General features: G+C 52.6%; 2 protein-coding genes, 2 long non-coding RNA genes and 1 pseudogene across 22 annotated transcripts in view; 3 read left to right on the plus strand and 2 right to left on the minus strand.

Moving 5' to 3' along the window:
- Positions 1–18,795: 18,795 nt before the first annotated feature.
- Positions 18,796–26,679, minus strand: LOC147346777 (uncharacterized). Of its 3 annotated transcripts, XR_015152736.1 has the most exons (4): positions 26,355–26,449; positions 25,964–26,129; positions 23,511–23,704; positions 18,796–19,126 (listed from the first exon to the last, which is right to left on the minus strand). It is a non-coding gene; the product is annotated as an uncharacterized LOC147346777 (long non-coding RNA). The 3 variants fall into 3 exon arrangements; XR_015152737.1 differs by lacking the exon at positions 23,511–23,704 and having other exon boundaries at positions 25,964–26,068; positions 26,355–26,679; XR_015152735.1 differs by lacking the exon at positions 23,511–23,704 and having other exon boundaries at positions 26,355–26,506.
- Positions 26,680–42,063: 15,384 nt separating this feature from the next.
- Positions 42,064–92,968, plus strand: FOXP4 (forkhead box P4). 5 transcript variants are annotated; one of them, XM_086371574.1, is made up of 17 exons: positions 42,064–42,361; positions 59,521–59,755; positions 71,872–71,967; positions 78,492–78,614; positions 79,149–79,235; positions 80,795–80,942; positions 81,078–81,288; positions 81,532–81,636; positions 82,380–82,467; positions 83,558–83,641; positions 83,774–83,945; positions 84,035–84,111; positions 84,857–84,958; positions 88,583–88,704; positions 90,094–90,160; positions 90,524–90,693; positions 91,112–92,968. In XM_086371574.1, the coding sequence occupies exons 2-17, from the start codon at positions 59,537–59,539 to the stop codon at positions 91,257–91,259; spliced, it is 2,019 nt and encodes a 672-aa protein (XP_086227700.1). In that variant the 5' UTR covers positions 42,064–42,361; positions 59,521–59,536; the 3' UTR covers positions 91,260–92,968. The 5 variants fall into 5 exon arrangements, with proteins under 5 accessions (XP_086227700.1, XP_086227695.1, XP_086227699.1 ...); XM_086371569.1 differs by having other exon boundaries at positions 42,221–42,361; positions 81,075–81,288; positions 83,738–83,945; XM_086371573.1 differs by having other exon boundaries at positions 42,221–42,361; positions 81,075–81,288.
- Positions 57,049–62,492, minus strand: LOC147346779 (uncharacterized). Of its 2 annotated transcripts, XR_015153193.1 has the most exons (3): positions 62,109–62,492; positions 60,862–60,942; positions 57,049–58,858 (listed from the first exon to the last, which is right to left on the minus strand). It is a non-coding gene; the product is annotated as an uncharacterized LOC147346779 (long non-coding RNA). The 2 variants fall into 2 exon arrangements; XR_015153192.1 differs by lacking the exon at positions 57,049–58,858 and having other exon boundaries at positions 60,524–60,942.
- A 9,478-nt stretch (positions 92,969–102,446) lies between the features above and the next one.
- LOC147346780 (large ribosomal subunit protein uL16-like) lies at positions 102,447–106,251 on the plus strand (annotated as a pseudogene). The gene is made up of 2 exons (XR_015152204.1): positions 102,447–102,475; positions 104,358–106,251. The product of XR_015152204.1 is annotated as a large ribosomal subunit protein uL16-like (transcript).
- Positions 106,252–133,081: 26,830 nt separating this feature from the next.
- The window catches only part of MDFI (MyoD family inhibitor), a 17,002-nt gene continuing 9,681 nt past the window's right edge, over positions 133,082–140,402 (plus strand). For 3 of the 11 annotated variants that reach the window (XM_086371583.1, XM_086371585.1, XM_086371581.1), the window contains exons 1-2: positions 133,198–133,412; positions 134,984–135,070. In XM_086371583.1, coding sequence (XP_086227709.1) covers positions 134,995–135,070 — 76 coding nt within the window. In that variant the 5' untranslated portion in view covers positions 133,198–133,412; positions 134,984–134,994. Of the gene's footprint in view, positions 133,413–134,465; positions 134,844–134,983; positions 135,071–135,711; positions 135,847–140,402 lie in introns of those variants that run through there. The other 8 variants (XM_086371579.1, XM_086371587.1, XM_086371580.1 and 5 more) reach the window with 7 other exon arrangements.

The following is a 140,402-nucleotide window of genomic DNA, read 5'->3' on the forward strand; positions in this document are numbered from 1 at the left end:
TGACCCCAAAGAGGTTAAGTGATTTGTCCAAGGTCACACTCATTCGTAGGAGGTGGAACTGGAAGCTGAGGCCCGCCGGTGTGCCCAGGCTTCTTGGTAATAGAGAGTTCCTTTTCTTTCCATTTTTGGTTTCCATGGAAACAGATCTCGGCACCCACCCTCCTGCCCAGGGACCAGTGATGACATCCTGCCTTTGGGATGTTTCCCCAGGAGCAAGGAGAGACTGTGCTGCACTGTGGGCTGTTGCACAGCCTCCTGGGGGGGGGGGGGCGCACCCGCATTTCCCGTTATGCAGACCTAACCCATCCACACAGCCCCACAGGATTAGGGACCTCAGGCTTCATCTGGCTCCATATGTGTCACTCAGCAGTTCACATCCCCTCTCTTGGCCTCAGCTTCCTCCACCTTTGACATAAGGGATCAGGGATAGAGCAAGTCTACTTTTGTTGAGTCATGGACTCCTTTGAGAATTTACTGGAAGTTCCAGATCACCAACATAGAGCAGTTCATAAGTACACATATATTCACATACTTAATTTTACAACTATTTTCAAGTGATTTAGGAACTCCTAAAGCCTCTCCACGGAGAAGGCAATGGCACCCCACTCCAATACTCTTGCCTGGAAAATCCCATGGATGGAGGAGCCTGGGAGGCTGCAGTCCATGGGGTCGCTAAGAGTCAGACACGACTGAGCGACTTCACCTTCACGCATTGGAGAAGGCAATGGCAACCCACTCCAGTGTTCTTGCCTGGAGAATCCCAGGTATGGGGGAGCCTGGTGGGCTGCCCTCTATGGGGTCTCACAGAGTCAGACACGACTGAAGCGACTTAGCAGCAGCAGCAGCAGCAAAGCCTATCCATGGGCGTCTTAGGGATTCCAAGACTCTCAAGTGAAGTACTTTTATCCTAAATGGTTTCTACATTCACCAGCCATTGGTAAACCCACCTGGTGACCTAGAAATAAGGAACCACAGAGCATCCCTTTGGACCTCCTTGGGTCCCTTTGGGGGTTTTCCCACAGGGGATCAGGAATTCAAAGCCTTCTGGCATTTTCTTTCTTGGTCCTTTACATCTGGAGTTGTCACGGGATAGGAAGAGACAGGAGGCACCCCATTAGGGGTAGGGGAACACGTCCGTGTGTTTTGACCATACAGCGTGTATGAATTATGTGCCACTGGGTGCCTCTGACTTGACTTGGGGAACCTCCCCCCAACTCCATCCCTGACATCAGCATCATCATAAGCATCATAAGTCACACCTTCCCTGTTCTGAGCAGCCTCCAAAGACCATTCCATGTCATCCCAGCAGGACGATAGGATAGACAGAGAAGGTGGCAGTGTCCTGATATTACAGAAGGAGCAGATGGGGCCCAGAGAGGTCATGTGTCTTGCTCAGCCTTGCACACTGACTTAAAAACTGAACAGTGCAATTTAAAAATAAATTAAAAAAAAGAATTATGGGGAATGAGACCACAAAATAAATACATAAATAATAATAATAAACTGAACAGTTGGGAGAGTCCAGGTTTTCCCATCCCTTAGCCCAAACATCCTTTTTGGTCCTTAAATAATTATGGTGTACCTGCATACTAAGCCGTTTTAGTTGTATCTGACTCTGCAACTCCATGGATCATGGCCCTCATGCTCCTCTGTCCTTGGGATTCTCCAGGCAAGAATACTGGAGTGGTTTGCCATGCCCTACTCCAGGGGATCTTCCCAACCCAAGGATTGACCCCACGTCTTCCGCGTCTACTGCATTGCAGACGGATTAGTTCCCACCAAGCCTCCTGGGAAGCCCAACTGTGCCGTGATTATACCTATTTTACAGAGTAAGAAACTGAGGCTGACATATTAACCTGCTCCAGGTGCCTCTGCTCAGCGGGAAAGCCCAGCTGTGCACCTAGGCCTTTCCAGCTCCGGTAATGACCGAGTTGGGCTCCCAGTGGGCCAGGCGGTAGGAATGAGCCAGGACAGGTCCAGGAGGACTGGGGGCAGGGAGACTTCCTGGAGGAGATGGGGCTTGGCTTGAGCTTGAAAGATAGAGTAGGCTTCAAACTGACCAGATGGAAAGGAAGGAAAGTTCTGGGCAAGGGATGAAGAACTTTGGAAACAACAGAGAGGAGCTGGGTCTGGCTGCCCCAGGATGTGTCTGGGGATTGGAACAGATTGAGTCCAGGCTGTGGAGGCAGCCTCTTCCTTCCCCCTCCTCCCCCAGTTGGCACATGTCAGACAGGGCTCATCCTGGGTTCTCTCCAGGAGCAGGGCAGGGGAGTTAAGGACTGGCCTGAGGAAGCCTGCTTAGGGGTGGGGCATAAAGGGCTCCCACCTGGCCCGATCCTATTTTGTGGCCCACCCCTTGGATACTGTCATTTCCCCACCCCCATTGCCAAGTAGTGAATAGATGTGTAAAGCAACCATTTCCATTTAAAGCTCTACAGACCACGGGGAGGAGGGCCCGCAGGCCATCTGGGCCCTTGTTTGGCAATGTTTGTGCTCACAACAAACCTGATGGACAGAGATTTATCGCCGTTTTCATTAGCTGGGGTTGGTTTGGTTTGCTGCCTTTCCACCACAGCACCCTCTCTACCACCCCAACACATACACACTCCAGAGTTACAGATTTATGGTGAGTGGGAGGGCCATGGGCTCTGGGAGAGGCGAGGGAGGAGGCTGGGGTGAGTTGTGGGCTTGGAGCGGGGGTAGGAAGGAAGTCAGGGGCTCTGGAGGGTGGGACAGCTGGGAGCAAACCAGCAACAGAGAAATGAGGGAGGGAATGTGTGTGCGTGCGTCAGGGAGTGGCCCGGAAAGACACCTGCATTTACATCCCCTTCCCACACATGCGCATGCATGCCTGCACACACGCATGCATACACACACATCACAGAATCACCAGCATGGGCGAGCAGAGAAGCTGGAGAAATCCAAAACCATCACTAACCCTAAAGGAAATCAGTCCTGAATATTCATTGGAAGGACTGATGCTGAAGCTGAAGCTCCAATACTTTGGTGACCTGATGTGAAGAACCGACTCATTGGAAAAGACCCTGATGCTGGGAAAGATTGAAGGTGGAAGCAGAAGGAGACAACAGAGGATGAGATGGTTGGATGACATCACTGACTCAATGGACATCACTTTGAGGAAGCTCCAGGAGATGGTGATGGACAGGGAAGCCTGGTGTGCTGCAGTCCATGGGGTGGCAAAGAGTTGGACATGACTGAGCGACTGAACTGACTGACAATGCAAGTCCAGTGGCTAGAAAGAACGCACAGCTTTGGCAACCTCAGGGTCCTCTCTGGTCTGACTTTACTGAAAGCTTATGCAACTTTTGCCATGTGCCAGCTGCATTTCCGGGGCTTTCCATATGCTAACTCATTCCACCCTCCAGACAACACTCTGAGGTAGACACTGTTATTATTACTATTTCCTAGATTCTGGTTCTTGCTCCACCCCCCGACCCCGCTGACCTCGAAGCAGGGCATACCCTGCCCCTCTGTAGGAAGGAGCCTGGAAACGTTCCCACTTGTGCTGGAGATCATCTTTACCCCTTGGTACCCCTATAACAGTCACATGTATGCCACTGGGAACCTCTTTCTTGCTGTTTTTCACCACCTCTCGTGTAGAACACCACCATCTGGGCCAGGCTGGCGTGCACAGGTGTCAACCATGCCCTTCCCTGTCTCAACATCTCTTCTCACATCCTGTCTCCGGCCTGGAATGCCCTTCCCACACGTCCTCCCATCACAATCCTTCTAGCTTTCAAGACCATCCAGCTTCCTCCATGTCGTTCCTGCGCTTTCTCCATGTGGTTCTGGCCTTACCGTAGAAACAGTTAGATCTGCCCTGGAAGATTATCTAAAAAGAAGAGGAAGAAGATAGAGTGTGGGTTCCCTACCTCTCAGAAGCAGAGCAGCTCAGCTGTTTGCAGAGGAGTCCTGTGTTGAATGGCATTAGAATTCCAGGTCTCATTGTTAAAAGGCAAAACAAGGCTTCATCCAGTGATCAATACTAACTTCCTCACTTTATGGATGAGAAACAAGATCAGAGAAGGCAAGTGACTTCCCCAAGGTCATACAGTGGGCTTCACATTGAGGCCAGAAGGCAGGCCTCAGCAGGTGCTCTTTCCATGAGAAGCTCCTCCAGGGTGTGTATCCATCATCCTTTGAGACTGTAAGCTCTTGAGGGCAGGGGCCAGAATCAAATGTCGGTCTCCACTCAACAAGCAAATGATGGCTACGTGTCACTTCATGGGCCTTTGCTCCCCATGTTGGGCAGCTTTCCAAGGAGCCCATGTCACCAGGGTTGTGGTGGGGAAGGAGCAGCTCCTGGTCCTTATAGGATCGCCTCCAACAGGAACCTGTACTGTCCCCCAAAAGCCTCTTCCTCAGAATTTCAAAAACACAAAGTATCTTCCTTTCCAGACCCACTCACAGCCCTCCTCCCTCGAAAAGAGAGCGTTGTTTTGTTTGCTTGTTTTTTGCCTGGAAGGTCCTCAGCTATAATCTGAAGGAAAACAAAAGAACTTCCTCTCCCAGACAAACCAGATCTTCAGCCCTCCATCAGCCAGCTAAAGTGCCTGCTATCCTTCCATCAAAGTGTCTCCATCAGAATCGGGCCTTGTCTCTAGCAGGTCTAAACTCTATTCCACAGGAGTGTCACAGGAGCTCCGAATATGGCTGAAGTCCTCCTGGGAAAGAGAGTGGACTCCAGCCACTCATTCTTGGGTGCTGGTTCTGGCTTTATAACTTATCTGCCAAGAAATCCTGGCTCAGTTTTTTTAACCTCTCTCTGCCCCAGTCTCCTCCTGTATAAAACAGGGACCCCAGCATCTGGAACCAAATTCATAGGATTATTTAAAAGGATTGAATGAGATGGTGTGTTTAAGGCAGTGAGCACAGTGCTGGGCTCATTCTCACCCATTGACATCTTCCTGTGAACAGGGCCCTCAAGAATTTGGGAGTGGGGAGTTCCCTGGTGGTCTAGTGGTTAGAATCCTGGGCTAAGATCCCATAAGTCCTGTGCAAGTGAATTGCTTGGCCAGGCTTCCAGGGAATGGAAGGATGGAGAAGGTGAAGGGTGAAGAAATAACAGATAGCTTTGGTGGAGGATGGGGGTGGGGGGTTAGAGGGGGTCAGGGGGAGGGACAGCTTGATCACTGAGTGACTCCTCATGGGGAACTTGGAAAGTGGGAAGAGGGACTGCCCTGGTAGTCCAGTGGCTAAGACTCCACATTCCCAATGGAGGTGACCCAGGTTCAATCCCTGGTCAGGGAACTGGATCCCACGTGCTGCAACTAAACATCCCACATGCTGCAAAAAGATTGAAGGTCTCACACGCGAAAACTAGGGCCCAGCACAGTCAAATGAATACTAAAAACTAAGATAAAATGAAATGCATTTACTTAAGTTTATATATATATTATAATGAAAGTCACTCAGCTGTGTCCGACTCTTTGACCATGGAATTCTCCAGGCCAGAATACCAGAGTAGGTAGCCTTTCCCATCTTCAGACGATCTTCCTAACCCAGGGATCGAACCCAGGTCTCCTACATTGCAGGTGGATTCTTTACCAGCTGAGCCACAAGTGAAGCCCAAGAATACTGGAGTGGGTAGCCTATCCCTTCTCCAGGGGATCTTCCTGACCCAGGAATCGAACAGGGGTCTCCTGCATTGCAGGCAGATATATATATTATATATACAATGTATATTCATAGTTTTAAAAAAATAAAGTGGAAGAGAAAGATCTGTCACCAAAACCAACTTCAGCTCCTTTCATTTGCCAGGAGCTGCCCTTTAACTTGGCTTAAAAGTTCCCTCAAAGGGACCATTTTATGTGATAATAGCAGCAATAACTACATGCCAACACTCACTGCCTCTTCCCCTCCAGTGCTCTGCTAGGTAGGAATAATTAGGGATTATTTTCATTATCCTGTCTACAAGAACCACACAGTCTTAAAGGGCAGACAGAGGTGGGCTGTGAATGGGGCCATCTGTGCCTGGGGTCCCAGCTCCTCACCGTCTAGGCCCCAGTCCATGTCCTCCCCACCCCCTGCCCAGGCCGCACCATCCAAAGGCCTCTGCTGTTAGTTGCCTGACGAACCTTCCCCCTGGGGCCAGAGCAAGTCCACATTTCTCACTATCAGGCCGGGATCTGACTCTCTGTCCAGTTGGATGGAAATTACCAAGGCCCAGGGGCCCTGAGATGGGAGGGTGGAGGAGAGAGGGTGAGCAAGGCAAATAAGATACAATCCCGGCTCTGGGGAGTTTTCCACTCACCCCTCCTGGACCGGGCAAAAGTACAAATGGAGGCCCACATTCCATATGTCTAAATATTTAAAAGTTATAAATCAAGTTAACAAACTGTTAAATAAAATATGTTCTATTCTCCCAGGCTGACACATACACCTTCTAAAGATCTGGAAAGCCAGGTTCAAGTTGAGAGTTCTCAAGCTTCCTGGAGGTCTGCACAGGGCAGTGCAGGGAAGTTGGGCCTCTGAGCTCCCCTACCCGCACCCCCCACCCCTGCCAGCCTCCCCTCCCTTCCCATCCCCAGCTTCACCTGGGCTGAGAGGGGCTTTAAGAGTACCACATGGCCATCCCAGCTCCATGTAATCCCCCACACTCAGCCTGCAACCTAGACAGGCTTCACCCTGGAGGGTGGACCTGGGGAGGCGGCCCACATAGACCCTGCACATGAGAGTTTCGGGGCCCTGGGTATCTGAAGAATGATCTAGAAGGGAAGGAGGGTGGTCCTGGTGGGCTCTGCAGACTCCTTGCCCTGTGAGAAGGGTCCTAAGCGGGGGACCTCATTCCAGTCTAAGGGCCCTGGAGCTGAACAGGGGTCACTCTTCTTTCTTTGTTTTCTAAGCCCTTTTCTCCCATCAGCCATCAACTGAGCATCCTGACAACTTTCCATCAGGGTTCCTGTGGTCCAGGCCACTCCCGTTTGTAACCAAGTCAGCCTCCTAACTGGCCTCCCAAACCCCAGTCCTGCCCTTCCCGCTTCTCCCCATCCGGAGTGGCCTTTGTCCAACATAGATTGGATGAGAAGCGGTCGGGCTTGACGCCCTTTGTGGCTTTCTGCTGCCTACTAAAGGAATCCCAAACTCTTCAACAGGGTCCCACCTCGGTGTCTGTCCCCCTCACCCATCCTCTCCAGCCCCAGATTATACCACTCCCTGCTGCTAAATGATGCTCTGACCTGCTACCTGTTCCCAGCTCTCCACGGTACGTGAGGCTCACACCTCAACACTTGCTGACCCCTCTGGCCAATCTCCCATCTCCTGTCTGGACCGATTCCTCCTCATTTAAGATTCAGCTCAGTGATCAAACCTCTAGCAATCCTCTCTTGTCAACAGTCCAGCCCACCGCCTCCTGGTCCCTCAGGGGTCCTGGACTTGTGTTCTCATAATTGAGTGTCTACTCGGTTATGTATCATAATGTATCATATTGATCTCTATCGAGATCTAGCGTATCGAATGTATCGTAATGATCTCTAACCTGACTGCTTCCCAGTACCCCAACCATCACCCTTGCTGGACTATTACAGTAGCCTCCTAATTAGTTTCTCTCCTTCTCCTATTGCCTCCACTCCAGGCTGTTCTCCATCAGCAGCCAAAGTGAGCCTTTCAAAACATGTATTTGTTCGTATTTCTCAATATCCCCACTCAATATCCCCAGTGGCCCCATCTCATTCTAGAACCCAAAGCCCTTGCTGAGTCTACAGCCCCCGTCATGATCTGGCCCCTGTTTCCTCTGACTCACCTCCTCCTCTCTTTCCCTTAGTTAGTTGTTCTTCTCCAGTTATACTGGCCTCTTGTTGTTGTTCAGTCACTTAGTCATGTCTAACTCTTTGCAACCCCAGAGATTGCAGCACGCCAGGCTCCCCTGTCCTTCACTCTCTCCCAGAGATTGCTCAAACTCATGTGCATTGAGTCGGTGATGGCATCCAACCATCTCATCCTCTGTCGCCCACTTCTCCTCCTCGATCTTTCCCAGCATCAAGGTTTCTGGCCTCTTGCTCCTCCTTGAACACACAGACAGCTCTGCCTCAGCACGTTTGCACAAGCACCTCCCTCCACTCAGGTCTCCCTCAGATGGTCCCACGTCCAAGACCCTTCTCCTCCCCCTGCTTTGTCTCCCTTCACTGGTTCTATCTGACAGGTTACATATCTCTGCTTAGGTGTTGCTGCCCGTTTCTTCTTCCACCTTATAAGCTCCACAAAGGTGGGAACTTTATCAGTTTTGTTTACCTCAATGTCCCTAGAGCCTAGGGCAGCATCTGACACATAGTAGGTGCTCAACAAATTTTCAGCAGAGAAATTCATTTGTTTATATTTCTACGTTCCACCTAAAACGTGTCATTCTGAAAGCAGGATGAATTAGTCATCTCAGTGTCCCCACTGCTGAGCCTGATGCTGGGCACTTAAATAGATGTCTGATGATGGGGAGTGGAGGGCAAGAGCACAGCATGTGAAAAGGCGCAGGGGTGGGATGGAGCTAAGGGGAGGTGGAGCCAAATTATGGGGGGGCTCGAAGGCTGTAGAGCACTTTTGATCCTATGTAATATGGGGCCTTGTACGGTCCTGGGCCAGAGAAAATAATTCTGTCTAGAAATCCAGTGGTCCAGGGGCTAAGAAGGTTCCACGTTCTCCATGCAGGGTACCCAGGTTTGATCCCTGGTCAGGGAACTAGATCCCACGTGCCGCAACTAAGAGTTAGCACGCTGCAACTAAGCATCCTGCATACCACAACTAAGACCCAGAACAGCCAAATAAATAAATATTAAAAAGAAAAAGGAACCAGAACTTGGAGGACGAGTAATCTGAAAGGCATGGAGAGGTGAAACGGACTTAGAGATTCCTAACCCCCCTGTGCATCTGTAGCAGAAGATCCTAGGGGAACAGACCTGCATCATCTTTGAGTCAAATACCTCCAGACTTGCCATCTGACCCTTCTGGACCTCCTTACCTTAGGTTATTCTGAACTCTGAAAACTGTTTGTGAACACACCTGCCTGGACCACTCCTGGAGATGCTGGGCTTTGCATGAGAAGGTGTGTGAGAGCAGGTTTAGGTGTGAGGGGTTCCCTGGAGGCAAAGGCTGGCGAAAAGACAGGGAAGTTTCAGTGACTCTGCTAACTGGAGACAATGGAATATTCATTCCTTTTGGTATCACCCCTGGTGCAGATCTTGGTCACCAAGAAAGGCCTGGGGAGCAGGGTGACAGAGTGTCTTGGGTCTCCCCTCCCCCCTGCCCACTCCCCAGGCTTTATCCTGGGTCAGTTGGAGCCTAAAGTGGCTTTTAAGCAATTAGACTGAGCGCAGGGCACTTGCAAATCTCATTGTTTCAAAAGCCCTTGAAAGATTTGAGTCTGAGCTCTTAAAATGCCAGAGGAGAGGGAAACCAGTGGTGGTGGGAGGTGTAGGGGCCCTGACTTCTCTTCCCTTACCCCCTTTTCTGCTCCGCATTTTCAGGGGTGGTGGTGGAGAAGGATCCAGTTCAGGGCAGTAAGGACCCTCCCCTAAGCCCTAAAGACTATGTCCCTCCCCCATCCTCATTCAGTTCTCCAAGTACCTAGCTGATCAAACTCAAGGCCCTCCCCCCAGCTGAGTTGATGAGCACTAGGACTGTCCAGTCGGAGAAGGCAATGGCGACCCACTCCAGTGTTCTTACCTGGAGAATCCCATGGACGGAAGAGCCTGGTGGGCTGCAGTCCATAGGGTCACTGAGGGTTGGACACGACTGAGCAACTTCACTTTCACTTTTCACTTTCATGCATTGGGGAAGGAAATGGCAACCCACTCCAGTGTTCTCGCCTGGAGAATCCCAGAGACAGGGGAGCCTGGTGGGCTGCCATCTATGGGGTCGCACAGAGTCAGACACAACTGAAATGACTTAGCAGCAGCAGCAGGACTGTCCAGTAGGCAGACCGTCCCACAACCACAGGCAAAGCATCTCACCTTCACCCCAGAAAAAAATGTCAACAGCTTCACTGTGACTGCACACCTCTCATGGGCTGGATGCTTGAGATGAAAAAAGTGCTCCTGACTTCAGAGAACCCAACAGTCTGATGAGGGAGAAAAGACCTGCTTCGTGAGCAGAAATGCAAGGGAAGTTGATCCCAAGAGAGGTGCAAAATCAGCCAGCTCTGGGAACATTGACAGGAGCTGGCATGGGTCCAGAATCGCGTGAGAGAATTGGGGACCATGAAGAGGTGAATTTGGGTGGAGCCTGAGGTGGGTAGGATTTCAGAGGTCAAGTTGGAAGGGAAAACACATCATTCATTTAGGGAAGGAACGTGAACCCAAAGCAAACCATGGAGGGTGGAGGACCCTAATTAGGGGCCCCCATCCTCCCCATCATGCTCTTCACTTGTCTGTAAGGTGAATCACTGAACAAGCTTTGTGGATTCTATATGTGCACTTCAAGCTTTGGAGTTCCAGGGGGAGCTCCAGACCACTCAAGGGGTAATTGGGAGAGCAGAGTATGGAGGGTCCAGCCTCTCCAACTTAGAAGAGAGGTACAACTCTTAGTTGCTTTATGTTCAGGGTTACAGTGTAAATTAAGTTTGTTAAAAGGTTGTACTACTTTTAAGCACCTCTAGTCCCATCACTTCATGGGAAATAGATGGGGAAACAGTGGAAACAGTGTCAGACTTTATTTTGGGGGGCTCCCAAATCACTGTAGATGGTGACTGCAGCCATGAAATTAAAAGACGCTTACTCCTTAGAAGAAAAGTTATGACCAACCTAGATAGCACATTGAAAAGCAGAGACATTACTTTGCCAACAAAGGTCCATCTAGTTAAGGCTATGGTTTTTCCTGTGGTCATGTATGGATTCAAGAGTTGGACTGTAAAGAAAGCTGAGTGCCGAAGAATTGATGCTTTTGAACTGTGGTGTTGGAGAAGACTCTTGAGAGTCCCTTGGACTGCAAGGAGATCCAACTAGTCCATTCTAAAGGAGATCAGCCCTGGGTGTTCTTTTGAAGGAATGATGCTAAAGCTGAAACTAGTACTTTGGCCACCTCATGCGAAGAATTGACTCATTGGAAAAGACTCTGATGCTGGGAGGGATTGGGGGCAGGAGGAAAAGGGGATGACAGAGGATGAGATGGCTGGATGGCATCACTGACTCGATGGACATGAGTTTGAGTGAACTCCGGGAGATCGTGATGGACAGGGAGGCCTGGCATGCTGCAATTCATGGGGTCACAAAGAGTCGGACACGACTGAGCAACTGAACTGAACTGAGCCTCTGTAAACCAGACTAGAGGATTCTTTGAGTCCCTTCCAGCTCTGAGCTCAGAGTCTTCTTCTAAGAGCTCACAAGTCAGCTTTTTCTCTATGGAAGAGAACAGACGGAAATGAATCCAGAACTTTGATTCACAGTGGCCCCCTTTGGAAATTCCATCCAAACTCTGATATTCTGAATGGGCTCCTGCTCAAGTGCCCTAAGGAACTCAGCCCGACAGCCAGACAAGAATAAATTGATTGGGGACTTCACTGGCGGTCCAGTGGTTAAGAATCCACCTTCCAATGCAGGGAAGGTGGGGTCCATCCCTGGTTGGGGAACTAAGATCTACATGCCTTGGGGCAACTAATCCCTGGGGAAAGAATAAATATATATATATATACTTTTTCAGATTCTTTTCCCTTAGAGGTTATTATAAAGTATTGAGTACAATTTCCTGTGCTACACAGGTAACTTTGTTGGTTATCTATTTTATATATAGTAGTGTGTCTATGCTGATCCCAAACTCCTAATTTATCCCTCTCTTCCCTTTCCCTTTTGGTGATTATAAGTTTGGTGTTTTCTATGTCTGTGGGTCTATTTCTATTTTGTAAAAAAGTTAATTTGTGTCTTTTTTTTTTAGTTTCCACATATAAGTGATATTGTATGATATATGTCTTTCTAAGGCAATGGCACCCTACTCCAGTACTCTTGCCTGGAAAATCCCATGGACGGAGGAGCCTGGTAGGCCGCAGTCCGTGGGGTCACTAAGAGTCAGACACGACTGAGCGACTTCCCTTTCACTTTTCACTTTCATGCATTGGAGAAGGAAATGGCAACCCACTCCAGTATTCTTGCCTGGAGAATCCCAGGGACGGGGGAGCCTGGTGGGCTGCCGTCTCTGGGGTCGCACAGAGTCAGACACGACTGAAGCGACTTAGCAGCAGCAGCAGCAGCAGCTTACTTCACTTGGTATGATAATCTCTAGTTCTATCCATGTTGCTGCAAGTGGCATTATTTCATTTCTTTTTATGGCTGAGTAATATTCCATTATGTGTATCTTTCACACCTTCTTTATCCATTCATCTGTCAGTGGACATTTGGGTTGCTTCCATGTCTTGGCTATTGTGACTAATGCTGCAGTGAGCACTGGGATAAAATCACCACCCTTTTTTACTTAAAGCAAAGTCTCCCAAACTTTTTTCCAAGAGAATGAATTACCTTTTCTTTCACTGAATTGTGAAAAAGAGAGTTTGTGTTGCTGCCAGTATGTCTAGATGTTGTATAATAGGGTAAGGGTGTCATTTTGGCAAAGCCAAAGCTTGGACAGCAGCCCATCAAACAATTCAGAGCTGGCCAGATAAGGCTTTCAGATGGGATGGAGGGTCCCCAGGAATGCCCAAGGAAATTGTTGAATAAATAAAAGAATGAATGGACAAACAAAGAGGCCATTGCTAAAATGCACTTCTCTCTTGAAAGGGTGACTTTAGAAGCTGCTATCTGTGGTGGCTCAGCCAGTAAAGAACCTGCCTGTAATGCAGGAGATCCAGGTTCCTGGGTGTGGAAGATCCCCTGGAGAAGGGAATGGCTACCCACTCCAGTATTCTTGCCTGGAGAATTCCATGGACAGAGGAGCCTGGCGGCATACAGTCCATGGGATCACAAAGAGTCGGACACAACTGAGTGACTTTCACTTTTCATCAGTCATGTTTACCTTTGTGTGAATGAAATGTTTTAGAGCAAGAGTTGCTAGGAGCGGATGAAAGGTTTTAGAAACTTGGTGTCATGATATAAAAAAATAATACGAAGAGAAAGGTGACAAGTGCGAGGCAATCACGTAATTTTGTCCTAGCCTGGGCTACCCCCTACCTCCCCAACTTTCCTATACCCATGGCCAGCCTCCTCATCATATCTCCCCCTTTCTTCCCTGGAAGCTGGGCCCACCCAGGTTCCAGGTGCTGAAAATTGCTTTCTGGGCGCTGGGAAAGGTGTTTGGCTCAGAGCAGAGGGGTTGAGGGAAGGGGTGTCGGTCTGTGCCATCCTGAGGGGTGTGGCCTGTCAAGTGTAAACACAGAGGAGGGGCAGTGGCTTCCGGGCCAGGAAGGAGTGGAAATTCCTACCTGCCTTCCCTTCCCTTCCCCACCTGCCACAACAGCCCCTTCACTTCACAAACAAAGCACAGACGGAAGTCAGCAGAGTCTTTGCAATGACATCCGCCCTTGCCCAGGGCCTCTGCCCTGGCCCACTTCCCTGGCCCCGTTCTCCTCTTAGGAGCAGCTTCTATCTACAAAAGCCCAAGTAGGTTTCAAAACAAAAACAACATAACCTCCCATGGGTCTTTCACAGGCTGAGAAATCAGGGGTGTAACTTACAACAGGCCACTCAGTCTTTCCTGCTCAGTGGACAAAATAAACCTGAAGACAGCTTTAAAAGTATAAAGCACTCTTCAAGGGTCAGGAATAACTACTAGGCCATTTAATCGTGGATTTAAATCCACAATTTGAAGTTGGCCTTAGGCAACTTACTAAGATCCCAGTGCCTCTGTTTTCTCATCACAAGTGGTCACAAGATGTATCTCAAAGCTTTGCGGGGCAGAGTAATGAGAACATGTATGCAACCCCCCGGCCCATGCCCACAAGCGGCAAAGATTCATTCCTCTTTCTTTTTTTTTTTTTCATTTTATTTATTTACTTAGTTGGCTGCACCATGTCTTCATTGCAACACCCGGGATCTTTCCTTGTGGCACACGGGCTCTCTAGCTGTGGCTCATGGGCTCCGGAGCCCTCGGGCTTAGTTGCCTTGTAGCTGTGGGAGGGATGTTAGTTCCCCGATTAGGGGTCGAACTGTACTCCCTGCATTGGAAGTCTGGAGTCTTAACCATTGGACCGCCAGGGCAATCCCCTCAGGATACACTTTAGAATATAATGCCCAGATTGCCTCCCAATTAAACCAAAACCTCTGGGGTAGGTCTCAGTCTCTCTGTGCCTTGGTTTCCCTGTCTGCAAAACTAGGGTAATTATAGAATCTACCTCTCCAGTAAAGTTGCTTAGTCATGTCCGACTCTTTGCAATCCCATGGACTGTAGCCTACGAGGCTCCTCCATCCATGGAATTTTCCAGGCAAGAATACTGGAGTGGGTTGCCATTTCCTTCTCCAGGGGATCTTCCCAACCCAGGGATTGAACACGGCTGTCCCACATTGTAGGCAGATGCTTTACCCGTCTGAGCCACCAGGGAAGCCAGAATCTACCTCTAGGGCTGCTATAATACATGAGCTAATTCATGTGAGCGCCAGGCTGCCAGAAATGCTGAAGTCAGAGTTAACAACTATTCAACTCTGTAATCCAGGTTCTTGTACACAGCTAGGTGCTTACAAAACGTTGGTTGAATACAAGAGTAAATATTGTCACGTGACTGCTGCCCCGTGTCCCTGCCCTGGCCCCCCGCCAAGTAGGAGAGGCCCACTCTGGCCTCTGTCCAGGGGTGGGGGCCCTAGAGGAGGCTCACCTGCCCTAAGGCCTTCCGTCCAAAGTTCAAGGAAGCCCTACCCTGCCAGGCACCGCACCCCACTCCCTCGGGCAGCAGCTTGGTGGGCACAGCCATACCAGACCTGCCATTAGCCTCCTGGAGTCAAAGACAAGAGCCAAACTTCTCCCCCAGTCTGCACCCCTCCCCTTTCCTGCTTTTCCTATTTTCTTTTCCATAAAGATTAGTCTGTATTGCTCCTCTATCAAGGCCTGGAGGATAAACATGTGGTCCGGAGGCAGAGAAACCCCAGGCTCCAAGCCCCGCTGCCCCCACCCCGGCAACATAAACCCAGAGCTTTTAAGCAAGGAATGGTTTTCAGTAAATCTCTCCTATCAGCAGAAACCTTTGAAAGAGTTTGTTTAAAGGCCAGGGAGATAAACAGCAAGGAGAAGTGTTTGTTTAAGATGTATGTTCTGTGTGGCCACTCTGGGGCCCGGATTCACATCCAGGGAGAGGAGCCACTCAGAGATCAGGGTGGGGGCCTCCCAGGGGTGCCCAGGGCCCCTGGGTGTGGACTCCAGGCCAGGCAGGGACCAGTCCTGGGGGGGAGGGAAGCCAGTCAGACTGCACCTGCAAGCCCCTCCCCGACTGGGAGGAGGGCAGGGCTGCTGAAAGGAGCTGCAGGAAGAGGAAGGAGGGGAGGGGGACCCAGAAAGACCTGTTGGGGGTTGTGCAGGCAGAAATCCCCCAGCAAGCCAGCTAGCTACCCTGCCCCTCCAAACCTCAGAGCAGGCCCTACTTAGAGCCCCTATACTCAGTAGCTCCAAATGAATGAGGACTTGAGTCTGGGTATCGCCAGCTCTGTGACCTTGGCCAAGCCACCTAACCCATAAGTAGGGCCCTAGTTCCTCTCTGTTGTGAAATTAACACTCCTTGGTTTTAAGTATTCCTCCATTTGACAAATATGCATTAGGCACCTGCTTTATACTAGGCATGGTTCTAAGTAGGGACGCGATAGTAAACAAAATGAACAAGTCCCTGCCCTTCTGGAGGCTAAAGTGGAGGAAAACAGACAGTGAGCCTAATAATGATGTTATACGTATATGATGTTAGAAAGTGATAGGAACTGTGGGGAGAAACAGGGGTTCCAGGAAGTGGGAAAAGATGGTTAGGACTGGGATTACTGAGAAGGTGGCCTTGAAGGAGAAACAGATGTCAGAGGGGACAGGGGTCCAAGCAGAACCCTCAGCCAGGGAAAATGCCCAGGGAATTGAGTGAAATGCCCTACTTTAAACACATGACAAGCTCTGGAGCTAGACATATGGTCGTAAATAATTGCTGATGTTGTGATTAAAGCAGTTACTGAGGACAGGGGACCTTTCAGGGAGGAAGCAGGACTCGAGCTGGGTTTCCCCTGGAAATCCTTCTCCCTGCTGAGGAGAGAGGAGAGAAGGCGTTGGGTCCCTGGAGCAAAGCGTCCTGGAGGGGAGGAGACAGGCAGAGCAATGACAGAGCACAGGGTGCTTGCTGGGCCTGGGGGCAAAGGCAGTTGGGTGCTCAAAGCAAGCCTCACAGGGATCGGAGTCTGGGTTCCAATCTCACTCTGCCCCTCGGCCACTGGGTCATCTGGAGCAAGTGACTTACAGCTTCCTGGGTCTTTTTTTCTTCTACGGTGACACTGGAATAGTATATCCTCGCCTCACTGGATGGGATGGGTGGTGGGTATTTATGTGGGGAGCAGAGTAGGTGCTCAGTAAATACTGGATTAGTGTTGAAATGCCTCCCTCGTCCTTTCAGATCCTTTTCGGCTCTTCCACGGGAGGGTGAGCTAGGTGGTGATGGGCCCACTGGGCCTCAGAACTGAAGGAGAGGATGTTAGACAGCTGAGCATGGTCTCCGTGAAGCTAAAAGGCTGTCCCATGGGAGAAAGTTTAGATTAGTCCCTGGGCTCCAAAGGGAAGGTAAGAAACAGTTTCCACTCAAGACGAATTTTCCAGGAGTCGGTGCTGTTTAGTGGGAAACGCACCTCTTTCAAGCTGGTGAGCTCCTACTGGTAGGAGTCCCAGGAGAGGACGCAGTTGAGTTTTGGGGAGAGGGATCCCCTGCATTGGGAGGTGTTTGGACATACTGGTTTGGGGGCCCCTCCCTGCTGGGAGATTTGGGGATCTACTTCCATTCCTTCCCTGGCTTTACAGTCCACAGCGATCTGTCCACACCGCGGACTTTCTCCATCACATTGTGAAAACTTGCCTGGTCTGCGTGTCCTTAGGCTTCTGCCATGTGACAGGCCAGCACGTGTGACTGATAAGTTCATGCTAAATTTGAAATGGTCACAGATTAGCAAGTTAGTCCTGCCAGGTAAATAAACCAGGGGAGGTTTAACAGGGCATGTATGTGTGTGTGTGTGTGTGCTCAGTCACTCAGTTGTGTCCAACTCTTTGTGACCCCATGGACTGTAGCCCTTGAGCCTTCTCTGCCCACAGAATTTCCCAGGCAAGAATCCTGAAGCGGGTTGCCATTTCTTCCTCCAGGAGATCTTCCCGACCTGGGGATTGAACCTGCATCTCCTACATTGGCAGGCAGATTCTTTACTACTGAGGCACCTTGAAAGCCCTTAACAGGATATAGGATGTATTAACTCAAACACAGGAGGAATAGTGGAAATTCAAGCCCTGGAAGAGAGACCAAGGGACAGATAGATGTGTTTGGGGAAACACGTGTGGGTGGTTTATCAAATAATTTCGAATATCCTTCAAACCCTAACCTATAATAAGATTGATTTCAGCAAAGATCACAGACCATGGTTTAAGGTTGAAGAGGCTGGGCTACCCACTTCGACCCCTCCTTAGAACCAGCGGAAATTCGTGGGGACCTCTGGGCAAGTCTCCTTGCCCCACGGATGCCTCGGAGAACCCTCGCCTGGCAGTGCTTTTCTTTTCAAAGCATCTCCTTCCCCTCCTCCTCCTTCCTTCCCGCCTACCCCCCCCCCAAAAAAAAGAAGGATGCCCCTTCTGTTGAATACACAGCCTGTAATTTTGCTGTCAGATCTCAGCCAGGAGGTCAGTGTTGTGACTGACTGTGTAAGGATCGCTCCCTTAAGGGTAATTACACTAAATTCCCCTCTGAAGGACAGCTCTCTCTGGATAGAATACAAGAAAACCCCGCATCCCCCATTCATGGAAATTCATGATTTCTGTGATTGTCACTGGCACCATGGCAGCGAGACACTTCCAGGCGCTGTGAGTACTCGGAGGTGAGGCTGTAGGGTGGCAGGACCCAGGGGAGGGGAGGAGGTGGTGATGCACAGAAGAGTAGCAAGCAGAGGGACATCCAGAGAGGCCACCTCGGGGACCTGGGACCCTGAGTGGCCAGCGGGAACTGGGCCAGAGCCAGGATCATCTCCACACCAAGATGGGAAATTCACACTCTAAACTGGGGAAGCAAGAAGGGCCCCCGCCGACATCCACCCCAGGAGAGGAAACCGCTTGGCATGCATTGTTTTCCAGGCTGGCTTTGAGCACTCATTGGGCTTCCCAGGTGGCACAGAGGTAAAGAACCCGCCTGCCAGTTCAGGAGACGTAGGAGATACGGGTTTGATCCCTGGGTGGGGAGGATCCCCTGGAGAAGGGAATGGCAACCCACTCCAGTGTTCTTGCCTGGGAAATGCCATGGACGGAGGAGCCTGGCGGGCTACAGTCCAAGGGGTTGCAAAGAATCAGACAGGACTGAAGCGACTTAGCATGCACACCTGACCTGTGCTGTACTAGGCTCTGAAAAGGTCCCCTAAATGGGCAGCAGCGCCCCTCCAGAGAGAGCTGGAGGGGCCTCAGGCACAACAAAGCACTGACATGTGGAAGGCGAATTAATATCCAAGTTCCCCATCACCAGCATCCCCAGACCCCTTCAGAGGGGCCACGCCCTGACCCTGGTCTCCATCCGCCCCAAGGGAGGACGGCAGAAACAGCCAAGACCTTCCGGATCCAGCATCCGTGCCTCGCTGGAACTTCTTGCCACCCCAGGGAGATCCCGAGAGAGTTGGGGAGTCACTCACCCACGACAAACAGTTAAAAGGAAGAAAGCAGGTCTGGCGATATCAATGCACTTTGATAACAATAAACTCTGCTTTTAATTTATGCTAATGTGTAGGGCTGTGGTGACAGTAAGAACTAAATTACAGAGTGGCTTTCGAGCTGGTAATTATCCCTCCATTTTTCGCTGCTCTGGAAGATGGACACACAATTATGCTCTCTTGCTGTATATTAATACAGATTCTTGACATCTTCAGCAGACCTGGAGCTGTCATCGAGCTTTTTGTCTCCTTTAATTGAAAATTAATGGTTACTGGGTTGCCACGGAAACAGAGGCCACGGACGCCAATGGCGCTCACGTCTCACCAAGGGACTGGCGGCGTCAGGAGTCCGGAATGACCTTGAAAGTTAAAAGAAAAAAAAAAAAAACTTAAAAAAGAAGGGGAGAGGAGGGGAAATGAGGACAGGAGGGTGGGAGAGTGTGTCGGAGCTGAAAGAGAGAAGAGAAAAAGGGGGAAGAGAAAGGAAAAGAAGAGGGGGGGAAAAGAAGACAGAAGAGAGCCCTGCGGGAGGGCATGGATGCTTGAGGGGGAGATTAAATTAGTAAGTTTTACCTCTCATTTTTGTCCCTTACCTCTCAACCGTGTTAAAGACCCATTGAAAAATGAGGAGCTGGGTCTCAGCTCCAAAAACCCCTGATTCTACAAATCTGTCTAAGGAAGAATGACAGCATCCACCCAGAGCCCCTGGGGGAGGAAGAGACCAAGCTCCTTGGTACCATGGGAGGCAGGCAGCAGGCAGAGCAGGGGGCAGGGCTGAGGGTGCCCTGTGGGCACTTCCCAGGGCCTAGGGGCTGTGCTGTCAGAAAGGGTCGGGGGGACAGAGAAGGGGCTGCTTCAGGGGGAGCCCAGCGAACTGCCACAACAGGAATGAGCAGGTGAAAGGGCTCTGTCGGCTAGGCCTTCAGCCCGAAGACATAACAAAAGGACTCAAATGAGTCAGAGGTGGGGATGGTGGTGCAGCGGGGAGGGTCCTGGCAGGGGGAGGCCATGGAAGCTTTGCCCAGGAAAAAATAAGAGATAAAGGGAAGCAGTTCAGCAAGCCTCTGGGATGGTGGTAGCTCTGGGCTTGGAAATGGTTTTTTTTTCCCCTAGAAGTTGGCAGACCCAACAGAGGGCACTGGGGACCCCTGAGTGTCCTAGCAGGGAAGGCGGGTTTCTTCTTGATCAGCCCATCATCCTAAGTCTTCAGTCAGGAGCACAAGCCCCAGAAAATGCAATTCAACAATTACTAGAGGTCTGCAGAGAACCAGGAGCCAAGCTCTTGCTTCGGATGCAGGGCCGGCCCTGGAAAATCTCACACTCGGGGCTGGGGTAGACAGACAAATAAACAACCATAAAGTTAGCTGCCCCTTCAAAGATTTTCTCTACAGCGATGTTTGTCACAGCACTGCTTATAACAGCAAAAATCTAGCAACATTCTGGATGCCCAGCAATTGAGGACTGATAAAAGCCTTACAACACACTCAGAAGATGGGGCACTGTGCAGTCATTTTATTTAAGTTTTTTTTTTTTTTTGACGTGGACTGTTTTAAAAAGTCTTTATTGAATTTGTTACAACATTGCTTCTGTTTTATGTTTTGGATTTTTGGCCACGAGGCATGGGTGGCTCAGACGATAAAGAATCTGACTGCATTGTGGGAGTCCTGGGTTCGATCCCTGAGTCCACAAGATCCCCTGGAGAAGAGAATAGCAATCCACTCCAGTTTTCTTGCTTGGAGATTTCCATGGGCAGAGGGGCCTGGAGGCCTACAATCAATGGGGTTGCAAAGAGTCGGACATGACTGAGCGACTGAGTCGGACATGACTAACACAACACGTGGGATCTTGGCTCCCTGACTGAGGATTAAACCCACATCTTTGCACTGGAAGGAGAAGTCTTAACTACTGGGCCATCAGGAAGTCCTCCTGTGCAGCCATTTTAAATGATGCTGGAGGAGAATATTTAATGATCTGGAGGAAAAGTTCTTGATGTTTTATTTAATGAAGAAACTAGTTTTATGAAACTGTATTCATTATTCCATGACGCTGTTTCTACATTTTTTGAGCTATAGGTACATCCAGTGTGTTGTTGCTGTTATTTAGTCCCTAAGTCATGTCGACTCTTTGAGACCTCATGGACTGCAGCACACCAGGCTCCCCTGTCCTTCACCATCTCCTGGAGTCTGCTCACATTCAAGTCCACTGAGTCAGTGATACCATCTCGTCCTCTGCCATCCCCTTCTCCTTTTCCCTTCAGTCTTTCCCAGCATCAAGATCTTTTCCAATGAGTCAACTCTTTGCATCAAGTAGCCAAAGTATTAGAGCTTCAGCTTTAGCTCTTTTTCTACGCTTTTCTGCATTTTCCAAATTTCCTACAATAAATCTACACATAAATTGTATTGACAGGTTTCTTTAAAAGAAGCTTTTGAAATTAGCTTCTCCAGAAACCAGTCCCCTAGAGATACAGTCCCCAGCTCAGGGTGCCCCACCCGCCCCCCACCCCTACAGAGACCAGGCCCCCTGGCCCAGTGCTTCCCCCGAAGCACTCACAGGCAGCGGATCCTTTCCTCAATTACTGGAACCCACCCCGGGCTCTCACTCCCACCCAGACCCTTCTCTACTTCCAGCCTGCAGTCAGGGTGCCCAGAGATGGGGTGAGGGGCTGAGGAACCCCAAGAGGAGCTTCAGTGTGGGCCAGGGTGAGCAGGCCCTGTAGTGGCTGTCTCCGAGGAAGCCAAGAACGAGCTCGCCTCTGTTTCTGTGTGAATCTTTCCGCTATGTCACAGACCAGGCAACGAAGGCCCAGAGAAGCTGCCTGACCTGCTCCAAACAGCTGGTCAGTGGCAAAGCTGGAATCCAACCCCAGAGACCATCTGCCTCCACTTTTGTAGTCTTAGAGTGTTTATCTGCTTGTCTTTTGCCTCATCAGGTCCAGAGAATGCAGGTGCCACTGGAAGCTTCTCTGAATGGCTTGGATTTCTGGATCAAGCCCCAATCTTGGAAGGTCACAATGATCAACAGCATCTTTTCATGGCCTTTGCACCCCAGGCTCATCCTTGGCAAGACTAGGAGACAGTAGTCATGTTAGCCCTAGTTAGAACTAGAACCTTGGAGAAAGGATGGCCCCAGAAAGACTGAAGTTCCAAGAAAATGAATACTTGTTCCTCTCCCCCAGACACATCCTTAAATCTCCGCCCCTCTCAGGCCCTCCACTCTCCAGGCAAACAAGGGGCTTTGTCTCTCACCCCCCAATTCACTCTTTCGTTCCGACCCTGTCAAGCCTCCGCTTCCAAAGTCAGACTCCAAACACCCTTTCTCTCAGAAGCTTTTGGGTGATCCACTGTGGATTCCCACTCTTATTCCTTCCCTCTGCTTCACGATAAATGCAACCGCCCTCAGCGCACCCATCACCTGTGTCCCGCCCTATCCCAGGCACTGCTGTTGTGCTCACTCCCTTCATCTTAACAGCCTCAGGAGGGGGCGATACCATTTCCCCCCCACGGAGGCATAGAGAGTTCAGTAGATAGTCACACAGCAAGTCAGCAGCAGAGCCAGAATTCAAACCCATGCAGCGTGAGACCAGAGGCCATGCTTTTAGCCACCCGCCAGGGACGATGCGTCCGGGGCTCCATCAGCTGCTACTGACGCTCTGCTGCCCACCTGGCTGGGCTCTTGTGACATTCCAGTGTGGAGGCAGGTCAGAGTGAAGGCCCTTCTGCCGCGAGCTTGCATTTGTGGGTAGGTGGAAACGGGCTTGTCCCCTTTCTGCGCCTGCCTCGTTGGCTGGGAGCCTCTCTCAGAGCAAGAACAGCTCTATCGTCATGAATCCTGCCATCGGGACAGGCTCTGAACATGGGGGACAGTTAACAGGGGAGGTGATCGTTGCCCCATGGCCAACTGGGGACAGTCGGGGGGGGAAGGGTCCCAAACGAGGACCACCGTGCCACTGCCTGTCCTTCACCGAGTCCTGAGGACCAGAGGAGAACCCATCGCTTTCCATCCCTGGCCTGCCCGTCTCCACCTCACCCCTGTCCTTCCCCCTACTTCCCTGCCTCACCCTTGCCCACATCCCTCTCCGCCCACTTTCCCAGAGAACAAACAAGAAGACAAACCCAGCAGCCTGGGAGGAGGCTGCGGTGGCAGCAACAAGGGGAGCAGGGAACTCGCGTTCGTCTCCCTGGCTTCCCTGATCCCGACCTTAATCCCCGCTCAGCATCCTGTCAGCCAGGTTGTTCTCAAGCTGACATTGCTGCAGGCGCCTTCTCGGCAGCCTTTCCTCAGATCTGCCTCCTCCAGGGACTTCTAAAGAGGAGCCCGAGGTTTCTCTGTTACAGCCGGCTTCACTCGCTGCCCTCAAGCAAAGCCCAGGCTCCCAGGGGGCCACCAGGAGAGGGGAATGCGGCGGGCGGGCGGGGGGGGGCGGGCAGTGCCAGGCCTGATGTTTCATAGGAAGAGGGGGGATGGAGGCGGGCAGCAGCTTCCAGAGTGAGGGTCAGACCTGGGGCAGGAGCCCAACTAGGGGCTGTCCATCTTCTCAAAGCCTTGCTCAGGTGTGTGGACCTGAGAGACAGAGGGAAACCGAGGCTTGGGCCCTCAGGGAGTTCAGGATGGTGCTCGTTCTGGCTGCAGAGAAAGCAGAGGGGTCTGCAATTCTCTGAGTCTGCCTCGCGATCACCGCTTAGGGTGGGTTTGGAGAAAGGGGCAACTGGAGACTGTGCTGATTGTATATGAAAGAAGACTCACATACACATGTGGATCGGTGGACTTCCAGAACACATCCTGGGTGCTGCGCTGGGCGCTGGACGCAGGGAGAGAAACGGGAATGGCAGCCTGGCGACAGGGATGAAGCGTCTGGATCCCAATCCAGCCCTGTCACGTACGGGCTGTGCGGCCTCAGGACAATTACTTGACTTTTCTGAGCCCCGTTATTCTCATCTCTAAGGATAGCGGGTGATTATGTTAAAAACTTTCTTGCAAGACCGATGTGAAGCTTAGAGACAAGGTGTGCAGAGCATGTAATGTTTAGGATGATTTTTACTATACGTGTCACCACCCACAGGGGACGTAAGAAACCAGAGGTTTCTTCATGAAAGGGGCCCTGAATGCAGGGGAGGTACCTGAGAGTATGTGTGTGTACAGGTGAATGTTTGCGGGCAGGACCCACCATACCTGGAGAAACTAAGCTAAGCTTGCAGTGGGAGGGGAAGCAAACGACAGAGGGTGAGATGGCTGGATGGCATCACCGACTCGATGGACACGAGTTTGAGTAAACTCCGGGAGTCGGTGATGGACAGGGAGGCCTGTCTCGCTGCAGTGCATGGGGTCACAAAGATTCAGACACGACTGAGAGACTGAACGGAACTGAACTGCAGCCTAAACAAACACCCAGGGTGGGGCCTCTGGTCAGCCCTGCCCCTCCCCTACACTGTTGATCTCCAGGTTGTGACACATCCATCCTGCCAAGGGGAAAAGGATGCTGGGGTCTCCTGGAAACCTAGGTAGGGGATGCTCCTGGAGCCCCCTTCATGTGGCACCTCTCTCCTGGGACCCTCTCAGAGCTGTGAGTGCTCCCAGGCAAAAAACCAGAGACCCCGGGTGCTCAGCCTCTTGTCTTGGGCATTTGCCTGCAGTCAGAGAGCTCTGAGGCCAGGAGCTCTTAAACCACTGGACCACCAGGGAATCCTATAAAGTACTTAGAACAGTGCCTGGCATGTAGTATGAGCCTAAAGATGTGCTAATCGCTCAGCTGATACAAAAAGTTTGGACTCAGGGTGAGGTGGGTGTGCCTGTACAAGAATTAGCTGGTAATAAGAATAAAATGTTGACAGCGTTTCAGGCTCCAGAAGTGGGTATGGATGTCCCAAAGTTAGAGAAGACAGATCCAAATGCCATATAATTCAGCCTGGTGCCTGAGTGTACCAAGCTCATTTCCCTTCCTTCCATTCCTCTACCCTCCCTCCCTTCCCCTCTCCCTTCTTTCCAACCAAATCAATTTCATTATTCTTCTGACCGATTCATTGCCGTTCTTTGGGGAAAGTCAGATTTTCTCCTGACTGTAAAGCTTCCTTCTCATTGGGGGAGGGGGCTGGGGGGTGCCTCCTGAGCCCACCGAGGATGCTACTGTCTCCAAGCCTCTGGGAAACCACCCATCTCAGAATTCCCAGGACCTTGTGAGCCATGTTGATTCCTGGACACTCTCCACCTTCTGAACTAACACCCAGGGGTGAGGCTGGGCATCAGCGTTGAATTAACTCTCTTGGGATCCTGACACCCAGTAAATTTGAAAACCACCTCTATCACGCTTTCTCTCTTTTTCACTGAGTCCTCACTGTGTGTTCTTATGCTTGTCAGACACCCGTTCAAAAATCTTTGTCTTGGGAATGTGGCCTCTTCTCCCCATAGCCAGGAGATTCCCTGTGCAGCAATCCCCCAAAAGATCCCCGAGGCCAGTAGGTAGGACTGATCCCGTGTCATCTGTGCACGTACACACACACACACACACACACACGCATGCACACACACACTCGCATGCACACACCAAGTCTGCTGGAGTTGGGGATTCTCAGCCCATCTTCCAAGGAGACCCTGCATTCCTCAGAGGTCAGTACCTTCTGGGGTTCCCCCAACAAGTGGTCTGGGACCACCACCCCCCGCCAATGAGGCTCCATGTCAAACAAGGCATGGGCTCCCTGCCCTGGCAAAAGAGGCAGGATGCAAGGGGGCAGGTTGTCTTTAAACTTCCCAAAGCCCTCTCTGCACTGGAGGGTCAGGAAGGAGGACCACTTCCTGCTGCTGCTTCTCTCCCCAGAGCATCTCTCAAAGGATGCCCGCCTTGGTCCTGGGGGAAGAATGGGGAGGCAGCCCACTCTCAGACCTCTGACAGCTCACATCCACTACCTGCCAAGCCCCCACAGCCTGGTAAACACTCCCACATGCCTTAGTGTGTCTTAAGTGGACGAGAACTCTTCCCAGGGAGGTACCCTGGGAGAGGGGAGATGGTGGCTGGGGTGAGTTTGAAGTCCTGGCTCTTCACAACCAGGTGAGCCAGTCGGTCCCTCTGGGTTCCCATTCCTCAATCTCTCTCACCCGGGAAGGAGCCGCTGAAAGTGACGAAGCCTCAGATAGACCGTGGACACGAAAGGGCTAAATGGACACAGGGCATGGATCTATGATCCGTGTTTTAAAATGTTACTTACTTGGCTGCGCCGAGTGTCGGTTGCGGCGCGTGGGATCCTCGGTTGCGGCGCTTGGACTCTCTGGTTGTGGTGCTTGGGCTCAGCAGTTGCTGCACTCAGGCTTAGCTGCTCCAAGGCAGGTGGGATCTTAGTTCCCAAATCAGGGATCGAACCCACGTCCCCTGCACTGCAAGGCAGATTCTCAACCACTGGACCACCAAGGAAGTCCCTATTATTGATATCTAACAGAAAGGATTCTTGTGTACCCTCCTCCCTAACAGGTGCAGGCTACCTGGGAACCCCCGTCACACCTACTCCTTTCTGGGAGTCCTAGCCTCAAGCTGTGTGGCTCTTAAACCCATCTGTTTGAGGGGTTTCACAGGCAGCTGGGAGGGGCCCCCAACCACCCTACCTCCTTGCAAATCAGTGGAATCAGAAAACCCAGTTCTGAGGCAGCCTTGAGCCATGACGTGGGCCTCGGAGCTGTCGTGGGGGAGGGGGGAGGAGGGGAGGGGCGGCACCAGGGGAGGACGACTCTGGGAACCAGATCCCGAAACTCCCATGGGCGTGAGACCAGAAACCCAAACCCCGAGCCCCCCCCCACCCCGCCCCCCAAGCCACCGTCCGGAAAAAATAAACTATTTCCTGCAACCAGCTCCGAAACAAAGTCTGTGAGTGAGCTGTGACACATGTTACACAAATAGAAGCCGCAGAGGGGAAAAGCCTGTTTTCTCTTTCATTATTTATCACTCTCTAACCATCTCCAGCTGGGTGAGTAAACAGGCGCATTGGCCCATAATGAGGAACAGACTGCTGCCTGGGGCTGCTGGAGGGGCACGGGGCTGAGCGTGAGAGCGTGCGTGCGTGTGTCCGTGTGTCTGTCTGCCCCAGAGAGGGAAGAGTGGGAGTCCAAGATGGAGAAGACTTGTTGGGGGGGCTCCGGTCCCAGCCGGCAGGGGGCTCTTCACATGGTGCCCGGCTGCAGCGGGGCAGGGGACCCCCCCAACCCTGCCCCGGCTGGCTGCTGCCTCCGGGACCCTGAGGGTTGCTTGGGGATCGAGTGTGCTGGATGGAGGAGGAGTCAGAACCGGAGAGACTGTGTGGGTGGGAGAGGATGTGAGAGGTACAAGCCAAGTGTGGGTCTCAGAGCATGACCCCCGCAGGGTGGCCTCTGAGTGTGGCCCCGGGGTGGGGTGAGGAATGTGTCAGAGGGAGGCCGGGCATGCAGGCGTGTGAAGGAGCAACTGTAAGGGGTGTGTAACACCAGGAGACTGAAGCAGAGTGTGTGTGTGTGTGATCCTGGTGGCGAATGTGGGTATGTGTCATCCTGTGACTATGAGAATGTGTGAACATGTGTCTGCGTGACTTTGAGCGTATACATCTGTGTGCCACTGTGGGGATATAATATGTACATGTGAGATTTTTATCGCCATAAGGTGTTGTTATGGGTCAAATGTGTCCCCCCCCAAAAAAAAAGATATATTGAAGTCCTAACCCCCAGCACCTCAGAATATGACCTTACACTTGGAAACAGGGTCACTGCAGATATAATCCGTTCAGACAAGGTTACACTGGAGTCGAGTGGTCCCTCATGCAATGACGAGTGTCCTGAAACAGAGGTGTCTGTGTGGAAACACAGAAACCCACGTCTGCGTGACGACGGAGGCAGGCATTGGAGCGAGGCAGCTACAAGCCAAGGGATGCCTGAGGCTGACAGAAACTAGCAAGAATTAGAGAAGGAGCCACCCCTACAGATCTCAGGCAGAACCATGGTTTTGGATGTCTAGCCTCCAAAACCGTGAGACAATAACCAAATTCTGCTGCTTGCCGTCATCCAGTGTGTGGTACTCTGTGACGGCAGAGCTAGGAAACGAATACAGGTGTGTGTGAATATGGGGTGTAAGCATGGGGGTGTGTATACAAGTGTGGGAAACCATAGGAGTATGTGAGGGGTGTGAGTGTGAGATCCTGGTAGTGAAGATGGGCAGGGTGTGGCCATCTGCCCATGGGAGTGTGTAAATACATGCGTGAGACCAGTGAGGGCCCACACAATCGGTATCTATATATCCTCATGCATATATCCTAGAAAGGACCCCAGCAACCATCCTTCACTTCTGGCTGCCTCTGCCCTCCTGAAGGCCCTTCCCTGGCCGTGGACAGCCCTGCCTGAGGCCAGGTCAGCCCTAGAGGAGGGCTGCCCACAGCCTGCCCCCACCCTGGGGTCATCCCCAAATCAAGGTTTAAACCACACCCTGGCCCGCAGTCACCAGAGCACTCTTCAGGGACCGATGAGGTCAGGCCCAGAGGCTGGAGGCAAAAAGGTGAGCGGTCAAATTCGTTGCCTGTGTCCCGGGCATTCTTGCCTGCAGCCTAATTTCCCTCTAGCTCAGGACTACCAGGCTGATATCACCTGTCCTCCTTGGGAGACAGACCTAAGCCCAGAGACTCTTGAAACAGAGCTGGGTTCCTGAGAAAACGTGTTGACCATGCCCATCCCAGGAGACTGACCCTTGGATGTCACAGAGTCCGCCAAAGACCTAGCCTCCCAGGACATGTCTAGACTAGCCTGTACTGCTGCTGGCCTAGCCTCTGCCCTCTAACTAGGGCATACCATAACTGTTCAGTTACTCACTCAGCAAAGCACCCGTCCCAAGGCTCACGTCTTAGAATCCTCAAAGGTATCTCAGAGAGGCCTTGCTGGGAAACCTCAGATGAGTCACTTTTCTCTGAGCATCATTTCCCTTCTGTTGAAAGGGTACAACCACCTTTGCCCTGCCTATGTTTTAGGGATGGCATCAGGTTCCTGGGCTCTAGTGGACTTGAACTAGTCTTAAAAGAAATGTCTGATAAAATGTCCTACATCCTGACTGTGAATGGCGAGTCACAAAGGTAGCCCCACACCTGAGGCCCTGTGGCACTGACGTTATCTCCACCATCAACGTGGTTTGCTGTCTCCTTCTCCAGCTTCCCAGGGTCTCTTCCTTTAGCTTGATAATAGTTTGATTTAATTCAGGGGAGGGGTCTGCAAACTTTGGGCCTCAACCAAATCCTGCCTGTTGTTTTTGTTTGTTTTTTTAAATTTTTTGGCCGCACCACGAGGCATGCAGGATCTTAGTCACCGGACCAGGGATCAAACCCACGCCCCTTGCAGTGGAATTGCAGGGTCTTAACCACTGGACCACCAGGGAAGACCCCTGCCTGAGTTTGTGGGGGGTTTGTTCACAGGCCCTGGTCTGTGAACTAAGAGTCATTTTTATAGATGAACGTTTGCCATTGACCTGATGGTAAGGAGCATTAACTTTGAACTCCAACTAAGCAAAATGTTATCCCACCCCCCAACCAAAAAAATCCCTTTTGCCTCACTAGCAGGCCATTTATTGCCAGAAATTGTACTCGATTATTATTGTAATTATAATTCCATCCATAAAAATTTTGTGGAAATTTGTTTTCTGTCTTATTACATTGGTCACTACATAATATCCTTGATTTTTGCTTCAGCCCACCAAACCTAAAATATTTACTATCTGTCTTTTTATAGAAAAAGTTTTATCATTTCTTCCTCCATTACTGAACTCTGCCATTACAGAAACAAGCTGGCCATAGTTTGCCAACTGCTGAAGTAGAACGCGCTAAGCCCTTGGACATTTTGATTGATTTGGAGAGGAACAAGTAACTTCTGAGACAGGTCTCAACAAGTCAGCATTTGCTTGAACAGTTCACTGCACTGAACTGGGCAGGATGTGAGTCTGAAGTTATGGGACTCCCTCCAAGAACTCTGAGAATGAAGCCCACCCAGGGTAAGGCAGAGTTAGCTATACGGAGACTACCACAGCATCGTTTCTTAAGTCCCTGGATCACACATCATCTGCAGCAAGCCCTACCCCTTGATGCAATTACACAAGTCAATCTATTCCTGTTGTTATTTAAGCCCATTTGCAGTGAATTTTCTGATGCTTGCACCAATGTAAGAACACAAAAGAAGAGTGTCTAATCCAGCTTGGAGCATTCAAGGAAAACTTCTGAGAGAAGGTGTCATCTAAGCTGGGTCTTAGAGTCAGCTATGAAAGCAAGTTAAAAAAAAAAAAAAGTATTCCAAGCAGAGGGCACAGTCTGAGAGGAAAGAGCACAGCACACACATCACAAGGCCAAAGCAGCAGAGCTGGAAGTGGCCAGGGAAGGAATTGAAGGTTCAAGAGAGATACCCATGCCCTGTGCACCAGACCAACATGCTTGAAATTGGTTGGCCCTTCAGGAATGGGTCTTGAACAAGACATCGAAAGTTCAGGTTGGCATTGTAGATTGAACTCTTTGACCAGTGTGGAAGAGGAGCTAGAAGGAGGTACAGGGTGGGGATGAGGTTGGAAACGGGAGTCAGTTAGGAGGCTACTGGAACACCCCAAGTAGAAGATGATGAGGGCCCAGCCAGTGGCTATAGGAGTGGGGATGGAGCAGAGGGAATGACTCTCAGAAACATTTTGGAAGCCACATCCACAAGACTTGATGACTGGATGTGAAAAGGAAGGGCTAGGGAGAATCAAGGGGTGATTTCTAATAATAGTTTCTAAAGTGACTGAGTGGGTTCTAATGCCACCACGGAGGAGAAGATGCAGAGTTAGGGTATGTCTTTGAATGATAATTTGGGTCTGGGACACATTGGGAATGCCAGCACTGGAGGCTCCCAGACACTGGGTAGGGGTGGAGAGAAGTCCAAGGCTACTTGGACCAACTCAGATGGTAGTTAAACCCATGAGAGTACACAGGATTGTCCAAGGGGACATGTAGCTTGAGGAGAGCCATGGGTCAGAAGCCTTGAGAACCCCGAGCATTCAAGGAGATGACGCAAACCCACAAAGGCACATGAAGAGGAGACGTCAAGGAGGAGGGCAGGGTGTGGCCATTCTGCCCATGTCTCTCGGCCCTTACCTCCAAATGAAGAAGGTTGCTTACAGCCAACACCTGCCCTTTGCCTGAGGGTTATTTTTTTTTCCTCTTTCTGGCCATGGAAACACCCTTGGTTCAAGCTCAGGACAATCCCGAAGTGCTGGAGAATTATTGTATCTGGAAGCAGTCTTCCAACAATGGCAAAGAGGGAGTTGGTGGATAAATACCCCAACTTTCTTGCCTTATCATATGGACAACTAGGAGCATGTCTCAAATGTCTTCGGGGGTTCCTCAGTGGGACCATGCCCCTCTCACTCACAGTACATGCTGACACTCCCGATGTGGGCCTGTCTCCCCAGTGCCCCACTTTTCCACTCCCAACTAGAGCTCGAACTCTTGCATCAGAGTCTGCTTCTAGAACGTAAACTAAGATGAAGGTGTCATGAAACCCAACCAGGTAAAAAATCGCATGATGTTCCGTCCATGAAATTTTGTCTTTGCGGGGCTCAGGTCACCACCACAAAGTGCCCACCTTCATACTCATGGAAGACACTGGCCGATTTCTCCCTGTGCCTGAAGTTCCCAGAAAGGGACTTTCCAGAGTCTGAGGCTGAGCAAACTCCACTATCAAGACATCTCTTCCCACCTCTCACCCCGGTTCCTCCTCTTTACAGGGGCTGCTGCATGTAGGGAAGTCTGATCACAGGCAAAGACTCAGAAAGATTCCTCAGTCCCGAGTCCATTAAGCTTCATATCTCTGGCTCTCTCTCCTTTTCTAGCACTCCAAGTGGCATTCACTTTTTTCCATTCATCCTGTAGGCAGTCTTGTGGGTGTTTGCTTCTCTTTCTGTCCATGATCCAGAAACTGGCTCTGATTCCTGGCCAGGGGCCCACAGGGAAGCAGGGAGGGCTGGGTGACCTGGAAACACTCTCTGTTTCCAGCCAGTGCACAGCCAACCCACCCTGCTCCCCAGGCTTTGGGGGCAGAGGGGCAGGGCCCTCAAGAAGGCATACAGTTGAGCAATAAAGGGGAGGCCGGGATGAATTGAGAGAGTAGCTCTGACATATATAGGCTGCTGCTGCTGCTGCAAAGTCGCTTCAGTCGTGTCTGATTCTGTGCAACCCCATAGACGGCAGCCCACCAGGCTCCCCCATCCCTGGGATTCTCCAGGCAAGAACGCTGGAGTGGGTTGCCATTTCCCTCTCCAATGCGTGAAAGTGAAAAGTGAAAGGGAAGTCGCTCAGTCGTGTCCGACTCCGAGCGAACCCATGGACTGCAGCCTACCAGGCTCCTCCGTCTCCGTCCATGCGATTTTCCAGGCAAGAGTACTGGAGTGGGGTGCCATTGCCTTCTCTGAGGGCTCTCCTGGATGGTGTTAAATCCCCAGCACTTCTGGTTTCCCACATACTGGCAAAGAACAGTCCAAAGCCCAGAGGAAGCCCTCAGGCAAAGATAGGCAGGTAGGTAACTGGAAGCCTTAGGGGTATAAGTGGTGAGAGCAGGGTGAGGGCACGCAGACAGGGCACCCACAGCATCTGCTATATCATCTCAGAGGGCGGCGGGGAGGTGAAATGACGTCACCCATAAAGAACGCATTACACAGTGACTGGTGCACAGTTGGTTCTTCTCTAATGAAGATTCAGCCCCACTCCAGCCTTTAGATGCCTGGCTCCGGGGAATTCCTGCTGCCCAGCAACCATGAGAGAGATCTTGAGGGCTGGAGGGCCAGGGGTCAAGAGCAAAAGAATCTGAAAGAGAGAAAACCAGAAAGAAGAGGGGATGCAGGAGAACTGGAAAGGAGGTGGGCCCTGGAGTCCTGGCCTGGCATGGAGTGGACTCAAACCAGAGTGAGGAAGCCCAGGAAAGTGTGTGAGCCCCACTCCACGGGCCCTGCCAGATGCCACACACAATCAGTGACTTAACGAAGATGCTCTTGGGACTTCCCCGGCAGTCCAGGAGCTAAGGTTCCACCCTCCCAATGCAGGGGGCTCCAGTGGCTAAGACTGTGCACTCCCAATGCAGGGGGGCCAGGTTCGATCCCTGGTCAGGGAATTAGATCCCACATGATGTAATTAAGAGTTTGCACGCCGCAACTAAAGATCCGGCACGCCGCAATGAAGATGGAAGATCCTGAGTGCCGCAACTAGGACCCAGGGCAACCAAGGACATACATAAATAAGACTGTCACTTCTTCCCTTTAACCCACCCTACATCGATTGCCTCTGCCATTTGGGGAACTGCTTTCTCTTTACAAACAAACCAAATAAAATTCAACACTAGGAGTACTGTGAGGATCAGCGATACATATGAAAGTGCCTGGTAAACAGACACTCAGTAAGTCATGGCTATTTCCAGTGTGAGGTCACCTTGGTTTTGACTTTCCTCCTTCACATCCCACCTCACCCTCCAGTGCCAGTGACCGAGACCCCAAACCCCAGGCCCTCCAGTTTCCTCAGGGAAAAAATGTTTCCCTTTCCGAGTACAGAGTTCTGAAGGCATCTCCAACAGTGGACATGCAGAAAGGGCGCAGCAAGCGGTGATGGAAAGAGCGGGAGGCGCACAGAGGCAGGGACAGCCCTGAGGGAGTGAGGATGCCGTCTCTTGTCCCATTTTCAAAATTTTACTTGTTTTATTTTTGGCTGTGCTGGGTCTTCGTTGCTGCGTGCGGGCTTTCTCCAGTGGCAGAGAGTAGGGGCTACGCTCTAGTTGCAGTGTGCAGGCTTCTCACCACAGTGGCTCCTCTCGTTTCGGAGCACAGACTCCAGAGCGTGGGCTCAGTAGCGGTGCACGGGCTTAGTTACCCCTCGGCACCTCCTGGACCAGGGATCGAACCCCTGTCCCCTGCATTGGCAGGCAGACTCTTAACCACTGGACCACCAGGGAAGTCCTATCATGTCCCATTTTTAATCCAAGTCCTCACCTCGACCCCCAGCTCTTTCCCTCCAATCACTGAAGACACAGGAACTGCATGGGTCCTCAGCTCCTTCGCTATTACCTGCAGCGCATCGACTTGCCCTGAGGTGTCAGACTATTAAAAAAAGAAAACTATCAAATAATAATCAAACCAAATCAACAAGCGTTTACTGTGCAAAACACACTAGGCTGGGCGTAAGAGGAAATCCCAAAATGACTAAAATCGTGGGCTCTGACCTCAGTTTATTATCTAGTTAGAGAGATGAGGCATACTTGGTTAAACAGTGAAGGAAGAAAACAATGTATTAGAAGTTACTTGGTGCTTATGAAATAATAATTATCCAACAACACATTGTAACATCAACACAAGCAGCTAAGGAGGAGTGGGAAAGAGATGGAAGTGGGCTGGGGTGATCAAGAGAGACTGAACATGGCTTTGATCTACAGGAGCCTCCGCAGGGAACCCTACAGGTGTTACACTCTCTCGCTATCTCTGCCAGACCATCTTTCTCCCTTTTCTGGAGTTGAAGGAACTGAGATTAAGCCCTGCTGCTTCAGGATTTCAGGCTAGAAAGTGACAGAATTGGGATTTAAGTCTGTGGGATTTTCTTTCCTTCTTCTTTAATATTTTAATTATTTGGTTGTGCTGGGTCTTCGCTGCGGCACGCAGGATCTGCGCTCTTTAGTTCTGGCATGCGAACTCTTAGTTGTGGCATGTGGGATCTAGTTCCCTGACCAAGGATTGAACCCCGGGGACCCCTGCATTGGAAGCCTGGAGTCTTAGCCACCATCAGAGAAGTCCCAATCAGAAGCATCTTTCTGAGGAAGGAAGAAGTGGGGTAGCTCTCGAAGGATGAACAGCAGGAAAAGAGAAGGGATTCTCATCTATGCACTCCTCCCTGGCCTTTCTTTGTCTCTGGGGCATTCCCCACCACCCCTGCCTTGGGGAATGGCTGGGTGTGGTGCGTGGACAGAGGAAGTGCGCTAGGTCTGCTTTCTAGGCCCATCCCTACCTATGTCCTGCTCTCTCTCTTTCTGTGAAAATCCCTCCATGGGATTGGGGCGGGGTGGGGGTCATCTCATTTCACCCAAAGACACTGTGTTCTAACTGATGGAAAAATTGTCCACTGCATGTCAGGTTATTGTTCATTTCTCATTCCTTAATGAATGATTTTCCACCAAGGAGCACAGAGTCCCCTTCCCACCACCCCATGGACAAGGCCTGCATCTCTGAGAGCCTAAAAGTGAGCCCCGAAAACATCTCCCAGGGCCCAGCACTGGGCCAGTCTGCTACCAAGCGGGGCAACCTGGCCCACCCCCAGGCCTGGGTGCCTTCCCCTCCTCCACAGTCCCCTGGAACAGCTTCCCACACTGCATGGTCCTCTACTCAGGGCAATATGGTAAACTGATAAGCCTCCCCCACCCCAGGGTAGGAGCCCCCCTTAATAAGGGGGAGAGTCTGGAGGAGAGTGCCTTGGAGGTTCCTGGCACAGTTCATTAAGATATCAACCCTTAATGAAATATTTCTTTGTTTAAATCGTCATTTATCTTGGGGAACAGGGGCCTTTGTGGCAAAGAAAGAGGCTAGCCCCTTCCATCCCTCCCCCACCTCCACCCAGCACAGACCCTGGGTCTTTCTGAGTCAGAAAGATTGGGAAGCAGGGTGGGGAGGGACAGCTGGGAGATGGGGAGGGGAGAAGACTCCAGAGTGAGTGGAGGAAGCACAGAGAGAAAGAAGGTCAACTTGACTGAGCAGGAGGCAAACAAGGAGAGAGGCAGAAGGCCCTGGTTGGGGGGAGGGGGTGGCATAGGGGCGGGATGGGACACTGCTCAAAGCCCACTGCAGTGTGGCCACAACAGCCAAACAACCCAACTGTCACTGGGAGGATGGGTAAAGAAACGGGAGCCCACAGATGTGACAGAACGATCTTCATCAGTCTTTCCAATTAATGACCCAGAGATGCACATAGCAAACCTGAATTAACCTCAGCAACATGAAATTTAGTAAAGAATACCACCACCACCAAATAGGAAAAGCAAGGAGCGGAAAGATACATTTTATTTAACATTTTAAGACACCAAAGCCACACTAAATGACTAAGGGTATATATAAAACTTACTTTGGAAGACTACCTCCTAGCTTCTGGAAACTGGCTACCTCTGGCAAAGGAAGGATGGAGAAAGGGAAGAAGGGATATGGAAGAATCTCAATTTTATCAGTAACAATTAGTAGGCTATTTTTTTTTTAAGCATAAAGACACACAAACCGTAAGTGCACACCAGCTCAGTTGTCATAAAGTGAGCACACCTCTGTAACCAAATCCCAAATTCAAAAAACACAAAGTATTCCCAATCCCCCAGGAACCCCAAGTTATTCCCCCACCTAGAGCTGCCACTCTCCTGAGTTCTGTCTTGTCAATTTCGTTAGATTGATTTTTGAATTTCAGATAAGTAGAATTTCTCTCTGTGACTGGCCTTTTTTTTTTTTTCCACTCCAGGTCTTTTAGATTCTTTACACCCATCATGTCATGAACTCACAGGGGATGGGCTCCAACAGTTCAGGCTTCTTTCCATTAGTTTTCATGAAGTGTGCTTCTCTGGGTGGAGCAGGCTGGCGATTCAGTTGAACCTAAGTATCTTTCTCTTTAGCTTCCTTCTTTTTTCTTTTTTTTTTGGTGGGGGGGGGGAGGGGCATTTATTGATTTTTTTTTCACTGCACTGGGTCTTTGTTGCTGCACGAGAGCTTTCTCTAGTTGCGATGAGTGGGAGCTACCCTCTCTTGTCGTGGTGTGCGGGCCCTAGGCTCAAGGGTTTCATAGTCCTGGCACCCAGGCTTACTTGCTCTGTGGCATGTGGCATCTTCCCGGGCCACAGATTGAACCCATCCCCCCTGCATTGGTAGGTGGATTCTTAACCACTGGACCACCAGGGAAGTCCTTCCTTCTTTTTCCTGATCATTTTCTTTCACAAGTTTCAGGAAGCTATCTTGGCTCTTAGAGTGCTTAATATGTTCTAGGCGTGCGTGTGTGCTAAGTCACTTCCGTGGAGTCTGACTCTTTGCGACTCCATGGACGATAGCCCGCCAGGTTCCTCTGTCCTTGGGATTCTCCAGGCAAGAGTGGGTTGCTATGCCTGCCTCCAGGGGATCTTTCCACCCCAGGAATTGAACCCACATCTCTTAGGACTCCTGTACTGGCAGGTGGGTTCTTTACCACAAGCATCACCTGGGAAGCCCCAATATACTCTATACGCACATTAATTCTCTTGACAAGAATCTTGCCCTTAAGTTGTTTACAAGGATGCCAAGAGCATGCTGGGTAACATGGTAGACTCTTTCAGTTTTGTTATGGTACCATTTGGGAGGCGTTCCTTTTTGAACAGTGTCCATTCCCTTGATATCTACAATATCACCTTTTTTGTAGATTCCCATGAATGTGGTCAAAGGACTGACTCCATGTTTTCTGAAAGGCCTAGAGAGAAAGGGGTGGGTGCCCCTCTCCTTCCCTTTGTGTTGGACATTTTGGTGAATTACTGGAAGATCGGAGTTCCAGCCAAAGGCGTGACTGATTCTTGTGCTCAACATCGTTTGTGAGACATCCCCTCATTGCTGGGTGTGCCTATTGCTTGTTCATTCTCATTACCAAGTGCTAGCCCATGCATGAGAATATCAGCACTTATTCACCCATTCCACTGCTAATGGCTATCGTGAATGGCACTCTTCTCCCGCTCAACCATTTTAGTATCTGTCTTTTGCTGAACGCATTATGCATTTCTATAGGTGTATACTCAGCTGTTGAGCCACTACATTATGTTGGTAATGTTTTATTCCTTAATTAACTAAAAACCAGTTTGGGTTGTTATTGTTCTTATGCTGTGTGGATCTTTGTTCCCCAACCAGGGATTAAACCCCAGGCCCACAGCAGTGAAAGTGTCTAGTCTTAACCACTGGACTACCAGGGAATTCCCTTAAAAAAAAAAAAAAAAAGGTTTTGAAGGGGGAAAAGAAGTAAGATTCAAGCAATCAGATGAATGGAAACATAAAATATCTGAGTCTAGATGTGTGGGGACTGTGGGAATAGAGGGCACCCCCACCCCCAATGTCGGGCCTGGTACTAAGAACATACCCACTGACCCACTTCATTTGGTTCCATCACTTCATGGCAAATAGATGGGGAAACAGCGGAAACAGTGACAGACTTTATCTTTGGGGGCTCCAAAATCACTGCAGATGGTGACTGCAGCCATGAAATTAAAAGACGCTTGTTCCTTGGAAGAAAAGTTATGACCAACCTAGACAGCATATTAAAAAGCAGAGACATTACTTTGCCAACAAAGGTCCATCTAGTCAAAGCTATGGTTTTTCCAGTAGTCATGTATGGATGTGAGAGCTGGACTATAAAGAAAGCTGAGCACCAAAAAATTGATGCTTTTGAACTGTGGTATTGGAGAAGACTCTTGAGAGAGTCCCTTGGACTACAAGGAGATCAAACCAGTCCATCCTAAAGGAAATCAGTCCTGAATATTCATTGGAAGGACTGATACTGAAGCTGAAACTCCAACACTTCGGCCACCTGATGCAAAGAACTGACTCATTGGAAAAGACCCTGATGCTTGGAAAGATTGAAGGCAGGAGGAAAAGAGGATGACAGAGGATGAGATGGTTGGATGGCATCACCAACTCAACGGACATGAGTTTGAGTAAACTCTGGGAGTTGGCGATGGACAGGGAGGCCTAGCATGCTGCAGTCCATGGGGTCACAAAGAGCTGGACATGACTGAACCCACTTCATCCCCAGAACAGGGAGGTAGCTGACCCTGGGAAAGGGCACCTCTTCAGGGCATGAAGACCTGAGAGTGAATCCTCGCTGCACCACCTTCTAGGTCTGTGACCTGGGGTAAGTTGCCTGACTTCTCTGAGCTTGAGTAGTAGTAGTGTAACGTGTGTGTTCAGTCGTGTCCGACTCTTTTCGACCCTGTGGACTGTAGCCCACCAGGCTCTTCTGTCCATGGGATTTTCCTAGCAGGAATACTGGAGTGATTGCCATTTCCTCCTCCAGGGGATCTTCCCAACCCAGGGATCGAACCTGTGTCTCTTGCATCTCCTGCATTGGCAGGGTGTTTTTTTACCTCTTTGCCACCTGGGAGCCCCTACACTTGAGTGCCTCACTGTAAAATGAGAAGAGCCACTTTGCCCGGGGTGATGCAGCTGAACAGCATGTGAATCAAGTGCCTGGCACACAGCAGGCACTTACAAGTATCAACTGCAGACGTACACATGATCTACGATTTTGTGAAGTCAGTATTCTCGTTTTTAGGTGAGGAAACTGGGGCTCACAAAACAGAAAGTGAGTGTTTATGGAAAATATGTGATGAATAGGCACGGAGCTAGATGCTTTGCCCAGGCTTTTTCATGCTACCCTCCAAACCCCAGGAGGCATTCTCCAAAGGTCATGGATGAGGAAACTGTGGCTCTATCCTGTAACTTGCCCGGATCACACAGCTGGTAAGTGACAGATGCTGAAGTTCAACCCTAGGCTGCCTCACTCCAGCCTCTGTGCTCTTAATCATGGCCTCCCTAGTAGGGCCAGGCCATGGGCCCTTGTTCTTGTCACATCATAGGCCCTGACCCTGGGACCCTTTGAAGAAACAAAGATAGACGGAAAGAGGAGCCTCCTGCCTAATCACAGTTGCTTCTGCTTAGGAGCCAAGGGCTACTCTTTGGAAACTTTTTCTGGAGCCCCTGCATCCAGAAAGAAAGGCTTTGGGCCGGCTGTTTTAATTTGGGGGTGTGTGTTTTGTATATGTCTTCAGTAAGACCTTGTTTCCTAATTAAATTGCCCTTTAGGTGAGGACCACACAGGATATTTTTCCTCCCTTGGGCCCCCCACTGTGACTCACGGGGCGGGGGGGGGGGGGGGGCGGTGGATGCTGGGAACTGAACTGACCTGAAGATAATGGTAAACTGAAAACCATTTCTTAGGGAAATCCCTTTAGCCAAGTGAATCCACGTATGAGGTGTGGAGGGCTGCTGCAAGAAGGTGATGGGAAAGGACACAGTGGGCCAGAGAGCCAGACAGAAAACAGCTGGAGAAACCCACTGGATGTTACCTCATTCCTTCTTCTGTATTGAAAGTCCTTAGTTTCACCCCACCTGAAATCTCTGCAGGAGAAGGAGGGAGGAGGGAAGGAGGCCCGAGGGGCATGATCATCATCCAGCTGGGCTTACATAGGACCTGTCAACTCCAGGTCAGGCTCAGGCCCGTCCACATGCTCTGACTCCCACCAGAGCTGACCCTCCACAGAAAATAAATAGAATCACACCACCAAAGACTTCCTTCCTCCTACACTGTACTACTCAGGTAACCCACAGGCAGGCAGTGCTGTTTCAAAGGCCTCACTGAAGTAGTTCTGGTTGGAATCCTGCTTCATCCCTTACCAGCCAGGTAAGCGTGGACAGGTGAACTTAACTTTTTTGTAAAATGGAGGTCACAGGACTATCTACTTATAGGGTTATGGCAAAGATGAAATGAGTCCTATGCCTGGCATGTGGTACAACTCAAATGTTAGCTGTGGTTATTTTATTCTTAATGCTTCTGTTATTGCTACGCTGGAAAGGACCTGTGGTATCCACATACAAGGCGCTCAGGGTCCTCCTCCCAGCGATTTCCCAGCTAGCTATCTGAAAAGCTCCAACAGAACCTGAATATGCCTGTCACACCTGCCCCATGCAGAGCAGATACATAGGAGCTGGACCTGCACAGGCAGCACACACAGGACAGCTCCACCTGGTCATTTGCACCCGCAGAAAAGGGACGGAGTAAAGCGAGGAGAACCCAAGAGGAAATCTCTTTTTCTTCCAAGTCCCCTTGGAAAGGCTTCTCTTCCAAGAAATCCTCTCTCCCCAGGCCACAGCCCCGGCATCCCCGAGGCACCAGAAGCTCCCAATCCACCGGAGCATCCCGTGTCTGCCCGTCTCCACCTGCCTCGAGGGATTTGGGCCAGAAGAGCCTTCTAGGGCCACAGCCTTCCTAGCCTCCTCTCACAGCCGGGCCCTCCCTTGGTCACGGCCAGTTCGTGACAAGCTCTGAGGTGTTCCTCACCTCTCGTCACTGCAACACACAGAGCCAGATCGGAGATGTTTTGGGGTTAGAAGGCGGAGAGAGAATTTATTCAGATTTCCACGAGTCTCTGCGCGTGGGGCGCCTGCTACCAGCACAGCCCTCCCCCTTGGATCTGGGCCTTTCCTCATCCGGACTTCCCCCTCCCAACCCAAAGACACACCTTGGCTCCAGCCACAATCCCTCGGTTCCTCCTCGCGCACTTCCCCGCCCTCAGGCAAAAGACGTTGAGTTTTGTTTACAATCTAATTTGTCCGGATAATTGCTTTTACTTTGCACTCCGCTCTGCCCGCGCGGATCCGGCTTTGGGCCCCTTTTTCACTGGTTCGTAGAGCACTTTATGGGAAATTCCCCTTCCGGAGAGGGAGGCGGCGCGCGCCCGGGGTGACCGTTTCACAAAGCCCAGAGGAGTCTCCCCGCCACCACCACCCTGTCTCCCCGCCACCACCACCCTACCCAGCTTCAGAAGCACACGCCCCCCAGCCCTACGCAGCGGGGCGCAGAAGGGAGGGGAGGAAGGACACCCGCTCCAGACCCCGGCTCCCCCCCCGCCCCCGGCCACTCCCTGCGCCGGGCACAGCCCGCCGGGAACCAATGAACCGTGTGGGAGCAAGGGCTTGGCAGTCCCTCCAGACTCCAGAGAAAGGCTGGGGTTTGCGAAGCGCGCCTTGGGATTCGCAAAGCCAGAGTGAATCCCTGGGGTCCCTCCATTCCCCCCACCCCCACCGCCTTTTTACAGATTCGCAGCCCTATGTCTTCCCCACTTTTTCTTCCTCTAAAGTTTGGTCCACGTGGTCTCCTTTCGCTCGCCGCCGGCTGCGGGGCCGGGTGAAAGTTGCTGCACCTGCTTTAGGCGAATTATGGTAGCGCTAGAAGTTGGTCTGCCCTCCCTCCGCCGCGCGCCGGCTCCCTCCTCCCTGGCTCTCGGCGCGCTCCCTCCTTCCCCGCCTCCCCCGCCCCCTCCCGCCCCGCCCGCGTGCCGCCCGCTTGCAGCCACTCGCTGCCCGGGCTCAGTCGCAGCCCCTCGGAGTCGGGAGCCGGCCGCCCCTACGGACCGGAGCGTGCGGCCGGCGGCCGGGACGGAGCGCCCCCCACCCCCCGCCCAGCCCGCGAAGAGGGCGCGGCGCAGGCGGCGGCGGCGGCGCGGCGGGGAGGAGCCCGGGCCGGAACCAGGGCTGGGCCGGGGGCGGGGACGCCGGGGTCCCGGAGCCCCGGCGGCGAAGCGAGCGGACAAGCGTCGCGGGAGGACCGAGAAGGAGGAGCAGAGCCGAAGCAAGCCGAGCCGCCCCCAAAGTGCGATGCCCCGGCGAGGCTAGGGCGCGCGGCGGGCGGCCGGCCGGCGCGGCGCGGAGGGAGGGCGCCCGGGAGCTGCGCGGCGCCGGGCGGCGCGGAGGGGCAGCCCCAGCAGGCGGCGGCGGCGGCGGGCCCGGGCGGCGACCCGAGCGAGCCCCATGCCCCGCGCGGGCTGACGGGCCGGAGCCCGCACGGAGCGGCCGGGCCGGACAGGTAAGGTGGCCAGCCGAGCCCGGGGACGCGGGTGGGGGCTGGGCCGGCGACCAGCCCAACTCCCTCGCTCGCGCACTCTCTCGCCCGCTCACTGGCTCACTTTGTGTTTGCAAACTGCCCGCCGGAGACGCGCCGGGCGCCGGGAGGAGCCGGGCCCAGGCCGGCGCACTTTGTTCCAGCCGGGGCCGGCTGCGGCGCCCTGACCCCGCGGGGCCGCGACACCCAGCCCCCGGCTCAGGCCCCCGCGGCTGGGAGCTGCCTGGGGAACAGGTGGGGTCTACGGCGCGGCGGCGGGGGGTGGGCAGCGGAGGTCGGCCGGGGTGGGGGTGGGGGGCTGGAGAGGCTATTAAGGCCCGCCATCCCCCCAAGAATCTAGGACCGGCCCCCTCCCGGCCTACCCGCGGGAAATGGGGTGTCTGGGGGAGCGACCACCGCACCACCCCCCTCCACTCCCCGAGTAAAACAAAGAGTACCTACCGGCCTAGACTTTGCTGAGCCGGGGAGGGAAGTAGTGAAGTGGGGTCCCCCAACCCCAGTCTGTCTAGAACTCCCCAAGACGCGCCGGAGGCAGACAAATAGGGACGGGGGAGACCGCAGCCCAACTCGCCGCGCTTTGGATGAGGAGGGGACTCGGTTTGCTGGGGTCGCATCTCGGAGGTTCCGGGGCCAGTGGTCTCCTTTCCTTCATCCCTGGGTCGGCTGGGTCATACGAGAGGAAAACTTCTTGGGGACTTGAGAGCGTCTAGAAACGGCCTCTTGTGATTTTGTGCGCCGGTGCTGGAGGGTGGGGGGCTGACCCTGTGGGTATCTTTATTCGCCCCATTTGGAGAGAGCCCCGCCTCACCATACAGGGGAAGAGAGAAGGCGGCAGCAGGGTTCGGAGGTCGCCTGGGAAGAGTGTCCCGGGATAACCAAGTAGGACCCCCCTCCTCAGACCCAGAACTGTGGCATCTTCCCAGACAGGCCCCCCGCAAACACTTCTCCCCGAGCGGCGGTCACCCCGGCAGCGCTCCAGCCTTGCGCTCCCCATCAACGAACGCCTAACTTGAGCTGAGACTGGCTAGAACCCGAGGCGCTAGAAAGCGGGGCCCCTTGAGCTGCCAGGGGTCCTGGCCTCCCCGGCAAAGGACCGTGTGCTTTCGCGGGAGGCGGATTCTGAGTCAGAGGCCCTAACGGCTGCGGATTCCTTCTCTCCAATTGGGGCGACCTCGTGAACACTTGGGCGTCCCACCCGGACTCTCTTGGTTGGGAGAAGAGGATATGGGAACGCCGAGACCCTGAGCCCATATAGAACCCCCGGCTCAGCCGTGTGCATCGCCGGCTTCTCTTGCCAACTCCCGCCCCGCTGATTTCCTCGCTCCCTCGGTGCCTGGGTTTAAGCCGTCTGGAGATCTCCCGCGTGTCTTGCATCCTTGGGCCGGGTCTCCCTGCTGTTTGACCTCAGAGACCGGAGCAGGGGTTGGAGGTGAGGTGCCCCAGGAGAAAACCCGAGTCTGAAGCTGTCATCCCAGTGGTTGCTGAGAAAAGCCTAGGAGCATTTTGGCCAATGCGGGTTTTCACTTGAATTTGAGCATCTTCATCCGGCGTTAAAGCACGTGCCTGGACTGTCCCAAAGCCAACTGTGTTGGGTCTAGGATTGAGGGGTTGAGGAGCACAGTTTGAGAGGCACCTAGGGTTGGAGCTGGAGGCTCGCCTGGGTGCCCCCTTCTCCCACCCAGAAGGAAGGAGCTGTGGGATCATGTATACAGTCTGTAGCCGAGGGAGAGTCTGACCAGTGCCATTGTAGAACACAGCGGGTAACAGAGACCTCGACACCAAGGATTTGAACCCAGAAATTCACTTTTTGTGGGAACCTGGGACTGAACGCTACTGGCACTGGGCATTTCAAGCTGATGAGCTTCCTAGTAAGCCAGTGGGTGGGGCAGGGGTGAGAGGAAGGGGCAAAGGCCCAATAAGCTTGCCAGGCCCCAGCTGCTTTAAGAAGAGCCACCCAGCTCAGACAGCCCCTGCCTCAGCCAACCCTGCCCAACCTGGCAGAAAACTGCTGCAGGGGAAGGGAAATCTGCAGGCTTGTTTTGTTTTTGTTTTAACTTGAGAAACTTTGTTTTGCCTGGGTTCTGGGCTCTTTGTCACCTGGCAGGTAGGAGGGAGGCCCCTGGGACTGTGCTGTGGGCACCTGGACAGTCTGCCCGCTCCGGCACCCTTAGATCTGAGCCTCTCAGAAGCATGACTGTCTCCTGAGCTCCCCATCTGGTGTCACTCCCACTGTCATCAGTGGGGCACAGTGGCATCAGGTGGCAGTGGCTGTGCTCCCCGCCCCCCAACTTGGGACTCCTGTAAGATCTGAATCTCTCCTGGGTCCCCCCTCACTACCTTACCCCTCCCCAATCCTAACCTTGGCTCTACGCTGGGGGAGACCATGGGAACCTTTTCTTCTGGCACTAAGGGCTAGATTGCTGGGTGGGGTTTTCCTCTCCCTCTCCCGGTCCTGGGCAGGTTTTGCAGGACTTAGGGAGCTGGTGAACCCCTGAGCCTTGGGGAGAGAAAGTCATGACACCAGTGTGGGGGAGTGCGGGGGTGGGGTGGGGGGCTAGTGTGGCCCAACTTGCAAAAGGACCTATCTCTGTCCCTTCTCACACCTGGACACCCCTACCCCACCCCCTTTCCTCTGCCTTTGACCAGAAACTTCCTTTCTGGCTGCTGGCAGGTAGGTCCCTTCTTGCCAGGAATGTGCATATCCTGCTGGGCCCCTACTCCAAACACACCTCTTCCTTAGGGGCTGGAAAGTTGGGGGAGTGGTGGGAGGGTCCTTTAATCAATTAATCCCCCAAGAGTTTGCTGAGCCCCTACACTGTCTGGGCAGCTCCCAGACTGGGCATTGGAGTGCCCACGCTGTGAGGGCTGGGGTCTGCACATTGTCAGGGTAGGAAAGGCAGATGAGACATTAGAGAGAGGAGGGTGGTGCAAGGGTGTCTTTGTCAGAAGAGAAGTATGAGGTGCAAGGAGGGGAAGGGTCATCTCCCTGAGAAGGCTTCCCTGATCTGCCACGCCTGGCATGGCTGCACCCTTCTTCTCTACCTCTAATCCTTTGCTGCCCCACTGCCCTGGTGGCTTTCCCGTCTCTCCAGCTGAAATGCAAACCCCTCCAGCCCAGCTCAAGCAGGTACAGTGCCTTTGCTTTTCTAATACCCCAAACTGTGTATTCTTGCCTGGAGAATCCCAGAGACAGGAGCCTGGTGGGCTGCCATCTATGGGGTCGAACAAAGTCGCACACGACTCAAGTGACTTAGCAACATCAGCAGTGCAAAGTAATACTTTCTTCCATCCAAGGAGCTCTGGCACAGTTTCCTTCAAAAGCTCCCAGCTTCCCAGACCAGGGCAGGACGGGCACTGTTTTTGACTGGATGCTGAGGCTCCAGTGGCTGCAGTGGCTTCCTATGACTTGGTGCCAGGACTCTGGAACTCAGGGCAAGGAACTCGGGCCTTCCCAGGGCAGAACATGGGTCACAGGGGAAAAGGCTTTGGAACCTGCCAGTGGTGATGAGACTCTGGAGAACTTAATTAAGCTCTTCGAACCGCAGTTTTCTTAAACATAAAGTAGGTCAGTGATAGCAGTTGAGAGCATGTTTGCCAGTGGGATGGAAGAGCAAGTGTAAAGTACCTAGAACGGTGCCTGGCACACCGTAGTACTGACCAAGGGGTAGCTTTTATTAGATTCTCAGCACTGCCAGGCCACGTGCTGGACTCGAAATTAATCTCCATTTTAAGGGTTAGGAAAATAAAGCCTAGAGAGAAGAAACAGCTTGTCTGAGGTCACATAGTTAGTTAGTGGTGGGGCTCCTAGAATTCCCACCAGTGTAACTGGTAGGGCTTGAGTCTCTGCTATGGGGAAGGGAGAAAGGAGAGGATGGGAGGGCCTGCCACTTCCCCTCCCTCTTTCATGGGCTCAGGCCTGGGTGCCCCTCAGTCCTCCAGCGAGAAGGCTGGATTTCCCCTTCCTGTCTTCCTTTTAAGGGAGGATCTGGGCTCAGGACTTGGGATCTCTCAGCTGCACAAGACCCTGGAAGGTCCACCTCCCCCCAGCATCCTAAGGTGCTCATGGACACAAAAGTGGGAGGGATAATACCCTAGAACACAGAGGAGGAAAAATGGTACCATCTTTCTCTAAAAAAGGGAGACTCCTATGGTTTGGAACCCTGGCTCACACAGTCTTATGGAAGATAGATTTGGCTGGCAGTCTCAAATCAATCTGGGACCCACCTCTGGATGGATCACCGTGGAGAAGCAAAAAGCTCCTTCCCTTGAGGGTGAAGTCACTGTCTTTTTCAGTGTTGCCTTCCTGGATTCTCCATGGAAATGCATACCTTCACCCACGGCCAGTGCTGCCCTGTTGGGGGGCACAGGAACCCTCTATTCCAACACCCCCCATACCCAGGCTTGCAGATACAGTTGGCTTGTGAAGTAGCATTCAGGTGGGTCCTGGGAGGAGCCTGGACTCAGAGCATGCCTGCCTGACCTAGAAACCAAGAGCTCCCAGCACAAAAGATACCCATTTGGACAAGGCCACAGTGTGCTGGACTAGAGAGTCAAAGCTGCTAGTGCCTCAAGGAGTGAGCCATTCTGGCCTCGGCCAGGCTGGTGGTCTTCCTTCCTTTGATCCTTGTCCCCTGCAGCCTGTTCGCCTGGGCCCAGAAGCCCTGCCTACCTCCCCAGGCCCCATCCTCTGCCCGACTGGAGCCTCCCAAGCTGGGACCAGAAGCTGGGTGGGGTCATTGGTGGTGCAGGGTGTGGGGAAAGGGTTTTTTCTCTCCCACTGGGAGTTTCTGACCATACCTACCTGGGCCACAAGTGCAGATGGGAAGGAGTGGGGATGAGACGGTGGGTTTTTCTCAAACGGTTACAGAGTAGGGTGTCTAGACTAGTGACCCCCCTGCATTTGTTCAAGATAGGCAGGGTCAGTGGGTGGAAGTTACCCAGAATTTCCTTGGGCAGCGAAGGAGAGACAGATGATGGTGACTGGAGGGAAGGGTGGGTTGGGGATTGGAGACCAGGATTCCACAAACCTTGTGGAGCCATCACTGTGTGCGGTGGCCTTCCACCGCTGAGCTGCCAGAGTCTCTCCGCAAAGAGGTTTTAGCAGAGGTGGCTCTCTTGCAACTTGGAAAATCAGAAATGGAGCAAGTCCCCCAGTGAGGATCTTTCCCACAGGTGCTGGTGGTGGGGGGCAGGCTCTGGTTTCCATACTCCCCAGCCTGGACAAGATGCCTCGTCCTAGCGGCTGAGCCTGCAGGAGGGCTGAGCTGTGTGGAGGGAAACCGGCCTAGTGGGCTGGTGAAGGGGCTTCTGTTTCTTCATTCCGGCGGCCAGCGGGCAGACTCCGTTAGATTCGGTTTCCCAGCTCTGGAGCCCAGGCTTCCAGGAGACCCAGGCCGAAGGAAGTTGGTCCAAAAGAGGGTAGCATATACTTCCTCCTCTCTCTCCTTCAGGGGGTTCTTTGGGCAGAGTGTATGCGCCTTGAAAGAAAAGGGCACGCTGCTGGGGAGCATTTGGGGGAGGGATGGGGACTCGGGATTTACAGGAGACCGAGGGAGGGGCGGCTGCCGCTTGTGCTTGGGCGCAGTGCTTCTCCAGGCTTCCGCATCTCCAGTTCGGGTCGTCTCCGGGCCGGGTCAGAGTCGCAGGCGCTTGCGAAGGTCGGATGTTGAGGGAGCGTAGTCTGTCCACTTGGGGGAATCTTTCCCTTCGGAAGCCTCCAGGGTTCCCAGGAGAGGCCGAGCTCCAGGTTCTCGCGCCCCGGCTGAGCGCAGTCGTTCAGGATTGCTCGCCCGGCCAGTGTTTCCCGGAGCCTCCGCAAGCGCATCAGTGCGAGGTGCCGGCAGCTCCTTGATCTCTGAGACCTGAGCGCTGGGACGTGCGCGCCGAGTGTCTTCGGCCCTCTCCGAAAAGATGCTGGGGGCTTTTGAGAGGTCCAGGGAACTCTGGAAGAGGGGCCGGGTGGCCTCAGGTCTTTCAGCTACAGGGAGGGTCTCCCACGCCTTGTGCTGACCTCCTTGAGCTTGGGGCCGGTCTGGGTTGCGTGGGTCTGAGACTCCCTGGTGAGCGGCTCGGGTAAGCGCCACTACCCGCTTGTTCATTCCCTCTGCAACCTTGACCATGGACCATGATGCTCCCTCTCTGAGCCCCGGTTTTCCTGACTGTACTGCTGGGGAGGGAGCACCCACACTCCCCTTTCCCTGCTCTCCACTTTCTTGCAGCTGTGGAATGAAGGGATTGGGAATTGGGTGAGAGAGGAGACTGGTCCCCTTTGTTCCACCGCCTCCGCGGGTCCTGCCCGACAGGGGCGCTGTGGAGCGCGGGGCAGCGACCCTGCGGCCCAGAAAAGTCTCCTCCCCCCCAATTAGGCAGCGGAGCCTGATTAGAGGGGCCACTGCGTGCCCCCTCCCTCCCGATCCCCATCTACGAAGATTTGCCTTCATCAGAATCTCACATCCTCCAGAAATTAATTTGATGCCTCTTGTTATCAATTAATTGAATCTCCTTGGGAGAGAGAGCTCAGCGAGGAGGGCTGCAGCTTGGCCCTTGTGTGCTGCCGCTCTGCCCTCCCCCTCACACCAGGACAGCCTCACCCCTTCCCCGTTTCTATTTTCCTGCTTTGAAATTTATTTTCTAAAATAAAACCACTGATATGGGCCTTTAGCCCAGTTTGGCTTGGATGGTTACCCATGGACTGGACACTACCTGAGATTCACCCTTCTGAGCTGGTGGGGGAGGGGGCAGTCTTCCTCTCCCCTGGGCCCGGTTTGATCCCTGCATTCATCAGCAAAACCAAACCCTTTAGAAATTTGGCCATGACCTTGATTCTGTGTGCTTCGAGGTCTGCTGGTGAGAAACTCGAAGAGGAGGATCAGGCTAGGAAGATCTGGGGACAGAATCATATACACACAGATAAACATCCTAGTTGGCAGAGGAGACATTGATCGACCAGGCTAGGGACTGTCAGTCACCAGGAGTTTATTCTTGTGAAAGTTCTGTCCTTTTTAGATGAGGCATTTAAGATCTGTTGCCCCCACCAGGGCTGATCTGTTAAATGTACAGCATAGGGCACAGGTGTGTGCCTCCTGCCAAAGAGACCTAGAAGGTCAGACTCTGCCTTCTGCACGGAAGATGGAGGAGGAAGGTTCTAGAAGACATCCTAAGTCTGGGAAGGGATTATGGCAGGTACAGAGTGGAACGAGGTGGTCACCGGACCCTGACTGAGGGACTGTGATTTGCCATTTCACATACCTCCTCTCCTTGTTCTTGCTTAACAAGTGAGGTCCCCTGGCCCAGAGAGGTGATTAACTTGTCCAGGGTCACACAGTTGACTGGAACTTGTCCCTCTAGAATGCTGGCCGTAGGACTGAGATCACAGCTGGGCTAACTTCACCCCTTTGTTGGCTCTCACAAGGTTTATTACAGTGGTAAATTTCACATAAATATCTCTGCTTGGCTTCTTTTGAAAAACCCAAACACTATCAAACATGGAGCCTGTATTTCTGTGGGGTAAAGATAGGCTGGGGTTGAGTACCCTCCGAGTCCCACTTGGCCCCCTTGGGGAGCAACTTTGTCATGGAGATTTTGCTGAAATGGCAACCCACTCCAGTATTCTTGCCTGGAAAATCCCTTGGACGGAGGAACCTGGTAGGCTACAGTCCGTGGGGTCACAAAGAGTCGGACACGACTGAGCGACTTCACTTTCACTTAAGTATTCTAGGAAGAGCTAGGCAGGACGGGTGTCCGAGAGGCTTTGCAAGGTCTGTACAAGCTCAGAAAAGACCTTTGAGGACACCCTGACCCACATCTAATTCTCGCACAGCTGCTTAAGAACTGATGGTGGTAGATGAATTTCCCCCCCTTCTTTCTACCACGGAGGGAATTTTAGGGTCTTACGTCTTGAGGGGTCTGTTCTAAGCTGAAGTTAGCCCATCCGTTCCCAGGTGAACCCCTCTGTGAAAGTCATCACCCTCTTACCTGCCATCCCCAACAGAAACTTAATGTACTTTTTGGTGGGGGAGAGGATACTTTCTTCCAAGAATGGAACCACAGGTGGGGACTAGAGAAGCACTGGGCTGCAGTAACCTTTCCGGAAGTCATCCTGGAACAGGGAGAAAGATGTGGAAGGATCCTGTATCTTGCACATTTGAATATGGATGTGTTTTTTGGATGCCTCTGAGTTGGTACCCAAGATTTCTGTAAATGCCACTGCTAGATATCATCAGGGGAGACAAAGAGAGGGACCAGGGCCCAGAGAAGGCCAGACCACTGGTCTGTCCCAGGCTGGCAGGAGCCCTTCCTGTGCCCACGGGAGCCCCCTGGTGCCAAGGGCACTACCAGAACCAGGCTCCAGATGGCCTCTCAGGCCCTGGGTGAGTACCCCACCCCTTAACCAGTAGGCCCCCCACGAAAGACGGCACTATTTAATTAGCCATCTCTGATTAACCAAACTTGGCATTCGGCTCCTCTTGCCCTCATCTTTCCCAGCTCCGAATCAATGGCTTTGATATGCTAATTAGGGAGTAATTTAATTTCAAAAGGCCGCAATTAACAAGGGTGTTGTGGACATGCTGTAGTTAAGCGGAGTAATCTAATTTGCATTAGTAACAAGCAGGGACTAATTAGAAGCTTAATTAGACACTTAGATGGCTCTTATGTTTACTTTCTTAACGAGATGGAGTGGGCTCTTTGGTTCTCTTTTTTTCTTTTTCTCATTGTTAATTCTTTCTTTTGGTCACGGTACTCGAAAGAAGTATTGAGGGAGGCCACCTTGCTAGGGCCTGGTGGAAGCATTTTGGGGCGGGAGCCAGTGAAAAGTGTGCTGGGGCAGGGGCATGGTGATGGTGGCGAGGCAAGGTTCGGATTCCTGGGAAATTCCAGTGACCGCCCTCCAGGCTTTGCCACCTTGAGATGGAATTCCAGGGAAGAGCTCTGGTTTGGGAGCTGTAGGGTTTCAGTTTGGCTCAACCTCCTAGCAGCCGAGAAACCTTGAAACATCACTAAACTTCCTCAAAGTGTGGTTCCTTCAAACGTCACAGTGAGTGCCTGTGTGTGACAGGACATGGGAAAGAACTTTCAAGGCCTCTGTGAGTGGAATAGTTGTTACTAAAATATATTCACAAATTGTGTGCCCAGGCTTCACTTACTGAAGACTCAGCTCAGAAGTCACCTCCTACAGGAAACCTTCCCGGAGCATCTTACTCCCTCGAGGCATCCATAGCCAGCCCCCTTCTCCAGTATCTCCTGAACGTAACACTGGTAAAGTTGTGTGTTGTGTAGTCAGTTTTCAACCCTGGCTGTACCGGACGTTTAGAATGCTGTTAAAATTCTCCATGCCTAGATCTGACTTCCCAGAGAATCCAATTAAATTGATCCGGGGTAGAGCCCAGGTGGGGGCTTCCCAGGTGGCACCAGTGGTAAAGAACCCGCCTGTCAATACAGGAGATATAAGAGACAGGAGTTCAATCCCTGGGTCAGGAAGATTCCTTGGAGGAAGGCATGGCAATCCACTGCAGTATTCTTTGCCTGGAGAATCCCATGGACAGTAGAGCCTGGTGGGCTACAGTCCATAGGGTTGCAAAGAGTTGGACATGACTGAAGCTACTTAGCACACAGAGATATATATGGATATTTTTTAATGCTTGTGTTTGCCTGTGTCTGTCTCTCTCCACCAAGCTATAACCGCCCTCCCGCCCAGCAAGGGCTGTGTTTTATTCACTTCTGTGTGCCCAAATGCCACTACCCTCTGTGGCCAGCGTCATTCACACAACTCTGTGACAACTAAAAAGTGCTGATTAAAATATTTGATGTCATGTGGAAATGGTTATGATAGTAAGTGGTGAGTGGGAAAACAAAAATTCAAACCATGTACAGATTATGAACCCAAGCTCACGTTTTAGAAGTTTATATGCAAAAAAAAAAAAGAAGTTTATATGCCCAACGAGAAAGAAAATGGACGAGACTGAAAGGGGTGGGGCCCCAAAGTCTAGCTCTCCAGCTGGTAGACTTACAGGTACTATTCATTTATTTCCTCTTCACATGCTTCTGCCAAGATGTCCTACTTTTATGATTAGAAGATAAAGTTATTTGAAACTTGGAGGAGAACCTAGAACAGAGAACCCCGGGATGGCGGCTCACCTTCCAAATCAGAGGCGGCTACAGACTTCTAAGAGGCACGTCCTTAGCCTGGCATGTGCACTAGCTCCTTGGGCTTGGAGGTTTTGTGCTAAGAAGAGGCCTCGAATGATCCCCGAACTTGGACACCAGATAGTTCCCAGTGTGCCGTTCAGGGAGATTCTTAGGCTGAAGCGAGAATCTTAGCAGGGAGCCCAGGGCACCAGACTCTGACCCACACAAGAGCGTCCCACAGTCCAGGGAGGGCCCTGGAAAGGGACTGAGCTTTTTTTCTGGAGCTCTGATGGCCCCCTCAGCCTGAGGAGAGACACTGCCCAGGCTGATCAGAGTGCCAAGCGGTCATGGGGCTCGCATCACCCTACCTTGCTTTGGGGAGCCTATTGGGAGCTACAGAGACATTCTAACCCTTGGGTTCTATCTCACTTTCCTCAAGTGCTGAAGAGAGTGAAAATGGACGAGCCTGGAATGGGTGGGGCCCCAGCGTCAGGGCCGGGATGAGGGGATGGCATCTGGTCTTGCTGGGTCCCCACAACGGTAGTAAGTAGCCTTCTCTGCATACCTTCAGGCAGCGATACCGCGGCAGCCCTGTGAGGAAGGGTTACTGTATTAGCTTCACATGACAAATAAAGAAACCAAGGCTCAGATGGTGACCTCACTGCTCATGTTCTAATTACAGAGCTAATAAGAGACCAGAGCAGGGTCAGCAGGTAGGAGGTCCAATGAGGGGCTGGGAGGAAAGGCCGAGGCCCCCAGGGCTCCTGCAGGAGCCCTCCTCTCACCTGGTGGCCCGAAGCCAGTGGGCCTTCGGGGCCTGAGCTGGATGGGCAAGGGGATCCCCAGGCCTTGGGATGACAGATTGGGAAGTATCCTTCAGGTGCTTGAAATGCCAGCGCTCGTTGTGAAGAGCCCTCTGCTTTACATCCCTTGACACAAGTGGGATCTGATAGCAGGACAGCTAGAGGAGGAGGAGGAAAAAGAGAAGGGAGGAAATAAAAGGCAGCCCCATGCTCTGTTCCATATGGTACCTGCTTATGTGTGGCTTTTTTTTCCTCTAAATTGCACCTTATGAGAACCTATCTTTGAAAGTCCCCCCACCGCCATGTGGACTATTTATAAAGTCTTTTATTGAATTTATTAGAACATTGTTTCTGTTTTATGTTCCGATTTTTTGGCCATGAGGCATGTGGGATCTTAGTTCCCCAACCAAGGATTGAACCTGCTCTCCCTGTTTTGGAAGGTGAAGTCTGAACCACTGGACTGCCAGGGATGTCCCATGTCTTTTTATATAATCCAGAATTGCATCCATTTCAAAGACTCTTTGCTCTGAAGGAAGTCTTCAGAAACCAGTGACTGCTCTTGTGAAGTCAGGCCTTTTGCAGATTGCTGTTCCCCCTACATTCAGTGTACACTTTGCCTGACCGATACCTGCTTATTCTTCATTTCTAAGTATAGATGCCAGTTCTTAAAAAGAAGCCTTCTTTGCTCCTCCATATAAATTGAGTCTTTTATTTGTTCCTTGTACTCATATTTATAGAATTTGTTTTATTTGAGCTTATCTACATGTGTCCTTATTTATCGTCTGCCTCACCTTGTGGGGACATAGCTCCCGGAGTGCAAGGCCTACTCAGGTCTGCACAAACACAGGCTGGCACGTGGGTAGGTGCTTAAATATTTGTTGAACCAATGAATGGATGAAGGGTCGTTGCTGGTGAAATATTCTCCTGGGCAGCATCAGAAAGAGAAGAATGACTTTGTGGCCAAAACTTCACACTACTGGCTAAACTTTCAAAAAGACAAATGCCAAATTTACCCAGGAAAAAAGGGAGGTGAAGTTGTACCTCCATTATTACCAGTTGCCCTCAAAACACCCAGGACACCTACGCTGGCTTGTTTGAATTTTGTAAGCCAGGTGGGGGCCAGGACCGAGTTTTAGTATCCTGTAGATAGGGCCTCACTCAGTGCTTGGCTTAACTGGCCACGTTGAATGAACAAACGGTCTTGGAGGTAGATCACCTTGTTTTGGCCACCAGGAAGCTCATAACTGAAGCCAGTGCTTGTTGCTGGAGCCCTGCTGTTGCCTTGGACAGGCCGAATCAGCATCACCTAGGAACTTTTAAGAAATGAATTCTCAGGGCATTCCAGGCCTAAAATCAGAAGCTCCAGGCTGGGGGCCCAGTAATCTGTATTTTAACAAGCCCCCCAAGGCGATTCTGATGCACCGAAGTTTGAGATCCTCTGGCTTAAGCTCTTGGCCCATTTATTCTCCCTTGTACTACCCCATGGTATTATATTTTAAGTAGCTTTGTCTGTCTTTTATTGCAGGCTTCCCAGTCTTTCTTGGAAGTTGATAGCGTTATATACATTGTAAACAGATAGCTACATCTAGTCCAATTTCCCCCATCATCCTACGGAGAAGAAAAGGGAAGAACTTGCCCCAAGTTAAACTGCAAACTGGTGACAGAGGTAGGGCTAGAAGCCAGCTTCTAGTCTAGTCTAGTCTCAGGCTTTCAACTGCCCCCCTGACAAGATTCTGGGTTTCCCAAGGGCTGGACCCCGGTGTCTGCTATTTCAACTCAAATCACCACCACTGCTCTGGGTACAGGTTACCTGTGGTCACGCCCCCACCAGCCGGGCTCCCCCTGAGAGCTGGGGGTGCGCCCCTTCTCCGGCTTCGCGAATGCACGTGTGCGCGCGCGGCCCCTAGCCCCTAGCGAGAGCGCGCTGGGGGCTGCCCCGCCCCTTCCCTCGCTCCCTCCCTCCCTTGCGGGTAAACTCCGGGCATCCATCAGTCTGTTAATTGCACTAATTAGAGTTCGCGGAGGTGTTAATTGGAAAACCCTGGTATTGTGCCTGTTTGGGGAAGAAAACGTCAATAAAAATTAATTGATGAGTTGGCAGGGCGGGCGGCGCGGGTTCGCGGCGAGGCATAGGGTGTCATGGCAATCGCTCAGATTAAGCGATTGTTAATTAAAAAGCTACGGTAATTAATACTCCGTACACCATATGGGCCCGCGGAAAAGGCACAAAAGGTTTCTCCGCGTGTGGGGCTCCCTGTTCCTTTTCCCCTCCCCCCCAGAAAGCACCCTAACCTTTGGGTCCTCCCTTTGGCCCCAAGGTGGGTGGAACTCGTCACTTCCGGCCAGGGAGGGGACAGAGGCAGGCCCGGCGCGTTCCAAGCCGGTCCGTGCTGCGAGCCCGCGTCCTTCGAAGGGCCAGGAGCCTCAGGGGAGGTGGGAGAGCCCCCAGCGGCCCCGCAGATGACCCCAGAGCGGAAGAGGCGGTTGCGGCTTAGACCCTGCTTCCTTCCTTCCTTCCTTAACTGGCCAGAGGCTCTCAGGTGCCCTGGCGCCCCAGGGGAGCCCTGAGAGACCAGAAACCAGGACCTGCCCATTGGTAGGACCAGCACCCCAGGGAGAAATCCTGGAGCACAGGGGATGACTCTGCGCTGCCCCCAGCTTGCGGCAGGGCAGGGTTCAGGGAAGGCTGGGTGGGCCATGACCGAATCAATTTTAGGGAATCCTAGAAAGATCTTGTTCCCTCTCCTTACATGTCCATTTGAAGGAAAAAAAAGCAACCAGTGACTGGCCCAAGGTCACCCAGCTGGCCGTTGAAACTGGATGGTCTCCTTCCCAGAGCGCCTCTTGGCTCCTGCAGGTGGTCAGTCAGCAGCTCTTTGCTGAGGACAGGGGGGTGCCCAGGGCTGGAGCTGGCTTGGCAGAGGAGGGAGTGTGTGGAAAGAGGCAGAGGGGTGGGAGTGAACGGAGGAGGGGGCTCTTGGAGGGGCCCCCTCAGTACCACAGCAGGCAGCCCAAGTTTCCACTGGGAATTTTGAGGCCTGCATTTCCCTTTGGGAAAGGGACAGCTTTGATTCAAGTGGACCCTCCGTGTCTCTCAGCTGCCACTAGAACTTGGTGGTTTCTTATCCACACACTGGGGAGTTTTATTCCTGGAGCTTCCAAGTCCGAAGAGACCTTCAGGACCACCTCGCCACACAGAGACAGGGAAACAGAGGCGCAGAGGAGGAAGGGAAAGGATTCACAGCTGCTTGTGACTGAGCTCAGGCGCCCTGACACTCAGGCCCCTGTCTCCTCCCGCCAGAGTCCAGGTTCCCATGGACACTGGCTTTCTCCCCTATCCTTATGGGAACCAGGCATTGATATCAAGGCCTGCCTCCAGCACCCCACCCCAGCCACCCCACCCCTACCTGGCTGGGCCCCAGGCACACAGAACCTGCTCACCCACAGTGCGGGAACACCCCAGTGCTGTTACATCATCCAGCAGAGAGACAGGCATGAGGCTACCCTCTGCCCATGTGCTTCCCCTCGGGAGGGCAGGTGTCTCAGGGCAGAGGTGAGGGTGTGGAGATTCCTGGGAGCACCCACCTGCAGATTTGGGTTCCTGATGGTGGGCGGGCAGGAGCCTGGGGGAGGGGGCAGAGCAGAGTGCCACGTGGGAATTAATGCCATTCATACACCCTGCGGAAATGACTTTTCAAATGCATATAATCTCAAGCATGCAAATGAGAGGCTTGCTTCACCCTGTTTAATATGAATGATCGGCGCTTGAATAGCTATTATTATACACCACATTGCAGCAATTATGTTGTTCACTGGGTGTCGCTCTATATCCCCCCCTCAGTAGAAAAGAAAAGGACACTTCTGTTTGCATCCTCCTTCCTTTTTTCTCCTTTTCTCCAAACTTGCTGTCTGATCAACTTTATGGTGTGTGTGAGTGTGGGAAGGGGGGCACTCTGTCTTACCCCAAGGAAGAAACTGCTGGATTCTCTCTCCTTTCTCCTGTGCACACACACACATACCCCTGAGGCTCTGGTCTTTGTCCCCAGGGGCCCAGGAGTTCTCAGATCTCAGGGCAGCTAGACTTGGAATGAGGGCCAGGGTCAGGCCGAGGGAGAGCAGAGCGGCCCTGCTGTCTCCCCCTCCCCCTTGGGTAGCAGCGGGGGTGCCCAGGCCTGAGTGCAGGAAGGTGCTCTGTAGGCTGCTGGGGGGAATTGAAGTGGGTGGTTGTGGGGAGGGGGCTGGAGCCCTGTGCTCTGGTGGGTGGAGGATGGTGTCCATGCCATCCATCATTTGGCAGCCACTGGCCCCCGGGCTGACACGGCCATTAAGGCCTGAGACGGAGTGCTCAATCTCTTCCAAACCGTCACCCCCAACCTTGCCCTTGCCCCCGGCCCAACTCCTCTCGGAACCCAGGATTGGGAGCCGCAGCTGGGTTGGGGGGGGGGGTGGGTTGTAAAAAGCCCTTGGGAACACGCAGAGAAAAAGGGACACTCCAGCAGCGCAGGGTCACCCAGGGGGCCGCACAAGAGCAGGTGTGATGTGCCACACGTGGACTGGTGGCCTCTCCAGGGGCCCTCAGCAGTGCTCTAGCCCCCCAGATCCCCCATACCCTCACTGTCCTTCCCATTCTGAGACAGTGGGGCAGAAACAGCAAGGGGCTCAGTAGGGTGACGGGAAAGAATTCTTCCAGAGTGAAAGAGAATTTGGGGGCTGCCTCTTTGGAGAAGAAACTAGGGCAGTCAGTCTCTTCCAGCCGTTGGTCTATTAAAGCCCACCCGCACCCAGGTATTGGGTCAGGGACTCCATGTGTCTGTGGGGTCTGCAAAGGCCAAAAGGGAATCAAGAAGGGGAGGAAAGATCACCGACTGGCTTCCACCCTTTGATCACTGTGTGATCTGGGCCAAGTCTTCGACCTCTCCAAGCCCAGGGCCTTCACCCTTACAAATAGAGGGCAGGTGAAGAAGGGACCAATCATTTGTTGGACCTTAATTCTGCAGGTGATTTGTGTGTGCTGGTTTATTTACTCCTCACGGGACTCTGAGGCTGGGAGAAATTCCTTCTACAGACAAAGAAACTGAGATTTAGGGAGGTTAAGACTCCTGTCAGAGATCAGTAGTGGGTACCAACTGTGTCTTGTTGGCTGAAATCAATGTTCCTCTCCAGGGACTGTGGCTTTGGCAATAGCTGGAGACCCCAGCCTTTGAGAACAGCTCTGCCCACTGAAGCCCCCCATCTGCTTCGGTCTGTGTAACAGGTATCTGAGCTAGTGCACCCTCCATGAGATACAGAAGGAACCGCAGGGCCCCTCCTTGCTGGCCTTGACCATCCCAGTCATACCCTCTTGTCCTTCTGAGCATGTTTTTGCCACTGCTTGAGAGGCAGTTTGGGGACATGGGGGAAGAAGACACAGGATTCAGGCCTTGGCTCGGCCTTGGGTAAATCTTCTGATGCTCTGGACCCTCGGTTTCCCATCTGTAAAATCAGGACGAAAGGAACGGTCTCCCACGATTCTTGTGAGAAGGGGTCCGGGTGCCTGTAGAGACAGTAAACACCGAGAATCAGCTTTGGGCAAGGCGCTGGGCTGAGGGCCTTAGAATGGACGGTCAGGGAGGCTGGACCACCGGCTGCCCCGCGTCCCGGGGGCAGCTCCAGGCCCAGCTGAGGGACTGGCATCCAGTAGTGGAAGCTGGGCAGACGGCAGCTGCCTGTGCTGCAGCCAGGAAAGGAGGCCCTGCCCTTGGGGAGCTCCGGGTCTGGGGGGAAATAAACACAACGGCCATCACAGGTGTTGAGGGGAGGCAATATGGTGGCTCCCAGTGAATACCTCACCTGCTTTTAAGTCCTTGCAGACCCCTGCCCATCCTGGCTCTGCCTTACAAGCTAGCCTGGAGGGAGAGGCCTGAACTGGTTTAGGGGTGGGGCGTCGCCCCCTCGAGGAAATATGGGGCAATGGGGGCGCCTCAGCTACAGGCTGGAGCTGCCCTCACCTGGGCCTGGGGGGAGGGTGACATTAGGAGGGTCTGCGCCCCAGCAGGGGTCCCAGGGTCGGCCTCCAGGAAGTTGAGAGGGAGAAGCCGCCCCGATTCGGTGGAGCTGTGTTGTTTGGGGACGGGGGTGTTGGGGGCATCCCTTGCAGGCCCGCCGTCCGGCCTTCGCGCCTCAGCCCCTCCCCCCACGTCTCTCCTCCTTCTCCAGGTCCCGCTAGAGCGACATGATGGTGGAATCCGCCTCGGAGACAATCAGGTCAGCTCCGTCTGGTCAGAACGGCGTGGGCAGCCTCTCCGGGCAGGCCGATGGCGGCGGCGGCGGCAGTAGCGGCGGCGGGGCTGCGGGCCCTGCCACAGGCGGTGCGGGCAGGGACTCGGCAGTGGGCGCAGACAGCAACGGCGAGATGAGCCCCGCGGAGCTCCTGCACTTCCAGCAGCAACAGGTAGGAGCCGGCACGCCTCCCCAGCCACCTGGGAGGGATGCCGGATCCCGGTTCCCCGGGGACCTCCGCTCCCAGTCTAGCTGCCTGACCTTAACATTCTTGAGAAGATCCAACCAGCAGGGACCACCAGCGCGCCGCCGCCCCCCCCCTCCCCCACCCCGGCCCTAGTGATCACTAAGGCCAGGGGAGAGCAGCCCTTCCAGAAAGGGTGGTGTGGCTGGGGGCCCTGAGATCTCTGGGCTTAGGCTCAGAAATGCCCACAAGGGCAGACAGATGGCTGGGCAGCAGGCTCGAGGGGGTTGCATCTTGGGCAGGCGGGCACCTGGGCTCTTCCTGCACTCTGACTAAGTTAACAGGGTTGGGGGAGGGAGACCCTGCTCTTGGTGTCTCCTCTTTGGCCTAGGGGGCTCTGCACTCATTGGTAGCTTTACTTTGTTTGTATTGTAATGCATTCCCCACCTGCACCTCTGCCTCCGGCCCCTGATCCAAGCTGTGAGTCAACTCACAGGCACCAGGGGTCAGCGTACCCGGGAGGAGTTCACGAGCAGCAGGCAGAGGCAGGCCTCCAGGTCTAGTGCCCGACTGGAAACTTCTGTCTGTATCCTCCTCCCTCTTCCCCCTTCATCATTCCCACCCTAAACTGAAGAGTTCAGGAGTCCAAGACCAGCCTCTCTGAGGATCAGGAGGCCTTAGGGTGGGGAGCCTGGTTGGGTTATGACAGAGCAGGGGCCCCAGTTCCCAGCCCCACCCGGGAAAAAGGGAAAATCATGCTTGACAAGTTCAGGAGAACCGGCCCAGCCAGCCCTGGCCTTGGGATGCTCCTTCTCTTATTTGACATTGCTTCTCAAATCACTGCTGGTGGCATTACCCCGGGGGGGTGGTCCTGCCTCCCTGCCTGTGCCCCTCCCTGCCCTGTGTGCACAGGTGTGTGCCCCGTCATCTCTTGCTCTCCCCCAGGTTTGCCCTGAGGCTCCTTCTCCCACTTCATAGCCCCTAAGGGGCCCTTTCCCACCACACTTGAAGCCAGAGGTCAGATTGGAAGCAGCACTGTCCGAAGGCCGACTCCCGAGCTGGTTAGCCAGGACTGACGCAGGAAATGAACAAACCCAGGTTCTGTCTCCAGCTCTCCTTCCCGGCAGTCCATCTGGGCCAGTCCTGGGCTTCCCTGAGCCTTGGCTTCTTGGCACCTGAAGTACAGGGACTGTTAGGATCAGATGCAATTTGGGCGTGAAATCCTTCCCCCCAGTGACTGATCCATACGGGTGTGAACAGAATTGAGGACTTTAAAAATCCCTTCCTCTTGCAAACAGTGGCAACTTGAGCAGAAAAGGCCTGTCTCCTTTCTCCAGGGAGATGGTCCTTGGGAGTTCACTGGCATCTCCCAAGCTTGCCTAAGCAGGTTCCCTGGGGAAGAGACCCACAGAGTCTGTACCATCTATGGGGGACAGAAGGTCAAAGGGCAGAACCCTACCCTTTATCAAAACAATAACAAAACACACCAGGACGGAGATCTCCAAGGCCACCCATTCTGTATGGGTGAAAACTTCTCTCGCACCTCTAGGCAGACAGAGCTATGAAAATTTGTGAAAGTGGAGGGAAGGCTAGGGGGAAAGTTTCTTTTAAAAAATTATTTGAAGAGAAGACTGAGCACCAGTGAGCAGGATAAGCGGGGAGAGGTGTGGGGTGGGGAGAGACGGGACTGTCTGTACTGATCAGGTTTCTGTGTTCTGCGTTGCACTCAGGCTGTGTTTTACCATCTATATTCCACGTTCCAGTTATCCCTGTTTGTTTTGGTGAATATCCCAAAGTCCTGGAAAATCCTATATCTGTTTCACAAATAAACTGGGGTGGAGATTTGGAGGCAGGCGGAGGGAGGGCTGGTTTATCCATTTGCGCTCACTACGGGCGTAGTGCCTAGGGCCAAGGAAAATATTTGAGACTTAAAAAAGGTTTTCTTGGCTCCAAACTATGAAAAGAACCCTGCAAAATTAAAATTATAAAATTGTCAATTAAAAGGAAACACTCTGTGGGCCATCCTTCTGCCTCCAATATATGAGTGAAGCTTTGGCGAGGGGAGCTTCAGGGTAACGATTTTTGGTTACCCCCTCCCCCCCAACACATGTCTCTGACTCTTTGTTGGGAGAGTGAATGGAGGAAGAGGGCTGGGCCCAGCAAGTGCCTGCTCCCTCTCAACCCCAATCAGGAAGTCCTTGGAGGACAAACAAAAACTCTGTGCCTCTGTTTGATGCTTTGGGACTTTAATCCCCTTACCTTTGTGGTGTTGTTTGTGGGAAGTTTGTGTTGTTGTTATTCCCACATCACGGATAAGGGGGCAGCCAGAGGCAGCACTGACCTGTCCAGGTGCCAGGGATGGTAGATCTCGGTTCTCCCGGCTCCTGGTGTTTCCTCGTGCAGGGCTCAGCTCCTACCACACTTCGCAGTCCCCAAGGCAGCAAGGCCTGGCGCCTACTAGGTGCTAAATAAACCACTGTTGGTGACTGAATGAGAGCTCTCCACTCTCAGGCTAAAAGCACTCTTAAAACAAACCAACAAAAAGCAGCGCTGGCCGCCGGCTCTAAGTGGCCACTCCAGAGGCCGTGAGTGGGTCTGCGGGTGGCGCCCTGGTCCGTCCTCCTTGTGCCCCCGTGGCTCCTCTTCCTCTGTCCGTCTGTCCATCTGTCGGTTGGTCCCTGCCCCTCTGCTCTGGATAAACAAGCCCTGGAAATGCAGTCTTGGCCTTTGGGAGTAATGAGTTGACAAAGGAGAGAGAGAGATAAACAGGGCGAGTCAGAAGTCAGGCTGGTGACAGGACTTTAGGCCGAAACAAACAGTGCTGAAGAGGGCAGCCACGTCACTCTGGAACAAGAGCCGGCGCCGGTTTCCATGCAACAGCAGGCCGAGAGCTTGTTTAAACAGAGGCGGCCAGGGGGTGGGGGTGGGGGGGCAGGGCTGGGCTGCCCGGCCCTGTCTGACTGGAGAGAGGGTCCCCGTCTGGTCTGGCTGCCCTGCCTCGGTCCAGCAGCCAAGGCCCCAGCTTCCTGCTCCCTCCTCCCAGCCCCTTTTCGGTGAGTGACAGAGCCCCACTGCCTCCACTCTGTCCTTGGGGCTTTCACCTGGTCTCCAGTCTCCTGGTGAATCTCCCCTGAGAAGAAGGCAGGGGGAGGACGGTGAACCTTGGAGCGCACATTCACTCAGCAAACATGCATGGAAGCTCGTTTTGCACCCAGCACCCTGCTGGCCTGCTGGGGTTAGTGATCCTGTTAGAGATGCCTTGAACCCAACAGGCGTGCCAGCTGCCCATCAACCCCTGCCTTCCTTCACCAAGCCAAAGTCTCCTTTGGCCCATATTTCCCCTCTAGGATGGCATTTTTTCTTTGAAGGTTACCCTTGCATTTTCTCCTAATCTGACTTCACCTGTATGAACACGTTCCTGGTGTGTAGGGCTTTCCCTGGGGTCTCCACAAATATCCTTTGGGCTCTCCAATGGGGGCACAACCAGGGCTGGGAGAAGTGTGTGGCAGCTCTAGGGAAGTGAGGTGGAGGGCCTGGGGAGGTTTCGGGGGCCAGGCTGGATGCTCGCTGGACTTGGGGCCAGGAGGACTGGGCCAGGCAGGCGGCGGGCGGGGGGGACGGGCAGCGGGCAGAGCGGCTGGGCTGAAAGGCGTCCGGGGCCTCCAGAGCCGCCACTCCTATTGTCCTCTGGTTGCGGGGGTGACAGGTCAGCAAGGGTCACAGGAGGGTTGCCTAGCGTCTGGGAACTCCCACTGCAGTTGCTGTGGCAACCGGGGCCAAATCCCACCCTGTTCACATCCTGTGAGGAGATTCAGAATGGTTGGGGGCTCTGCACATTAATGGGCTTTTACCTCAGCCCCCTCCATAGAGACGGGGGGTGGGCAGTGTCAGGGAGTTGGGGGAAGGAAGAATGGAAGAGATTTTCCTTTCCCTCCCCCATCTGGCTCTCGTGGCCCCAGCTCCTGGGGGGATGGGGTGGAAAAGGGGGAGTCTTCGGAGGTGCATTAGCACAGACACCTCACACGTGCTGACAGCAGTTGCCTTTCGTCTGCAGGTCTGGGGCCCATTTCTTCAAGTCTTCGCTCCCGCCCCAGATCCCATTCTTTCATCTCCGGTCCCACACCCTCCAGACTCCCTTTCTCTTTCTGTAGAATGAGTCCTTTCCCAGGAGGTGCTGGGGGCCCTGAAGGGAGAGTCAGGGCCCACACTCCTCAGAGGGGAGACTTAGAAAGTTCACGCGGGGGAGGTCCCAGACTTGCCGACAGCTGCAGGGAGTGTTAGAAACTCCCTGTGTCCCTCCTGCCTGGGAACAGGGGGCAAGTGGGAGGTGGGGTCAGGTAGTAAGGTGACGGGCAGGGTCCTGAGAGGGCCAAATTCCCCTTCTCATACCCCTCCTGGGTGACTAAGCCAAAGGCCCCCCTGTTTTGCGTGTCTGCCTCCTAGTCCAACAGGAAAGGAAGTTTCCCTAAGAGGGGAGAGAAAGGTAGAGGAGGAGTGTCCCCAGGCCCCTGCTTCCTCGGGACTAGGAAGGAGCCTGCTCACTGTACCCCCAGGCTTCCCTTCTGCTGTGGAATTCTGAGACCCCCTCTTCCCACCCCCCGGCCTCTTTCATCTCCCTTTTACACCGGAGTTCTTGTCCTTACTGATTACAAGTTTGGGAACAGTGGGGAGAATTGAGGGGGAAGAAGGTGAGTGTTTCCTCTTCTAAGGGTGAAGGACTGAAGCCAGGTGGGCATATCCCGGGACCCCCTCTCAGTGGGTCAGCTAGGTGTTCTCCTGCGGGAGCCCCAGTGGGAGTCGGTGGGGAGGGAACCATATGCCCCGCACAGCCCCCACTCCAAACCCCGCTCTTAGAGCCCCTGCGGGGTAGCTAGCGTGAGGGCAGTGGCTGGGTTCACGGCAGCCCTGAACCCAGACCTGGGAGCAGACCCGCTTCCAGAGAACTCCAGTTACTGGGACATGTCTGGGAGGGGAAGCGCCGCCACCCTGCCACCCTCAGCCCACAGTGCTTCAGTTTCTTCCAGATCCCACTGCTGGACCTTCCTGGGGAGCTGGTTTTGGCCCCGAGAGGCTGCACCCATGCCGCTGGGGCAAGAATGGAGGGGAGGGCCGGCTTCTAGGGAGGGCCTTGCCCTTCTGGGCCCTGGTGGGTTCTTTTGTTAATTGTCTTCCTTGGAGGGGTCGCATTCTCAACACACTTGTTGGGGATGGGGTCCTGAAACTGGGCTGTGTGTCTCCCACCCACGTGGGCCTGCCTGTATCTGTGTGTTGCTGGTTTTCATTTTAATGGTTCTAATTTGAGAATGTGCCGATGTCATTTTTACGAGGTTGGTGTAAAAAAAATTTACAGCCTTCCCCAAAAAGCTTTTTTTTTTTCCGAGGGAAAAAGGTGTAGAATCACTTCGGGGGTTTTATGGTCTCCTCTCCCCCATCCTCCATGCCCCTCCTTCTCTGCGTAATTTCATTTTTATGTCTCTTTGCTGGAGGACAAAGCCTGGCTGGTGGAGAGCCTGGATCCCCCCAGGTCAGCACCCTTGATGGCTGGGACCCCTGACCTCTGAACCCTCTCCCTGTCCTCTTTCCCTCCACACTCTGGTCCCAGAGGACTTGTATTTCAAGGAATAGACAGAGGTTTCCTGTACCAGTCAACAAGTACTTATTAGGTACCTACTGTTTACTAGCAGTGGGTTAGATATCTGCTCTCAGAGATTATATCCGTTCTTTCATAAAATTCTCCAGCAATTTTTCCTCGAATATAGAATGCAATAAAAAACCCAGCATCCCTGTGATCTGGCTGCTGCTCATTCCTGAGACTTCCTCAGAAGCTTGGCCACACTGGCCTTTTTGGTTCATAACGCTCCAGCCTTACGCCTGCTTCTGGACTCTTGCACCAGCTCCTTCCAGTCGTATATACCTCCCCTGAAAGAGTAGCACCCTCATCCTCAGTGTGTCCTAGGAGGGATCCTCCCTGGCCGTACAACCTAAGTAACCATCCCGCCGTCCTGCACGACATGGCCACCATCTCACAGCTCGCTTCACTGTGTTGTAGCGTCTGTCTCATTCGATTAGGATGTGAGCCCGGTTAAAGCAAACACACCGTGTCCCCAGTGTCTAGGACAGTGTGAGTGCCCTGCGGGACTTCATAAATACTCCCTGAATCATGGATAAAGGAATCAAAAGTCGTATTCCAGGGGGACAGGTGATCAGGTGATAGACCTTCCTGGGAGGGCTTTTCAGGTTTGGGGTGGGCTGGCCCCCTAAACACCCTTCTAGGGCCCCTTCCTCTAAATCTAGCCAGCTCTCAGTTGAAACTGTCCAGACAGTTGAGATCCCAATTTTGCCAAAATTAGTTAGATGCAAACAAAAGTTTCAGTTTTGTTTATTTTGGCTGCCCTTCGCCACCATTGGAATTAAACCAGAGTTTTAATTCCTGGGGGTCCTCCATCCTGCCTGCCCACCTCCTGGCCGCTCTTCCCTGTTCAGAGCCCACGTCAGGCCCAGGGGATTCAGGTTCTGCTTCAGCTGCTGTATGACTCTGGGCACTTCACTGCCCATCTCTGAATTTCCATTTCCTTATCGATAAAGTGAACTACATCAGTGTTTGGCAGATATTTTTGCTGGAATCTGTCGTAAGAAATACCTTTTGTTTGGAGCAGCAGCACAGTTTCATGAAACAATGCTTATGCTTATGTATTAACTCTGATATTTTCATGTGTGTGTGTATTTTTTCCTTTTTTTTTGACCTTCTCAATTGATACTCTATGACCCACCATTAGATCATGGCCAGGCCAGCAATTTGGAAAACACCAGACTAGATAACCCTTTAACCCTCCGGCTCACCAGGTCTGTGATCTGTGCGATTCTGCTGCTCTGTTCTCAAAGTTCAGTCCTTCAAGCTTGTCTTCCTGAGCACCACGTCCTCACACACACATGCACACGCACACAGCAAGGCTGCGACCCCAACACAGACCTGGAATCCTTTAGCTTGGAGAAAGAACTGGTAAACATCCCTGCACCTGACCTCCGCACAGAGGTCACTGGTCCTTCCCTGAATTCTCCCAGACAGAAATGAGGGTGTGGTCTCATCCCGTAGAGGAGAGACCCTTCTGCCCCAGGACTTGTTTTTCTTTTCCTAGCAGCTCCCTGTTGCCTTCCAAGCACTAGCTTCATTCCCCTCCATCCGCGCAGCCCTCCCTGGGTGCCATCCGTTATAAACCATTTGTTCCTAATTGTGGAGATCCTGCTAATGACTTCTGAATGGGCAGTGGGGGGAGGAGAGTTCGGCTTCATTAGCGAGACTGAGTTCTTAGGCTTGAGGGGGAGTGGGGGTGGGTGTAGATGGAAGAGGGGTTGGCTCACAAGTCCTTCTGGTGGCAGTGGGCAAATGATCAGGAGCTGCCTGGGAAGGTGAAAGATGAATCACCATCACAGGAGTTAACGTCCATCCAGGACCTGCTGGGTGCCACACTGCTGAGTACTCCATGTACACTGTCTCGTGTATTCTTCACAACAAACCTCTGAGCTGACTACAGGGTTATTCCCATTTTACAGAGGAAGAAACTGAGGCTCAGAGCAGGATTTAGCCAAGGTCATTCAGTAGATGGGGGAGCCAGGATTTAGGTCCAGATCCCTTTGACCAGGGACCTGTTCAGTTCAGGAACTGAAAGGACCAGTGCTGCCTCCTTGAGAGGAAAACTAGACCCCACTTCCCAAACCACAGAGCTGGGCATTCGGTTTTCAGTCTGAGCGGTGGAGGGAGAGGGAAAATAAGCTTGAAAAGGCCAACTGGTTCCCAATTTCCTGTTGCTTCCTGAGCCCTCCATGCCTTCTCCCTGGTGGGATTTTTTTTTTTTTTTTTCCTGGCTGTACCACGTGGCTTGTGAGATCTTAGTTCCCAGTCCCGGAATCAAACCCTTGCCCCCCTGCAGTGGAAACATAGAGTCTTAATCATTGGACCTCCAGGGAATTTCCAACCCTGATGGGACCCTAATTGCCTCTTTCCACCAAAAGCTGTATCTGGGTATCTCCGGCCTGCAGGGAGGGGGAACTGAGCCCACTTTCCTCCCGGGGAGATTCTCTTTTTGGTCTTTCCCCCATTTCATCCAGCTGTACCTCCCCTTCACGTCTAGACAGCTGCAAGCTCCCGAGACTTCAGGGAAGGCACATTTGTAGGCCTCACCAGACTGTGCATGAGATCACGATGATCCCTCCATGGGGTAGAGGGGGGCTGGGCAGTCGGCGGTGTCTGAACTCCACTTCCTAGCTATGGGACCTTGGGCCTCAATTTCCTTGTCTGTCAAATGAAGCCAGTGACACCTGCCCTGTCTAGCTCGAGGTTGGGAAGCTTCACCTAAATGTAGAAGTGCTTTGAAAACTGCCAGGCCCTGTTCACATGCTGGCTCCGGAGCTCTGTGTCAGCCTGGGCCTGCCTTCCCTGTTCAGCCTAGACTCAAGTACATTTCACAAGGGTGTCTGCCAGGTGCTGGTGGCCGGGGCAGGAACCCACTGATCCATTTAACAATGTCTCTGTTTTCAAGGAGGCCAGGACCTGGTTGTCATCAGCGGAGAAAGGGGGGCTGCATCTGTCAAGGTTGGGTGGGAGGTGTCATTTCCCACATGTCTCAGAGGTGGGCAGTCTGCAGTGATGTATCAGGCCCTAGCTGAGGCAGGCAGGGTAGACTTAACGCCTGTAGTGCCAGGGTGGTGACTGCGAGTCGGATGGGGCTTTAGAAAGTCTCAGACCTACCTGATCCCATGGGTGACCACCCTGGGGGAGGACTTCCTGGGCCAAAGGGCCTCTCCTGGCCCGCCCTTCCTCCTGGAGCACCACCCCTGGCTGGGGGTCTGGATGGGGGTGAGGATGAAGCAGCATCACAGTGCGCTAAGCATAAATGACCAGGACATCTGTGGAGGGGAGCTTGGGCCCCAAACCCCTGTCCACCCATCACCCGCCCCTGGGCAGCTGTAGGTGGAACCAGGTCCCTCATTGGGTCGGGTGTTGGGGCTGGGCTGTAAACAAAGTCCATGAAATGAGCATGTGCTGCCCACTGTGGCCTCCCCCATCTTCTCTGTCACCCCTCAATCTTCTCCAAGCCAGTAACGAGGCAAGTGGCCATGAAAGTGAATGAATGAGTAAAGGATGAACGTATGAAGTGCCTGGAGGAACAGCCCGTAGGCTCTCCAGCCTCTGTGCCTACTTACCCCCAACACAACTTGATTTTCTGTCCCTGGAAGTGGTTTCAAGGTCCCCAGACTCGCTGTCCATTTCTGTTGTCTGTGGGGTGGGGGTCGCTATGCTTTCTCCCTTCTCCCTTCACCGTCCTGGTGCAGTCCTGGTGAGCCTGCCCTTCCAGACTCCAGTCAGCACTGCCACCACCTCTGGGCTCTGGCGCCCATTGCCGCTTCAGCCTCCGACGTCTCATCACAGCCCTGGGACAGGGCCATGTTCTGTTTCCCCAGCACCTAGCACAGTCCCGGGCACACCGGAAACGGGAAGGAGTGTGTGGGGAAGGCTGGGAGGTCAGAGGAGGTGACACGCTGGCCAGGCCTAGAATTTCACCTGGTCCGCTGTCACCTGGTCTAACAGGAGAAAAGCTCAGAGTGGTAGGAATTGGGGAAGTGGCGGTGGGGGGGGCGGTGCGGTGATGAGGGCTTGCCTCAGAGAGTTCTCACAGGAATGAGATTGTAAGGCCCTGTCATTTTTTCCCTGTAAGTCTTGTAATTTCATGCTCCAGGGGCCCACAAAGTAGGAGAGTGGGGAGTGAATTCAGCCCCCCAGGCCACTCCCCCCACCAGGAGACTGCTCAGCGCGCCCCGGCTCAACTTCCCCTGGAAATCCTTCCCATGTGGCTCCTCTGTTCCTACTAGAGATCTGGGGTGCATCTGACCACCCTGACCAGCGCCCCTTCTGGGTCGCGTGGGCTGCCAGCTCCTGACCCCTGACCTTTCTACCCCATCTCTACCTTTGGAGGACGTAGAACATCTGTCTAGCTTGTGTCACTAGACCTGGGGGGGTCCCTAAAAATGAGGCACATAGAAGCAGAGCCCCTTCCTGATGACAACTCGGCCACCTTCCTTCCTCTCTCTACCCCACGCCTCCTCCCACAGCCTCTCGGAGCCCTTGACTCAGGTCAGATTTCTACTTTCTGATGTGTGTCTTAAAGAGAAGCACCCCTGGGCTAGTTCTCCAGGCTGAGGTCTGCAGAAAGAAGGGCGTGGGGGAGGTCTAGGATCTGAAGCGCTGGTGAGGGCCACGCTAATCTGGACCCCAGTTCTTCCCAGGGACACATTCCCATAGGTAACACCATGGTGTGTTTAGATACTGTCCTAAGGTGAACTAGATTTAAGCCTCTGGGAGGCTCAGCTGTTCAATGAAAAGGCTGCGAAGGGGGTGTGCCTTTACGCTTGGTACACAGTGGGCTCCCTGAGTGTTTTCAGTGGGGGCCGGGGGAAGTATGCATGCATCCATGCCCCCTCTTCCAGAGCCACCTTGGTGGTGCTCAGCTTGCAATGCGCATGTGCGAGGGGGCCACAGGTGGGTTCATTTAATAGGTGTGCTGGGGAGAGGCTGGAGGAGCTGACAAAGGGAGGCGGAGAGATTCAGAAGGGAAAGGAGCGGATCCTGAGAATGTCAGCTGTGTGCCAAGCACTGGTCCTTTAACACCCCCATCCCCTGCGTGTTTCGGAGCTGGGTGGTGGCCCAGGTTTGCAGAGCAGGAGGTCTAGATGCACGGAGAGGGGATAACTTGCCCACAATCACACCACGGGGGTGGTGGGGGGCGGTGGCACAGCTGGACTTCACACTCAGGTGTGCCTGATGCCAGAGCCTGCTGTCCATGACCTGGACACAACCACTCCGGGCCCTGAGGAGGTCTTCGAGGAACCTGGGGACAGACAGATTTTTTGCTTCTGGAATGTGGATTCAAAACTAGCCCTGTACCCCCTGCCTCTGCACCATCTACTGACCTGGAGTGGGAGGGGGTGTGGGTGAGGGGCAGGGATGGAGGGCTTGGCAGACCTTACAGAGAACTTCCTGGGCCCTCCCTTCCTGCCAGACCTCTCCTACCCAACTTCCCACTCACTGCCCATCTGCCCACCTCCCCTACCCACTGACTGGCCAGAGATGCTCCTCCTGCAAACTCCATGCACTTCCCGTTCCCATGATCCTACCACCTCAGGTCCATCTTGGCCTCACTGATAGTTCACACTCCCTTCAGGATTTAGTTCAATTCCCCAAGTGCCATGATGTCCTGGGCCTAGACCCCCCTGGACTCGTAAAGCCATGCAATGCTCAGACCTTCATCCACCGAACTGTGTGCTCTGACTTCAAGTGGATGATATTCCCATGAGCCCTCAGACTGACTGCCTATCACCCAGTAAGACAGATGGCTTGGGAGCCAGGCTTCTTGGCCTCAAATCCTAGCTCTGATGCTTCTGAGTTATGTGATCTTAGGCATATTACTTAACTTCCTGGAGACTCAGTTTTCTTATCTGCAAAATGGGTCTGATAATCCCTGCCTCACACCTTCCCAGGAGAGGATCAAATGAGATCGTCCCTGTTAAGTACCTGACACGTACATAGTAGATGCTCAACAAATAATCTCTGTTGTTAATGTTAATATTTTCTCCTGGATCATTGTTTGACTGCCCACCCTTCCGTTTGCTCCCCCATTGACATGTGTGTTATGTGCTCGGTCATGTCCAACTCTTTGGGACCACATGGACTGCCCTCCAGGCCCTTCTGTCCATGGAATTTTCCAGGCAATACTGGAAAATACTGGAGTGGGTTACCATTTGCTACTCCAGAGGATCTTCACGATCCAGGGATTGTACCCATGTTTCCTGCATTGGCAGGCGGATTCTTTACCACTGCCCCATTGAGTCCCAACAGTTCCAGAGTGAGTCCCTGGAGTGAGTCCAGGCTCTGATCCCCAAAGCCTGGTAGCTTCTCTCAATGACTCCTAGCTTTATCCACAAGCCCAGGTGGACCCCGTGACCCACTCACTCATTCCCACCACCTTCCACGTGAACCTGACCTCCTCCCCTTCATTCTCTCCAAAAGTCCCTTAGAGCCGCTGGAGCACTGATGCGCCCCTGTCTTGCAGGCTCTCCAGGTGGCCCGGCAGTTCCTGCTGCAGCAGGCCTCGGGCCTCAGCTCCCCAGGGAACAACGACAGCAAACAGTCGGCCTCCGCTGTGCAGGTGAGGAGGACACCGGCTGGTCGGGGTAGACCGGGCACCAAGGGAGGGGAGGACCCGCCGGAGAAGCGCTCTGGCCCATCCCCAGTGCCAGAGAGCGGGCAGCTTCCCAGCGGGAGCCACAGTCACTGCCGGGTGGGTGGAGAAACGCTGCCCTCCCATCTGCACCTGACCGCCAGGCCTTCCCCCCAAGCCAAGTCGCTCAGAGTCTGAGTCTGACTCAGCCCTCCTCGTCTGCACCTCTCTGCCCACCGCCTCTGGTCTCTTCCCAGCGCTTCTGGGTCACTCAGTCCGTCCCTCTCCCCTCCACTCCCCAGCTCTCACTCGATGAGGCCACCGCGCCCAGTCCTCCCCCTACCTCTTCTCTCACCCACCAACCCTCTGTCTCCCCACGTTTCCTGTCTCTTGATGTCTCTCTGTCTCTTTTGTTTTCCTTTGCACAATCTGCCCTTTTTTCCCCCTCTCCCTTCCCCCCAGTGTGCCGGCCCATCTGGCCGGCTGGGGGAGGGGAGATGGGGTGGGGGGCGGGGGTAAGCCAGGCCTTCTGTTTACCTTTTGTGTCACAAAGAACTTGGGAGAATTGCAGTCTGAGTCGGGGTGGGTCACAGCTCTGTGGGTAGCCCACCCCCCTCCCCATTGCCTGGCCCAGCCACCAAGCTTCCTCGCTCTCCCCACCCCTCTCTGCAGGGAGAGGGGGGGCACTCTGAATTGGGGAGAGGATTAAGCGGGGCTTTGAAAGGAAGTTTATCTAAGGGAGGGTGAGCAAAGCTGGAGCCTTGGGGGGTGGGGTGCTGAGGGAAGGAAGTGGGGACAAGAGGGCAGGGCAGGGATGGGGAACTGGGTGCCTGGACAAGGACCCAGGCCTGGGTTTTGTCCTGGGGCTCTGAACGCAGATCTGTGTTTTATGTAAGTGCGGTCAAGAAGTTAAAGGTGCCAGACAGTGGCCCTCTTCTAAAAGCCTCCAATCCAATGAGACATCTTTCAGGGGGAGGAGCCTGGCACAGAGGGGTAGTGGCCTGGGCGGGGGAGGGGAGGACAGAATTCGGAGAGCTAATGGGAATGAGGTATAAAGTTCTCATGTCTCCTGTAGTGTCAGGACTGGGTCTGTTTAAACTAGGGAACTCACCCTCCCCACCTCCACCCCCCTCACCCCCCCACCCCCGCCATCTGCCTGCAATGCAAGAGACCTGGGTTCAACCCCTGGATCAAGAAGATCCCCTGGAGAAGGGAGTGGCTACCCACGCCAGTATTCTTGCCTGGAGAATCCCCTGGACAGAGAAGCCTCATGGGCTCTAATCCATGGGATTGCAAAGAGTTGGACACAGCTAAGTGACTAACACTTTCACTCTCCACCCCCACCCCACCCCCATATACTCCCTGGGTCTGAAGTGGCCCTCAGGCTACTGTGCTGAGTCTGTTCTGAGTTTTCTACCCTAGGCCCAGCCTACTGCTTTTAGAATAGCTTGCATGCTCAGTCATGTCCGACTCTTTGCTACCCCATGGACTGTAGCCCGCCAAGCTCCTCTGTCCAAGGGATTTTTCAAGCAAGAACACTGGAGTGGGTTGCCATTTCCTCCTCCAGGGGCTCTTCCCAACTTAGAGATCTGAACCCAGGTCTCCTGTGGCTCCTGCATTTGCAAGTGGAGTCTTTCCCGCTGTGCCACCTGGGAAGCCCCTGGTCCAGCCAGCACCACCTTCTAAAATCAGGGAGGAGTCAGCTGGGGAACGGTTGCAATGTTCCCCAATCCAGAGAGGGTCTGTTGACCCAGTGAGAGGAAGGAGCTGGATGGTAGTTGGAAGGACCGAGGTCAGGCATCAAGAAGGATTTTGTGGCTGGGTATAAGGAGTAGGGTCTGAAATACTTGAGAAAAGAAGGGACTCTGTGGAATCCTCCTTAGGAAACCACCCCCACCACCAACAATGACAGGTCACTCAACAAACAGTACCTCCTAAACTGACAACATTTGCACGGTGCTTACCATGGGGCAGACACTAGGTGGTTTACAGATATCATCCCATTTTATCTTCACCATCCTAGGAGATAGATGCTGTTATTAGCTCCGTTTTGCAGATGAAGCCACTCAGGCCCAGAGAGGTTAAGAAACATGATCAAAGACACACAGCTAACAAGAGGCCAAGCCAGGATTTGAACCCAAACAACTAGCTCCAGAACACACTCTTTCCTGCCTACATTGTGATGTTGTCCTGTGCTTAGCACAGTAGTGAACCACAGTCCCCAGTACAGAGGCCTGGCCTGATGGTTCTCTGGGCTCCGGGAGATGGGGGTTCTTAGGGCCATGTCTGAACTTCTCCAGGAGCCTGGGGTCCCAGCCAGTGACCCTCCTCCTCCAACCCTGGACACCCTCCTTGCCTCCCTTCCCCATGCTCGGTTCAGTTTTCAAGGAAGTGGGGCTTCTGACCCCAAGTGAGGTCCAGGGCCTGGAAACAGCTTTTCTGTGATCTCATGGCTGGTAGGAGGACCCGGGAGAGTGCATTATGTCAATCTGGAGTTTGAATGAGGTGAGTCAGGCAGCTCAGTGGCAGCCGCTTTCCCAGTAGTCCTCAACTCAAGGCAGGATCGCCTGCCCGCTCACCCCCCAGCTGTGTTCACCTCCCCTCTCTCTCAGAGCCAGCTTCACAAGAGTTTCTAATGCCAGATTAGGTCTCCAGCTCCAGCCTGGAGATTGCCTGGTTTGGGCCTGGGTCCCAGGCAGGGAGAGTCACTCACAGAAGGCAGTACAGGTAGCTAGGAGTTTTCTTCAGAAGGGTGGTTGGGGCAGCCCCTTAGCTAAGCCAGCCACTGTCTCATCTTCTCAGCCCCCTTGCCATTCCTTGAAGTTCTTGGTGTCTCACCACGACCTTTCTTGCTGCAGCTCCAGCCACGACTGAGGACTACTCTCTGGTTATTCTCAAGGGTTATTTACAACCTTGGCCTAGTCTCCCCACTCACCCATTTAAAAGAGGTTGAGTTTGGGTCCTTGATTCTGGCACCAAATTGTATCCATTTCAGCCTCCAAATGGGCCTCTTCTGTGTCAGGTGCCATCTCTGCTCCTCCCAGCCCAGCATCCCGTATGCATGGTGGTTGGAGGGCCCCGAGCCTAAGCAGGGTCGCTGAGGGTGGGGCTGGAGGCAGCTGGCGGCATTTTGCCCGGGGCTCACACTGCCAGGGCTTTTGTAAGCATTTAGCTGCCCTGGCCGCCCTCCAGATGGTGACTCACGGGCCTCGCCGAGCTGACTCGCTGACGGTGCCCATCCTGACACATCCCAGCCTGGAGAGGGGGGTCACTGGGGACACCAGGGGAGCTCCAGTTCAGTTCTCAGAACCCCCAAGGGCGGGAAGGGAAGGGATGGGTTCAGGCGGTCTAGGAGATCGGCAGGCAGCAGCCACCTCACTGACCTTTCTTGACCCTGCTGAGCCACCTTAGAGACGAGTACACACAAGGTAATCCGTCCAGATTGCTGCAGCCACCTCTCCAGCCAGCTGCTCGGCCAGTTGGCAGGAACAGCAGAGGCTGGGGAGGACTTCCAAGGTCATCTCTTCCATTCCCCTGCCTCCAAGTAGGAAAGCCCCAAGGAAGGAAATGCCGCATCCTTTCCTGCAGGCCACTTGCAGTGACTCACAGCCCTGGTGCCTGGAAAGACCTCCCGGGTGTCTGGGCTCAGTGTTCCTGGCCGGAGCCCTGGCCATCTGCTCTAGGTCAGTCCCCACAGCCACGAGCATGGGAGGGCCAGAATTCTGGTCTCAAGTGACCCTTACCGTGTAATGCCCCTGGGGCCCAAGTGCTGGGGTGCACTCTTGGAGGAGTCGGGGCACAGAGGGAAAATGGAATATCCAGAGGGTTTTCAAAAGTAATTGTCTTTACGTTTGTGTAGAGTTTCATGACACACAAATAACTTCCACTTACCCCTTTTCCCATTGTCCCTCTAGGCCTCGGTTTTCTCATCTATAAAATGATGACCATGATGGTGCCCTCTTCCCAGGGTGGCTGTGAAAATTCAGGGAGTTGATGCACATACAGGGCTTAGCCTGGTACATTATCAGTTGCCAACAACTTCCTCTTGCTTGAGTAGTCCTGTGAAGCAGGGAAGCAGGCCTGCCCGACCCCAGTTAGCGGATGCAGAAAGGGAAGCTTAAGGGACTTCAAAGGACAGTCAGTGTCAGGGACGAGAACCTGGGTCACCTGACTCAGGAATCCACGACTGAGCTCATCACTACCTTGTTGGGGGGCCCAGCAAAGGATACAGGCTGGCTCTGCAAGGCGGGCTGGGCCTGTGCCATGGTCTGCCCCCTACCGCAGGCCCCTCCGAGGTGGGGACGAGAACAGCCCTGCAGCCTGACTTTTCCCCGTCTTCCCCAGTGACAGCTATAAAGAGGGAGGTTGGGCTTTGGAATCTCCAACCTCTTTGACCCCTTCAGCTCTCTGGATGGTTCCATTTCCGCTCACTCTCCCAGCCCTTCTCAAGAGCTGCTCAGGTGAGGCAGGCAGTGCAGGACCTGGGCACAGTGGGAACTCTGGAGCGCACAGACCTGGGCATGAATTCCAACCCTAACCCTCATTCACCCGGTGTGACCATGGCTAAAAAGCAAGGTGCCCCTTCCAGGGATGTTTGCATGGAGATGGCTGGGGTAGAGGAGGGGAGTCCAGGGCTGCGGCTTGGCCACTGCCTATGGGGTGGGGGCGGTGAGACTTGCTGGTGTCCCTCAGTCCCCTGCATGTCCCCCCTCTGCCTGGGGATAACCTCACTGGTGGCTTCAGGCTGAGCCCAGCCCCTGCCAGGGATCCTGAGTGGAACCTCCTCCTCCTCTTCTGCCATACCCATGAAGCTGGGGAAAGGTGAAAGGGCCCAGGAGCCCTCTGGGGACATAACCTGTCTTGTCCTAACCAGGACAAGTCTCTGCAGGACGCTCCTCCTGGACTAGGCCACTGGCTCCTCTCCCTCCCCGCCCCAAAGTTGATCTGCAAGGGAAGGTACCTCAGCTCGGGGAAGCATAAACTTACATCGAGTGCCTCTGGTGTGCCAGCTCTGCTGGGGCTGTTCTGGGGCTGGAGAGTAAGGCAGGAGATCAGAGTCTTGACCACGTAGGCCTTGAAGACTGATGAGGGGTGGCCGACGGGCTGGTCAGGACACCTCTCCTGCTAAAGCAGGGCAACAAGACAGTGTTGCCACTTGGACTACCCTGGCTATGAATGCCCAGCTTGGGGATTTCAGGGGAGGCGGGAACTGGGGGAAAGAATAATGGTACTGCTTTTCCCTGAACCTTCTGCCTGGAGCTGGATTCTCTGGGCCTCTTAGAGAGGCCTCACCCAGGGCGGGGGACAGAAAGCTGCCCTGTTTTGAGAACCATGCATGTTCCAGCAGGATGGAGGCATCTCTCGCAGTCCGATCCCTGTTTTACGGGAGATTCTGGGGACGGCCAGTGACTTGCCAGGAGGTCACATGGCAAGTTCAGTGCCCAGAAGGAGCAGTGGTCTGCCTCCCTGTGCTCCTGCCTGGTATTTCCACCCCACTTGGACCTCTGGATTTCCATCCACTCACCCAGGATGGCACTACCGTGCTCCCTGGGCATCAGCTCCAGGCCGTTGCATGTGCCGTCTAGGCAGATGGGCTGGAGTACATGACATGGATGTGAGCTGGGCCAAAGTCCAGATCCTAGCACCATGTGGGCATTTTGATACCTTCCTGTGGCTGCAGGCTGCCCTCCTAGCCAGGCCCACCTTGTGGGTCCTGTTATCAGAACACACTGAGTAGCAGTTGGCAGTGGCTACATGCCGCCCCTCCCCATCACTTGGTGGTGGAGGGTGGAAATCCTGCAAAGCATCGATTCTACTGACCAGTGTCACTAGGTTCTAATCTTCCCACACCAAGAACTGCATATAAGAGCTTCCCTGGTGGTGGCTCAGATGGTAAAGAATTCACTTGCAATGCGGGAGACCTGGGTTCAATCCCTGGGTTGGAAAGATCCCCTGGAGGAGGGGCATGGCAACCCACTCCAGTATTCTTGCCTGGAGAATCCCCATGGACAGAGGAGCCTGGCGGGCTACAGTCCCGGAGGTTGCAAAGAGTTGGACACAACTGAGCAACTAAGCACAGCGCATCTGCAGGCTCTGTTCTAAGTATTAGGTCCTTAACCCCTGTGATGACCTTAAGAGGCAGGCACTGTCGCTACTTCTGAGACTGTCGCTATTTCAGAGACAACAAAACCAAGAACAGGGACTTCGCTGGTGGTTCAGTGATTAAGACTCTGCAGTTCCACTGCAGCGGGCACGGGATTCTATCCTTGGTTGGGGAAACTAAGATCCCATAGGTTCTATGGCCAAAAAATGTTTGTTTTCTAAGAAAAAAACCAAGAATGAAGGAGGTAAGTCACTTGTCCGGAGACACGGCTAGCAGGTGGCAGAGCCAGAATGTGAACCCAAGGCTGCTCACTCTGCACCCACTCTGCCCTGCTGGGGGTGGGGCCCTGGGTGGGGGCCTCCGTGGGGCAGGGGTGGAGGTGAGCCGTCTGACCCAGCCCATCCCGCAGGTGCCCGTGTCGGTGGCCATGATGTCGCCCCAGATGCTCACCCCCCAGCAGATGCAGCAGATCCTGTCTCCCCCCCAGCTGCAGGCCTTGCTCCAGCAGCAGCAAGCGCTCATGATCCAGCAGGTGAGTCTGCCCCCGGGGCTGAGGGAAGGGCAGGGAGGGGAGGACGGGGTGTTCCAGCCTCCCTACTCCCACCCTGTTTACTAGCAACATCACCAAGAGCCACAGCAGTGGCGGAAACCAGAGAGACTGCTCAGGCCAGACTGACCTGCCTTCCTCCAGGACAGCTGGGGAGAGGTCAGAGGTCAGGCCTCTCCCACAGCAGACCCCCCACACCCTACACCCTCACAGCCTGCTGGCCCCACCTGTATCTCCAAACCCCAAGGGAGGGACAGAGACCATCCCCCACCTTTTCCTGACCTACTAAGGGAGAGGGAGGGCGCGGAGTGTGGGGGAACCTCCCCTTGCCCCTCTTGGTCCTGGCTCTATTCAGGGAAGAACCTCTCTCCACGCAGACTGCAGACCGGGGAGGGCAGGGCAGCCCTCCCTGCTGGGCCATCTGTCTCTCAGCAACCCAGTCCTGAGAGGGCTGGTGCTGCCTTGGGGTCAGCAGTCCGGCCAGTGCTAACCCCCTCCCGCCCTGCTATCCACCCCCAGCTGCAGGAATATTACAAGAAGCAGCAAGAACAGCTCCACCTCCAACTCCTCACCCAACAGCAGGCCGGGAAGCAGCAACCCAAAGAGGTGAGGGGCTTGGGCAGGGCGGGACATGCCCTTCAAAGGACGCCTGCCCTTCACCCGCCACTTCAATTCCGTCCTGGCTGGAGGCTGGGCATCCCAGAGTGGTTGGGAGAGAATTGCTTTGTGGGAACAGTAGAAAAATCAGGAGAGGCTGGGGAGGGGGTTATGGGTGGGGGGGCGGGGGGTGGAGGCACATTCCTGTATCTCCCCTCAACCGCATTCAGTCCGCATCTCCTTGCCTCGTGTTGTGGGATGAGGAGAGCAGAAGCACCGAGCCCTGGGGTATCTGAGCACACACGTGTTGATGTGTGAGTGTCCTCATTCAGGACAGGCTGCCTAGTGGTCCTGCCCTCTTCCCGCCTCCTCATCTCAGTGACCCAGCACCTCAGCCCTCCAGGCCTGGTCCTGAGAATCTTTCAGTCCCTTTAGCTCTATTCCAACTCCTGTCACGTCCTGTAGCATCCTGTGCTGCCTCTCCAGGGTACCCCGCAGCCCCCATCACTCTCCCTCTCTGTGCCACAGTGCCTCCTAAGCGTCCACACCAGGCCCTGTACCACCCCCCACCCCCTGCCCCTGCCCCATGCCCCGCTTCTGCCACCCACATACAGCCATGTTCTGAGTTGCCTCTTCCCAGAAGCTGCCTTGCTGTCGTCCAGTCATTCCCTCCTAGCCTCAGCCTCCCCGTTGGAGGTGTTGTATTTGTTACATTCTCTGCATTGTCTCTAGAGTGGGTTTACTGAGAAGCCACCCGCCCTCATCCTCCCACCTCCAGGGTGGTGGGCCCAGCCATCCCTGCCTCCTAAGCACGCAGGACTTGCTTGGTTCCTGGGGCTTTAGAAAAGACTTACTGACAGACTGACTCGCCAATGCTTGCGTGAAGTACTGAATCGGGGGGCAGGGGTGCTGGTAGGGAGATCAGGGGCCAGGGGCAGGGAAGAGAGAGCCAGCAAGAGCAGAACGAGCAAGTGCGGGCGGGCGCCGGGCACCTGGGCAGTAGCGATGTGTCTGTTCCCCTGTCTGGTGACCTGTCAATGCTGATCTGTTAAAGTCCCATCAGACTCCTGGATTCTCTGTATCTAAGAAGCAAGAGAGGAGAGGAGCTGGAGGGGAGAAGGCCCCCTCCTCAGAGCAGAAGGGGGGCACCCCGGGCATGTGGGAAGGGTGCCCGCCAAGCAGGAGTGGCCCCCCGGGTCTGACAGGCTCATCCATCATTGTGATGAGAGCCCCCTGCCCCTCCAAGGCGAGCACAGCTGTGGTGCGGGAGCTGAAGCCGCAGAAGGAGGGAGGCGGGAGCAGGGAGGGCGTCGTGCTGCGTGTCTGGGTCTGGCTGTGTGTGTGTGTTTGCGCGCCTGCGTGCGTGCGTGCAGGCGTGTTTACCGCGAGGCGGCATGCAGCCCTATGGAAGCTGGGCCGGGAGCAGGGAGGCTGCAGCGGCGGACGCCACCACGACAGCTCCAGGGGCCGACAGGCCCTGGGAGGGGGTGGCTGCGGGATGGGGGCCAGATGGCACACCCGAGGCTGAGGGGACCCCTCTCTGCCCGCCCCTGCGGGCCCCCCACCAGGCCCTGGGGAACAAGCAGCTGGCCTTTCAGCAGCAGCTCCTGCAGATGCAACAGTTGCAGCAGCAGCACCTGCTCAACCTACAGAGACAGGGGCTGGTCAGCCTGCAGCCCAGCCAAGCCTCGGGGCCCCTGCAGACCCTCCCGCAAGGTGAGTGCCCAGCCCCCACCCAGCCCCAACCCCACCGCCCTCTCTTGCCCCCAAGGGCTCCCAGGAGCCAGCTGCAGCAGGGGGCCGCCTGTGTTCCTGGGGCCCCACCAGCCTCCCCTCTCTGCCTCGCAGCAGCTGTGTGCCCCACGGACCTGCCCCAGCTGTGGAAGGGCGAGGGTGCCCCCGGGCAGCCCGCCGAGGACAGCGTCAAGCAGGAGGGGCTGGACCTCACCGGCACGGCCACCACCGCTACCTCGTTCGCCGCCCCTCCCAAAGTCTCACCCCCCCTCTCCCACCACACCCTGCCCAACGGACAGCCCACTGTGCTCACACCTCGGAGAGACAGGTATGGGGCTCGGGCCGGGAGGAGGCACTGCACACCTGCCTGGGGGCTGGCCTTGACCCCGAGGGCTGCCATAGTGGGGGCTGGGGGTTTACTTCTCCCGGGGCACACAAAACTGTGCTCAGCCTGTGGGGAACCTGTATTAGGGACTGAAACCTCATCCGTAAGGGAGCTGGGACTGCGCAGGACCCCAGGCTGCTGGGGTGTTCAGGGTCCCTGATCCCTCTCTCCCTCCTGTTCTTGCAGTTCCTCCCACGAGGAGACGCCTGGCTCCCACCCCCTGTACGGACACGGAGAGTGCAAGTGGCCAGGCTGTGAGACCCTGTGTGAAGACCTGGGCCAGTTTATCAAGTAGGTGTCACCACCCCTCTCCTTTGTCCCCCTAGCCTGCCACCCAACTTGCCCAAGTGTCCTGTGTCCTCACCCCGGGGCGGGGGTGGGGGGGGGCTCGTTCCTTCTCTGAACCATCAACTCCCTCATCGCTCCTACCCACCACCCCACCCCACCCCCGCCCCGCCACAATCTGTGTTCCTGGTCCAGCAGCCTCCCCTCCCTGTCCCCTGTTCCTAGTCCCCAGTCGCCAGGCAGCTGAAGGCCAGTAGGGTGCGGGTGTGAGGAGGAAGAGACCTTCTCCCACCGCCCTCCCCAGCTTCCCCCAGGCCCAGCCCCAAGAGTGACGGCCTAGAGACGGCCTCCGGGCCTGGCGGACAGGCGGCTGGCAGCAGGCGGCCAGCTGCCACAGCCGTGCCAGGCTCTGTCACTGACTGATTAACTCCGCTGTCTCCCAGACCCTTGCAGCATCAGGGTCAAACAAATTGTTTTCACGCTTCGTCAGAGGTTTACTTAATTAGTTCATTTGCAATTAGATCTCTCTGTAGCTAGGATTTTAGCAAAGACATCAAAGGAGGCTGACGAGAAGGCGGCTTCCTCCGTGGCCCTGTTTTTTTTTTTTTTGTCTGGCTCCCTTCTTTGTATGTCATGGTCTGTCTGCTCTCCAGGCTGTGGGCGGGATTAGAGGAGGGGAGGGGAGGGTGGTGACAGCAGGGCGACCAGGGCCAACTTTCTCTTGTCCGCCCCCTCCTCCCCACCGGAAGACACCTCAACACAGAACACGCTCTGGACGACCGGAGCACGGCCCAGTGCCGTGTGCAGATGCAGGTGGTGCAGCAGCTGGAGATCCAGGTGTGGCCCCAGGCTGTGGGGGCAGGGCGCGGGGGGGCTCCTGCAAGGGTCATCTTAGGCTCTCAAGGTCTGTGAACACAGCTGGATTCTGAGGCGGGAGCCAGGGTTGGGGGCCACTCTGCTGGGAGGTCCCAAAGAGATGCATACTAATAAAAACAACAAAAATAAACAGGAATAGCTAACATATTCAGCACCTGTTTGTGCTATGCTAAACATCTAGGTGACTCAAGGAATCCTCTGAATGACCTTATATGGTGGGTACTATTATTATGCCCGCTTTGTATGTGCGCAGTCGTGACCAACTCTCTGCAACCCCATGGACTGTAGGCCACCAGAGTCCTGGCCCATGGAATTTTCCAGGCAAGAATACTGGAGTGGGTAGCCATTTCCTACTCCAGGGCATCTTCCCAACTCAGGGATCAAACCTGTGTCCCTTTGCGTTTGCTGCGTTGGCAGGCAGATTCTTTACCAGTGCGCCACCTGGGAAGATGCTATACCCACTTTACAGACATAAACAGAGGCACACAGAGGTGCAGCCTCTGGTCACTCAGCCAGTGGGTAGCAGAGCTGGGATTAGAACCAGAGCAGTCTGGCTCCAGAGTCCACGCTCTACAGCCTGGAATACTTCGGAGGCTACTCGGGACAGTCCCTGAAGCAGCCAACCAATGTTTACCCACTGCCTTCCAGTACCCAGCAGAGCACCTTGGCGTGAGAGGGTGGTTGTGAAAGATCCGTTGAATTTATGAATAGGGGTGAATGAATCATCCGTCCATTCCTGTATCCCCATTCAGTGTGTGAGGGCACTCACACACAAGTGCTGCTGAACTTCAGCCACGGCCTCTGCCCTTGACGGGGAGAAAAGGCGTGTGCTGTTGGGGAGAAGTGGGCACTGACGGGCAGTGGCTGTGCTGGGCTCCAGGCCGGGGACAGAGTCAGGATAAGTGGGGAGGGTTTCACGGAGCAGGAGACGGAGGGAGACACCGGGGGGCAGGGATGAGAGGTGCTGGAGATGGGGGTTTGGGATGTGGAAGGGGAAGAGGGCCCGGCTGCCCCTAGCACAGGTCCCCGCTCACCGCCGGCCTCTCCACAGCTCGCCAAGGAGAGCGAGCGGCTGCAGGCCATGATGACCCATCTGCACATGCGGCCCTCGGAACCCAAGCCCTTCAGCCAGCCAGTGAGTGACTCTCCCCTCCCTGCGGCTCTCAGAACCGCACGCCCCCGGCCCCTCACTGGGGGCCCCCGGCTCAGCACCCTGCCCCGTTGCTCACAGCTGAACCCAGTCCCCGGCTCCTCCTCATTCTCCAAGGTGACCGTCTCCGCAGCTGACTCGTTCCCAGACGGCCTCGCGCACCCCCCCACCTCGGCCGCCGCCCCCGTCACCCCGCTGAGGCCCCCCGGCCTGGGCTCCGCGTCCCTGCACAGCGGGGGCCCCGCCCGGCGGAGGAGCAGCGACAAGTTCTGCTCTCCCATCTCCTCAGGTAAGGGCCGCCGTGGGGAGGCGCGTCTTCCACCACAGCCGGAGCCCCCGCTTCCGGTTACCTCCTCATGCCCTGCCTGTCTCCCCCAGAGCTGGCCCAGAACCATGAGTTCTACAAGAACGCTGACGTCCGGCCGCCCTTCACCTACGCCTCCCTGATCCGCCAGGTGAGCCAGCCGTGGGGAGGCACAGGGAGTGGGTGGAGGGCAGCACACTGGCTGCGCACCTCCCTCAGGGTCCCGGCCCCCAGGGGATCCTGGGAGCAGAGAGCATCACGGGAGTCCCGTCCCGCTCGCACCCGCGATTTTCTCAACCAGTGGCCTCTCCCATGGGACCTCGGCTGATCCAGCCTGCTGGTCAGGTGGACCTGTCTCTGAGAGCACACTCGCTGTTTTTTGCTGCTCATACCCACCGTGTCATCCATTCTCTCTTTTCCACATACAGGTTACTCCCGTGAGACTACTTTTTAGTAGACTTACGGTCACTCATCTGTCTCCTTTTCTCTGTCTTTCTCATACACACACTCCATCTCATGCTTGGGGTGCCCTTTGCCAAAACCAGGATAAATTCCAAATGGCCTGCTCTACTTTCTCTCAAGAATGCTGCTTTCCTTCCCAGTTGAGGGCAGGGGCTGTTTGAGCCATGTTCTCTCCAGCAGAAATTCACACGCTCCTCCAACAAGTGCATGGCCCTTGAGACTTGGGTCCCCTTTAGCCTCTGGTTGGACTGCAACCAGCCTGCCCCTCTCAGGGGACCAGAGAGCACCCCCAGGCTTGTCCATGCGCTTCCTCTGTGGGTATCTTCTGCCCTCAGACGAGTTAAGGGCCCTAGAGGAGAGCTAGGGAGAGCACACAGGCCTGTGACCCTTGGAGGCCCAGACTGAGGGTCCCTGTACTTCTTCCTTGTCCACAGGCCATCCTGGAAACCCCCGACAGGCAGCTGACCTTGAACGAGATCTATAACTGGTTCACCAGGATGTTCGCCTATTTCCGCAGGAACACAGCCACCTGGAAGGTAAGGCATGCCCCTTCCTCCTCACCAGGGCCCTGGGCAACCTTGCACATTGCCACATCCCTTTGAAACCAAAGCTGGCTAACAGGCCCCTTGGAGAGGCAGTTCTATACAAAAGACTCAGCAGGCCCCAGGCTGGGCCCTGGGCCCCTCCACCCCCACCTCCACTTCTCTAGAGGGCCCCCGCTTGGCCCCAAAGACCCCAGCCCCCTGAAGTAGGGCCTCCAGGAGTCAGTAGTGCCCGAACCTGGTAGGGAGGCCTGGGTCCCATTCACAGGAGACCTTGAAGGTCCAGATTCCTTGCCAAAGTGCACACTCTGAAGCCTAGAATGGGTATGGGGGTTGGCGGGATGGGTGATTGCAGGCCTGGACGTGTGTGTAGACCGAAATCCTGGGCTGTACTGTGGGGCACAAACACAGACACTCATACTCTCCCCAGCTCCGCCATCAGTGGCAGGAAGATAATTGTCTTCATTCAGTTAGTCATTTTAACACCTTCAGCTGTAGAGTTTTCCTGGGGGACCAGAAAGAGGCAAGGGAGGGACCCTAGAAAAATGGGGTGCAGAAATGTGAGCTGGGACACTAAGCTGTTTATTTTTCTAGAGCCAGCATGAGGGGGTGTGCGTCTGTCTGTCTGTCTGTCTGACGGGTGAAAGTATTACATTCTGTGCAGCAGGGTGGGAGCGGCTGAGGGGAAAGAAGGAACTGTCCGCGCCCTGTGGGAAAGGATGGATACCAGGGCCCAGTGTCGCAGGACCTGAATCGGATCCCTGGCTCTTGAGTCCCTCTGCTGGCCAGAGCAGAAGCTACAGTTAAGCAGCCTACCTCCCCTGGCCCACCAGGTTTCCACAAGTGTCACAGGGACCCCCCTCCCCACCAGTGATCAGGACAGGTAGAGTCTGTACAGAGCCCAGCCTTCTCTTCCTTGAGAGTGCTAAGTTCAGCAGGAGAGACTGCTTCGTGACCTTCTGTATCTCTATGCCCAATTCCCAATGCTTGCCAAAGATGCAGCGAGGCTGGGACAGCTGCTCTGATTGGCTGTGAGTGATGTCATTTCCTGCCAACCACAGTCCTGCCCTCTCTCTGAGCCAGCAGGGCCTTCTGGGGGCCACCTGGTTCAGTCTCCAACCTGCAAGCCGGTTTGGATACCAGGTTTCATAAAGGACAGAGTCCTATACAAATGTCGGGATCATTACAGTTGTTATGTAACATTTGCTTTACTATATTAATCCGCTACCTTTAGGGGAATCAGTGTGGAGCCTCACTGCTGCAGACAGCCTCCTTCTTGGGGGCCAAGTGCCTCTCACCCACCTATCCTCCTTTCCTGTCCTCTCTTAACTATATCACCTCTACAGTCCCTCTTGAGGTCAGGAGGAGCTGGTTTAGGTGACTCCTTAAACCCCTCGATGACCATCAGGAAGCCACCCCTCCCATAGCTCAACCCCCTGGGCCTTCATACCAACCACCTTTGACTGGTGGCCCAGCCTTTGTCGTCTCAGCAGTGTGTCTCCCTCCGTGGAGGTCTTCACCCCTACCTCCCCTCGCCTCGTTTAGGTCCCAGCAAGAAGCCCACTCAGTGAGTGAGTCCCATTGAGCTGTGCTCTGCTGGTGCTTCTGCCACGTGTAGGGCAGCACCTGTGCCCTCCCTGTGGCACAACAGAAACCATCTCAGCTTGTGGTCCACTCTGACTTTCAGGATTTTTGCCGCCAAGCTGCCACTCATATCACTTGGGAAATGCACCCTGCGTACACACCTGACTCATCTGTTTCCTTTCCACCGGTTCGTCTGCTCCTTGAGGTCCCTCCTCTTCTCAACTTCCTTCTCAACTTCCATTTCAGCTTCCTCTCCTCCCTCCTCCTTTCCTTTCTCGGGCCCCCCAGCCTGGGATGCTGTCCGCCTCAGACCAGGGCAGAAGGGTCGGGAGCTGGAGTGGGCCAGGCCAGCTGCCGTTCATCCGGGGACAGAGCAGCCATCTGCCAAGCTGACGGTCCTTGCTGGCCCTCCCCCTGTGTCCGTCCCCTCCCAGGGCCCATGTTGTGGGCCAGTCCTTTTGTTTACGCAGCCCCCGCCAGACCCCTTAAATTGCCGTTAATGTTTCAGCGTAACGAATTAGTCTCTCATCACGAATCAGGCTTCGAAATGAGGGAAAAAAGCCCCGGTGAGGCCATCCTCGGAAATTGGGGTCATTCTCATTTGCAAAGCGGAGGATCGGAGCCCCGTAATGCGGGCAAATTTATTCCAAGGCAGGAGCCCCGGCGTGATTAGGCCCTTTGTAATTATCGCTCCAAGAGATTCCACTCCAGCCGCCCGCCTCCCTCGTGGATTAGCAAGCGAGTTGGAAAAATACACAGGATTTAATTAGAGGCAAATTAAAATTGGTAATGAAATCGGGCCAGTTGCAAGTGGCAAGAGTTGGAAGGGAGAGAGGGAGAGGGGATCTCCAGGGGCACGGGCTGCCCGCCCAGCCTGCTTTCTTCCCCGTTTAGAAATGTAAAGAGGAGACAAGTATGGAGATGAGGTGGGGGGAGGCTGGGGGGGGACAGGTAACAGGGGCAGGGATGGCTGGGGGTGTGAAGCTGAAAGAGGAGAGCGGGGGACAGGAGTGAGGGACGTGGCGGGTGGTGGCAGATGGATTAGGGCCCTAGACCAGGCTCCCAGGGGGCGATTTGGGCCAAGCACCCTGCCCCCACCCAAGTGTCCTACAAACCAGATGACCTCAATTCCTGAAGTTATCCTGCTGGGAGGAGGTGGGACTGCCAAGGTGACTTTTCTTCTTTTCCCTCCTTTTCCTGCTGTACAGCCACTAAACTCAGAGGCTCCTTTCTCCCAGCTTCTTTATGTTAACAAGCATGCAGTAGGCCCCTACTGTATACCTCGTGCTCTAAATAAGCTATGTGTTCTGAGCCAGAGGGCTTCTCTGGTACCCCAGTGGTAGAGGATCCACCTGCCAATGCAGGAGAATGCATGTTCGATCTCTGGGTGGGGAAGATCCCCTGGAGAAGGAAATGGCAACCCACTCCAGTATTCTTAACTGGAAAATCCCATGAACCTGAGGAGCCTGGCAGGCAACAGTCCATGGGGTCACACAACTGAGTGGCTAAACAATAACAGTCTAAGCCACAGCCCAGAGTCAAGGCTCCCATGCTCCAGGGGAATAGAGGAAGTTGCAGCAAGGCTTCCTGAGTTATTCCTAAGACTTTTGAGGCTTAATGGAGACTGTGTGTGTGCCTGAGCTACGATGTCCCAGGCTCACTGAGGGGCCAGGGCCTGAATGGGCTCTTGTGTTCTTCAGAAGCCCCAACGACTGCATGCATCTGCTTGATGATGGTGGGAAAATGGGTTATTGCTAATGAGGTGTCAGTCACCTGGTAGACAGAGTTTTCTAAAATGTGGTGGGGAGCAGACGATACAGCGGGCCGGCGGCAGCGAGGGGTACCGGGGACCCCCGGCTCCAAGGGCAGAAAGGGGCCTTCCCTCCGCTCCGGCTGCGTCGTCTCCTCCTGCCCACCCGCTGCTGCTTGTCACTGGGCCGGGGAAGGTGGGACCTGAGAACCCTCCTGCCTGTGCTCCCCCGCATGGAAGAGGGGCCCCCTCTGAGCATCTGCTTCCTGTCCCTGTACCCCCAGAATGCAGTGCGACACAACCTCAGCCTGCACAAGTGCTTCGTGCGCGTGGAGAACGTCAAGGGTGCTGTGTGGACTGTGGACGAGCGGGAGTACCAGAAACGAAGACCGCCAAAGATGACGGGGTGCGTGGGCCACCCCCCATACCTCCCCAGGGCGCCTCCACGCACCAGAGCCTTCCTGCCGTGGGGGAGGGCGGGGAGAAATGAGGCCACAGGGGCCCAGGAGAGCCCGGAGTCTGGAAGTGACAGGTGATTCAGGGAGAGGACATTTCAGTCTTCTGCTTCTGACCAAGGGAGGAGCTGAGAGGAACCGAGGATCAGGGTGTGGGCAGGTGGCAACCAGCGTGGCCATTGACAAAGGGGCTGCCATCCCCAGAGCCACTCTTGTCACAAGATGAGCCAAACCTGTGAGATCCCTGGGCCCCACTTCTTCATTTTTTACAGGGAGAGGAGGCCCAGAGAGAGCAAGGGGCTGGAAGGCAGTCGCCCAGCAGATCCCTGGCAGAGCTGGGTCTCTGATCTCTCCCACGTAGCGCTCTGAGTGGAGACTGAGGAGCCTGGGAGAGGGTCAGAGCTTCCTCTTTCAGCTTCCCTTCCAGCACCGCCACCTTCCACCCCAGACATCTCACGTGGGCCTGCCTGTGCTTCTTGGGCCAGAGGCCTATGGGGAGGCAGAGAGAGGTGTGAAGCAAGTTAGATATATATCTGTGGGTGCCTGTACCCCTCAAAGATTTCTTCTCCCAGACAAGAGCCTCTTTACCTTCAGGCGGAAGTGGGGGCTGGGGCAGGGTTGGGATTCAAAAATGAACCACACCCCTTCTGAGTGCCCTCACGTGCCAGTCCCAACACTTGAAATCTTTATGTCCCATTTTCACCCTGGAATCAGAAGACCTAGGCTCTAATTATACCTCTATTTCTCCCCAGCTCTGTGACACTGGGCCAGTTTCTTAACCTCTCTGAGACACTCTAAACTGGGGGTAGTCACTGTGGAAGGATGGCCTTAAGCCATTGCTTTTCCTGACCCAACTCTTGGAGCACTTTTTTGTATAGAAAAGCCTGTGGTGTAGAGCATGTGGGGACAGGCTGAGCACACAGCATACTAGATGTCCCCAAATTCAGGATGGCAGGAAAGTGGATTTTACAGAAAGGGGTCTGTGGAGGCTATCACTCAGACCTTGTCGGACAGCAGGAAATCTAAACTGAGGAGAAAAGCTACTGGGCTGCCTGGCATGGAGAAAGACAGGGAAGAATCTCTGTCCCACTCATCAGCTCGGAGGCTCTGGGCGTGTTCCAGGGTCCCTAAGAGCCCGGGCAGCTCTCCTGTGAAGGCGGCTTTTGGTTCCTGCTGCTTCAGGTCAGCAGGAGGGCTGAACAAGATGGGCACGGCCGACTATGACCTCCAGGATAGTGAACGGGACCTCCCCTGGCACAGAGCAGGCCCTCAGTTAGGGTCAAGGCCTGAGTGAGGAGTAAGCCAATGAATGAAGCAGACATGCCTTCTCTCTCCTCCAGGAGCCCTACCTTGGTGAAGAACATGATCTCGGGCCTCAGTTACGGAACACTTAACGCCAGCTACCAGGTAGTGGACTGGTCCCCAACCAGTGCCCTCCAGCCCCGTCACCTTCCCTCCAGCTCGCTGGCCTCAGAAGAGAGCCTCCCCCATCCTCTCTGGCAGAGACATGGGGCACAGGGCAGGGAGGTTGGCATAGATAGGCAATGGAGTCTCCTGCCCTGGCTTGTCCCTGTGTTGCGGGGGGGGTCCTCTGTCTCCCTGGAGGGTAATACGTCAAGCCCGGGTTCTCCGCAAAGCTGAGAGGCAGGTCAGGGTCAGAGGTAGGAGCACCGGAGATCTGCCAGGGCGCAGATCTCCCAAGGGCTGGGGAAGGGACATCACCTGACCAGGTGGAGCCCACTGACGGGCCTCCACTTCTGTACCCTCCAGGCTGCCCTGGCCGAGAGCAGTTTTCCCCTGCTCAACAGCCCCGGCATGCTGAACCCTGGCTCCGCCAGCAGCCTCCTGCCCCTCGGCCACGACGACGCAGGTGCCCCCGTGGAGCCGCTGCCTAGCAACGGCAGCAGCAGCCCGCCTCGCCTCTCCCCACCCCAGTACAGGTGAGGCTGCGGCGCGGACCCCAGCCCATCCCAGTGCCCCCCCAAACCTTGGGAAGGTGTGATCTTGTTCCTCTGCAGCTGGGATCCCCATCTTGTCGCCTCTGGTCCAGCTCTTCCCAGGACCGGTGGCCCCACGCTCTCCTCATGACTCCCCACCCCCATCCTCTTTTTTATTTCCTTCCCTCCTCCATCCTTTCTCATCTCCCTTCCTCTCTCCTTCTCAACCAAGGACCGTCTCTGTCCATCCCGACACCTCCTTTCCTTTGAAGAGAGCCCTGGGGGAGACCAGACTGATGTCAGCCCTCAGTCTCTCAGAAATGAGGAGCTCCTGGGGAGACACCCAGATTCTGGATGCATTTGGGGTGGGAGCGGGCAGGGGAAGGCCCCCCGGGTGTCCACATCACCCCTCCCATCACAGCCACCAGGTACAGGTGAAAGAGGAGCCGGCTGAGGCCGAGGAGGACAGACGGCCCGGGCCCCCCATGGGGCCCCCCAACCCCAGCACCGCGGGGCCTCCAGAAGACAGGGACCTGGAGGAGGAGCTGCCGGGAGAAGAACTGTCCTAAGGGCCTCCAGGGGCAGGGGTGAGACCCCGCCTTCGGGAACAGGCCCCACTTACCCCCACGCCCCGCCCCGCCCAACCTCAAGGCACTTCCGGGACTCAGATGGGGGGGCTGGGCCAGCAACTCCCAAGGTGACCTGACTGACCTACGACACTCGGGGGCAGGGACGGTCCGCCCCGCACCCCGAGGGGACACAGAATCCCTGGTCTGGGACCGGCAGAGGACACGGAGGGCCCAGACCCCTCCTCAGACCCCCCCCCAACATCTGAATTTCACGCCCCTTGCCCCCAACCACCAGCAGCATCAGGGCCCTCCTCCCCCACCAGCTCGCCCCTACAGGGCTGCTCAGCGCCTTGGAGACCCGCAGGCGGGGCTAAGCCACCCTCTCAAACCCAGGGCACTGCACCCCTGGCTCTGGCTGTGTGGTCTGGCCAGAGGCCCCCACCTCCTCCATCTGTGCTCCCTTCCACCATCTTGTCCGTACTGTGAAGAACTAACTAACTCCATCCCGACTCCTTCCCCTGCCCTGGCCTGGGTCAGAGCAGCCCCAGGAGAAACCAGCCCCCTCAGCTCTGCCTGTTCAGAAGCCACAGCTAGTCGGGGGGGCGGGGTGGACAAGTTCTGGGGTGGAGGGAGAGAACCCGGATTGGGGGCGGGTCCGTGGAAGCAGGGCGCCCGGCTCCAGGCTGAAGCAGGCCTCCATCCCTGTTGGCTGGCTGCTGCCCCTCACGCCAGGAAGCACAGGAAGAGGCCTGTGCCCGGTGGACTCATGGAGGTGGAGCCGAGCTACCTTTGAGGCTGGAGTCAGGCCTAGGTGTTGCCGGGGCTGCAGGAAAGCATCTGCCTCCGTCCCGGGAAAAGGCCAGGCTGAAAGCGGGTGGGCAGGCGGGCGGGATGAATATGGTGGCTGCTGTGACCCAACCGGTCACTCCCACCCCAGCCTTCAGGTCCCCCATTGCAGTCTTCCCTCACCCACCCCCCACCCTGCACCCCTCAGTTACACGGATGACCAAAGACCTTTCTTATGCCGGAAGCAAAAACCAAAACTTTTTGTTGGCTTTTTCCTTTGTCGCCTCCCACATCCCCTGCTCCTCATGCCCACCCCAGCCCCAGGCTGGAAGCCCTCCCCGATTTAAGTTATTGTTTTAAACCAAAGTTTACAGTGTCTGTTGGTGGCCAAGACCCCCTCTCTCCACCCCTGCCCCGAGGACCCTGGGACTCAGTAGAAGCTGGCGGCCCTGCGCACCTCCCCTCTGCTCCAGTCCAGCAGAGGGGAGGAGACTTCCGCCCTCAGCTCCCCCTGCAGGGTTCTCGTCCCCTTGGGCCATGGGCACGGGGAGCCCTCCTCCCAACCCTGGGCTGCTTCCTGGGGGCTCTCCTGACCCCCCTCTCCAGGACCAAGTTCCGCATCACACTGGGAGTGTGGATTCCAGCGAAGGAGCTGGAAAAAAAAGTGAGACTCTCTCCACAGACCCCCTATGGGGGACCCCAACTTAAGGCCAAGGACTGGGTGTGTTTGATGCTTACACAACACCCCAGGCCAGGCCCCTTTGCTGAGAAGACTCCGTGGACTATTTCCCAAGAAACCCCCACATACACCCCTTCACAAGCCACCCTTCCCAAGAGGCAGGGGGCCCTCTGCCCCCTCCCCTATGTACTCCCCACCTGTGTTCTGTTTGACCAGCACAGAAATATTAAACGTCCTCTCTTCACCGGGCCCTGCGTGTGTCAGCAAGGGAGGGGAGGACGCTCTGGGCAGCGGGGGCTCCTGGAGGGGCGCTTGCTGCAAGTGCGGAAGTGGACCGAGCCCCAGCACCAGCGTCTCCGCCTCCATGATCGTTGACAGCTTTGTTCCAGCTCCTCTCCGCTCCACCTGGCTCCCTTTTCATCTGGGGAATTTTCTCTGAAACCAGGTCTCCATCATTATGTTTTCTCCCAAAGTCACAACTACTGGGCCTGGTTCCTTCATGGGTTTGAAATCCAAGTTTTCCTGCCTGGATGTTTTCACTGGGCAGTAGATTTCCTCCTGGGATCCAGAGGGTTCTTGCTGCAGAAGCACTTGCCTGGGAAGCCCTCTGGGCCCATCACCCATGGGTGGAGGCTACCTGGATAGCTGTGTGTAGGGGAGGGAGTGGCATTGAGATGTTTGTCCACCACTGTGCCGTGTAGGCGCTTGTAAGTGTAGACTCGGGTCAAAAAAGGGGTTATTGCAGCCCATGGAAAAGGACCCCGGACAGCTGGGGGAGGGAAGGAAGAGGTTCAGACTGTTAAGGGCAGAGCAGGGTAGGGGGTACCACCACACTGGCCCACACCAAATCCTGACTCCCCACCCACTACCCATCTGCAGTAGGGGAGCCCTCCCCACCTCAGACCCCAGCTCCCTTCCAGCACCAGGGGCACTTCACAGCAGAGCCCAGGAAGGAGTGTGTGCGCTTGGGGAAAGTGTGGAGAGAGGACGGAAGGTGTTGAGAAAGCAGACCTGGCATTAGTAACCCCACAAAGCATCAAAATGCTGGAACTTTCCAAAAGCCAAGCTTGAGGGAAGTAGCAGGGGAAAGAGCCGGCAGGATCTGGAGGTTGAGTCTCCACTGACGTCCTGTCTCAGGCCTTTCCTACTCCTTTCAACCATTATCTGTGTCCTCCTCCACTTTCTGTCCAGCCCCATCTACCTTGCCTCCTTCCCCTGCCCTAATCCTCTGGACCCTGGTGCAGAGCCCTGGGTGAATCCCCTGTCCCTGCCTAGAGAGGGCATCTCAGGAGGGGCCAGGCCAGGGGAGCTCTGCCCACTTGCCCACCGGGCGCTATGAAGTAGCACTGCTCAAATTGTAATCTGCCCCCATCACCCTCCATGGAGGCCGCCAGGGTTCTGCACAGTAGGACTAGCGGCAAGTAATCTGTGTAGAAATGGGCATTCTTGACAATGCAGCAAAGCAGTTACCCTCAATTTCACTCTGGCCGCTTCCCTTTCCCCCTGCTTTCCCGTGGAACCCACCAGCCTTCTAGAGAATCCAGAGGTGTTAGCTGCCAGCTCCCAACTCCACCCACAGGAGGTTTGTTCCCTGGTTGGCCCTAGGAGCACTCTTCCCACATGGGAGACTCTAAAGGGACAAGACACCTAGCCTCAGTGTCAGGACAGCCCTTCCAGTGGTCCAACTTCAGTTTCTCCTGCTTCAAACTAGTCTTTTTTATTCCTTCCCCCAGGGATATGGCAAATGTCTGATTGGTACATTTGGACGTGGGGTGAGACCTATCCCAGGTATTGGCAGAGAGGAAGGTCTTAAAATGCAAGAAACAGGAGGCTGCTGTGGACCTCCGTCTTCTGAGTTAGACTCAATCATTAATGTCCTTACTGTTCTGACATATCCCATGTAGCCCCCTCCCCCATCATTTGGTGTTCAGATGCTGTTGTGTCCAACTTTTTGCCACCGCATGGACCGTAGCCCACCAGGCTGGTTTGTCTGTCCACGGGATTTCATTACCTCTTAAATAAGAATCCCCTCCCCCACCTCACCCCCAGTCTTGTTTTGCTGTCAGGAAGTTCTGCATGCTGTCTAGCCTCTCTCCCTACTGTTATCGGGAGCAGGTTGTTAGCTCTGGCTGGCTGTTTGTCCAGGTCTGAATATTTCTGCATTTACTGTGTTAGAAGCTGTTCTCAGGCTGGCAACCAAAAAAAAAAAAAGGGGGCGGGGGGGATACTCCAAGCCAGACATTTTGAGGGTGAGAAGGTAACACAGTGGCCTCCCAGGCGGCCCAGGGGTAAAGAATCCGCCTGCCAATGCAGGAGACACCGGTTTGGTCCCTGGGTTGGGAAGATCCCTTGGAGTGGGAAATGGCAACCTGCTCCAGTATTCTTGCCTGGACAGTTCCATGCACAGAGGAGCCTGGTGGGCGGCAGTCTATGTGGTCGCAGAATCGGACACGACTGAGCACACACACTGGTGACTCTGTGGACTCTGCACTGGGCAGACATTCCCTTCCCCTCACACTCAGGAGGCTCCTTTCCCCCTACTCGCCACCCTCGACCAAGGCCTTTGCCAGTGGCCAGCAGAGGGCGCTTTAGACAAAGCTGAGCTGCTGCTCCTCTTTGGGCAAACTTGCCCTCCAGGGAAGGACTGGAGGTGGAATGTGGGAGGGAGTGCTCAACCTCCTGTGAGAACTACAGCCCTGTGACCCCATGTCCCAGAGAGCGGTCTCTAGCCCAGGGCAGAAAAGTGTTCCTCCTGCTGTTTGGGGGCTTCTAGAGCCATCCATGGCAACCCACTCCAGTACTCTTGCCTGGAAAATCCCATGGACGGGAGGAGCCTGGTGGGCGGCAGTCCATGGGGTCATGAAGAGTCGGACACTTACTGAGCAACTTCACTTTCACTTTTCACTTTCATGTATTGGAGAAGGAAATGGCAACCCACTCCAGTGTTCTTGCCTGGAGAATCCCAGGGATGGCGGAGCCTGGTGGGCTGCTGTCTATGGGGTCGCACAGAGTCGGACACGACTGAAGCGACTTTGCAGCCGCAGACCCATCCAACTTTGACCTATGAAGCACCTTGAACAAAAACGGGAGAAGTAAGAGAGATGAGAGTGATCTGGAGAGAAGACGCCTCTGGAGCCTAGTACACTGGGCACGGTAAAGGGCTCAGTAAAGATTTTTAATGGTAACAGTAATTACTAACATTTAATGAGCTCTTACCACATACCACATCCTATTATAGAAGCCTTATATTTTGTCTACGCAGCTCTGCTGTTTGTTGTTCAGTCGCTAAATTGTGTCTGATTCTTTGAGACCCCATGGACTGCAGCATTCCAGGCTTCCCTATCCTCCACTATCTCCAGAGGTTGCTCAAACTTGTCCATTGAGTGAGTGATGCCACCTAACTCTGAGTTAGATACTATTATTATCCCCATTTCACAGATGAGGAAACTGAGACTCGGGATCAGAGACTAACAGGTGAAGCATTAAAAGAATGAGGAATCTGGTTGAATCTAGGGGAAGAGAAGAGAGCAGGTTGGTGGCTTAGTCTCAGCTTTCTTGTGACACTGTTCACTGTGGCTTCCTCCCCCCTTCTCCTTGGAGACTCCAAAAGGGGAAACTGAAGTGCAGAGTACTTTAGAGCTAGGAATCAGGCCCTGGCTTCAGAGTGCTCTAGGCAGAATCAGGTAAGTTGACGCTTGAAATGTCACTGAGGGACAGAAGGAGCCTGAGAAAGAAGGCTGAAACGCCCCTTAAAAATAATCACACAGGGAGAAGGAGGTAGTGGCGGGGGGCAGCTTCTGCTGGAATAGAGTCTGAGCAGTGAGGGCAGAGAGGCCGCTGGGCAGGGGAGAGGGGTGGAGAGGATTCACAAGGACTGCACACACACACAGGCTCACACCTGAGCATGTGCACAGACACATGGGCACACACGTGATGCTAATCAGCTACATTTACACCAAGAGGTCCCTTCCATGCTGAAAACCTGCAATTATCCTGTGGCCACCCTGGGCAAGGACACAAACCACACGGCAGTGACTGTGACATCCCATCACACAGGCCCGGGTCGCCCGCACACCTGCAGTCTGTCTCCACCTCAGGTTCAGAAGTTTAGAAAAACAACCCCTCCCAAGAAAGTGGTCATGGTGGCAGCCAAGGCTGAAAGGCCCTCTGTCCTACCCAAGAGGGGCTGGGAAGGGGGCATTGGCGACCTTTGAAAGACGGGTTGAATTAACAGGAGTGGTCGGGGTGGGGGGGCATGCTGGAGTTCCTGGTCCTGTGTAGGACCCTTTCACCCCTGCTAAGGGTCAGGGCCCCTCCTGCTCTCAGATTGGAACTCAGACTGTCTCCATCGGCCGCTGCCTGGGGTCAAGAGTAGCCAAGCGTGGTAATGGGTGGGTGGACAGCAGAGAAGCCCCGGACTCAGCTCTCAGCTGATTCTCTGGCTGGGAAACTGACGGCAATCAGTGCCAAGGACTGCAGGGGAGAAAACTCAGGCCCTGCAGGGGTCCAGATCCTGCCTCTGCTACTTGCTAGCTCTGTGGTCTTGGGAAAACTTCTTGATCTCTCTGGGCTTTGGTTTCCTCATCTGTAAATTGGGATAGGGTGATCATCACTGGCTTGTTGAAAAGATTAATGATACACATATAAAAATGTGTCATGCATATTAGGTGCACATTAGGTCCACAGCACATACTAGCTGTTAATGAAATGTAATCTTGGCTGCCAATTACCATGGGGCTCAGGGGCCCCCTGTGCTCTTGAAGGACTTCCTGGAAGAGAGGCCACAGCTGGGAAGGGAAAACTGACAGGGAGCAGTGAGAGAAAAAAAACTTTCTCGACTTGTAGAGGGGCCTAGATGGAGCTTCAGGGAGGTTCATGTGGCAGAAAACAAAGGTCTGTGTGGAGTGGCAGGTGTGAGGAAGACAGTGGGCTGACAGAAGCCTGGCCCACCACTGTCACTGCTGAACAATATTTACATCCTCTGGCACAGGCTGGGCCTCAGGCAAGTGACTTTCGGAGCAGTCTCCTTATCTATAAAGTGATGATAAGAATTCCTGACTCTGGGACTTCCTGGTGGTCCAGTGGTTAAGACTTCACCTTCTAATCCAGGGGTATGGGTTCGATCCCTAGTCAGGGAGCTAAAATCCCACGTGCCTCATGGCCAAAAAAAACAAAAACAGAAGCAATATTGTAACAAATTCAATGAAAACTTAAAAAATGATCCACATCCCTGTCTCCAAATATTTAAAGAGAAAAAAGAGTCCCTGACTCCTCAGATCGAGGGGAGAACTCACGAAGCCTGCACACGGGGCCCATACTGGCTGATGCCCCATCAGCAGCAATGCTGCTGGTACTGCCGATGAGATTCAGAGTTGTGACCCATGTCACTGAGTTTGCATCAGAGGGGACAGTCTGATTCTTCAGGTGAGCTTTATTGTGATCATTGTTTAGTCACCAAGTCGTGTCCAGCTCTCTGTGACCCCGTGGACTACAGCCGCAAGTGAGCTTAGTGAAAGTGAAGTCGCTCAGTCGTGTCAGACTCTTTGCAACCCCATGCACTGTAGCCTACCATGCTCCTCAGTCCATGGAATTTTCCAGGCAAGAATACTGGAGTGGGCTGCCATTTCCTTCTCAACCCAGGATCTTCCCAACCCAGGGGTTGAACCCGGGTCTCCCGCATTGCAGGCAGACGCTTTACCGTCTGAGCCACCAGGTGAGCTTGGCAGGGGCTAAATCTGGTTCCATCACCCTGGGCTGTGGCCTCCAGAGGTGTTCAGAGCAGGCTTCTCAGAGAAGATGTGGTAGTGGAGGAGCCTCGAAGGGAAGCTAAGACTCAGCAGGAGAGCTTGGTAAGTGCAACAATAGCTGAGAGAAGGCAGGATTGGGGAGGGTTAGAGTGTTTAGAGCTCCGGCTGCAGTGGTGGGACCTGATACTGGAAATGAGGGAGTCAGGTTGTGAAGAGTCCAAGGGCCAGCTGGGGGTCCCAGCCAGGGGTGAGAGGCAGCACCCAGGAGAGGGTTTAGAGCAGAGGCTACCCAACTGATATCAGCTGTGGGGAAAAAGTAGCCGTGGGGTGGGTAGGCTAAGCTGGGGCTGTGGGGGCCAGTTAGGTGGCTACTGGGGCTATCTGGGTGACAGGTAATGGAGTCCTAAAAAGGGAGGTTGCTTTGGGAAAGGATATCAGGAAGCTTTTTGAACAGAATAGAAGCTGAGACCAGGTAGCTGCATGAGAGAAGAAAGGTCCAAAATGACCTCAGCTGGTGTATCTGAAATGCCTATTTATGGGAGAGTGAGGAGGTCAAGTGTGGCCCATTTCCACAGTGGAATATTAGACTGTGGAGAAAAGGAGTCCACAGTGCAACTTGTCATAAGCAGGGTACATCTGAGGGGGAAATGGAAGAAAGATACACAGAGCACTGCTGGTTACACAGAGCTTTGAAGCCATGCATGTGTAAGCCACACATACATGTCATGAACATTGAAAGAATTTGTAGGAATGATAAATACAAATTCAGGATGGTAGTTGCCTCTCTGGGGAAGGGAAGATGCCATGAGAAGGGGTACTCAAGGGGCTTCAAGTATATTGATAATGTTTATTCCTGAGCCGGCTGGTAGGAACACAGGGGTTCATCCCATTATTCCTGATACCTTTGTGTGGCTGGAATATTTCACTTAAAAACAAAAGAAGAATGATTCCAAGGTTTGGGTCCTGGGCCAAAGAAAGAAATCTCACTCCTTCAGCCCCTCTGGGCTCAAGACAGGGCCAAGGAAGAGGTCTGTCGTTCAGCTGGGCCTGCAGGGAGGGCCAGGACAAGCAAGCTGGCCCTATGCAGAGGGGCTGGAGAGATTAACCTTGCTGAAATACTGATACATCTGGGCCCACATCTGGTTGTGGGCCAAGAAACATGACTGTGAAGGAAGGCAGAGATGGAGGAGGCAATCAGGGAAGAGAGCCAGGTGAGAAGGCAGCCTGAGGCCAAGGCAGGGGTTCTGCAGGGCGCGGCTGAGGTGCTTAGGGAGGGCAAAGCCTGGAAGAACCACCCTTCCTCAACCACTACCATCACCACCATGGACTTGACAACAGGAAGCCCTTGGCACCCGAGGATAGCATCTACTCTGAGAGAAGGGAGTTGTGTTAAGCAGGCCATGTACACAGCAGAAAGTGAGGCAGGGGTGTAAACTCTCTCTCACCAAGTTTAGCAGCAAAGGGAGAGAGCAAGTGAGGACCCCAGCGGGGGAGGGGAAGGGGATACCCTTGGAATGTCAAGAAAAGGTTTTACTATCCGTATTTTTCTCTGTACTGATGTTGTAGGTTTTGATACATGTTTAAGTGGGGGTAGGAGAGGACAGCAGAGATTCAGCGTGATGCTTCCATGAGGACCCACCCTTGTCCATCAAACTAGGCACCTCTCACATCCCCGTCCTTGTTATCTCCCCCAAGGCTCAGGCTCAGCTGCTCAGGAAGAGGGGTGGGGTCCGCTCTGTGAGGGAGAGTCTGGACACATTCATGGAACTTGCAAATGGCCAAGGGGAGGGAGGGAGGCAGGACGCGAGGCGAGACGCCATCCGGGAGCAGAGGCCCCGGCCTGGACCTGGTGAAGCTGATCCAAGGGAGGGGAGACCCAGCCCAGTGAGGGTGAAGGTGAAGTTGGCTCTGACACCCGAAGTGGAGGTGAAAGAGAAGTAGGGAAGTGGAGGTAGGGCAGGGGGCTGGTCAGCCCCTGGAGCCAAGACATCGCCCTGAGGTCTTGACCCTGGAGGCCTGCCCACCCTCTTCGTCCCTGCCCCACTGCGCTGGCCACCCTCACCCCGCCGCCATTCTGTCCACACACATTCCTCTCCTCCATCCACCCTCTTCCTCATTCTGCTCGTCTCCCTGCTTCCCAAAGAACACTTGGCTGTGATGGGCTGTTCCCAGACACCTTCTCCCACAGTCCACGCTGGTCCTCACCATCACCCTCCCCCCAGGCCTGACCCAAGCCCAGCTTGGCTATCTGATTTTGCTTCCACACCAGAAAGTCAGTCACCCCAGACCAGCCCTCTGATCCTCCCCGCACCTTGGAGCACATGTAAGTCCATCTACAAATCTTTACGGAGCCCCTGCTCTCTACCCAGGCTGGTGCCGAGTGCCATGAGGAATGCTGGAAGGAATAGCTAAGCACAGACCCTGCCCTTGCGGGACAGACGGAACAGTTAGGGAAGAAAGACAGATATGTAAAGGAGTGAAATAATAAATCAAGTTAAGGCAGCATGCAAAAGAACATGCTCTTTTCTGTTTTGCTGTGAGCAATCTTTGGTACAAAGAAGGTCCTTCTAATGACACTTTCAAGGAGTTTAATTATTTAAATGATCTTCCTATTAAAGTATTATTAATATGGTGACAATGGAGGCAGCAGCATAGAAGAGAATAGACACAGACAAATAATGAAATATAACTATAAAGTCAATCACTCACACATTCAACATTTATTGAGAACTTAATGCATACGCGATACCGAGCTAAGCCCCGAATGTACAGGACGGATAAGACCCAGTCCGTCCCCTCAAACAACCCCAAAGAAGGACAGATATGTTAGCCAAACATGGCAACATGACTTTTGATTCAAGGTTGGAAACCTAGAAGAGGGTGTGGGCAATTTCTGGGGTAACTCGGGGAGCTTGGTGTCAGAGGCAGCATTTACAATGAGTTTTGGGAGATGTGCAGGCAGAGGGATCAGGGTCCGGAAGGGACCAGTGTGTACAGAGTGGCTGTGATCAGGCCCAGTGGTCTTAGCAGGAGAAGCAGGCTGGGAGAGGCAGATATAGTAGTCATATTGTGGAAACTCACCTGCCTACTCAGAAACTGGGACTTTTTGCTCTAGACAAAATATTTTGGGGCCATGAATGACACGACTATGGCAAGTATATTTGTTTGAGACATTTTGTAAGTTAGATGGGAAGGGAAAATACTCGAAGATCACTAACAGGCTGTTTGTTCAGACCTGGATATGAGAGGCTGGATCTTGCTGCTAACAGAGGAGGGGAAATGGGAGGGACCCCAGAGGAAAAGAGAAGGGGAGAGTGCCCACAAACAGGAGGCAAAGAACACAAAGGTGCAGAGAGGACCCTGTGGTGTCAAACCGTAGGTAACCGAGTAGCAGGAGCCACTGGCAGAAATCAGGACCCACAGAAAATCAGAACCTTATTTTGCAGAAGAGGATGGGGGAGTGGTCTGGATCAAGTTGAACTTGAGGTGACCACAGAGATTTCAACTGGAGCACCTCTACTTAGAGGTGGCAAATTGAGCTCATGCATTTTCCTCCTGAAGCCCTGCTTAACTACACAGAGGGACTTGTTCTTAAGGTGTAGTTTCATAGAAACCAGTAGAACAAGGGAGGAGACAATAGCAACAAGTTTTGGAAGCTGGAGAGAGGATGGGCAGAGAAGGCTGAGTCCTGCCAGAGATGAGGGCAGCTGAGAAGCAGCCCCACTCCCCGACTCAGGGCCCGGGGCTCCGGGCTAGATTGGCATGGGTTACTTTCAGAAGCAGGGATAAGGGTGAATTTTAAAAGGTAAAACGGAAATGGTTGTCAGGGGTTGGGAGGAGGGAGGAATGAATAGATGGAGCACAGGCTTTTTAGGGCAGTGAAAATAATGTGAAACTATACGGTGAGTATGTTCCTTTACACATTTGTCCAAACCCCTAGAATGTTCAACACCAAGGGTGAACACTCACGTAAACATGGACTTTGGGGACAATGGTGTGTCCGTGTAGGTTCATCCACTGCAACAGATGTTCCCTGGGGAGAGAATGGTGATGGTAAAGGGGGCTGTGCACGTGTGGGCAGGAAAGCAGGGGGCGTACGGGAACTCGCTGGACTTTCCACTCAACTTTTCGGTGAACCTAAAACTTCTCTGAAAGGAAAGTTATGACCAACCTAGATAGCATATTCAAAAGCAGAGACATTACTTTGCCAACAAAGGTCCGTCTAGTCAAGGCTATGGTTTTTCCAGTGGTCATGTATGGATGTGAGAGTTGGACTGTGAAGAAAGCTGAGTGCCGAAGAATTGATGGGTTTGAACTGTGGTGCTGGAGAAGACTCTTGAGAGTCCCTTGGGCTGTAAGTAGATCCAACCAGTGCATTCTAAGGGAGATCAGTCCTGGGTGTTCATTGGAAGGATTGATGCTAAAGCTGAAACTCCAGTACTTTGGCCACCTCATGCGAAGAGTTGACTCATTGAAAAAGATTCTGATGCTGGGAGGGATTGGGGGCAGGAGGAGAAGGGGACGACAGAGGATGAGATGGCTGGATGGCATCACCGACTCGATGGACACAAGTTTGGGTAGACTCCGGGAGTTGGTAATGGACAGGGAGGCCTGGCGTGCTGGGGTTGCAAAGAGTTGGACACGACTGAACAACTGAACTGAACTGAAAACTTCTCTGAGAAGAAATTAAGCCTATGGACTTCGCTGGTGGTCCAGTGGTTTAAGACTTCTCCTTCCAGTGCAGGGACTGTGGGTTCAGTCCCTGGTCAGGGAACTAAGATCCCACATGCTTCCTGGCCCAAAGGCCAAAAACCATAAAACAGAAGCAATAGTGTAACAAATTCAATGAAGACTTTAAAAATGGTCCCCATCAAAAAAATCTTTAAAAAATAAAAAAGCCTGTTAAAAAAAAAAATTAAAAGTCAATTTAAGGAGCAGTTAGTTCTCCAAATCCCCTCCCTTACTCTGTGCAGGTCAGTTCTTTTCCCTCCCTGTACCATCGCAGGTGACGGGAGATGTATACTCTAGAGTGAGTAAGATGGAGAGTCTTTGGGCTGGGGAACACAGATGTAAGCGAGGCAGGGTCACTACAGGGGGACTGGGTGAGAGACTCTGACATCAAGAGAGACTTTTTTTTTAGTATTTTTTAAAATGTATTGATTGATCTATTTAGTTCTGGTTGCCCTGGGTCTTCGTTGCTACTTGAGGACTTTCCTCTAGTTGCAGCAAGCAGGGGCTACTCTTCGTCGCAGTGCATGGGCTTCCCATCGCGGTGGCTTCTCTCATGGAGCACAGGCTCTAGGCGCATGGGCCTTAGTAGCTGTGGCCCACGGACTTTGTTGCCCCACAGCATGTGGGATCTTCTCAGACCAGGGTTGAACCCATGTCCCTTGCATTGGCAGGCAATGCTGAATCACTGTACCACCAAGGAAGTCCTCAAGGCTTTCTAAAGGGTAGAGGCAGCAAAGGCCCGCCCGTAGTCGCAAAGCTTTTAGAGTTCCATTCTTCAGCAGGAACCCAAAGATTCACAGACACATGAGGAACGCATCTAATATGAAAAACAGAGATCAAAACAGACAGATGAAAACAATTTGGAGGATACTGTTGTGCAGACAGAAGGAAAGTTTTTAAAAAATTATTTATTCTCAGAGAAATATGATATTGCAACCGTGAGATCAGAATAAGATGCTATAAAAATGAACATTCAGGGAACAAAATAAGGTCTCAGAGATTTCAAATATAACAGGAATGAAAATTAAACAGAAAGACTGAAAGTTAAAGATATCCTCCCAAACTCTAGCAAACAAAGAAACAAAATCAAAGAAAAAAAACAGAGAAGAGAAAAATCCCTTAAAAATTATTTCAAGAGCTCTTTCCCTTCAGCAGGCCACAGACAATTCGCCCTGCCTGGTGTTACCAGTATTGTAAGAACAAGCCATATCCAAAATCTCCCTTCTGCTTCTGCCGAGATGTCCCTGGTGGTAAGATTATCATCACTGACCTGGGGCAGAAGAAGGCAAAAGTGGATGAGTTCCTACTCTGTGGCCACATGGTGTCGGATGAATATCAGCAGTTCTCCTCTAAAGCCCTGTAGGCTGCCCGTATTTGTGCCAACAAGTACGTGGTGAAAAGCTGTGGCAAAGATGGTTTTCACATCTGAATGTAGCTCCACCCCTTCTATGTCACCGTGTTGTCCTGTGTTAGAGTGATAGACTCCAGACAGGTGTGCAAGATGCCTTTGCAGAGCCCCAGGGCACAGTGGCCAGGATCCACACTGGACAAGACACGATGTCCATCCTCACCAAGCTGTAGAGCAGGAAGCATGTGACTGAGGTCCTCTGCAGAGCCAAGTGAAAGTTTCCTGGACACCTGAAGATCTACATCTCCAAGAGGCAGGGATTTACTAAGTTGAATGCAGATGAATTTGAAAACACGGTGGCAGAAAAGCAGTTCATCCCAGATGGGTGTGGGGTCAAATATATCCCCAGTCGTGGCCCTCAGAACAAATGGTGGCCCTTGTGTTCATGAGAGCCGTGGCACTGTCCCCTGCTTACTTACACCCACCAATAAATCCTACTTTCCTATAAAAAAAAAAATTACTTCAAGAGCATTTCCCAGAATTGATGGACATGAGTTTCCAAACTGAATAGGCCAAAGAGTATATGAAAATGTGCCCTCACCAAAGCACAACATCATAGAATTTCAGAACACTGGTGACAAAAAAGAAGATGCCACAAACTTCTAAAAAGAAAACTGAATCACACGAAAGGATCAGAACTCAAAACAGCGTTGGTTGTTTAAGAGAACTGTCATAGAATATGAGGAAGCATTGCCTTCAAAGTTCTAAGGGAAGATTTTTTTCCAACCTAAAATTCCATACCCTGCTAAACTATTCAGTGTAAAACAAAAACATGCTGAGACATGCAAATTCTCCCCAAATTACAACTTCCATTGACCATTTCTACAGTGGGAGGGTGGAGGGTGTGTTCCCTCCTGCAAACACAAGACAAAGACATCAGAAAATCAACAGGAGAGAGAGATTAGGATCAGTGCCTGAAATAGAGAGCCAGTAGGTCCTCCTGCAGAGAAGTGAAAGGGCTCTGGGAGCAATTTCTTGAAGAAGATGAAATGCACAGAATGCCTAAATCTTGGACTTATTGAGATGAGATTTATACTACCGGGAAAGATTTGGGGACCGAATCACTAACGTGGATAAGGAAAACAAAGCAGATTTTAAAAAGGGCAGCTCACTCCATAGAGAACAAGTGTTGAAATAATATTAATAATCTACTACGTGGTTTAGCTATAAATAACAATTAGTCATAAAAATGAAGACGTTGATGGGACTTCCCTGGTAGCCCAGTGGTTAAGACTCTGTGCTTCTGCTGCAGGGGGCCCAGGTTCAATTCCCCCGATTAGGGAGTTAAGATCCCACAGGTTGTGAGGTGTGGCCAAAAAAAATTAAATTTAATTAAAAAAAAGTGAAGACATTGAGTTTCTGTCTAACCAAGAGGATGATATAACCATATTGAGAGAATGGGGAGACAGGCTGGGGATCTAGGTTCTAATGGGAAGGGTGGATAAAAGAAAATTTAATCTACATCTTATAAAGTGAGAACTGAGGGGCTTCTGTGCAGTCCAGTGGTTAAGGCTTCACCTTCCAATGCAGGGGGTGCAGGTTCGATCCTTGGTCAGGGAGCTAAGATCTCTCATGCCTCCCAGCCAAAAAGCTAAAACATAAAACAGAAGCAAGATTGTAACAAATTCAATAAAAACTTAAAGATCCACATTGAAAAAAAATCTTAAAAAAAAATTAAGTGAGAACTTAATTGGCACCTAATACTGATAAGTCCAAAAATAATGGTGAAAGTCTCTTCCACAAAAATGTGCGATGCTAAAACTCAAAGGAATGATCTAAAAGAATTGACGGTGCCAGTAGCTGGGTAGTGGGGGATGGGCTGAGGGGGTGGCAGTGGGGGCCAGAGAGTCAGGTCACTGCTGCTTTCTTCACAAGGCTGATAGAGCTCAATCTTTTCAACCACGGCGCAGCACGTAGTCCTCTCTGGTCTAATTCCATGCTTATTCATCTGCCTGTCTCCTAGAAGGCGAGCTTTACAAAAACCAGCACCCAGCCCAGTACCTGTCAGACAGCAGACCACATGCTTGTGGACTGAATCATCGTAGGTTCAAGCTGGGAGGAAACTTTCATTTCAACCTGATCTTTTTACAGGTTAGAAAACTGAAGCCCCCAGAAGAAAGGGGATGTTCCCCAGGGCACAGGTGGTGAGCTACAATGTCAACCTCTGGATTCTCTGTCCATCCTCCCGCAAGCCCAGAGGCTGCTTTTGAATCTGCAGAATCAGTGACAGTTTGAAAACTGAGCAGCTCTCATGGGGAGAGGATTTAAAGAGGGAGGAAAGGCAACAGAAGAGGGAAGACAGTGCCCAGGCAGAGATAGAAGAGGCTCCTACCGGAATGCCGTGGCCTGGCCAAGCCGGGAGAACGGCAGCATCTCCCAGAAGGGGAGGTGACCGCCTGGAACCCACCAGGGGTCCCACTGACATTCAGCGTTCCAGATCATACCTCATGGCTTGCCATCCAGGAATCAGCATGATGCTACTGCTGCTGCCAAGTTACAGAATGGCCCCTGGGAGGCTGCAGCAGAAAAATGGCACATCTCCTCCATGTTTTCCATGAGCAAAAGCAGCCCCAAAGGGCACTTACTGCTGCTTCCAAATACTACCCAGTGCATCCACGTTGGGATTCCCAGGTGGCTGTAGTGGTAAATAACCCGCCTGCCAGTGCAGGTAGATGTAAGAGACACAGTTTCAATCCCTGGGTGGGGAAGATCCCCTGGAGGAGAGCACAGCAACCCAGTCCAGCATTCTTGCCTGGAGAATCCCATGGACAGAGAGTCAGACACGACAGAAGAGACTTAGCACGCACGCACAGCCACGTTAGGTGGAAATCACCACCCAGATCCCTATTGTCAGCAAGTCTGAGGCATCTGGCTTTCAGGTCCATGACTTCTGTAGAGAAGGGTGGACCGGAGGCTGACAGTGATGCTCCACGGTGCCCTCTGGTGATTTCACGCCATCCCTCTCACCTCTCCTTCTGTCCCAGGCTACTGCACCAGAAGTGTCCCTTCCCTTCCCAGGGCTCCAGTGAAGGCCTGTCTGTTAGTAAATTCACACAAACTGATGCCTGAAGGGTCCCCTGGCTACCCAGCTCTGAATCTTGTCAGTCTAATCTTGTCAATACTAATCTTGTCAATCTAAGCATCTAAGCATCGAGGATCAAGAGGGGAGGGAAACTTCAGGTTTAGCTTGTGACACAGGAAGACTATTCAGCAGGATGCTGGTAAGCAGGCAGGAGAGAGTCCTGTGCCAGGGAAATGCCCACTGTGGGCAGCCCCGTGTCCATCACAGAGCAGGCACTGGGTATCAGGAGTCTGGCCACATGGGTCCCCAGGTTAGCGAGCTGGACAAGCCAGGTGACCTTTTCCAGAGAGAAGATCCAGCTGGGATCATGTGAAGTCTAGTGGCGGCCCAGGCAGGGTAAGGGGCTGGGAATCTGGGTCAAAGGCTGGCTCAGGACTTCTCTGGTGGTCCAATGGCTAAGACTCCAAACTCTCAACACAGGAGGCCCAGTTCCATCCCTGGTCAAGGAAGTAAATCCCACATGCCACAACTAAGCCCTGATGCAGGGCATCCCTGGTGGCTCAGTGGTAAAAGAATCTGCCTGGCCTTGTAGGGGACATGGGTCTGATCCCTGATCCAGGAAGATCCCACATGCCTCGGAGCAGCTAAGCCCGAGCACCGTAACTGTTGAGCCTGTGCTCTAGAGCCCGGGAAGCACAACTACTGAGCCCATGTGCCCTAGAATCCATGTTCTACGACAAGAGAAGCCACCATTATGAGAAGTCTGTGCACTGCAACGAAGAGCAGCCCCCACTCTCCGCAACTAGAAAAAGCCCATGCAGCAACAAAGACCCAGCACAGCCAAAATACATAGGTATATACATAAATACAATTATATATATATATATATATATATATATATATAAAAGACCTGGCTCAGCCAAATTAATAAAAAAATTTTTTAAAAAGTTGGTAGCCAAGGAGCCCCTTTCTCCCAGCATTAGCTCTCAGTGCAGAACCTGGCCTCCGGTTCCATCTTGCACTGCCCTCCTCAGTCTGCTGCACTCTGGCTGGGGGACCAGGAGGGTCCTGGACTGGGGCAAGTTGGACAGCATCTCTCTCTCCCCGCTGGCATGGGAATGTGGGATCCCTGCTGGTCTCCCCACCATCCCCTTGCCTCGCCCATCTTAGAATCAGACATGTAAGGTCCAGTCTACGCTCCAGTACTTTTCTATTAATAGCTATGAAACCATGGGCATGGTGACATCACCTTTCTGAGCCTGCGTTCTCCCATCTGTAAAATGGAGTGAAAGGTACCATTCTCCTAGGAACGTTGTGAGGATTAAACAAATAACACGTGTAAGGCTGTTGGTGGTGCTTGGCACACAATCAGGTGCCTGTTGCTGTGTAAAAACTGCTCTAAAATGTGGTGACTTAAAGCAGCAGCTATTTGCTATCTGTCATGATGCTGGGGGCTCAGCTGGGGTGACCTGTGTGCCTCATGGTGGTGGTGGGCTGCATTCAGCTAGCAGTTTCACTGGGGTGGCTGGACCTCCTCCAGTTGGGTGGGTTTCTTACCTGGCAGTCCAGAGCTCCAAGGAGTCCAGGCAGAAGTGATCAGTTAACGCTTAGGCTGAAATTGGCACACCTTCACTTCTGGTGCATGCTATTGGTCAAGGCGAGTTCCCAAGGCCAGCCCAGACCCACAGGGAGGGGAGATGGCCTCCGTCTCCTGGTAGGAGGAGGGACATGGCACAGGGATGGGGGAGATTGTTGGGGGATGTCTTTGGAGACAGGGTACCAGCACATAACAGTAGGTCGGTGGCAGGTGGGGGAAGTTCGGTTTGACCACTCGGATTAGCACTGTCTGGAGTCTGGCCCAGGGCAATGCTTCGCAGACAATGGGGGCTGTATCACTGGTGTCCCAGAGATGACTTGATGGCAAAAAGTAATTGCATTTTGAGTCCTTTTTAATCCTTTTGATACCATCAAAGAGAAAGATGTCAGCTTAGTGCTAGCCTGTGTCTAATAACGTCTCTATCAGACTAGCTATCTCTGGCCCGGCATTAGCGGTATCTGGCAGGCACAATATCTCGACAGAACATAGTATATACATTGCTTTGTTTCCTCCTGCATTTATTTTTACAATTGTCAAGTGGGCTGGCTTTCTATTCCTGAGGGTAATAGGGCATTGGCTGAAGTAAAGAGAGTCTTCTCAATGGAGAGATCAGAGCCCAAGGGCTTCCCTTCTCACCTGAAAACCCTACTACCTGATAACCCTACTACTCGGAGAAGGCAATGGCACTCCACTCCAGTACTCTTGCCTGGAAAATCCCATGGACGGAGGAGCCTGGTGGGCTGCAGTCCATGGGGTCACTAAGAGTCGGATACGACTGAGCGACTTCACTTTCACTTTTCACTTTCATGCTTTGGAGAAGGAAATGGCAACCCACTCCAGTGTTATTGCCTGAAGAATCCCAGGGACGGGGAAGCCTGGTGGGCTGCCGTCTATGGGGTCACAGAGTCGGACACGACTGAAGAGACTTAGCAGCAGCGGCAGCAGCAACCCTACTACTGGTGAGTCTGTGGTCCACCCCCACCCCAAAAGAAGAGCCCCCAGCACCCTCATCACTCACGTCCCTCACCCCTCAAGCTTTCCTCCTTAACGTTAAATTCCACTCCCACAGACGTTCCTTTTCATCTTAACTGGCCTCTTCCAGAAACTCCTCTGTGCTTTATTCTTTTATCCCTATTGAAATATGGTAGGAGTCATTTTATTTTTTTTGCTACAGTATTTTGTTTATTTTTAAAAATTAATTTTTACTGGAGCTTAGTTGCTTTACAATGTTGTATTGGTTTCTGCTGTACAGCAGAGTGACCCAGCCATACATATACAAATATCCACTCTTTTTTTAGATTCTTTTCCCACATAGGTCATTATGGAGGATGGAGTAGAGTTCCCTGTGCTATGGAGTTAGGCTTTACTCTTCCCCAATACCCCCCTCATTCTCTGCAAGCAGGCAGTGTGGGGAAGTGGGCAGCACTTGGGTTCTGGGGCCAGACCACTTTGGTCTGGGGTCTATCCTGTACCAGACACAGCCCTACCCTTCATGTTTGCAGCCAAGGCAAGAGTGCAAAGGACACCCCCTCCCACTTCCATATCCCGATAGTTAAAAGCTGCAAATAAAGCCAACAATCCATTATGTAAAATAAGTTCCAGCTTCCTAGGCTGACAAAATATATCTTCCTTAAAACCAAAAACATGTCTGTGTGTGTACGCTGAGCTATGCTTTTTCTATGATGACAGAAAAATATAAAAATCACTGAATTTTGTGTCATTTTATAATGTCTTTTAAAAAATATTTATTTATTGTCTGTTGTTTCTAGCTTTCATCAAATTTGAAAAGAAAGTTATAATTATTTCTCCAAATATATATATTTTTATTTCGCTGTCCCAAGCTGAGTCTTCAATTTCTCAGTGTTAGATGACTTGACAGTATTCAAATGCTGATGTTCTATTTACGTTTTTTCACCTCTTATTTTTCCTCTGAGTGGCAGTTTAGATTTTAACTGGTATATCTGAATATTCACTGATAATTTCTTCTACAGTGTCTAAACTGTTCTTAGTCACATTCAGTGTATTTTTTTTTATTTAAGATATTATATTTTTCATTTAAAATGATGAAGCACAAGCTGGAATCAAGATAGCTGGGAGAAATATCAATAACCTCAGATATGCAGATGATACCACCATTATGGCAGAAAGTGAAGAAGAACTAAAGAGCCTCTTGATGAAAGTGAAAGAGGAGAGTGAAAAAGTTGGCTTAAAGCTCAACATTCAGAAAACTAAGATCATGGCATCTGGTCCCATCACTTCATGGGAAATAGATGGGGAAACAGTGGAAAGTGTCAGACTTTATTTTTGGGGGCTCCAAAATCACTGCAGATGGTGACTGCAACCATGAAATTAAAAGATGCTTCTCCTTGGAAGAAAAGCTATGACCAACCTAGACAGCATATTAAAAAGCAGAGATATTACTTTGCCAACAAAGGTCCGTCTAGTCAAAGCTATGGTTTTTCTAGTAGTCATGTATGGATGTGAGAGTTGGACTATAAAGAAAGCTGAGAGCCAAATAATTGATGCTTTTGAACTGTGGTGTTGGAGAAGACTCTCAAGAGTCTCTTGGACTGCAAGGAGATCCAACCAGTCCATCCTAAAGGAGATCAGTCCTGGGTGTTCATTAGAAGGACTGATGTTAAAGCTGAAACTCCAATACTTTGGCCACCTGATGTGAAGAACTGACTGATTGGAAAAGACCCTGATGCTGAAGGCAGGAGGAGAAGGGGACGACAAAGGATGAGATGATTGGATGACAGCACCGACTCAATGGACATGAACTTGAGCAAGCTCCAGGAGCTGGTGATGGACAGGGAAGAAGAGTCAGACCCAACTGAGTGACTGAACTGAACTGATTTTTCATTTTTGGACACAACAGTTGGATTTTTTTATAACCTCTGTTTCTCTCTTTTTCATGTTTGTATGTTTCTCTACCTTATTGAATACATGAGGCATATGAGTGAAGCACATTTATATTATCTCTTCAGTGTCTTCCTCTGCTAGTTATTTCATCTCTTCATTTCTGAGTCTTTCTACTGATTGATTTTTCTCCTGATTGTGGGTCATATTTTTCTACTTTGCATGCCATTTTGTTGTTGTTTGTTTGCTCCTAGATTCTTTTTGGCCGTACTGCTCAAGGCTTGCAGGATCTTAATTCTCCAACAAGGGATTGAACACAGGCCCAGGGCAGTGAAAGCAATGAGTCCTAACCATTAGGCCACCAAGGAATTCCCTGCTTATAGACATTCTTCATCAGACGGAGGAGCTTTCCTTCTATTCTTAATTTTCTGAAAGTTCTTTTTATCAGGAATGGTTGTTGGATTTTGTCAAACAGTTTTTCTACATCTATTAAAATGATCCTATGGTTTCCTTTTTTTTTCATATGTTAATATGGTAATTCAATTGATTGGTTTGCAAACATTAAACCAACTTTGCATTCCTGAGATAAATCCCACTTGATCATAATATATTATCCTTTTTATATATTGTTGAATTTGATTTGCTAAAACTTTGCTTAAAATTTTTGCCTCTGTGTTCAGGAGGGACATCTGTCTGTACTTTGATTAGAAGCTAGGCATTGTGAATTTTCCATTGTTTGGTGTAGGAGTTTGTTGCATTCCTTTAAGTAATGTTGGACTTTGTTCTGGCACATAGCTAACATACTTGGAGTAAGATGTATACTTGTGAGACTTGCTTTTAAGATTCTTAAGACACATACAGAGTAGCTGTTAGTCCAAGGTTAATGTAGACCTCTGCTATGGCCTTACCCTTCTGAGGACTGTACTCAATACCCCATGTATTATGAGGTCTTTCTACTCTGCCTGACAGGAGCACAAACTAATTCCTGCCCTACGTGAGCTCCAGGCAATGCTCTGCCTTCAGCGTCTCTTTCCCCAGCCTTTTCTTTCATGTATGTGCAAATCAGTGCTCAGCCAGATTCGAGGAGACACCTCTGAGGATCTTGGATGTGTGTTCAGCTTCCCCTCGCTGGGACTCTGGCCTGTGAGTTTCTAGCACCTTTCTAAATCTGTCTTCTCAATCAGCAAGACATTCAAGCTCTGTCCCTCCTCCCGACCCTGAAGGCTGGAAACAGCCTGGGGCGGGGAGCTGGGGTAATTACAGGGCTCACCTTCTTCCCAGGGATCGGTTCCAGGTTGCCTTTGTCCGAAGTCTGAAAATCATGGTCTCAGCTGTTTTGTCTGGAGCCCTGGTTTTTTTAAGGCAGGAGAGTAAACCTAGCCCCTGTCACTTCATTATGGCTAGAAGCTGAAGTCTCATCCTGTTAGTACATTTCTTTTCGCATGTGGCTGTGACACGCCGAGGCTTCTAAACAGTGGATACCTGGTCAGAGGCCACTTTGCCTAGTCTAAGAGACAGGTCACTAACAGATGTGCCACTCTGGGCTAGTTACTATTCCTTCTGGTGCCTCCATTTTCTTTTTTCATTTTTAATTGTGTGTGTGTGTGTGTATGTGATACGGGCCATTTTTAAAGTCTTTATTGCATTTGTTACAATCTTGCTTCTGTTTTACATTTTTTGGCTGCGAGGCATGTGGCATCTTAGTTCCCAACCGGATATTGAACCTGCACCCCCTGTACTGGAAGGCGAAGTCTTTACCTCTGCACCCCAGGGGAGTCCCTGGTGCCTCCATTTTCATTTCTGTCAGATGGAGAGGACAATAATAGTATCGACCCTAAGGACTGCTGTGAGATACAGGTAAGATTTTACGTGCTTATTGCCTAAAACGGCCTGACACACAGTGAATGGGTGTTCGATAAATGTGGATTATTTCAGGGACAATCCAGACCACCCAGCTAGGGCTCCTGCAATCTCTCAATCTCCTCCCACCTTCTTGGCTTGTAGAAAGAGGAGTCCTTCTATTCTTTTTTTTTTTCTTTTAAGGCCATCATATTCCCCCTAGCTGATGAGTTTAAAAGATCCTTTCTGGACATGTTTTCTCATCCTTCCTTTTCCCCCCTGATTTCTCAGCCTCTCTCTCTTTGCACAGACTCTTTTCCCTCAGAACAGAACATACGCCTGTCTGCTGCCTTCTAAACACAAACATTCCCTCTCACCTCCCTCCTGCTCACACGCCCTTCCTTGGGCTTTATTTCCTTTCTCTGCCAAATTTCTTGAAAGAGGGCTCTGTGTTCTCTGCCTCCCATCCCTCACCTCAGGCTCACCCCGAATCTCTGCACAGCCTGCCCTGTGCAGACTCTGCTCTCACCGAGCCGGGGGTCACTTTCTTGGTCAGTGGCCTCTGCTTAATCCTGTTTCACTCAGTCTCCCTGGAGAAGGTGACATCGGATGAAACCTGCTCTTAGGGCTTCCACTTTTGTTCAGTCGCTAAGTCGTGTCTGACTCTTTGCGACCCCATGGGACTGTAGCACATCAGGCTTACCCGTCCTTCACCATCTCTCAGAGTCTGCTCAAACTCGTGCCCATTGAGTAGATGATACCATTCAACCAACTCATCCTCTGTTGCCCCCTTCTCCTCCTGCTTCCATAATTATCCCCAAAATGACCTTCAGACCCAGACAACCAGAGTCCAAGACAGAACAAGGAGTTCACAAAGTCAAAGAACATGCCCCCCTACCCCAGGATGTGACCTGTTTTCTAGGCCACACTCCAGGTACCCAATATTTGAGCATCTTTGCCCAAACAGTCCTAGGCCCCCTTCCAGAGCCTACAAACCAAGGCTTCCACCCTTGGTTTGTCCTCTTGAGGGTGAAGCATGACTGGTGTGTGTGCCCTGGGTCTGAGGGGCAATCAGGGGGCAGCTGTTTGAAGGTAGGGGCACAGATAGAGCTGGGGTGTATGGTTGGAATGTATGTGCATTCCATTAATAGGAGACCTGGTGGTCCAGTGGCTAAGACTCTGCACCCCCCAATGCAGGGGCCCAGGTTCCATCCCTGGTTAAGGGACTAGATCCCACATGTGGCAACTGAGCATCCAGCACGCCCCAGCCAGGAGATCCCTTCCTCAGATGGAAGATCCTGAAAGCTGCAACTAAGACCCAGCACAGGCAAAGAGATAAATAAAAATAAGTTTTTTGTTTTTTTTTTAAAAGGAGACTCTCACTCTGCAGGACAAGCTGAAAATGTGAAAAGGAAAGGGGAGGAGCGGGCTAGGAGCTGCAAGCCATTGCATTTCCCAGGCCTTGCAAATGTCAGGGATGGGCTTGATCTTGCCCCCTTGGTTCTCCTGCTAACTCTCTGACCTCTTTGCCTGGTCTCCTTTGCTGACTTTGCTCTGTCTAGACTCACTCTCCTGGAGAAGGCTTCCCAGGAACCAGCCTTTGGCCTCCACACACTCACGCCTCTTCCTGCCTCTAAGGGGCGCTCACGGTGCAGTGAGGGAATTCAACATCTACAGCTCTGCCACCTCCTCGACACAGAGTTCCTAGAGTCCCCTTGGTTTCAGGAGCACAGAGCTGGCGCCCAGTGGGCGCTCCATCCGTGTTTGTTTAATGACAAAGGGAATGGAAACATGAAGTTCACTCGTTCAAGACTCAATTTAAACGTGCCACCTCCTTGCAGTCTTCCTGGATTCCCACATCCTGGTGCCTCCTCCCCAATTAAACACTCATGACATGCTTCCTGAAAGTCACAGTCCTACTCTTCCGGGTTATGGTTATGCCTGTCCAAGCCCTACTCTTCCCTAATAGGGTTGGAGCTTCTTGAGAACAGGGATCAATAGTTGGTACTTAATAGATGCTTAATGAATGAATGAATGTTTGCAGGGTATTCCAAATGCTCTGGCAAGGTCTGAAAAATCTGCAAAGACTGTTTTTTTAGGCTGCCTTGAACTAAGGCCTGTAAGATAGCAAACACCTCCTCAAACCGACCCTTTGTTTTGTTTATATATATTTATTAGGCTCTGCTGGGTGTTAGTTGTGGCATGTGGGATCTAGTTCCCTGACCAGGGATGGAAACCAGGTCCACAAAATTGAAAGCGTGGAGTCTTAGCCATTGGACTACCAGGCAAGTATCTGACTCTTTGGATTTAAAGGGACTTTGGCTTTCTGAAGAGCAACTTCCAACTTGCAGAGAGTTAATTATCAGCAGGGAGCTGACCCAGGAGGGAAGAAGGGCAGAAGATCCTCCCCTCTGTCTGTTCTGTAAAATCGGAGAGAGCGTGGTGTGGTGTGAAGATTAAACTACACAGTGTTCTGAAAGCCCCAGCCAAGTGCCTGGGGTGAAGCTGGCCCCCAAGAATGACAGCATCAGCACCAATCTTTTCTGATTGTTGTTATTGTTGGGAAGAATTGAGTTTGCAGGGCAAGAGGGTTGGCCAGCTGATTCATCTGCAGTTAGTACGCAGCAATTTCTGCTTGAGGACTGCATTTCCACTTCCAGCTCCATGCTTGTCAACACACTATTAGTTTCCCATCGCTGCCTTAACCAAGGCCAGAGGCTTTTAACACTGCAGATGTATCACCTCGTCGTTCTGTAGATAAGAGATCCAACACAAGTCTCATGGGGCTGAACTCCAGGGTTGGCAGGCCCGTGTGGCTTCCTGGGGCCCGGAGGCCCTTCCTCCGTCTGCAAAGCTGGCTTATGTGTGTCAAGTGCTAATGCCGCCATTTCTCTGACCCTCTGCTGTGAGTGTCGAAAGTCGCGGACACTGTGTGCCTTCTCTCCATACCTTCAGCCAGGAAAGCATCTCCAGTTTTAGAATTTGTGTGATTACATTAGGGTTTCTCTGGTGGCTCAAACGGTAAAGAATCTGCCTGCTATGCCGGAGACCTGGGTTTGATCCCTGGGTCAGGAAGATCCCCTGGAGAAGGGAATGGCTACCCATGCCAGTATTCTTGCCTGGTGAACAGAGGAGCCTGGCAATTGGCACCCTGTATAATCTAGGGTAATCTCCCCATCTCAAGGTCCACACCCTTTATCACATCTGCAAAGTCCTTTCTGCCACATAAGGTGATGTATTCATAAATCCCTGGGACATCTTTGGTAGAGTGGAGGATGTCTTTATTCTGCCTAACACAGCATACTGTCTTACGAGTTGTCCTGGTTATGTTTTCTGTGTAGGGAATGTCCAATCTCTTCTTCAGAGGGTCTCCCCATCGTCATCATAATAGCAGATCATTCGAAAGAGTTACCACATGCCAGGCGCTGTTCTAAGGAGAATATATTGGTTTGGCCAAAAAGTTCGTTCGAGTTTTTCCATAGCTCAGTCATGTCCTACTCTTTGCGACCCCATGAACCACAGCACCAGGCCTCCCTGTCCATCACCAACTCCCAGAGTCTACCCAAACCCATGTCCATCAAGTCGGTGATGCCATCCAAACATCTCGTCCTCTGTTGTCCCCTTCTCCTCCTGCCCTCAATCTTTCCCAGCATCAGTGTCTTTTCCAATGAGTCATAAGATCACACCAAAAAAAAACCCAAATGAACTTTCCGGCCAACACTACATTTCTGCATTTATTCAATCTTCACCAATTCATTATGAGGCTCCCCACTCGTGAAGCATGGGCTGTGCACAACCACTTTCTTCCCAAGAGCACATCCAAGAGAGGTGCGGGGGATCAGTTCACAGCAGAGAAACCTGACAAATACCATCTCAACCAGGTGATCTAGGTCAACATTCGCAGTTCGAAGTCACGCTGATAGGATATACTATTGAGACAATATGGTGAGAAGTGTGCTTTACCCCTGTGACTTCTCCCCTCCCCAAATCTATAATCCCAGTCCAATTATGAGAAAAAATAAGACAAATTTCAATAAAGGGGGCCTTCCCTGGTGGTCCAGTGGTAAAGAATCCACCTGCCAATGCAGGGGACACAGGTCTGATCCCTGATCCTGGAAGACTCCACATGCCTCAGAGCAACTAAGCCTGTGCACTGCAGCTATCGAGCTTGTGCTCTGGAGCCTCGGAGCCTCAACCACTGAGCCCACGTGCCACAACTACTGGAACCTGTACCTGCACACCCTAAAGCCAGTGCTCAGCAGCAAGAGAAGCCATCACAATGAGAAACCCACAAACCACTAGAGAGAACCCGGCACACAGCAGCAAAGACCCAGCACAGCCAAAAACAAATAAATGAATAACTTTCTAAAAAATTATATAAAAATTCCAATAAAGGGACACCTTGCAGGGCTAGTACTTGACTGTGCCTGCATGCTAAATCGTTTCAGTGGTGTCCAACCCTTTGCGAACTTACAGGTTGTAGCCCACTAGGCTCCTCTGTCCGTGGGATTCTCCAAGCAAGAATATTGGAGTGGGTTGCCATCCCCTCCTCCAGGGGATCCTCCTGACTCAGGGATCAATCCCGCATCTCTTATGTCTTCTGCATTGGTAGGTGGGTTCTTTACCACTAGCAAAACCTGGGAAGACAGTACCTGATTAATACTCATCAAAACTGTCAAGGTCATCAGAGACAAGGAAAGTCTGAAAAGCTGTCATAGCCAAGAGGAGCCTAAGGAGCCATGACAAGTAAATGTGATGAGAAGTCCTGAATGGGATCCTGGAACAGAATAAAGATCTTTAGGGAAAAGCTAAGGAAGTCTGAATAAACCATGGGCTTTAGTTAATAATAATAATGTATCAGTATTGCCAACCTAGATAGCATATTCAAAAGCAGAGACATTACTTTGCCAACAAAGGTTCGTCTAGTCAAGGCTATGGTTTTTCCTGTGGTCATGTATGGATGTGAGAGTTGGACTGTGAAGAAGGCTGAGCAGCAAAGAATTGATGCTTTTGAACTGTGGTGTTGGAGAAGACTCTTGAGAGTCCCTTGGACTGCAAGGAGATCCAACCAGTCCATTCTGAAGGAGATCAGCCCTGGGATTTCTTTGGAAGGAATGATGCTAAAGCTGAAACTCCAGTACTTTGACCACCTCATGTGAAGAGTTGACTCATTGGAAAAGACTCTGATGCTGGGAGGGATTGGGGGCAGGAGAAGGGGACGACAGAGGATGAGATGGCTGGACGGCATCACTGACTCGATGGACGTGAGTCTGGGTGAACTCCGGGAGTTGGTGATGGACAGGGAGGCCTGGCGTGCTGTGATTCATGGGATCGCAAAGAGTCGGACATGACTGAGCGACTGATCTGATCTGATCAGTATTGCATCATTGGACTTCCTTGGTGGCTCAGACCGTAAAGCATCTGTCTACAATGTGGGAGACCCGGGTTCGATCCCTGGGTCGGGAAAATCCGCTGGAGAAGGAAATGGCAATCCACTCCAGTACTATTGCCTGGAAAATCCCATGGACAGAGAAGCCTGGTAGGCTACAGTCCATGGGGTCGCAAAGAGTCGGACACGACTGAGTGATTTCACTTCATTTCACTTATTGCATCATTACTTATAACAAACGTTAATAACAGAGAAAACTGGGAACTCTGCACTAGCTTCTCAACTTTTCCAGAAATCGAAAACTTTCAAAAAATGTAATCTGTCATCATAAGTAACTTATTAGAACTCTACAAGATAGGTGGTACCAACATTATCGCCATCTTACAGATAGGTTACTAACACACAAAGAGGTAACTTGTTGTATAAATGGTGGAGCCAGGATTTTAATTACATATTCTGGCTCCAAGGTTCCGTGCTCCTTTTTTTTTTTTTTTTAAGATTTTTGATGTGAACCATTTTAAAAGTCTTTATTGAATTTGTTATAATATTGCTTCCTATTCATATTTTGGCTTTTTGGCCATGAGGCATAAAAAACTCCCTTAGCTCCCCAACTAGGGACCGAATCCATACCTCCTGCATTGGAAGATGAAGTCTTAACCACTGCACCACCAGGAAAGTCCCCGAAGTTCAGTGCTCTTGCCACCATGTTTTCCAGTTTCTCTAGTTTATCCAGTTTATCTCCCCTATTAGTCCAGAAGTTCCCCAAGGTCACGATCTGTCTCTTCCCTCAGACTAGAGCTAGGATTGCTCATCTCTCCTCGAGGGGCAGGACTATATTTCCACCAGACTGGGCACCATCTCTTGCCCACTAGGCATGTTTAGTGTAGAGAAATATCCTGAGTTACAGGAATAGACCAGTGCTATTAACTGGAGGGCTTCCCCCCTACCTTGCCCCAGGGACACTTGGCAATGTCTGGAGACATTTCCAGTTGTCACAGCTTGGGGATGTTACTGTCATCTAATGAGTAGAGGTCAAGGATGCTGCAAAAGATCCTACAGTGCCCAGAACAGGCCCACAACAAAGGAATCACCCAGCCCCCAAATTTTTGTCACGAGTGCCAAGATCAAGAAACCCTGAGATAGACCCTATTTCGAACACTGTCTCCCTTTGTCCACATCAGGAAATTCACATGTGTCTAACCATGTGTACCACAATTTTGGTTTAGGAAATATGGTCACCATTTTTAGCATATTAGTAAAATATGTCAGTGTATCAGAGTCTCTGTGATGAAGCGCTGCACCCTGGGGAACAGAGGAGCGAGGGGCCAGTGCAGGGTCCCCCCTGCGTCTTCTAGCTCCTGCCTCCGTTGACTAGACTCCCTGACCTCCAGCCTGGCCCTTTGGGCAGAGGCACCAGGATGCCCTATTTCCTGGGGCAGGAGGAAGTTCTCAGCCCTGGGGAGGTAACTGCTGAGTCAGCCCTTCTTGGCCCCAGCTGCTAGAGCACATGCAGACATAAAAGAGCTACATCCACATCTCAGCTCACAGCTTGCTCCAGGCAGCCAGATCAAGAGGCGTGGCGGGGAGTGGGGCGTGGACAGCTGCCAAGTCAGCTCCGTCCTCTTCCAAAACCTTCCCGAGACTTGCCAGACAGGCATGTCATGGCATGCTGACTTTGGGCAAGTCATGACTTTCTGGACCTTGGTTCCTTTGTATGTTGAAAGCAGAGAACACTCAGTGTCTCTATCGGTCCAGGAGAACAGCTTTATTGAGCAGTGACTCAGTTACCTGATTCCAGGCTCTGGAGAAAGTGTGGGGGACCAACAGCACCCGTCGTCAAGGAGGGCGTCCCAGGAGAGGGGAGACAGAGAATGCAGTAGTCCACGTGGATCTGCTTCCAGTGGGGTCTGCGTGGCTGCTGAGACTGGCTGCTGCTCTGCCTGTCAGCTCCCAGCTTCATGCCCTCCCTTCTGTGTTCTGCAGGCCCTGGAAGCCTGCAACTACATTTCCCAAGCTCCAAGTAGGTCCTGTGAATGGGAGGAAGCAGTGAGAGGTGGGGAGGCGCAAGGAAGGGAGACGCAGCATTTTCCGCTTCCGCAGGCGACTTCTCAAGTGGCAGCAGCAGAGGTGGCACTTGGAGGGGGCACTTCTGCAGCCTCAGTCCATGAATCTCTTTCAGTTCATGAAATGTGTATTGGAAATGCTATGAGTATTTGAGGGAAGTTTTTTGGAGAGTGTCCGTAACTTTCATCAGATTGTCAAAGAAATATGGGATCCTAAAAATAATCAGGAAGTGAAGGCAAGGCCGTCTGTCAATCACATATATCCCTTCGGGTAGAGTGGTACCTCACTGTCTCCAAGATGGGATTCGGGAAGAGACACTTACTTATTTTTACTTCTATTTGTATTGGATTTATTCATATTTATTCTTTGTCTCACCTTTTCACTTTGAAGCATATTTATTATGTACATTACGTATTAACAAAATAGCATAGGCATATAATTTACAAGTAAATGACACATATGAGGTAATTTTAAAAACTTGCTTGATGGGCAGTTTTAAAAAGTTGATATTGGTGTGCTGTCCAAACACTTTAGAAGAAGCAGGGCTTGAACACCAACGTTCACTGCAGCATGGTTCATAGTAGCCAAAAGATGGAAACAACTCAAGTTTCCAACACGTGAATGGATAAAATATGTGACATATCCATATAATGGAATATTATCCAACCATAAAAAGAAATGAAGTTCTGATACATTCTGCAGCATAGATGAATCTTGAAAACAATATATAATTTATCGTATAATAAGTTGCTATTGTCTTAAGCCATCTGGTTTTCGGTACTTTGTCAGGGACACCCGAACAAACTGGGGAGTCACTGCTTAGTAGTTCCAAAATGCTGTTTGGAATAAAGAAAAAGATTTGAAATTAGATAGTGGTGATGGCTGCAAGGAGATCCAACCAGTCCATTCTGAAGGAGATCAGCCCTGGGATTTCTTTAGAAGAAATGATGCTAAAGCTGAAACTCCAGTACTTTGGCCACCTCATGTGAAGATTTGACTCACTGGAAAAGACTCTGATGCTGGGAGGGATTGGGGGCAGGAGGAGAAGGGGATGACAGAGGATGAGATGGCTGGATGGCATCACTGACTCGATGGACGTGAGTCTGAGTGAACTCTGGGAGTTGGTGATGGACAGGGAGGCCTGGCATGCTGCGATTCATGGGGTTGCAAAGAGTCAGACACGACTGAGCAACTGAACTGAACTGAACTGATGGCTGCACATTTTGAATGTGTAATTCATGCCACTGAATAATACACTTAAAATTTTTAAAGTGGAAAAAAGTATATTATAAATGTCTTACCACAATTTAAAATAATTAATAATGTAATATACCCAAACCCATTAAACTGTACAATTTAAATGGGTAAATTGTATGGTTTGTGAATTGTATCTTCATAAAGTCATTCAAAAATGGTTTGTATATGGAGGGGCAAAAGACTCAGAGTAAAAAACACATTATTGAAGAAAAACAAAGTTGGAGAACTGGCATTATCCAACATTAAGGCTCACTATCAGTTCAGTTCAGTTCAGTTGCTCAGTCGTGTCTGACTCTTTGCAACCCCATGAATTGCAGCATGCCAGGCCTCCCTGTCCATCACCAACTATCGGAGTTCACCCAAATTCATGTCCATCGAGTTGGTGATGCCATCCAGCCATCTCATCCTCTGTCATCCCCTTCTCTTCCTGCCCCCAATCCCTCCCAGCATCAGGATCTTTTCCGGTGAGTCAACTCTTCACATGAGGTGGCCAAAGTAGTAGAGTTTCAGCCTCAGCATCAGTCCTTCCAGTGAACACCCAGGACTGGTCTCCTTTAGGATGGACTGGTTGGATCTCCTTGCAGTCCAAAGGACTCGCAAGAGTCTTCTCCAGCAACACAGTTCAAAAGCATCAATTCTTCGGTGCTCAGCTTTCTTCACAATCCAACTCACATCCATACATGACCACTGGAAAAACCATAGCCTTGACTAGACGAACCTTTGTTGGCAAAGTAATATCTCTGCTTTTGAATATGCTATCTAGGTTGGTCATAACTTTCCTCCCAAGGAGTAAGCGTCTTTTAATTTCATGGCTGCAATCACCATCTGCAGTGATTTTGGAGCCCCAAAAAATAAAGTCTGACACTGTTTCCACTGTTTCCCCATCTATTTCCCATTAAGTGATGGGACCAGATGCCATGATCTTAGTTTTCTGAATGTTGAATTTTAAGCCAACTTTTTCACTCTCCTCTTTCACGTTCATCAAGAGGCTTTTTAGTTCCTCTTCACTTTCTGCCATAAGGGTGGTGTCATCTGCATATCTGAGGTTATTGATATTTCTCCCGGCAATCTTGATTCCAGCTTGTGCTTCTTTCAGGCCAGCGTTTCTCATGATGTACTCTGCACAGAAGTTAAATAAGCAGGGTGACAATATACAGCCTTGACGTACTCCTCTTCCTATTTGGAACCAGTCTATTGTTCCATGTCCAGTTCTAACTGTTGCTTCCTGACCTGCATATAGGTTTCTCAAGAGGCAGGTCAGGTGGTCTGGTATTCCCATCTCTTTCAGAATTTTCCAGTTTATTGTGATCCACACAGTCAAAGGCTTTGGCATAGTCAATAAAGCAGAAATGAAATAGATGTTTTTCTGGAACTCTCTTGCTTTTTCAATGATCCAGCAGATGTTGGCAATTTGATCTCTGCTTCCTCTGCCTTTTCTGAAACCAGCTTGAACATCTGGAAGTTCACGGTTCACATATTGCTGAAGCCTGGAGAATTTTGAGCATTAATTTACTAGTGTGTGAGATGAGTGCAATTGTGCAGTAGTTTGAGCATTCTTTGGCATTGCCTTTCTTTGGGATTGGAATGAAAACTGACCTTTTCCAGTCCTGTGGCCACTGCTGAGTTTTCCAAATTTGCTGGCATATTGAGTGCAGCACTTTCACAGCATCATATTTCAGGATTTGAAATAGTTCAACTGGAATTCCATCACCTCCACTAGCTTTGTTCGTAGTGATGCTTTCTAAGGCCCCACTTGACTTCACATTCCAGGATGTCTGGCTCTAGGTCAGTGATCACACCATCATGATTATCTTAGTCGTGAAGATCTTTTTTGTACAGTTCTTCTGTGTATTCTTGCCACCTCTTCTTAATATCTTCTGCTTCTGTTAGGTCCATACCATTTCTGTCCTTTATCGAGCCCATCTTTGCATGAAATGTTCCCTTGGTATCTCTAATTTTCTTGAAGAGATCTCTAGTCTTTCCCAGTCTGTTGTTTTCCTCTATTTCTTTGCATTGATCACTGAGGAAGGATTTCTTATCTCTCTTTGCTATTCTTTGGAACTCTGCATTCAAATGGGAATATCTTTCCTTTTCTCCTTTGTTTTTCGCTTCTCTTCTTTTCACAGCTATTTGTAAGGCCTCCCCAGACAGCCATTTTGCTTTTTTGCATTTCTTTTCCATGGGGATGGTCTTGATCCTGTTTCCTGTACAACGTCACGAACCTCCGTCCATAGTTCATCAGGTACTCTATCAGATCTAGTCCCTTAAGTCTATGTCTCACTTCCACTGTATATTCATAAAGTGAAAGTGAAGCCGATCAGTCGTGTCCGACTCTTTGCGACCCCATGGACTGTAGCCTACCAGTCTCCTCCATCCATGGGATTTTCCAGGCAAGAATACTGGGGTGAGTTAGCCATTCCCTTCTCCAGGAGATCTTCCTGACCCAGGGATTGAACCCGGGTCTCCCGCACTGTAGGCAGACACTTTACCATCTGAGCCACCAGGGAAGATTTAGGTCATACCTGAATGGTCTAGTGGTTTTCCCTACTTCCTTCGATTTAAGTCTGAATTTGGCAATAAGGAGTTCATGATCTGAGCCACAGTCAGCTCCTGGTCTTGCTGACTGTATAGAGCTTCTCCATCTTTGGCTGCAAAGAATATAATCAATCTGATTTCGGTATTGACCATCTGGTGATGTCCATGTGTAGAGTCTTCTCTTGTGTTGTTGGAAGAGGGTATTTGCTATGACCATTGCATTCTCTTGGCAAAACTCTATTAGCTTTTGCCCTGCTTCATTCCATATTCCAAAGCCAAATTTGCCTGTTATTCTAGGTGTTTCTTGACTTCCTACTTTTGCATTCCAGTCCCCTATAATGAAAAGGACATCTTTTTTAGGGCAGCGACAGGGAGCTCCAGGCTGCGATGGTGCAGGAGTGGCCCAAGAGGAGCTACCCCACGCCCAAAGTCAGGAGCAGTGGCTGAGAGGAGCAACCCCAAGTCCAAGGAGCAGCGGCTGCGCAGGCACAGGAGGGCAGAGAGGAGCTACTCCATGTTCAAGGTCAGGAGGGGCAACCTCGTCCAAGGTAAGGAGCAGCAGCTGCACTTTGCTGGAGCAGCTGTGAAGAGATACCCCACGTCCAAGGTAAGAGAAACCCAAGTAAGATGGTAGGTGTTGCAAGAGGGCATCAGAGGGCAGACACACTGAAACCATAATCACAAAAAACTAGCCAATCTGATCACACGGACCAGAGCATTGTCTAACTCAATGAAACTAAGCCGTGCCGTGTGGGGCCACCCAAGACGGACGGGTCATGGTGGAGAGGTCTGACAGAGTGTGGTCCACTGGAGAAAGGAATCACTTCAGTATTCTTGCCTTGAGAACCCCATGAACAGTATGAAAAGGCAAAATGATAGGATACTGAAAGAGGAACTCTCCTGATCGGTAGGTGCCCAATATGCTACTGGAGATCAGTGGAGAAATAACTCCAGAAAGAATGAAGGGATGGAGCCAAAGCAAAAACAATACCCAGCTGTGGATGTGACTGGTGATAGAAGCAAGGTCTGATGCTGTAAAGAGCAATATTGCATAGGAACCTGGAATGTCAGGTCCATGAATCAAGGCAAAGTGGAAGTGGTCAAACAGGAGATGGCAAGAGTGAATGTCGACATTCTAGGAATCAGCGAACTGAAATGGACTGGAATGGGTGAATTTAACTCAGATGACCATTATATCTACTACTGTGGGCAGGAATCCCTTAGAAGAAATGGAGTAGCCATCATGGTCAACAAAAGAGTCCGAAATGCAGTACTTGGATGCAATCTCAAAAATGACAGAATGATCTCCGTTCGTTTCCAAGGCAAACCATTCAATATCACGGTAATCCAAGTCTATGCCCCAACCAGTAACGCTGAAGAAGCTGAAGTTGAACGGTTCTATGAAGACCTACAAGACTCACTATAAAGCTACAGTAATCAAAACAGTGTGGTATTGGCAAAAGAATAGACAAATAGATTATTGAAACAAAATCGAGATCCCAGAAATAGACTCATATAAATACAGACAACTGATCTTTGACAAAAGAGCAGCACAAAAGAGCAAAGACACTCTTTTCAACAAATGGTGTTGGAACAATTGGATATCCACATACAAAAGATAAAATAAAAAGAATCTAGACACAGACCTTACAGTCCTCACAAAAATTAACTCAGAATGGATCACAGGCCTAAATGTAAACACAAAACTATTAACTCCCAGAAGATTACTTAAGAGAAAATCAGATGACCTCAAGATTGGCCATGACTCTTTAGATATAATACAAAAGACACAATAGGTGAAAGAAATAACTGATAAACTGGACTTAAAATTTAAAACTTCTGCTCTGTGAAAAACACTTTGAAGAGAAAGAATAGACAAGCCATAAACTGGGAGAAAATATTTGCAAAGCACATATCCGATAAAGGACTCACCCAAAATATACAAAGAACTCTAAAGAATTCAACAATTAAAAAAATGTACCACCTAATTTAAAAATGAACAAAAGATCTGAACAGACACTGAAGATGACATACAGATGCAAAGAAGCATATGAAAAGGTGCTCAACTTCATATGTCAGTAGGGAAACGCAATTTAACACAACAATGAGATACCACTACACACCCATCAGAATAACGAGGCTACAAAGCACTGGCAACTCCAAATGCTGCTAAGGATGTAGAGCACAAGGAACTCTCATTGCTGATAGGAATGCAAAATGGTACAGCCACCTTGAAAGATAGTTTGGAGGTTTCTTAGAAAATTAAACATTCTCTTACCATATGATCCAGTAATCATGCCACAAGGAATTTACCCAAATGAGTTGGATACTTATGTCCACAGAGAAACCTGCACACAGATGTTTATAGCAGCTTTATTCATAATTGCCAAAATTTTAAGAAACCAAGATGCCCTTCAGTTAAAAAAAAAAATGGATAAGGAAACTGTGGTATATTCAGACAATGGAATATGATTCAGTGATAAAAAGAAATGGGCTATCGAGCCATGAAAAGACCTGGAGGAACATTAAGTATATATTATTAAATGAAAGAAGCCAATCAGAAAGGCTACATAATGTATGATTCCAACTACACGACATTCTGGAAAAGGTAAAATTATGGAGACAGTTAAAAGATCAGTGGTTGTCAGGGGTTAGGGGAGGGAAGCATGAACAAGTGGAGCTCGGAGGATTTTAAGGGAAGTGAAAATACTCTCTATGATACTACAATGGTAGATACATGTCGTTATGTTTCTCAAAACCCACAGAATGTACAATGCCAAGGATGAACCCTGATGTTAACCATGAGCTCTGAGTAATAATGAAGTGACGATGTAGATTCATCAGCTGTAAAAAATGTAGCATCTGGTGTGCGTTGCGGACAGTGGGGGAGGCTGTGCATGTGGTGGGAATAGAGGATATATGTTGTTGCTGTCGTTCAGTCCCTCAGTCATGTTCGACCCTGCGACCTCATGGACTGCAGCACACCAGGCTTCCCTGTCCTTTGCTATCTCCTGGAGTTTGCTCAAACTCGTGTCCATTGAGTCGGTGATGCTGTCTAACCATCTCATCCTCTGCTGCCCAACCCCTTCTCCTGTTGCCTTCAGTCTTTCCCAGCATCAGGATTTTTTCCAGTGAATTGGCTCTTTGCATCAGGTGGCCAAAGTATTGGAGCTTCAGCTTCAGCATCAGTACTTCCAGTGAACAGAGTTGATTTCCTTTAGGATTGATTGGTTTGAACTCCTTGCTGTCCAAGGGACTCTCAAGAGTCTTCTCTAGGACCACAATTTGAAAGCATCAGTTCTTCGATGCTCAGCTTTTTTATGGTCCAATTCTCACATCCATACATGACTACTGGAAAAACCATTGCTTTGACTCTACAGACCTTTTGATGTCTCTGCTTTTTAACACATCGTCTAGTTTGTCACAGTTTTCCTTCCAAGGAGCAAGCATCTTTTAACGTCATGGCTCCAGTCAGTGTCCACAGTGATTTTAGAGCCCAAGAAAATAAAATCTGTCACTGCTTCCACTCTTCTCCCTTCTATTTAACATGAAGTGGTGGGACCGGATGCCATGATCTTAGTTTTTTGAATGTTAACTTTTAAGCCAGCTTTTTCACTCTCCTCCTTCACTCTCAGCAAGAGGTTCTTTACTTCCTTTTTCACTTTCTTCATATCTGAGGTTGTTGACATTTCTCTCAGCAGTCTTGATTCCATCCTGTGATTCATCCAGCCAGGCATTTCACACAATGTACTCTGCATAGAAGTTAAATAAATAGGGTGCCAATATACAGCCTAATATACAGGAACTCACTATACTTCCACTCAATTTTGCTGTGAACTTAAATCTGCTCTAAAAAATAGGTTTTTTAAAATTTTAATCCAAATGCTGGCACTGTCCAGAAAATTTTAACAGGTTTACTTAAAATTGTTATAAAGTTGAATTACAAAGAAAAAAAAGTTTGGAGGCCTGTGCATGAAGACACTTTTACATGATTAACAGCAGCTTACTCCGGGAGTTGGTGATGAACAGGGAGGCCTGGTGTGCTGCAGGCCATGGGGTCACAAAGAGTCGGACATGACTGAGCGACTGAACTAAACTGAACAGCAGCTCAGAGTTAATTAACTTACCAGGGGGATAAAGAAGATTTATCCAGGAGTAGAGGATCAGTGATAACCTAAGTCCCCCTGGTGCTGGAGAAGACTCGGACTGCAAGAAGAGTCAGTCCTAAAGGAAATCAACCCTGAATATTCATTGGAAGGACTGATGCTGAAGTTGAAGCTCCAGTGGCCACCTGATGCAAAGAGCTGACTCAATGGAAAAGACCCTGAGGCTGGGAAAGATTGAAAGCAAAAGGAGAAGGGAGTTGCAGAGGATGAGATGGTTAAATAGCATCATCAGCTCAGTGGACATGAATTTGAGCAAACTCCAGGAGATAGTGGACAGGAAAGCCTGGCATGCTGCAGTCCGTGGTGTCGCAAAGAGTCAGACATGACTTGGCGACTGAACAAGACAAGGGGATCAGTGATGACCTGAGGTCCCTCCCACTCCCCCAGGAAGGATGGAGCTGAAGGGAAGGCTGTGGGGCTCGGGCAAGTTACTTAAGCTCGCTGTGCTTCTGTCTCTTCACCTGCGAAATGAGGGAAATACTGGTATTTAAAATAAATTGATATTTAATGTTGTGACTATTAAACTGGTTAATTCATGCAAAGTGCTGTGATCTGTGCCTGTCGCATAGTAAGCACCACGTAAGGGTTTGAAACAAGACTCATGCAACAAAACTCAGAACAATGGACACGTACAGGCCCTGTGAGGCTCCCCTCACTTTGGGGATGAGTGTCCAGGAGCACAGTGCAGGGCCAAGGAACTACCATTTACTGAAGCCTGTGATGTTGTACCAGGTGGTCATTTAATTTCTCCCCAGTTGTGGGATGGCAACAGTCCTCTTGGGTTCACACAACAGAACTGGAAGCTCAAATAATTCAAATGACTTGTCCCAAATCACAGAGCTAGGTTAGAAGGGACTGAGCCAAGGTGCAAATTGGGTCTCCATGACATTAAACCAAGCCCCACTCTGTCTAGGCTGTCAATCACCAGTGATTCAGAGGAGGGCAGCAGGGCCACGCCTCCATCTCTGGTAGCCAGCTTGGAGGTGGGGGACACCTCCAGAGAAAATCACAGTTCTCCCTCTATGGTAAAGGCCCTGTCAGAGACCAGGATGATCACTGCACCGGGCTTCAGAAACGTGGTGCAAGGAACTTCCCTGCTGGTCCAGTGGTTAAGACTCCACGCTTCCAATGCAGGGGGCAGCAGTTCAATCCCTAGTTGGGCAACTAAGATCCTGCATACCACGTGGCATGGCTAAAAAATAAAAGAAATGTGGTACAAGTCCCAGCTCCACTCCATACTAGTTGTGTGGCCATGGGCAAGTCACTCACCTCACTGTGCCTCGGTTTCCTCATTTGTAAAATGGGGATAATAGCTATCCAGACTGTGTGGGTATTAAAGGAAGCAACAAGTCTAGAACCGTCCAGCAAGGGGCTGGCACACAGAATATACCCAACTCATGTGTACTGAACCACTGTCTTCTGATCACCAAGAATAAAGAGAGGAACAGAAGCAGGCCTGGGACCCAGAGCTCCCCTCCCACTTCCACATGCCATGTCCTCCAGAAAGGGGCATGGGGGCCCATCCTCTACTCTGCTTATCAGGGACAGCGATCCTGGCAGGGCACTCACTTCCTATCCAGCCCCTCCCCCGACGACACACGAGCACTCCCCCTTGGACACAAGCCCTCTGCAGGGAGGTTGCGCCACAGAGGCCCGTCCCCCACTCTCCAGGGCACAGAGACCACAGCTGTGGTCCAGCTGCGGAACCCAGCCCAGCCACCGACTGGTCCTGTGCCAGCGACAGGAAGCCGGGAAGAGCTGTGCACGCCTGCGGGACACTGGGGAGGGGTGGACGCCAGGGGCTGGAGCCAGGCCAGGCTCTGTAATCACATTGTGTGGAAGGGAGCCGACAGGAGAGCTGTGCAGGTGACTGTCACCCTTCACTGTCTGGAGGGCTGTGGGGGTAAGGGGGTGAGGAAAAGCACCAGGAGGCAGGAAAGAGCACTGAGTTGGGAGTCTGGAAACCTGGCACTTGGTTAGCTTTTACCACCAGCTCACTTCGTGACTTGCATTAGCCCCTTTCCCTCTCTGGCCCCTTGTATTCCCATCTGTGAAAGTGGAAATACATATTGAGCTACCTGTGTCAGACCCAGTTCTAGGGAGTCCCCTAGGAGACAGAGCAAAGTCCCCTCACCCCTGGAGCTTACAGTCTACTAGTCAACAAACAAGTACATAAATAGGAAAAGAGGTGAAAGGTTTATGAAGAAAAATAAAGTGGTGGGAGGGGACAGAGAGCAAGGGGTCTGGGATGGCCTCTCTGAGAAGATGACCTAAGTAGAGAAGACAAGGAAGGGGGCCAAGTGAATAGCTAGGGGAAGCACATTCTGGGCAGATGGGAGAGCAAGTGCAAAGGCCCTGAGCAAACACACGAGACAAGCTGAAAAAACAAACTCGGGAAGCAGCAAGGCTGGAGAGAAATGAGTGAGGGGAGACGAAAGTGAAGGCGGGTAGAGCCCAACTCTGGGAGCCTGAAGGCCAATGTGAGCACTTTGCATTTGACTCTGAACTAATTATTGGGCCCCAGGAAAGCTAGGTCTGGGCTTGTCTGCAGAGCCCGCTTGGTGTTGTGGGGTGGGGGCTGGAGGTGGTGGAACCATCTTCAGCCTCTACTCATTTACTCAGGTCCTTCGGGAAGAGACGGTAATAGGCCAAGGACAAAGGTGAGGTGTGTAAGGCTTACAGTGAGTGAGGCTCGGGTGTGAAACTTCAAGGGAGCAGCAAAAAAAAAAAAAAAAAAAACCTAGGTAATTAACATAAAACAATATTTTCCTGCAATATATCTAAAAATTGAAATCAATGCAAAAAATCTCTAGTGAACAAAATGCCAACATTTTAAATGAAGACAGGATCTAAACCTGAATTTTCATGATCCCATCTCACTCGTTTCACTTTAATCTCAGCCCTGGTTCCAATAAAACTTTATTTATAAAAATAGGCAGCTGGCTGGCAGGGCTGTAATTTGCTGATTTGCTTTTTAATATCGAATTACAATGTATTTTATATTGGCACCTTCCCAAATTTCGCACCCCAGCAGAGTCTCCCAGTTACCTCATCCTAGTCCTGATCCTGGATAGCACTGAAACTATTAAGGTCCACATGGAGGGTCCCAGTGTGCGTTCCTCCTGAAGCTCAGAGAGGTAAAGGGACTTCCTAGGAGACCAGGTAGATGGTGGAATTGAGGTCTGGAACTGGAGTCCCATGCCAAGGCCCACCACCTGGTCATCACCCCATACTGTGTTTTGTCCTGGAATGCTGATTTTAATTAGTGGGTGTTTTTGTTTTCCCAACTTTTTATTCAAGTATAATACTCATATTAAAAAAAAAAAGTACCTGCACTATAAATGTTCAGCTTGCTGAGTTTTCACACACTGAGCACACCTGTATAATCAGTATGTGGGATTAAATTTAAAGTCTGTTTTTACATTTCCAACAAACCAGACATATTACTTGGTGCTGGACCAGACAGAGTCAGGGGACTTCTGATCCCAAGCAGGTGATTTCAGACAGAGAGGCTGGGAGACTGGGCGGATCCAGAGTTTAGGGGCTGGGGATAGAGACTGAGAAGAGGGGTGTGTGTGTGGGGGGGGGGGTTGGTTAATGGTGCAGGGCTGGGGTCTGCGCTTAGGGAGGGGCCGCACGTGCAGGAGAGGAAAGAGACAGTGGAGGCTGCCCTGAAGACAATGTCCACCCCCTGCTTACGTCCTTCCACTTCCAATCTTGGAGGCGGATGAGGCCAAGCTCCAGGGCCCAGGTAAACCGGTAAGAATGCTGCAGTCGCCAAGCCCCGCGGGTGCGTCCCGGTGACTCAGCCATTGCCAGGAAAGGGGAATCTGCCCCGCTCCCCAGAACTTCCAGACAGCAGCCTGATCCGGGCTGGCTCCCGGGGCTCCAGGCCGGGCTCCGCAGCAGGCAGCCCGGCCCCGGGAGTGGGACCCCTTCCTCCCCACCGGGGGGGCCCCCACTTCCGGCCGGAGGCACCTGGGCTTATCGCGGGGACGCTGCCTCTTGGTGGCGAGACCCCTGAGGGCCACAGTGGTCCTGGCTGCGACGGCGCCACGAGGACCTTTGAGCATCGTAAGTAGCGACTGAGGTGGGGCTGGGGAACACCGAGAAGAGGCCCTGGGTCCCTAGCTCGGCCCCCGCGTCCCAGCCCCGGCTTCAAGCCCGAGCTTGGAAGGCGGAACTGGGAGAACTGGCCTGGCGCCGCCGCCGCCTCCCTAATTGCTCACCGGCCCTCGTGGTGGAGAGCCCAGACGCGGCTCCCAGGCGTCCTCGGTCTAGCGCGGCCAGACGCCGTCACCCCAGCGGGCGGCCCCACCTGATTGTCTCCGGGCCAGCCCACCCCTCACCCGGTGGGCCGCAGGCTCCGCGCCTCCCCCTTCCTCGGGGATCGGGTGCCAAGCTAGGTTCCCTGAACTAACCCCCACCCCCACCCCCACCACGACTGTCTGGTCGCAGCTCCTTCATACCCCCCGCCCTGAGGAGGGATCCAGCTCAATTCCAGATGGGTAGCCCGGCTGCCCCTCCCCCAAACACCCCCCCCCGCAGGGGCTCACTCCCTCCTCTTTCCCAAGCACCCCGCAATTTGGAAGGCCTCGGATTCCAGTGTGGAGCCAAATGAAGGGCTGAACTCCAGAACCTCTCTTAGCCTCCAAAGCCGGGTTTCTGACCCAAATTCCCACGTGCGGCTGGTGGGGGTGGGGAAATCAGGGATGCTGAGGGCTGCTCTTGGGACTCGAATGTCACCAACCGGATTTCCCGAAGGGGGTAGCTTCTGGCGGGGTGGGCACCCGGTCTGTGCCACAGGTTAGGACCGCGGGCGGGGACCGATGGGGTGGGCGAAGCGTGCCTGAGAAACTCGATCACTCCCCACCTTTGGGACAACGAGATTTGGGGGCCACAAATATTCAGACAATTGGCACGAGGTAGTTGTGATCACCGTGGTTTTTCTCTCTCTCTCGTTCTCTTGCTTTTTCCAAAACTTTTGCAGAGTTTAGCAGGCGAAGGGGAACTCGAGGCCCCCTTTGCAAGCTTCCCGGGGAGTTGGGCCTGGGAGCGGGGCGGAGATTTGGGGAGACTGGGGCCCAGCTCAGAGAGCGCGGAGGAAACGCGCGGAGCCGGCTTCCTGTGGGGGCTCCGGCCGCGGCGCCCCGCGGACAGACGTGTCCGGCCCAGGCAGCGCCTAGCCGGGCGCGGGGGAAGGGACGTGGTGGTGGGGGACGCCTGGGAAGGCGAGGAGGGGGCGGGGAGAGGGTGGGCCGGAGAGGAGGGGAGGGAAGAGGAGAGGCGAGCCGGGGAGGAGCGAGGGGGCTGCAGGGAGAGGAGGCAGAAGCAAGGGGGCGAGAGGCGCGCGCTGGCGCCGAAATGCGAGAAAGGAGCGAGTGAGAGGGGAGGGGCGCGGAGAGGCCGAGTGGCCGCTGGGCTGGGGCGCCCGCGGCCGGTGCGCATGGCAGGCCCCGCGCGGTGATCCCCGCGAGGCGAGAGAGCGGCGCGCAGCTCACTAGAGTAAGTCAGTCCCGGACCGAGCAGGGAGGGGTGTGGGCGCGCGGCTACCGCCGGATCGCCCCCTGCCCCGGCCCCCTTTTCCCCGGCGCGCGCGCGCGCGGGGACCTCCCGCCCCACCCGCTGAGCCTTGTTTCTCGTAGGTCCCGGGCCGATGTCCCAGGTGAGTGGCCAGCACCCCCCTCACTGCGACGCGCCCCATGGAGCCCCCAGCGCAGCCCCGGGCCCAGGTAGGAACCAGGGATGCAAAACAAGACCGGACGGGAGCAGGGGTAGGCGGCTGGGGGAGGGCGGCTGGTAATTCTCCCCTCTCCTCTTTGAGAAGTGGGGAGACGGTTCGGGGGACCCTGAGTGGAGGTGGGGGCGAGAAATCTGGGTATCGGGGACCGGGTCCAAGGAGAGTGGAGGGCTGGGACGATGGGGGCAGGGCCCGAACGGAGGCAGCGGCCGCGCCAAGTTGGCTCCAACTCTCTCCACTCCCAACACCAGACACACACACACCGCAGTGTCTGTCTGTCCGTCTGGGATTTGTGTCCCAACCGTTTCTGCCCAGTGTGTAAATATTTATGGGGGCCTCAGGCGGAGGTGGGGGTGTCTGAGTCTTTCTCTCCTTCCCTTCCCCCATCCTAGCCGGAGCCTAGCGCTTCCCGAAAACTTTTGTCGACAGCAAGCGGCTGCAGGATCGGCCCCTCCCCTCCTTGCCATCTCCTCTCGTTCGCCTTCCTCCCCACCCGGGGCCTGGCCAGCCCCCGCCACTCCTACCCTGCTTGCACACACAGACACACACAGGCACACACACGCATACACACATACACAGAGTTTCTCCCCCACCCCACCCCTCTCCTTCTCTCTCCCCGCTTCTCTATTTCAGGCACTCACCCCAACCAAGTGCCCACCACTCAAATGAACTGTCCCTTCCCCCAAATACAGGATCTGTAACCTTCCTGGAATTATTCCTGCAGGAGCCTACCCCCTCTCAGGGTTTGTGACTCCCTAAGGGGGCCTGGTAAGAAGGCAGGGGCCCTGGGGAGTCCTGGTGATGTGGCTCTCTGTCCACCTTCTCACCATACACATGTGCGCTGAGATTCCCAGTGGACAGCAGGGACAGGGAGAAGTCAGGAACATCTAGGGTTTGTTGGGGAAGGCGGAAGGGTGGCGGGCAGGAGCACAGGCACGGATGTCATGCCTTTAATCTCAGTTCTAGGTTAGTCTGATCATCTGCCTCCCTCTCACCCAGCCCCATTAGCCCTTTTGCCCCTCTTTGAGTCTCCAAATAATGGAGGTCTCATCCTGGACCTCTGACATGAACTTCCTGCATGGCCTTGGACAAGTTTCTTCCCTTCTATGGCCTCAGTCTGCACATCCACGCATAGGGACTGGTCTGCCCATTTGGAAAGACCCAAGTCTACCTGGTGTGGACGCTGGCCCTTTGGAGACCCAGGGTTGTGGAGGTGGGGGTGGTGTCTAAAGTGGTGGGAGGGCAAGTGGCAGACGGCTGGCCAGGGGCCCGCACATACATGAAACCAACGTGTCTGCTCTGCATCCCGCCAGCCCTCAGACTGCCCCGCTGAATGTGGGGGCCCTGGAGTGGGGACTTCTGGGGTATAAACTCCTTCAGGAACTGGGCTCCTGGAGCCTGGGAGGAGAGCGCGGGGCAGGGGCCTGGGAAGGTTCTTTCTCTCTCTTGCCCCTTCTCTCTTTCTCAGCCTCCTGATTCTCTGCCTCTCTCCCCGTCTCCCCTGCCTTCTTCCCTGGCTTATCCATCTTCTCTGTTCTCTCCTCCACTCCCTCCTTCCAAGACCCTCTCTCCTGTGTGACCCGTTCCCGCCCCAGCAGGGGGAGGAGAGGCTGAATGTGCTGGAGCCTGGAGCCGGGACAAGGGCCAGGGTGGGCCACTGGGAGGGCTAAGTCCTGGGCTGTAACTTGAGGCCCAGCCCCAGCAAGCCCCCTCCCCAGCCTGGGCAGGGCCAGACAATGTGGCTTTCATAACACGAGAAGGCCTGGCTCTGCCGCTTTGGGAGATTGAGCCTGCTGCCCAGGAAGCCCAAACCGCAGGAGACCCAGCCAAAACCCCACAGACGCCTGAATCCGAGACCAGAATCCCCCACGCCCCTTGCTGAGCACTGACAGAACAGCAAGGCCACGGCGCTACCCCAGGGGGCCCTGCCTCCGGCAGGACCACCAGGAACCAAGTCAGCCCCTCCCTCAGCCGCCCAGGATGCAAACGGGGAGCAAGGGGGCCCAGGGCAGCTCTGGTCGGGGGCTGGTGGCCAAGCCCCCACACCCTTGGCTCCCCCAGTGGCCTCCTCCTCCTCCAGCCCTGAGAGCCCCGGGAGCCTGGCTCCCTAACCCACAGCAAATTTCTGTCCAGCACTGGGGCGTCACATTCCTGCTCTTGGTTCTGAAGTGAATTTCCTGGGGAATTGGAGCTTTTAGACCTAAAATAAAACCAGCTGGACCCAGCCTAACTGGTCAGCTCAGGCCCTCTCCAGTCCTTGTCCTGGTGGCCTGGGCCTGTGTCCCATGGGTCGCAGTGTGTATCAAGCAAGCCCACGTTCTTACTGTAGTGGTGCCAGGCGCCAACCCCAATTCTCACCTGGTTCTCTCTTCTCCTCCCAACCTGGGGCATTCTAGACTCCAGAACTCAGTCCTCGCCATCAGACATTGGCTAAGTGCCACTGGGGGTGCAAAGATGACACTGACGTCGCCCCAGGCGAGAGCTGGGGAGGGCTGGTTGAGGACCCACGCTTCACTCCCAGTTACAGTTTACAGCAGGGAGCTCTGGGCGCTGAATGCTCAGGAAGTGGCCACTCCGAGGAGGGACTGTTGGCTCGAGGGTCAGGGTAGTCTTTCTGGAGGAAGAGGTGAACCTCCGGCTGGGTGGTGAAGGGTGATTGGATTTGGGGAGAGGGGAGGGGTAAGACCTTCTGATCCAGAGGGACAATAGAAGCCGGGATGGATTGGGCAGAAGGCCCAGTGGTGGCCTGGGACCACGGAGAGGTCAGTTGACCTGGAACACAGGATCCTGTCCATTGATTAGGTTGAAGGCATAGACTGAGGCCTTGAATACCAGGTCAAGGAGGGACTGGGATGAAGGTCTCCAGTCACTGCTCTCTGAGCAGATCAGATCCCGGCTGCCTCTTCAGAGATGGTTGGAGCTCCAGGGGAGAGGCTGGGCCCACTGTCCACAAAGACAGGGGAGCGGGCTTGGCTGGAGGAAGCAGGCATGGGAGCTCAAGGACGTGGGTCCTCTGGGCCCTTTCCAGGCGTGGGCTGAACCCATCCCACCTGGAAGAGGTCCCCCCAACCCCCTCTCGGTCCAGGAATGGCAAGCAAAGGGAGCACAGAGGGTCCGGCTGAAGCTTGAGGCTTTCCGTTTCCCTCTCGGGCTTATGGATTTAAACGTGACCTTTCCACCCTCTTCTGGGGCTGTCTTTCCAGAACTCAAGGCATTATCCTGTGCCAAGGATGAGAGTATATCGAGGCATAGGGGCCCTTGCCTTTCTGCATGTCTCCTTTGGAGACTCTTGAGAGAGGTGCAGGACTGGGGCTTCTGCTCAGAGATGCCCACCGCATGGCTGGCTACCAGTATACAATTATCTTATTTTTAATTTTTTATTATTATTATTATTTTGGCTGCATCTCAAGACATATCGGAGGTGCAGAGTCCTAACCACTGGAGTGAGTGAGTGATAGTCACTCAGTCGTGTCTGACTCTTTGCAACCCCATGGAGTACAGCCTGCCAGTCTCCTCGGTCCATGGAATTCTTCAGGCAAGAATACTGGAGTGGGTTGCCATTTCCTGGGAATTACCCCTGTGCACATTAGAAAAAAGTGGCTATTTGATCAGATGGGGCAGATGTACCTGTGGGTGAGCAGATGGCACCTCCAGGGAGGGCAGGACCCCAACCAGGGATTCTCACACCACCCCCACCCTGGGCAGGTGCCTTCATGCCTAGCAACTTAAGCTGCTTGTCCACCCAGTGGCCCTTGGCCTTTGCTGGCCTCCCCACCCTCCAGAAGTTTCTCCTTAGAGACGTTCTCCCCTCTGGGGCCGAGCAGAGGTCTCCTGGTCCCAAGAAGGAAAACTAGGGTCTTTTGGCTTCTTGATGGTTGACCCCGTGGGCCCCACCTCTTATCTGGGTTTGCTGCCCCGTGTGCTCACGGTGAGAGCTGTTTTTGGTCCAGCATCTTGGTGTCGCGGCCCCCGGTCCATGCGTCATCCACAGACAGGTTTCCCCGGCACTTCTTGCTCCTCAGCCTGCTCCCCATCTCTGTGCCGTCTGCAGTTTCCTCTTTTGCCCTCAGGGTTTCTCCTTCAGCGTCTGCTGGGTCCCCTCCGGTGCCCTCTGGCTCCAAGAGGTCTGTCTGTCTGTGTTTCTAGGTCAAGATAACTGGACTGGATTTACTTTCCTCCCTGGTTTCCTTCCAAGGTCTGATGCTCACCCCAGAATGGCAGGCTTCCTGCAGGAGGGGCCTCCTCAGAACCTCGTCTGGGCTCTCTGTAATTTCCTGTTCCCACCAGATTCAAGGTCACCAGCCCTGTAGGTGACTGTCAGGAGAGACTGCCCAGAGTGTGGCAGTCAACATGTCGGGGAGGAGGGCCGGGGTGGGGACCCGTCTCCTAATCCTGCTTTCTCAATTTCCTCCCTCCTAACCCTGGGGGCCCAAGAGAGCTGCAGGCTCGGCTCCTTCCCTTCCAAGAGCGACAGTGTCACCGCTGTGTGCCCTGGTGACCTCAGGAGAAAGCCTGGGACGTGACCACAAGGCCCGCCACGCAGTTACTCTATCTTCCCTCGTTCACACCGCAGCTGTTCACGCTGGGGTCTGCTCCTGGTCTCAGAATGTCCTTTCCCCTTTCTTTGCTGACTGATTGATTATTCAAGACCCGATATGGGCATTGCCTTCTCCAAGAAGCCTCCTAGACTTGCACACACACACATACACACACACACCACACCCCGGGGATGAGTGCCCGTCTTCTCTGCTTCCACAGTCCTTAGCTGCACCTGCTGTAACCCCTGCCCTTCAGTTTGTGAGACTGTCACCCACCCCCACCCCAACAGAGGGCTCCTGGGTCAGTGACCTGGTCTTTCTCACTGTGGTCCACCCAGTGCCTGACGTGTTGGGGGGGTGTGTCGTCGCTGTCACAGCAAACAGCACAGGAAGGAAGGAGGAAAGGAAGGAAGGGAGAGGAGAGAGGTCAGGCAGGGGACAGGCGGGGGAAGCGTATGGGAGTGGCCCCCTGCATGCCAGGTACCGCTGAGGGTTTCATTTACTCTTTGAAACCCTGAGGGACAAGCATGCTTGTCCCCTTTTCATGCAAGGCAACCTGAGTCCTAGTAACTCGCCCAAGCTGGTATCCGGTAAAAACCAGGGCTTGGATCTTCCAGCTCCTGGCTCGGACCTCTATCATTACAGGCTTGGGAGGGTCAGCACTCCCACTTCCGGGCTCTGGCAGGACGCCTCTGGGGCCAGAGGCTGGAGCTGGGCAGCCCCCTCCCTTCCCGGGAACTAGAACTCAAGCTGTGAGCCTCCCTCTCAGCTTGGTCTTGGCCTCCA

This window comes from Bos grunniens, chromosome 23 (assembly GCF_055505025.1).
Source record: "Bos grunniens cultivar Pamir isolate PY7600 chromosome 23, Bosgru_T2T1.0, whole genome shotgun sequence".
Classification (NCBI taxonomy): domain Eukaryota; kingdom Metazoa; phylum Chordata; class Mammalia; order Artiodactyla; family Bovidae; genus Bos; species Bos grunniens.

Bases quoted from the DNA above. Each gene is read 5' to 3' on its own strand.
- FOXP4 (XM_086371569.1), top strand. From the start codon at position 59,537: ATGATGGTGGAATCCGCCTCGGAGACAATCAGGTCAGCTCCGTCTGGT. The intron at 83,642-83,737 runs GTGAGTGACTCT...CGTTGCTCACAG, and splicing joins CCAAGCCCTTCAGCCAGCCA to CTGAACCCAGTCCCCGGCTC. The intron at 83,946-84,034 runs GTAAGGGCCGCC...TGTCTCCCCCAG, and splicing joins CTGCTCTCCCATCTCCTCAG to AGCTGGCCCAGAACCATGAG.